The sequence below is a fragment of the Pseudophryne corroboree genome, chromosome 1 (assembly GCF_028390025.1).
Source record: "Pseudophryne corroboree isolate aPseCor3 chromosome 1, aPseCor3.hap2, whole genome shotgun sequence".
In the NCBI taxonomy this organism is placed as follows: Eukaryota; Metazoa; Chordata; class Amphibia; order Anura; family Myobatrachidae; genus Pseudophryne; species Pseudophryne corroboree.
Window position 1 is genome coordinate 857,035,082 of NC_086444.1, and position 144,179 is coordinate 857,179,260.

The 144,179-nt window shown below is 45.5% G+C and overlaps 1 long non-coding RNA gene across 1 annotated transcript; it reads right to left on the reverse strand.

Moving 5' to 3' along the window:
• Nucleotides 1-11,705: 11,705 nt before the first annotated feature.
• On the reverse strand, nucleotides 11,706-109,356 carry LOC134956827 (uncharacterized). The gene is made up of 4 exons (XR_010186240.1): nucleotides 109,257-109,356; nucleotides 90,209-90,253; nucleotides 88,272-89,775; nucleotides 11,706-12,315 (listed from the first exon to the last, which is right to left on the reverse strand). It is a non-coding gene; the product is annotated as an uncharacterized LOC134956827 (long non-coding RNA).
• Nucleotides 109,357-144,179: the final 34,823 nt, after the last annotated feature.

Genomic DNA, 144,179 nt, shown 5'->3' on the forward strand with positions numbered 1-144,179 from the left:
TCCTGCCCCCCTGCTATGCACCACTACTCCCATCCTACCCTCCCTGCTATGCACCACTACTCCCATTCTGCCCGCTGCTCCACACTACTCCTCCACCTCAATGTACTGTGCGATGTGATCCGATGACGTCACACCACGCGAACGGCCGCCCACCTGCCCATGTTCTCCTGCTGGGCCCACCAACTTCACTGATGAGGCTGAGAGACAGTGAAGGGCGGGCGACTGAGAGGCACAGACAGAAAGGTGTGAGGCTCAGAGGCACAGAGTGAAGTGGGGAGAATGTGAGGGGTATTGCGAGAGATTCAGATGGGAGATGATGGTGTGGCTGAGAGACGATGCAGGGATGAGATGATGGTGTGGCTGAGAGACGACGCAGGGAGGAGATGATGGTGTGGCTGAGAGACAATGCAGGGAGGAGATGATGTGGCTGAGAGATGATGCAGGGAGGAGATGATGGTGTGGCTGAGAGACGATGCAGGGTGGAGATGACGGTGTGGCTGAGAGATGCAGGAAAGGGGTAATGGTGTGGCTGATAGATGCAGAGGGAAGGAGGTGACACGAGTATGGTTGAACCTCTGTTGTATGATGATCACATTGGTTATATTCCTACACAAACAGGCATCTTCCGGATCATGTGATCTCCTACATGAATAGTGATTACCGACTGAAGATGCTGTCTGCCCAGGAAGGATACATTTCTTCAGAGGTTCCCTGTTATGAGAAACCACCATATAGGTAAGGTGCATATTGAATAGAAAAGAATGCCAATAGGCAGTGCTAGACACACCCAGTAGGCGGTGCTAGACACGCCCGATAAGTGTTGCTAGACATGCCCAGTAGGTAGGTGGTACTAGACACGCCTCTACGAAGGTGCACCCCCTAATAAAATGTGCTGCGCATGCCTGTGTGCGGTGGGGGAGAGTGGCGGGTATGTTAGTTTGTAAAGGGCTGAGCTCACCCATGCTTTATCAGGGACCCAAGGCTCAGTTCTGTACTCCTTATGTTGTATTCTATACTGCTGGTAGAGTGGGAGAGTAATGTGCACTCCCTGGCGTCACCCTCTTCCTGTCACCGACTGCTGTAACCCACAGCTGGCACCGACTGCTGGTACACTCTCACTGTCACCCTCTCTCTGACGTCGCCCTCTTGACATCACCCACAGCTGGCACTGACTGCTGTCATCCTCTCCCCGTCAGGGTGGCCCCGACTGCTGTCACTCTCTCCCTGCCATCCTATCCCTGCTGTCACCCTCTCCCTGTCGTCACCCTCTCTCCATTATCCACAGCTGGCATAGACTGCTCTACCCTCTCACTGTCACCCTCTACCTGGCGTCAACCTCTCCCTGTCAACCTCTCCTTGTTGCCCACAGCTGGCACTGACTGCTGTCACCCTCTACCTGGCGTCACCCTCTCTCCGTCATCCACAGCTGATGTCAATTGCAGTCACCCTCTTCCCCTCTTCCTGTCACCAACTCCCTGGCATCAACCTCTTCCTGTCACCCTCTCCCTTTGACCCACAGCTGGCCCAGACTGCTGTCACCCTCTCCCTGTGACCCTCTTGTTGTCACCAGCTCACTGGCATCATCGTCTCCCTGGCATCACCCACTGCTGTCCACCTTTCCCTGTTACAAAATGCTGTCATCCTTTCCCTGGCGTCACCCACTGTTATCACCCTCTCACTGGCAACACCTTCACCCTGTCACCCTCTCCCTAGCATCACCCACTGCTGGCACCCACTGCTTCTCCCTCGAATCACCCACTGCCTTTCTTTGTCTCCCACTGACCCAGGGACAGCGGTGGTAGCAGGCATTGGCTTGGGTGCGGTGGCGGGCATCGGCGGGACACAGCAGACATTATGGCTGCAGTGCCTCATCAGCCACTGAGCTCACCGCACGCCACTGCATTGTACAAGAAGCTCCATAGGCTTCTATAGGGTAACGACAGCAGTAGCTGGCATTACCCTGTGTGGCAGAGACCCGGCGAACAGAGATAAGTACATATGAAAACCCAAAACAAGGTTTTTACCTCATTTTTTTACTGCATTTTCACTTACATCTCGTTTTCCCTTTATTGCACCTGTTCTTCCCTATTATTTGCACAGCGGTCTTCTCCTTTTCTCCTTTCTCTATTATGTACCCAGCTTTCTCTCATTGTGCGCCTGTCTATATATGTAATGCAGGCAGCCAGCTGCTCTACCCAACTGTCTCTCCCATGCAGTCCCCACTCCCCACATCTGCCTGCATGACTTATTTTTTACTTCCTCTGACCTGCTCCTTCTCCTGTGTTCTGGGCTGGGCTGTCTGCATGGTGCTGCTTTTCATTGGCTGCGGCTCTCTTCCAGTGGCGCATTGTGATGTCATGTCATCACATGTGCCGGCTCAACAAAAAAAATAAAAAAATGGCCAAGCGGGTGGGCCACAGGGCACGGGGATAGGTAATTCACCGGTAGGAGCGAGGCCCCCATTTCACCGTTTATGCAAGGGGCCTGGGATAGTAGTGGAAGGTAGTAGTGGGAGCTAGTGGCACGGCTGTTTTTAAACAATTTGGCTCCCAGTGCGAACAGTGAAAAAAAATCCTCCCCCAATAGACATTCTAAAATACCCCCCAATAGAAATAAAAGGCGCATGCACCGCCGATGAGTGGGCATGGCCTTGCTCAAAATGGGTGTGGCCTTGCAGGAAAATACTACCTTACACCCCAGTTTTTGACCCTGCATCAACAAACCTCGGCCACCATGGGAAAGAAAAAAATTCCACCATATTAAGCCCCACACAGTAATGCCCCTTGCACCATATTATGTCCCCTGAACTATATTATGCCACACACCACATCGCCTGTGATACATTATGGCTACAGTAAGGCTTCTAATTACTTTTAAATTACCTGCTCATTGCCAGGGCTTTCATGTGCTGGTTTCCATACCACAGGGGGTAATGCTCATTGCCAGGGGTTTCATGCTTTGTGTGTCATGTTCCTTGCCAGGGGTGTAATACTTGTTGCCAGGGGTTTCTGCTCTGGGTGTCATGCTCGTTTCCAGCGGTTTTTATGTTCTGGGTGCCATGCTCATTGCCAGGGGTGTAATGCTTGTTGCCAGGGGTTTCATGCTATGGGTGTCATGCTCATTGCCAGGGGTATGTAATGCTCGTTGCCAGGGGTTTATTGCTCTGGGTGTCCTGCTTGCTGCCAGGGGTGTGTAATGCTCATTGCCAGGGGTATAATACTCTTTGCCAGGTGTTTCATGCTCTGGGTGTCATTTTTGTTGCCAGGGGTGTAATGCTCTGGGTGTCATGCTCGATGCCAGGGGTGTGTAATGCTTTTTGCCAGGGGTGTAATGCTCGTTGCCAGGGGTTTCATGCTCTGGGTGTCATGCTCGTTGCCAGGGGTGTATAATGCTCATTGGCAGGGCTGTGTTATGCTCATTGCCAGGGATGCAGTGCTCATTGATGGTGACCGCCAGTGGCTCCCAGTCCATGCTATTACCCGCTACACTCCCCATCCTCCCACCCCATAATACTCTGCTTGCTGGATGAAGTTTCACAAAATAACGTGGTTGAATCATGACGTCATGATTCAAAACTCCACCCAGCGAGCAGAGTACTATGGGGTGGGAGGATGGGGAGCGGGTCCCAAAACTGCAGTCCTAGCAGTCCCCCTAAAGGGGGCTCTGCAGGCAAGTTTTCAGGTGTAAAATGTCGCTTCACTGTCAGCAGCACTTGAATTACTTAATTTACGGACGGGAACCAATTGGAACGCAGGCACAATACTGGCAAATGATTAGATGACAGCTACTTTATTGCTTTTGCAATATTTTACTTGTAAAACTTGATGAAAGGGTGAATTAATGCTTCTCAATTGGACCCAGGTCTGTAGTCTTGGCAGATGAAATAACTCAGAGCATAATCCTTTATACAGATCAGAAATGGCATCCATGCCTTACTCTGCAAATAGACCACATTAAGCTGGGTACACATCTATACAATCTTCGAGCCATTCCATGAGATATCTTAATAGTGTTTATCTATCTACCTTAGTTTATGTTTTTTAAGGTGAAAACTGGATGCATCTGAAAATAAGGTTTTATGTGCAGTAAATCAGATGCGATGTACAATATCATGCAAAAAGTGTGTACTCAATACAGAGCATTCTGACTGGCTGTATGTTCCTCCTGCAGCACTTTTGCGGGCAGGCTGAAAGCTCTGCACAGATTAGTATGATCTATGCCGGTTTTGTTATCTGTAATAATATAAAATAAATGCTTAACCTAATAAATAAATGATGTAGGGGTTCCCCAATTCAGTAACCAGCCCTGGAAGTCTCAGCCTGGGCTGGCATTGTCAAATAGGGGGGGAAACGGTTTGGGTTTACCCTACTTTCCAATAACCAGCACTGGGCTGAACTAGTTGGGGGGATAACACTATAGCAGAGAGACACACAGTGGATCTTCCCTGCCAAAATATTAGCTAGCCCCAAACTGGTCAGCTCAGTGCTGGAATCCCCTGGACGTCAGGACCCCCCAATAAACTGTGGTGGCATTGGGAGCGGGAGTAACGATATTTAAAGTGTTAATAATATTGTGGTTTACAGGCAACCTACAAGTTCCAGCAAATCTGCCCCAGAAAGAACAACAAGTGGCAGCTTGACCGAACATTAAGAGAACACTGGTGCTTGTAATCCACCTTTTAAAATAAATATCTAAATAAAGATATTATATAGGCACCGAGTATTGTACTATTTTATTAAAAAAAAAAAAAAGCACCCACACATCCCTTCTTCACCAATTTATTACTTACAATATGCAGAGATCACCTCCTCTTCGTACCAAGTATCATCCTAACACTTGGCAAAATAAAAATACCCAAACAGACTGTTTGGATATGCAGCTCTGTAACCGTGTGCAGCAGAGCTGAGATGAATGTGACTGGATCACTCGCTGTCACTTAATACGGATTCTCTGATCTGAGAACGGTGCTTTCAGCCAATTGGCCCTCCCACCCCAGCTTCAGCCCCTCTGCATCTTATTCTGTGCCACCCCAGCCCCTTCGCATTTTACTTTGTGCCAGCAAGCATTACCCTCCTTCTCCACTGCGCCATTTTACCAGTGATATTTGGGAAGATGGTGCATGTGCACCAGAGTGCACAGTGGCTTTTTAATGAGGATGTAACTGGGAAGATGGCACCCTGTAGTAGGAGGGACACGCTTGTCAGTACAAGGTAAGTATACTCTCGGTGCAGAGTGTAAGGTGCAGGGCTCCCCTGGACCCTGAGGTCCATGTGCTTCTCAGATCCTGCACCCATTATAAAGGGCTGGGGCTGATATTGCGGCAGTCGGGATCCCAGAGGTCAGCATACCGACCCCCGGAACCCGACCACAGAATGCACTCGCCACGCATCGGGTTTGGTGGGTTGCTGCACTCACCACAGGTTCTATTCCCACTTTATGGGTGTCATGGACAACCACAAGTGGGAATAGGCCCTGTTAGCCGGCATTCCGGCTGGCGGCATTGTCAGCGGTCAGGATTCCGGCGTCGGTATCCTGACCGCTGGTCTCCAGGCCGGCGACATCTGACCGCTGGTCTTCAGGCCTGCAACATATAAAGTAGATATCATTATAAATACACCTATAGACAGACCTAAGAGTTAACGCATATTTCCTAGATATTATTTAAAAGACTTATGTTTATATATGGATATTTAGAATCCTCATTAGCTGTTTGCTAGATAGATGTTCTTCTATCTTTAGTTTTTTCTGATCCAGATACTAAATAATATGTCATGTAATCCCACAACAACACATAATTACTAGTAACTGTCTTTAATTCAGTGATTCCATCTGGAGACTTTCTACTGCAGCTATTTTGGCATATACTACTTACTGTTAGTCACATATTAACATCATTTATATAGATTTTTAATCAGAGAATTAGATTGTAAGGGCATTAGACAAAGTAAACATGTAATAGGACTGTATGGAATTTCTTACCTGTGAATTTACAGTTTACTAATACCCCTTTCACACCGCCCGAGTAACCCGGTATCGACCCAGCATATTGCCAGGTCGACACAGGTCAGCGTGAGGCGTGAAAGGGGCATAGCCGAATTCCCGGGTCGCCTGACCCGGCAATTCAACCCGGGAATAAAGCAGTGTTATTCTCGGGTCGAATACCGGGTCAATGGCAGCGTAACGGGGCTCCCGGGTCCATGCATCCCGGGACCCGTTCACTACAACAGGGAGAGGAGGCGCGGAGATGATCTCATCTCCCAGCGCCGCCTCCGCCCCCGCTGCCGGCTCCGCCCTCGCCGCTATGGCAACCCGGGCCAGGGAAGCCAGCGGCAGCATCCAATGCCAGATCCCACCCGGGAAGAACCCGTTTCCAATTCCCGGGTGGGATCCGGCAGTGTGAAAGGGGTATAATAATCGTCAAAGATCCCTTGAAGTGACTTCCTTTGCTAACCATTCTGTTACAGTTTATACTATACAACATTGAAACAACATGTATTCATATAATAAACATTTCATTCATTAGCTCATCCTATAGAGGTGTGAATATAAACAGAAATATTTATTTATGTAAAACATGCAGAAGTAGGCAGACAGTGCTGTCTTAACAGCAGCTTATGCCCATGGGCAAAGTAATGTACTTGGGCCCCTACCCATCCAACAGCAGTAGGGGTGGCGGTTGCTATTAGCAATAGCTTTGATGTCCTGCGGGTGGTAGGGGGTGTTCTATCTTCCGCTCAGCATGCAGGACCTGAAGCAGTAATTTCTGCTAATTACTCCTTTACTGCACAGATGGTGGGAGAACACTAAACTGTAGAAGCGGGCATTGGGCTGAATGAAGGGGCACCAGTACATGACTTACTGGGTGGTAGGGGGTGTTTAATACACAGTGGAGGGGTGGATAGTGGAGTGGGCTTAATATTTATCATTTTTAGGTGGGAGGGCATATTGCATAACTGGGGATATCTCTGGTTCCTGGAAATATATATCTTGGCTTTCAGTGGGATAAAAAAAAAACTAGAGCGTCCCACCTTTCAGGGGGTACTGGGGACTTGGGGAACACAGTTAAGGAGCCACAGCAATCTACTCACTAAAATATGAAACAGCATACCAGGCATGTGGAGCTGGAGCAGGGACCAGCTGCTGGAAGGCTGATATCTCGGGTTCTGGGCATATTAGAGACAAGCTGCCAGTGTCTAACAAAAGGGGAAGGTCCTAGCTTATGGAGCATACCATCAGAAAAACTCAGAGTTAGACAGAACTAAGTCAGACAGAAACCAAGATATCTGGCTTGGAAGAGCAATTAACAGGTTCCGATGGGAACCACCGCTTTGAAGTTGGATATCTCTGGTTCCCCAGAGCCGATTTTAAAAAATCTGGTACCCCTGGAAAGAGGGGACTCTCACCTATTAGAATAGTGCCCTTAGACTCCTGGGGCCCTTGGGCAACTGGCCATTGAGCCCATACAAAAAGACGGCCCTGCAGACACTGCCTGCCTACTTCTGTGTCATCACGATGAACAAGGTAGTCAGGTACGTATATGGAATACTGGTTTAGTTGGACAGACAAGCTGGACAGTTGGATGGATGTTTTTCTAGTGTATGGCAAGATTTACACTGAAACATTGATTTTCATATTAGATATCTCGAAAGTCTCTTTTTGCTGTTTATTCTTTGAATGGTCATCATCCTATGTCCCAGCTGTACAGCCTCTATATATTATATAATAGCAATGTGCATGTTTTGTAGCAGAGGCTTTTTAACCAGGGGGGCAGGGAGATCTGCGAATAGCAGGGACAGATCTTTTGCTCTACCCCCCATACCTGGCTGCGGATGTCTTTGGAAAGATGGCATATTCACCGTAGATAGTGAAGTCAGAGTCCTTGTTATCTCCTGCACCAGAGGCAGCTTTATGAAGACCTTGCTGGGGCGATGATACGGTTAGCAGCCCAGTAACTCAGTTTTCAGTGCAGGATGTGCGGTACAGGTCCCCCTTTTATACAAGGGCCCATGTGCATCACACACAGTGCACCCATTAAAAACAAGCAACTCAGCTGTCTTGCAGCCTCTAGCATCTAATCAAATTATAGTTGTTGTTTTTCTTGTACAAGTAAAAAAAAAAGAGAGATAATAATATCTCATTGGTTTCCATGGCTTGCAACACATAGTATTAGCACTATAATATTAAGTAAGACACAAGTGCATACACATAGATGTGGTGGATTTGTACAATATTTACTGTTGCTTTTACTGTCCTGGTTGTGAAGGCAGCTGGGTAACATCTTTCTGAAAAAAATATGCAGGACACAGTGTCTGCTCTGACAGTAGCCCTGCAGTGAGTATGATCAGCTACAATTATCATTGACAGGCTTTAAAAACCTTGTGTATATATTAATGCTGTAAGTAGGAGATCACTAAATTGGAACAATTAATTCATACATCATTGATGGGATCTATGTTACAGAGACAAATGTGTCTGATTTTCCAAATGAAATTATGAACAGTAATGCTCAGTGACAGTGACAATGGTAAATGTAAGTTTCCATCCTCTCTCTTTATTGAGCTATTGTTTCCTGACAGGAAGGACAACTGATAGAACATACTGTATGCTGCTCACTGAAAGATGCTGAAGAAAATTGCAGCTAAATCACTAAAGCAGGCTTTATTGTATTGTTCACAGCTATTGAATTACAGTACCTAGAGTTTACTATTGAAGATGCTTAATAGAGTTTCCAAGCTTGTGCTGATTGCACTCTTTAAAGGCTTCACAAGTTGTACATAGGGTCAATGCTTCCTGTATGCCTGCTGCGATTTACAGTGATTGGTCTTTTTCAAAGGTAATTTAAGGTTATTGCAGATGTGACGTGGCTACCTAATGCTGTACATAAAAGCTTTGATGAAATTATAAAACATCTTTTCAAAACCATTACGCCTAAAATACTTGCTCTCTATAAGACTAAAAATATCAGATACTGGGGCAGATGCAGCGGCATCAGAAGGGGGGTGCGGCCAGGGGTGACACCAAAATGTCTGCTTCTTCATATTTACAGGAACCGAGTTCTGCAGTGTGATATTCTCTTGCAGCACTCCGCTCCTGTCATACAGGAGGAGCCCACACTGCAGGCACTGGTCTCCGGAGGCAGCCCAGCAATCTTAGGGGATACTGAGCTGTCCCCGGAGTGATGTCACAGGGATCCCACTCGAGGCAACGCCACCTCCAACTTAGGCCATGCCCCCTTTTCGGCCGCAGGGGTGCCTCTGGCGTGCGAGAGGTACATGGTGTGCATCAGGTGTCACCAGACCCGGTGACGCCTCTGGGCAGATGTATTAAGCCTGGAGACGTGATAGCAATGATAAAGCAGTGATAAGTGGGAGGTGATAACGCACCAGCCAATCAGCTCCTAACTGACATTTTTCAAACCCGTAATGATTGGCTGGTGCGTTATCACCTTCCAATTATCACTTCTTTATCACTTCTTTATCACTTCTTCAGACTTGGGTGGTCATTCCAAGTTGATCGCAGCCAGCAACTTTTTGCTGCTGCTGCGATCAACTAGTACACGCCTATTGGGGAGTGTATTTTAGCTTAGCAGTGCTGCGATCGCTTGTGCGGCCCTGCTAAGCTAAAAAAAATTCAAACAGAAGTAGACTAGGCCTATACCTACTTACCCTGTGCGATGGATCCAGCGATGATTGGGCCAGCTTTGACGTCACTCCTCCGCCCTCCGTTCTGCTGGACACGCCTGTGTTATACTCACCACTTCCCGAAAACGGCTCCTAATGGTCCGGATCCGCCCTGGCACGCCTCCTTCCTGTCAATCTTCTTTGCGGTCGGCTCTACGGCCGCTTCCTTTGTAAGTCGCGACGTAACCCAGTGACCCCTGTCGCCAGGCAATGTCGCGCACATGCACTGCGCCCGCCGTGCATGCGCATTCCGCACCTATTCGCACCGCAGCGATAAACCACTGCGTGCGAATGGGTCGGAATTACTCCCTTAATGCATCTGCCCCACTGTAAAACATCCCCTTTTAATGCACTGTGCTAATGGGACACATCTCCATTTGCAAGTTTTCCATGTAAAGGTGGTGTGTTCTCTTAGCTCCAAAAACCCTACACTCAAATACACATTGTGGGCCTGATTCAGAGTTGCACACAATGCCGAAGTTCATGGAGTTTAGTAGGGTTTCATGCTACCGCATGTGTGTTTAAAAATCCCCAATAACCCTACTGAACATGCGTTACTCAAAGTGTATGTATTAAGGCAACAGAATCAGAAATGTCGGGGAAAAGTGCCGGGCATTCCTGGGTCATAGGTGTTTCTATCATGGCTGCAATGTGTGTGGTGCACACGGGCCCCTGGGTCCAGGGGGGCCCACACTGCACTCATGTTGTTTTATACTTACCTTTATGGAGTCCCGAGACGGGCGCTGCAGCTACAGCAGACGCAGAAAAAATCACTTCCAAAATGTCTTCCGTGCATGCGCAGTAGGAAATTTGTCTCCAGACCATGGAGGGTGCCATGTATCTGGAGACCTGCACATGCGCAGTAGACTCCGGCTCAAAGCCGGGGCCTACGGCACCATGGAGAGCAGTGGGCCCACCCGGAGTCTGTACACGGGCCCCCTCCTCTCTTAAAATACCCCTGTCATAAAATTATCAACTGCTGTGGAGAGGAGTCTCACTAGAAGCTTAGCAATATGTCCTATGGAGCCCACTGAGTTTAGCTACGCCTGATTCCTTGTATAGAACTAAATGCAAATATTCACCCATATGCTGAGTTGTACGCATTTATGCTACCAGATGTCCCTGTCTATATGCTTGGTTTCATAGTCGTCACCATTATCATTGCATACTTGCACCCATCAAATCTCTGGTCTAAAATTTGAGTCTGAAAACAATTGTAATTACACATACACAACTCTGCACACAGTAGCTTGGAATTTCAACATCAGTGAGGTTTGCCTATGTGGGAACACCCAGTTATAGCCCAATTATGCTCCTTCAGTCAAAAGTGGAGATGCGTGTGCTTGTGTCCAACGTTTGCACAGTACAAAAGCGCATAAGATGAACGCTGCAATTGAAGCGGTATCCATCTCTGCATTAGCCAGTGGTATTTCGTAGTGATTCAGATGCAGAGAAGAGGGTTGTAAGATATAAAAAGTATCATTTTGTGCCGACAGATAAGGACTTTGGGGGTAATTCAGACCTGATCGCTCGCTAGTGTTTTTTTGCACTGCTGCGAACAGATAGTCGCCACCCATAAGGGAGTGTTTATTCACTTTGCAAGTGTGCGAACCCATGTGTAGCAGAGCTGTACAAACAGATCTTGTGCAGTCTCTGAGTTGCCCAGGACTTACTTAGCCACTGCGATCACATCAATCAGCCAGTCAGGGACCGGAATTGACGTCAGGAACCCTCCCTCCAAACGCATAGACACGCCTGCGTTTTTCAAACCACTCCCTGAAAACGGTTAGTTACCACTCACAAACGGCTTCTTCCTGTCAATCTCCATGTGATCACCCATGCAAATGGATTCTTCTTTGTACCTGTGCGACGCGCCTGCGCATTGTGGTGAATACGCATGCTCAGTTCTGACCTGATCACAGCGCTGCAAAAAATGCTAGCAAGCGATCAGGTCTGAATTACCCCCATTGTTGTTAAGGATAGAAATGAGGAAAGAAGAACATTATTCTGGATGGGCATTATGTTTTATTTGTGATGGGTGTTGACCTTTGTAATGCACTAATCATCTTCTAAACTTTTGGCAATAAAAATATATATGATCTCATTGATTACTTAATTATACTATATATACAGTAGATGTCATTTTAAAGTTCTCCCAAGACTATCATAAATGTTTTACAGTATTCACAAGACAACATTCGTTGATTGCCAAATTGGTGGATGCGATGTTAGTGTATTAGAATGCTTAATATTTGTAGACACTCCCTTACTAATCTGTGTAAGCCTGAATCTTCAGTGATGGTCCCTATGACCAGGGGGATGCTGGGAAGTGGGTGGTCCAGTGTGCAGTGTGTCTGGAGTTAGTGATGGAATAAACAGCACAGCAGTGAACTCGCATGTCTCTGTATCCTTATGACTGGATTTACAAACATATGAACAAAACATGGTGTCAGAAGAAGTTTAACTTGTACTGCTAGTGTTCTCAGAGTGTGAAAGAATCTTGCAGAATTCTGTAAGGCTGTGATACTCCGTGTCTGCAAATCCTGCCGTGTGCTCCTCTCTTCAAACAGTGAGTAACCATGGAAAAACTGTCTCCTCCAACCGGCATGCTGATGTCTGGTAACTTGTCTGAAAACTGGAAAAGATTTAAGCAAAGGTTTAATATATATCTTGCTGCATGTGGAGCTGATACAGAGGCTGACAAAACGAAGGCATCCATTTTCCTCTATGTGATAGGAGAGGATGTGCTGGACATTTATAATAGTTTTCAGTTTGATGAGGGGCAGAATATGGTGCTATCTTCTATAATGCAAAAGTTTGAAGATTACTTTGTGCCAAGGAAAAATGTGACATATGAAAGATATAAGTTTTCACATGTGATCAGAAGTCTGGAGATGGATTTGATCAGTATGTTACAGAGCTGCAATCACTCAGTAAAACCTGTGAGTTTGGTGATTTAAAGGATTCACTGATTAGAGATCGTATTGTCTGTGGAATACCTGATAATGGACTCAGAGAGAGATTGCTGAGAGAGCAAGACCTAACACTAGAAAAGGCAGTGACTATGTACAGATCTGCAGAAATAACTAGATTTCAAGCCAAAAAGTTACACAAGGAAGTTGATGCTGCTGCCCATGTAGTGCAGAAAACAGAGCCAAGCAAACCTCCATTCTCAAGAATGAAGCAGTCTAAGCCACAGTCTAATAAAGAAATGTGTAGTAGATATGGAAATGCTCACAATCCTAAAATGTGCCCTGCTTATGGTAAAACCTGCATGAAATGTGGTAGACTTAATCCCTTTGCCAAATGCTGTAAAATGAAAAGGGAAACAACCAATGTGCATGCTGTTAAACAAACAGAGGAATTCTTTGTGGATTGCATTGAACTTTGCAGTGCAGATATGAAAGAATGGATTGTCCCTTTAACTGTGAACGAGATTGTCATTCCCTTTAAGCTTGATACTGGCGCGCAGGTGACTTTAATATTGTTTCAAGACTATAAGACTTTTAGAGTAAAACATAAAATTCATCCAGCCAAAGTGAAAGTTACAGGGTACACTGGGGAGGAAATTCCTGTGAAAGGTACATGCTTAGTGACACTGAAATCTAAGGGACAACAGTTTAAAACATCTCTACTGATTGTGGATAAAAATGTGTAACCGATTCTAGGATTAAGTTCCTGTGAGAAACTAAGCTTGCTAAAGAAAGTTTTTATAGTGACATCACAAGTAGAAGATGACTGCATATTGATGTTTACAGAATACAGAGACTTGTTTGAAGGTCTAGGTTGTTTGCCTGGAGAGCATAAAATAAATATAGACACGCAAGTTTCTTCAGTGATACACCCCTGTAGAAAAGTGCCGTTTGCACTGAGAAAAAAACTGAAACAAGAGTTAAATAACATGGAAGCCTTGGGTGTGATACAGAAAGTTGATGAGCCTACTGAATGGGTAAGCTCCTTAGCAATTGTTGAAAAGAAAAATGGACAACTCAGAATATGTCTAGACCCCAGAGATTTAAACAAAGCTATTAAACGAGAACATTTCAAACTACCATCCAGAGATTAAATCATGTCGCAATTTGCGGGAGCAAAATGGTTCAGTAAATTGGACGCATATTCAGGATTCTGGCAAATGAAGCTAGATGATGCCAGCTCAAGGCTTTGTACATTTAATACACCAGAAGGTCGATACAGATTTCTTCGACTACCATATGGAATATTGTCTGCTCCAGAAGTATATCACAAAAATATACACATGATTTTTGAACATATTTCAGGTGTTGAAACAATGATGCATGACATTATTGTCTGGGGATCTACAAAGGAAGAACATGATTCTAGATTGAGACAAGTAATGGAACTTTTCAAGAAAGTGAATCTAAAGCTAAACAAGGACAAATGTGAATTTGGCGTGGATACACTTACCTTTATGGGCGACGTGGTCTCGGATCAAGGTGTAAAACCAGACCAAAGGAAAATATCAGCCATAGTGAACATGGGACGTCCTAACAACAAAGATGACATCAGAAGATTCCTAGGAATGATTACTTACTTAGGAAAGTTTATTTCTCAACTCTCTGAATGAACAGCCTCTCTTAGATGGTTGTTGGACAAAGATAACGAGTGGATGTGGTCACATGAACAAGAAGAAAGTTGGCAAAACTTGAAATAGATCATTACAGAGCAACCAGTGCTAAAATTCTTTGATCCTGCAAAAAGAATAAGAATTTCAGCAGATGCTTCGCAATTTGGCCTAGGCTCAGTGCTGTTACGAGAACATGAGGATACATGGCAACCAGTAATCTATGCATCAAAAGCACTGACAAGTGTTGAAACAAGGTATGCTCAGATAGAAAAAGAACTTCTAGCGATCACATATGCATGTGAGCGATTTCATCAGTTTGTGTATGGTCAAACATTTACAGTGGAAACTGACCACAGCCATTGGTAGCTATCATGACTAAATGATTACATGACTGTCTCATGAAAATTCAACGAATGCTTATCAGACTACAGAAATATGATGTACACTTGCTGTACTGTCCCGGCAAATACATGTACATTGCTGATACACTTTCTCGTGCTGTGGACAAAAGTGAAGGTTCCAAAAGTCTGATGGATGAAGAGATAGAAGCCTATGTTAATTTGATCGTAGCTTCTCTACCAGTGTCTCTTGCAAGACAAGAACAGATTAGGAAAGAAATTGAGACAGATGACACAATGAAAGTGTTGAAAGATATCATTCTGAAAGGTTGGCCAGCAGAAAAACATGCGTGCCCGCTGTCTATCCATGATTATTGGATGTACCGCAGTGACCTTACAGTTGTCGATGGTATTATTTACAAAGGCAATAGGTTTGTCATACCTGTACGACTAAGAAAAACTATGCTGTGCAAGATACATGAAGGCCACTTAGGAGAAGAAAAATGTAAGCGGAGAGCGTGTGAAGTTATATATTGGCCAAGAATGAACCAAGACATAGCACAGACTACAGCTACATGTGAATTATGTCTTACATATAGACCGAAACAACAAGTCGAGCCACTAAGTCCTCACGCAGTGCCAGAGAGACCGTACCAGAAAGTTGGTGCAGATTTGTTTGATTGTAATGGGAAAACGTACATTGTCGTGACTGATTATTACTCTAACTACCCTGAGGTGAAGACACTACATACAACTACTAGTATAGCCGTAATTAATTGCATGAAGTCAATCTTTGCAAGGCATGGTGTTACTATGGAAGTGTTCACTGACAATGTTCCTCAGTTTTCCAGTGCTGAATTTAGACAATTTGCTGATGAGTGGGAATTTGTCCATACTACGTCAAGTCCCCACTATCCACGCTCAAATGGGTTGGTGGAAAGTTCAGTAAAAACTGTAGAGAGTCTCATGAAAAAAGCTCAAGAAGGTAAAGAAGATTTCTACAAAAGTCTTTTAATCTACCGCAGTACACCTTTACAGAATGGACTTTCTCCTGCACAAATGCTGATGGGAAGGAGGATTAGAGCAAATCTCCCGATACATGATGAACTGCTTAATACACATAACTCAGCGTTGGTCAGACTGAGTAAGGAACGTCAACAGGCGAAACATAACAGACAAACAAAAAGCTTATCTGATCTAAAATCGGGTGACCAAGTCCGTCTCAGAGATCACAAGAAAGGTAATTGGGTGCAGAAAGGTATTGTGCAAGCACAAGTAGCACCAAGATCTTATACTATACGTACAGAGCGTGGAACGGAAGTAAGAAGAAATCGGGTGGATTTAAGATCTCAACCTAACCATAATGAAGAAAACATGACTGAAGAATACCCTTCATCTGACATGTATGATGATCCTGATAATGGTGAACCGACCACGATTCTAGAAAGGTCCAACATGGTAGATGAAACACAAACTGTGTATGAAAGACCCAAAAGGGAAATACGCAGACCTGAGAGACTCATTGAAATGAGTTAGATGATGTTCTTAATATGACGTTGTTAATTGTTGCATTGAAGTGTTTAGGGCTTATCTTTAAAGAAAAGAGGATGTGATGTTAGTGTATTAGAATGCTTAATATTTGTAAACACTCCCTTACTAATCTGTGTAAGCCTGGATCTTCAGTGATGGTCCCTAGGACCAGGGGGATGCTGGGAAGTGGGTGGTCCAGTGTGCAGTGTGTCTGGAGTGGGTGATGGAATAAACAGCACAGCAGTGAACTCACATGTCTCTGTATCCTTATGACTGGATTTACAAACATATGAACAAAACAGTGGATTTATATTTATCAACAGTTTCACATTCTTTTCTTAGGATACACCATCTTCCCAGCAGGATTTCATGTGCTTCAGCTGTAGATCTCACATTCAAGTCTTTGACAATTACTGTATCTCCTATACTCACAGGGAGTTGGGATGGAGGTAACCAGTGGTGGATTTTACCTATGGGCTACAGAACTGCAGACACCAAGTTGCCCTGACGAAGCAGCCTACTGTGAAACGTGCGTTGGTGTTAACAGAGACTGTTATGATAGCTTAGACCGCTGCAGAGAATTATGTCTATGTGTTGAATGCTCAAATGTTACTGTAGCAATTACTTGACCACCTCCGTGAGACAGTGTAGCAGTGTGCAGGCTGCTGCGGTGAGAGCGCCGGAGGTAGAACGAGCCGCACACAGCTCACAGACACGGGGGCGGCCATACGTGGTTGATCTGACCACCTCCGTGAGATAGTTCAGCAGTGTACAGGCTGCGGCGGTGAGAGCACCAGTTAGCGGGCCGCACACAGCTGACAGAAACGGAGTGGTCACACGTGTATAAGACACTATTGGAAGTAAGCGGCGGCTAGCGGCCATTAGACGGCTGCAGCACGGACGTAGTAAGACACAGTTCAATACCGCTCATTAGAGATTGGTATATGTCGCTTCACTATAGGAGAGTATAGGATTTGTCCAACATGTTGTGAGGGGAGTGATTTGTCCATTTGAAATGTTCATAAAGCACAATCTATAAGGATTACAAGTACCAAATAAGTAATTAAAGGACAATCCCTCACAATAACGTACACCTGGGAATAATTTGGAGAGCAATACAGGTGGCAAAAGCATTAACTGATCCCAGGATACTATCCCATAGTGTATCAATGTGTACAGATATAATAAGAATTTACTCACCGGTAATTCTATTTCTCGTAGTCCGTAGTGGATGCTGGGAACTCCGTAAGGACCATGGGGAATAGCGGGCTCCGAAGGAGGCTGGGCACTCTAGAAAGATCTTAGACTACCTGGTGTGCACTGGCTCCTCCCACTATGACCCTCCTCCAAGCCTCAGTTAGGTACTGTGCCCGGACGAGCGTACACAATAAGGAAGGATTTTGAATCCCGGGTAAGACTCATACCAGCCACACCAATCACACCGTACAACTCGTGATATGAAACACAGTTAACAGTATGAAACAATAGAGCCTCTCAACAGATGGCTCAACAATAACCCGATTTAGTTAACAATAACTATGTACAAGTATTGCAGATAAACCGCACTTGGGATGGGCGCCCAGCATCCACTACGGACTACGAGAAATAGAATTACCGGTGAGTAAATTCTTATTTTCTCTAACGTCCTAGTGGATGCTGGGAACTCCGTAAGGACCATGGGGATTATACCAAAGCTCCCAAACGGGCGGGAGAGTGCGGATGACTCTGCAGCACTGAATGAGAGAACTCCAGGTCCTCCTCAGCCAGGGTATCAAATTTGTAGAATTTTGCAAACGTGTTTGCCCCTGACCAAGTAGCTGCTCGGCAAAGTTGTAAAGCCGAGACCCCTCGGGCAGCCGCCCAAGATGAGCCCACCTTCCTTGTGGAATGGGCATTGACAGATTTTGGCTGTGGCAGGCCTGCCACAGTATGTGCAAGCTGAATTGTACTACAAATCCAACGAGCAATAGTCTGCTTAGAAGCAGGAGCACCCAGCTTGTTAGGTGCATATAGGATAAACAGCGAGTCAGTTTTTCTGACTCTAGCCGTTCTGGAAACATATATTTTCAGTGCCCTGACAACGTCTAGCAACTTGGAGTCCTCCAAGTCCCTAGTAGCCTAGGCACCACAATAGGCTGGTTCAGGTGAAACGCTGACACCACCTTTGGGAGAAACTGGGGACGAGTCCTCAATTCTGCCCTATCCATATGGAAAATCAAATAAGGGCTTTTACAAGACAAAGCCGCCAACTTTGATACTCGCCTGGCAGAAGCCAAGGCCAATAACATAACCACCTTCCACGTGAGATATTTCAGATCCACGGTTTTTAGTGGTTCAAACCAATGTGATTTTAAGAAACTCAACACCACGTTGAGATCCCAAGGTGCCACAGGAGGCACAAACGGGGGCTGACTCTGCAGCACTCCTTTTATAAATGTCTGAACTTCAGGTACTGAAGCTAGTTCTTTTTGAAAGAAAATCGACAGAGCCGAGATCTGTACCTTAATGGAACCCAATTTAAGGCCCATAGTCACTCCTGCTTGCAGGAAATGCAGAAATCGACCAAGTTGAAATTCCTCTGTTGGGGCCCTTTCGGCCTCACACCATGCAACATATTTTCGCCATATGCGGTGATAATGAGTTGCTGTAACCTCTTTCCTGGCTTTAGTAAGCGTAGGAATGACTTCCTCCGGAATGCCCTTTTCCTTCAGGATCCGGCGTTCAACCGCCATGCCGACAAACGCAGCCGCGGTAAGTCTTGGAACAGACTGGGCCCCTGCTGCCGCAGGTCCTGTCTGAGTGGCAGAGGCCATGGGTCCTCTGATATAAATTCTTGAAGTTCTGGGTACCAAGCTCTTCTTGGCCATCCACGAGTATCGTTCTTACTCCTCGCCTTCTTATTATTCTCAGTACCTTTGGTATGAGAGGCAGAGGGGAGAACACATAAACCGACTGGTACACCCACGGTGTTACCAGAGCGTCCATAGCTATCGCCTGAGGGTCCCTTGACCCGGTGCAATATCTTTTATAGCTTTTTGTTGAGGCGGGACGCCATCATGTCCACCTGTGGCCTTTCCCAATGGTGTACAATCCTATTGGAAGACTTCTGGAGGAAGTCCCCATTCTCCCGGGTGGAGGTCGTGTCTGTTGAGAAGATCTGCTTCCCAGTTGTCCACTCCGGGAATGAACACTGCTGACAGTGCTAACACATGATTTTCCGCCTATCGGAGAATCCTTGTGGCTTCTGCCATCGCCATCCTGCTTCTTGTGCCGCCCTGTTGGTTTACATGGGCGACTGCCGTGATGTTGTCTGATTGGATCAGTACCGGCTGGTTTTGAAGCAGAGGCCTTGCCGGCCTCAGGGCATTGTAAATGGCCCTCAGGTCCAGAATATTTATGTGTAGGGAAATAACCTGACTTGACCAAAGTCCCTGGAAATTTCTTCCCTGTGTGACTGCCTCCCAGCCTCAAAGGCTGGAATCCATGGTCACTAGGACCTAGTCCTGTATGCCGAACCTGCGGCCCTCTTGAAGATGGGCACTCTGCAGCCACCACAGTAGAGATACCCTGGTCCTTGGAGACAGGGTTATCAGCCTATGCATCGGAAGATGCGATCCGGACCACTTGTCCAACAGGTCCCTCTGAAAAGTTCTTGTATGGAACCTGCCTAATGGGATTGCTTCGTAGGAAGCTACCATTTTTCCCAGGATTCGCGTGCAATGATGCACCGCTTCCTATTTTGGCTTCAGGAGGTCTCTGACTAGAGATGACAACTCCTTGGCTTTCTCCTCCGGGAGAAACACTATTTCTGGTTTATGTCCAGAACCATCCCCAGGAACAGTAGACGTGTCATAGGAACCAGCTGTGACTTTGGACTGTTTAGAATCCAACCATGCTGTTGTAGCACTTTCCAAAATAGTGCTACCCCGACTACCAACTGCTCCTTGGACCTCGCCCTTATAACGAGATTGTCCAAGTACGGGATAATTACAACTCCCTTTTTTTGAAGGAGTATCAACATTTCGGCCATTACCTTGATAAAACACCCTCGGTGCCATGTACAGTCCAAACGGCAGTGTCTGGACTTGGTAATGGTAATCCTGTACCACAAATCTGAGGTACTCCTGGCGAGGATGGTAAATGGGGACATGCAGGTAAGCATCCTTGATGTCCCAGGATACCATGTAATCCCCCTCGTCCAGGCTTGGAATAACCGCCCTGAGCGATTCCATCTTGAACTTGAATTTTTGTGTTCAAGGATTTTAAATATAAAAAGGGTCACACCGAACCATGCGGTTTCGGTACCCCAACCCGTGTGGAATAGTAACCCCGTCCTTGTTGAAGTAGGGGCACCTTGAGTATTACCTGCTGGGAATACCGCTTATTAATTGCCTCTAGCACAGCCTCCCTGCCTGAGGGAGTTGTCAGCAAGGCATATTTTAGGAAACGGCTGGGGGGAGACATCTCGAATTCCAGCTTGTACCCCTGAAATACTACTTGAAAGAAACAGGGATCCACCTGTGAGCGAGCCCACTAATTGCTGAAATTTTTGAGACGGCCCCCCACCGTACCTGGCTACACCTGTGGAGCACCCGCGTCATGGTGTGGCCTCACAGGAGGCGGGGGAAGAATCTTGATTCTGGGAACAGGCTGACTGGTGCAGCTTTTTTCCCTCTACCCTTGTCTCTGTACAGAAAGGAAGCGCCATTTGTTTCTGAAGCCGAAAGGACTGTACCTTTGTCTGTGAGGAAACCTGAGGTAAAATTATTTCTTCCCAGCAGTTGCTGTGGATACGAGGTCCCAGAGACCATCCCCAAATAATTCCTCACCCTTATAAGGCTCTCTATGCGCTTTTTAAGTCAGCATCACCTGTCCAGTGACAGGTCTCTAATACCCTCCTGACAGAATGGACATTACATTTATTTTGGATGCCAGCCGGCAAAATATCCCTCTGTGCATCCCCCATATATAAGACGACGTCTTTAATATGTTTTTATGTTTGCCAACTAGTATCCCTGTTTGACAGGGTCACCGACCACGCTGCAGCAGCACTATCTGCAGGTCTCAGTCTAGTACCTGAGTGTGTAAATACAGACTTCAGGATAGCCTCCTGTTTTTTATCAACAGGTACCTATTAAAGTGGCCGTATCCTAAGACGGCAGTGCCACCTTTTTTGACAAACGTGTGAGCGCCTTATCCACCCTAGGGGATATCTCCCAGCGTAACTTATCCACCTGGCGGGAAAGGGTACGCCATCAGTAACTTTTTATAAATTACCAGTTTCTTAACGGGGGAACCCACGCTTTCACACACTTCATTTATTCATCTGATGGGGGAACAAAACACTGCCTGTTTTTTCTCCCCAACCTAAAACCAATTTTTAGAGGTGCTTGGGTTAAAGTCAGAAATGTATAACACATTTTTTATTGCCGGGATCACGTCACGGATGTTCCTAGTGGATTGTGTATATGTCTCCACCTTGTCGACACTGGAGTCAGACTCCGTGTCGACATCTGTGTCTGCCATCTGAGAGAGCGGGCGTTTTTGAACCCCTGATGGCCTTTGAGACGCCTGGGCAGGCGCGGGCTGCGAAGCCGGCTGTCCCACAGCTGTTACGTCATCCACCCTTTTATGTAAGGAGTTGACACTGTCGGTTAATACCTTTCACCTATCCATCCACTCTGGTGTCGGCCCCACAGGGGGCGACATCACATATATCGGCCTCTGTTCTGTCACCATATAAGCCTCCTCATTCAACATGTCGACACAGCCGTACCGACACACCGCAGACACACAGGGAATGCTCTAAACGAGGACAGGACCCACAAAAGCCCTTTGGGGGGACAGAGTAAGAGTATGCCAGCACACACCAGAGCGCTATATATATACAGGGACTAACTGAGTTATGTCCCTAATAGCTGCTTTTTATATAATATACTGTATACAGTGCCAATTTTAATGCCCCCCCTCTCTTTTCCCTCTTACTGTACTGTAGAATTGCAGGGAAGAGCCAGGGAGCTTCCTTCCAGCCGAGCTGTGAGGGAAAAATGGCGCCAGTGTGCTGAGGAGATAGGCTCCGCCCCTTTTTCGCGGCCTATTCTCCCGTTTTTTATGGAATTCTGGCAGGGGTATTTACCTCATATATAGCCCCTGGGGCCATATATTGAGGTATTTTAGCCAGCCAAGGTGTTTTTATTGCTGCCTCAGGGCGCCCCCCCCAGCGCCCTGCACCCTCAGTGACCGGAGTGTGAAGTGTGTGAGAGGAGCAATGGCGCACAGCTGCAGTGCTGTGCGCTACCTTGGTGAAGACAGAGTCTTCATGCCGCCGATTTTCCGGACCATCTTCTTGCTTCTGGCTCTGTAAGGGGGACGGCGGCGCGGCTCCGGGACCGAACATCAAGGCTGGGCCTGCGGTCGATCCCTCTGGAGCTAATGGTGTCCAGTAGCCTAAGAAGCCCAATCCGGCTGCAAGCAGGCGAGTTCGCTTCTTCTCCCCTTAGTCCCTCGCTGCAGTGAGCCTGTTGCCAGCAGGTCTCGCTGAAAATAACAAATTCTAAGACTATAACTTTCTAAGAGCTCAGGAGAGCCCCTAGTGTGCATCCAACCTCGGCCGGGCACGAAATCTAACTGAGGCTTGGAGGAGGGTCATAGTGGGAGGAGCCAGTGCACACCAGGTAGTCTAAGATCTTTCTAGAGTGCCCAGCCTCCTTCGGAGCCCGCTATTCCCCATGGTCCTTACGGAGTTCCCAGCATCCACTAGGACGTTAGAGAAAATAAGTTAACATTTTGTTTCAACCTTACACCTTCTAAAGAAATTGAAACAACGGAGACAGTAGACAGTGTCTGTTATTTAATAAAGGATTGTCGCTAGGATACTGTGAATTAATATATAAATAAGTGACAATTCTACTGATTATAACAGACAACTAACTGTGACTGTGAGGTAGCTCCAAGATTCCAATATAGGAGAACAAATTTAGAAGGTGACATAACAAGCACATTACAGACAAACCTTACACTCTGCAGCGGGGGCTACAAAGCCTTGAATGGAGGAGATTTCCTCATGAATTTAGCATAACAGTCTCTGCTTGAAACATTTAATACTGTTTTAATACACAATTTTCATTTCTATATTCACACTTCTTTTTCGTTTTTAATATTTCATACTGGCTGAAAATGAAATTATATTAAAAATATGTTAATAAAAGTAATATTTTAGACTTAATTGTAAGGTTCTCAGTGCACCCAGAATACAGCTTCTGCTTTTCTGTGTGTTTGTGCAGACACCAAGTGTTTGACAATCTGCAGACATTTGAGGGCGGGGAGTGGGGAGGCGATGTCCTCTTTTTCCCAAAAGTGCTGAAGCCAGAATGTTTCTAATTCCACGTAAGCAGCAGCAATTCACCATCACACCAAATCTGAATCAGGCCCCAAGTTTGTATTCTTTGCAAACTTTGAAAGTTTGCTCAACATTAGATTTGGTCCCACATTTAGGTTTTGGGTTACTGTATATCCAGGAGTGAAATGGGAGATTATACATCATTTAAGCTATATCCTAGAATGCATCTCTACATGCTCTATGGGGGTGATTCAGACCTAATCGCTTATGTGCGCTTTTGCACAGTGGGCGATCAGGTAGTAACTGCGCATGTGTAAGCACCGCAATGCGCACGTGAGTCGGACAACAACAAAGGGCATCACCGGTCAGCAACGGGATGGTGCTAAAAATCCGATCGCACAGGTGTTCGGAGTGATTGACAGGAGGAAGCCGTTTGTGGGTGGTAATTGACTGTTTATTGGGAGTGTCCGGAGAAATGCAGGTGTGTCCAAGCGTTTTCAGGGAGGGTGTGTGACATCAGCTCCGGCCCCGATCAGCCTCTTCTCATCGCACTGTAGGAGTAAGTTCTGGGCTGTGCAGAGACTGCACAACGTGGATTTTTGCAGCTTTGCGTACACATGGGATCGCACACTTGCGGGGTGAATTTAGACTCCTCCTGGAGGCGCTGACTATCCGAACACAGGACAGCAAAGTTTGCAGCCCCAGAGATCAGGTCTGAATCACCCTCTATGTGTGTAAGTCTTCTGAATAAATTATATTTCTTTTCCCATTCCGAATAAACCATGAGATCACATCTTTATCAGTGTTATCAGTAATGTTGGTCACATGTGATCATAAAAAAAAAAAGTTTAAATTTATTCCATTAAATTATCTGATCTAGAAAACATCTTTATTAAGGATATATTTGCATATATTGGTTAAGAAGTTGCCTCATACTGTCAAATTCAATGTGTGGTTATATTTTACAGAGCAGCGTGCAAGAAACTCAAAGTCAAAACTGCAATTTTCTAGGCCTTTCACCAGGGGCATTTTAAAAGAGGAGGGGACCTGCGTGTAGCCTCCGTCGCAGGATCCCTCCTCTCCAGCAGCTAGTAGACTCTGGTTTAAAGCCAGAGCCTACTGCGCATGTACAGGTCTCCGGGAACATGACGTCTGCAACTTGTTCCCGGTGACACCTCCAGTGTGCATGCGTGAATCACTTGGAAATGACCAAGGTGGCCATTTTCCAAATGATTTATGCCCGCACTGCAGAGCCACCGCCGCAGGTCTCCGGAGGGGTAAGTATACTTTCAGGGTGCAGTGTGAGCCCCCCACACCTAGGGCCCCATGTGCACTGCACACACTGTACCCATTATAAAAACACCTCTGCATCTCATCCACAATTGAAATGCCAGAAAGGGTGAATCAAGTTTTGGAGAATACTTGAGCTCCTAAATTTGCCCACAATAATCACATTCATTATTTTCACTGATAAGTCTCCTTTCTTCAACTCCAAGAATCCAAAAATCTTTGTGTTCTAGAGTACCAGCTGCAGCTCTACCTATAACCAATTACCTGAAACATTTGGTTAGAACACAGCAGATGCATTACTCATTTCAAATGGACATAACGTTTGACTTTCTACCAGAAAATCTAATTGGAAATACCATCTGGGATATGTGCTCCATGTTTCATTGGTTTCAATGAAATAGTTGAACAAATCAACCCAGTTTCTTTTTTTACTGAAATTGCCTCCATCTACAAATACCTTTCATGCAACTCTATTAAAGCATGTCATTCCTTATTTTACTTCCTATAGTAGTTTATCAAAATGTTTGATTGTATATAGACAGCAAGAACTTAAGTTAGTTACATCTGGGACTCACAATAACTCTATTTAGGAGGGTCTATGTCACTGAATAATTGATGCTTTAATTGCTTTTGGTAATCAAAAAACATTTGATATTAATACTCCTCTTTTGGTCTAGAATCATTACTAATGGCAATGATACCGCCTGGGGTTATCCTATTAGCCTGACTTTTCGAGGCTTGTGTTACCTGCATCAGTGCACCAGCCATCAGCGCCCCCCGCTGCTCTCGTGCTCCGGTTCAATCCTGCGACATTTCCGGGTCGTCCTGTCCCGTAGCCCCCCCGTCCATTCCCCTCCGGCCAAGGCACTAATGTTGAGGAAGAGGAGTAGACATTGGTGCCAGCTGCCGGGTGCCCTCACTGCAGTCCCCAGCTGCTGCCGCTGCAGTGGGTGCAGGACACTGACTGGAGGGGTCAACATGGCTTATTGGGGACGTTGTTTCACCTTCCTTAAGCCGGTATGTGTCAGCTTTTTGGGGCTGCAGTGGCAAAAACACATACTGTAGGTTTCACTGAACCTTTGTGTTTTTGCCCAAAATATGATTTTTTTCTTACGGAAGATCTAATGTGACGTAATGCCGCCGCCCCAAAAATGGTCCAGCCACACCTGCATTAGCTGGACGACTCCCCTGCAATACCGCAACTCCAGACCCTCCGACAGCCGCTGCTGTCAATCAAAATGAGATTGCATCCTCCAGGGATGTCATCGCACTTTGACCACCAAGCACGCACACTCGCAGCATTGAGACCCAAGCTGAATGAGGGCCTTAGTCAGAATGCCTGCTGTTATCCAGTGAATACAAAATAGTAGCTCAGAGGGAGAATGTTGGGCTGAGTGCTCAAATATTTTTGGCCTATAGAGGATCCCACTTAACTTCACTGGCACATTTATGCTATATTTGCACTTGAGATGATTGGAATGCAAATTATGTTGTTGATCATCAGTGGTAAGTGCTCAAAAAAATCTAAAATCTGTAATTGCCTCTTTATAATTCACTGCGCTGGATGTGTTACTTTGATCAGATGTTGGGTACATTAGATCAGCTTCAAACCATTCTCCATTTCCACGACTATCAAGATTTCACGTAAACTCCTTTAGTGAAGCATAAAAAGTATACTTTTTACCAGCTAAGCTTAGTATATACTGGCCAAGTGACAACACTAATACAGGCCCCAGGCCTATAGGAAATACTTACTAGCAGGGGCAGAACTCCTTGTATCAGGGACGGACTGGGGCTCCGAATCAGCCCTGGCATTTGTGAATGCATGTCACAGGGTGGCGCGCACACGTCCTGGGGTACACATGGACACGACGCACAGGGGCATGCCGCGAGTCAGGGGGGGTGTGGACTCCCAGCATGCCCCCATTTCCATAGGAAAAAAAAGTCCCAGTTCAGCCGGCATCCCACACGTTGGCCGAATGTGGGATGTAATGCCGCCGAGTTCGGCCAATGTGCGAGATGCCGGCCGAACTGGGACTTTTTTTTAAAGAGTCAATCACTTGCAAGGCAAAATCATGCCATGTAAGTGATTGCCCCTTTAAAAAATGTCTGAGTTCAGACGACATCCGATACGTTGGCCAAACTCTGGCGGCATTACATCCCGCCCATTGAAGCAAACTCATACTCACCGACTTTTTTGCCCCCTCCTCCAGGAAGTTTGATGAATAAATTATTTTTAAGACTATGCATTCATGCAAATGATATTATCTTATAGGAGTTAGAAGGAGGAGTTTCAGCTATGATCCCTATGAAAGGAGAACCTACAGATGCTTTTTTTTTATTAGAAAACAAGTTTTCATTTTCTGAAACTTGTGTGAATTGCAACCAACAAGGCCCTAGTCATGGTTGGTAAGAAGAACCATGGGCTTCTTGTACTCAAGTGATATTGCAACAATTAACTGTGTCACATGCGCTGTGTATTAAACATATTAAATGTTATGGACACATTACTGCCAAGATAGTTTAATCATTGAATAATCAAATTGATTAAGAGTGAGTAATATATTTAATACGCTTTTAATACTTTATCTGTGTGTGATCGTCTGAATACTTGAATAAAAGTTAAGTTTTAAAATGGTACCCTCCGTACAAACTCAACAACCAAATTAATTAAACATACAACACAGTATATAAATTCAAGTGTGCCCCAGAAAGACTAAACAGTCTTCTTGCTTCTCTGCAAAACCCCACAAAGAAAGACTGCTCTAATCAGACTTTATGAAAGACAAATTTCTAAGGCAAGATAAAGCACAACAAAAGTAAGAATAGACCCTAAAGAGTATTCCTCACCCTACATGCCTAAACACTGATATATTGTGCGCAATTTGATTTCTAAAATGATCCCCGTTATCGTACATATCGCGCCCATAGTAATCAGGTTTAGCTGCGTAAAGGGTTGGGCGCCTCGCTACCCCGGGAGGTAGCGAGAGAAAATGATGGTACCACGCCCGTCAGCAGAAACAGAACGAGTGTGGAAGGGGGCGGTAAGAATTGAATATCACCTTTTCAGTACTATTTATTCTGCATAATTATACTGATGTTGGGTGATAGTATTACAGTATTGTGACCTTCTCTCTTTTATGACAATGGGACGAACCATCCATCAAATACATGAAAGATAAAGAAGGCAGAATATATTTTATTTTAAGATTTATTATGCAATCACCCTTTCCACTCACTGTTTCCCCTCATTTTATCCTAAGCACCATATAACATACAGTATTACCTTTCTACTCACATCTCCATTTGCATTTGAATGGGCATAGCTGGGTGATAACCAGGCATTTGCACTAGATATGTGCGCTGATCCCCATGTTTTGGTTTTGTATTGCCTTAGTGGTTTTGCCAAACTTGCCCGTGTTTTGATTTTGGTTTTGGATCGTTTTTTCCCCAAATTTGTTTTTATAAAAACAGCTAAAAATTATACAATTTAAGTCTCTTTTTCCACAGTATTACTAACCTTAATAACATTAATTTTCAGTAATTAACAGTCAATTTTGATCACCTCAGAGCTTACAGTATTGTTCATGTTCACCATATAGGCCAAAAGTTGCTTGGCTAAGCTAAGCAACAGAGCAGCGACACAAACACACAGCAGTCATTTCTGTTTAAAAATGTTTTGCAATACGCTGGCAGTCTACATCTCCTCCCACCCTTAAGGAATGGTTTACTCTTATTGATATGTACTTGACAATGGGGGGGTTAATGTGTGACCCCTGAATGGACTCAAGATCTCACAGCTACTTGGTATCCATGGTTGGAATTTAAATACTCTCGAACATATCTTACAAATGTTGCTTGAGGGCCTACAGTTCTTCCTACCCACCCCTCCTTTCCCTCCTTTCTGTCTTGTACTCCCCTTTTTGTGTGATGTCTTTGTTTTTGTCTAACTGTTTAATTGTTCAGTCTTTGCATTCTTCATTGTATAGCCTGATTTACTGTATATTGGAAATCTATTTATGGCTAGTTTATGTCAGATCTGATCTTCTTATTGCGTCTATCACGTTATTCCCTGACCTGTTTGTATTTTGTACCTTGTTTAAAAATAATAAACATATATTAAAAAAAGTTTTGCAAATAAGTAATGTATTAGCAATAACCAATCAAACCAACTCACAAGTACTTTTAATAGCAAACAGTCCAACACAGAAATTTACTAAAGTTTCATTGCTCAAACTTTATAGTACAGCAAAAACAGAAAAAAACCAACCTAAACCATGTGTAAAATAGCAACAGCAGACGTGGATGCCCATACACAAGTGACAATGTCGCCAGCAAATGCATATTCTAGTGCCCAATCCCTCCTGGGAGCCCTGGGCCACTGATGCCTAGTACTCCATGCCCATGCAAAGCCCTGTAAAATTGGCCATTTTGTTGGGCAGCTCCCCAATATTTTCCCAACCATAAAAACAGCGTTCTGTACCTGTAGGATATAGTGCGAGGTACAGTGCAGAATACTTTGAGACACACAGTTAAATATTGAGTAGGTTACAGTTCAGGTTGGATACAGTGTTGTTGTAGTTTGGGTCAGATACAGTGCAGGTCAGAAACAGTGCACGTTATTGTGCGGGTCAGATACAGTGTGAGATAGATACAGTACAGGTTACAATGCGTGTTGGATTCAGTGCTGTTTACACTGCAGGTCAGAAACAGTGCTTGTTACAGTGCAGGTTGGATACAGTGCAAGTTGGATACAGTGCAAGTCGGATACAGTGCGGTCAGCCCATTGATTTCAATGGAACTTCGAAATTTGGGGCCTGAATCCGAAACCAGCGAGACCTGACAGTAGGAAGATGACATTTTTCTTCATTTTGGGATCAGAGGCAGGATGGGAGATCCGAGTCCTGTCTGGGATCGCCTCAGATCCGAAAAGTTCAGTTCATTTAGGGTGCGGGGAGGGGAGGTCAGGCTGGGTATGTTTAGGGTGCGATGAAGGGGGGTTAGGGTTAGGCTGTGAAGGGGTGGTAGGTTTATGGTGCGGTGAACGGGGTTTAGCTTTAGGCATCACCCGAGTGGGTTAGAGTTAGGCTGCATGGGGGTTAGGGTTAGAGTTAGGCTGCATGGGGGTTAGGGTTAGGCACCTAAAAGGGAGGGTTAGGGGAGGGTTAGAGCACTTGCCAACCCCTGTCGGGATATCCATTGTTGGGATGCCGTTGTCGGTCTAATGACCACCGGCATTCCGACAGACAGCATTTTATACCCAACTCAGCCTCAGTCTGTTATGGTAAATCACAAAAATCTTTACAGGAAATCATTGATTTCATAATTCAAAAACCAGCCAGGCAACTCCTGCTGTGGGCAAAAATAATATTAATGTGTTACCGATTGAATGCTGTAATTTTAAGGTATGCATTTTTAAAATAAAACTGAAAATTTTAACTATTATTTTCAATCTCTCTTCTATGCTAGCTTCATGTGCTTTTATTTTCGCTTTTACTCATTTATGTCATCTGATTAAGTTGATACTAGCAACAACTCCATTTAAATATGACTGTTGCTTTGTTTGTCTGTTTACATGGGTACTTGTCAAAATAGACTTGGCTTAAGTGAATCCTGCAGACCTGGCAATGAAAGCTCTGTGGACATACATACTTTATAAACAGCATGTGTCATATTTATGGTGCTTCAGCATTTCCTATCTGGAGGTATGCCCAGGCAACTCAAAAATAATTTAGGTCCTTTGGGTTGGGGAGAACTCTCCGCAAATGGGGAACTGCCTACACTGTGCTGTGACTCAGGATTAAATGTAAAATAATTAATGCAGTGTATTTTAAAATTCCAAGAGAAAAGAAAAATGGAGTGAGATGGAAAATAAAGAATTAAGAAGGCTTCGTTTGCAACTGGTTATATATTTCTTGCGTTTTTTCTTCAGTGATTGGACAAAGACAAAATGTTAGTCTACTGAGGTGTTGGTTGCTTAATAACTTCAGATTATTTTGAGCTAATATGTTTTATTTGTGTAAACTTGCTGTGGATTCTCTACTGTAGAATACCTGCTACAAAACGCACAGGAATATATTATTACACAACATGTCAAAGCTCTTGGAATGAAACTGACAGTTGGAATGCTGACGAGTTAAACTGGTAATTACCCTGATGAGTGACTGTAAACAGTGGCAGTACGATGATGTTTTTTTGGCTCATCTGTAACCCATCTACTTTTTGTGCCATGGGTAACTTTAACTTGGAAATACAAATTATTCCTGGTTATTTCATTTAAACATTTTCTTTTACAATATAATTATGCTGAGTATGTATTTTGTGGAGTTAAATAAATAAAATTACAATATTAAATATATTAAATTTATTTACCTGGTGCTATCATTTCTCCCAAGCTGGTGGATCCCCAATATGTGTTAGCTATGTTCTTTTTGCTCTTACTGATGTGTGCTTATGTCAGTGTTTTCAGTGATGTTACTAGCTGTAACAACACTGCTGCCTGTTTGAAATATCAAGAGGCAGAATAGCAAAGAAAAGCTTTACTGGGCCGCTAACCACATGCAGGAGAACTCCAAGCAAGCTACTGATCTACTGTGCACATAGATTTGTACCTGGCGTTTGTGGACGAAGCAAAATTTCTATAATCAAACGGAAAGGGTTGGATGGTTAGCAAATATACTGTAAATTGGTGTATGCCATATTTTAAGGAGCAGTGCAAAAACGAAACTTTGTTTTTTGGAGTGAAATTACTGAAATGTTATAAAGGGAATGGGAATGTTAACTTGTATTCATTACTGTGCAAAGGGGCACAAAGCCTTTTACACCTACAAAAGGGTTTGAATTTAGCTTAACCTCTAAGATGGTGTCACTGTATCTAGTCCAATATCTTGCTTCTTCACGTGGTACTTTAGTGGAGAAGCACCTTTCTAGGCTGACTTTTAGCAATACATATATGAAGCAGGTGCCTGGGGTCGGCACGTGGATGCTTGTGTTGGTACTGTCCAGTGACATGCGGTGGGGTGAGGCAGGTGAGGCAGAGCCTTTCCTGTCATACTAACGTTTGTGCCAGAGTTTTTATTGTATAAAGTATATGAAAAATACAAAGAATATGTTTGAAATATCTTCTTTGCATTATTCTAATCATTTTTATAGCCAAAACTGTGGAGTAAAACGTCTATGGCAGGTGAGGCAGTGCCTCACCTGTGTATCCTTTCCACACATCTCTAATCAAAGCTCACAAAATTTTCAAGAGTTTCAACTTCTGCACCTGTGTATAATGCTCCCATGTACCCTTTGGCTCATATGTTGCGTGTAAATCTGGCTCAGGTGCAAGCCAGTGCCTCCTGAGCAATTTAGCTCACTGCACGTCCCTGGTACTGTCATCCTAAAAAGTACCAATGACTGAAAAAATATTTCCACTGTACTGTACATTATTCCACCTTGAATGCCGTGTAAATGGGTAGGACATGCACAGACTGTCCCGTAAGCTCTCTTACTTAGTAAATATGTATACATAATTAAAAATAAAAAAGTCATAGTCAGTAGCTTTTTCTTTGTTATTCGATTAAATTGGCTATCTTCAAATGAGGGCTTATAGCCAATCTATAAAAACAATGAAATTTGACAGGCGACGGGCGACCATTATTGTTGTGTCTAGGGGTGGCCTCACAGCTAAATCCCCTCCTGGTGCTAGGAAACAACAAGAGGGAGGACAGTCATGCCCATAAGAGCTTACATAGTAGGAGGTAGGGGTAAACAACACTTGGTGGTGGGATAGAGAAGAAGCTATGTTGGAGGGGTGCGTTTAAAAGGGACGAGACTGATTGAGCATCTTACTAGGATGGGGGTGAGTTCCAAAGGATGGGAGCACCTCAAATGACATGTTAGAAGCAAGCATTAGAGAAGGTGACCAGGGTGGCCTTATGCAACATCATTTATTATTTTATGAATGTATCTGAGTAGCTGACATAAGATAAGACCATTTATTTTGTTATGTTTGTTGTGGACAATAAAACTTTGTCACCTATAGTAAATGTATTTTCTTTTCTCTGATATCTATCTGCAAACTGTTTTTGTTGCAGAGGCATGGATTCAATTCCATTTAACTTCTTTCAGATTTGTGAGAGGTTCTATCAAAAGAACCACTCAAAATTGTTAAATCCTTCAGATAAAGGGACATTGGCTCTGAATACCATGCACAAATGAGTCCATGGTTCTGTAGGAATGAACAAAGAAGCAAATCAAATGGAGCAGTACAAAAAGATTGTATTACCTTATACAGTAGTTATCAATATACACCTTAATATCCTCTTATATTGTACATATCCCTTATATGGTATTAATATCCCCTCTACAGTATAAGCCCACCACCAAAACTATGGGACAGAGTATTTTAGATCTTTCTCTATAATGTAGGATATATTAATATTGAACCTTGTCAAAAACAAGCACTAGCTAGTCTACCTGTGATGGTATTTTTAGCTGACTCTTTGTATTCAAAGTTTTTATAGTATGTTTACACGATCACAGAATGTAGAGCCCTTAACCAATGACACCATGGTCGGACTGACCCACAGGGGTCCCCCCCGGTGGGCCCTACTGCCTGTGGGCCCTCCTCCTCTAGGGATCAGGATCCAGACTCTAGCCCAGTGCACTTGAATTATGCATTATAAATATTTTACATTATACTTGACAGAATATCATTTATTATATAATTACGATGGGGCACAGAACATATACACAAACCTCTGTGGTGGCTGGCCACGCCCCCACTGGAGCCTGGCCACACTCTTAAGCATGGGCCCCTACAACAGCATTCCCCCAGTGGGCCCTTAATGCCCCAGTCCGACACTGAATGACACCACTCTTCAAATGCTGATTTCACTGCTAGCAGTTCTCATTTACATATGTCATAGCTTCTTTCAGCACATTAAAAAGTCCTGGAGCAAGAAACAGAAGGGTGAACTTCTAATACTAGAGAAAGAACAGACCTCTACATTGAAAGGCTATGAGGTATCAGGGTGACATAACTGGAGTGGAGAGAGACATCTGTTTAAGTTTTTGAAAGCTAAATCCTATTCATGTCCTTTATGAGTTCAGCTGAAGAATAGCAATTCTGAATGAAATGATATCTAACATAGACTGAAAATCGTCACTGATGAAAGAAAACTGTGTTGTGAGAGGAAGTGTATTTTCCCTTTAACAAGCTTTTTTAACAACTGACTTCTTCAGTTATTTTTTGTATTGCCAGCTGGTATTTTTAGCTGGAATCATTGGCATTCCAGAAAGCCAGAAGCAACAGCGATGAGTTCTGATGTAATGTGACAAGAGCATTATAAACAATCACACTCTGAGAACAAAGTATAGACAGTTTGGTCTGCCTTCATGCTCACAGCTTGGCTGCGGAGCTACAGCTGCATGCTTTCATAATGACAAATGCATTCATCTTCATAGCAATCTAATATATTTTAAATAATATTGAAGTGAACTACAATTGGTAGTTAAGAAGGCAAGGGTTATTTTTGTTGTTCTTACAGTTAATTGTAGTTCTACTGTATAAAGATTGTCTTACGATAATTGACAGAGTTTGCTAGAAGCAAAGGGTGTACATTTGGATCGGGATGCTATTAGTCATTTCTTGTTTGTTGATGGATCTACAGTACTTGTACACTTATACAGTAGGTATCGATTCAATTAGGAGCAAGTTGTCCCACCCTGCAATTAAGTAGGGTAACCATACTAGCCCTTTAAACTGGGACACTCATGAATTACACAGGTTCTGAGGCTGATTAAAACCAGGTGACATGCAGGCTTGAAATCAGCCAGCAACAGAAACTGTGTAATTCATGAGTGTCCCAGTTTAAAGGGCTAGTATGGTCAGCCTAAATTAAGTGCATCGATAAGGCTGTGTACAAAGGTCCTCAAGTCTGCAACAAGATTGGCACCATTGTAATGACACATTGCACCACCAACACTCCTAATTGAATTGGCCCCATACAATCTATTAACATTATGTCAAAGTCGAAAAATATTGCAGTACACACATCAAGTACAAACTATACACAGATGGCCTCCGTGCGCGTACTTATTCTGCCGTGCGTGCACATATCCGCAATTTGCATATGGTCTCTCCCGCGATTCTGCGCATTAGCGCGTGGTATGAGTATTTTTTACGGTAGAGTTTGTGAACGCATGGAGAGCTATCAAAACACATTACATATTTAATCCAAATAGTGCACAATGTACACATAGTCTCCCTGCACCACAGCAGCAAGTTACAGCAGTTTAAATGGTTTCAGAACAAAGGGATTCACCTTTACAGGATAGGAGGGAACAGACTAAGGTTATAAGGTGGTGTTTGGTATCCAGCTGTAGGGTATTGTAAGGGTAATATTCCGGTGTTAGTTTGAATAAGATCGCATGTTCCTGCGAATAGTTATGTGCAGGAGCAGAATAGAGAAATAAACTGTATTTACTGTACATTATGTATGCGGCGGGAATCCAGAGGAGACCACCCACAAGAGCAGTTGGAACAGACATCGCCCACCTATTCAAACCGACCTATGACATCTCCTGTACTGTAAATGACCATCCCTGTGTCCAATGGACAAAGAGATTACAGTATCCATTGTGTTAGGTTTTGGAAGAATTGTATAAAGAGAGCCTGCTGCAGGCCTGGTCAGACACAAGACTCACAAAGTTATCTATCTAGATGACGGAGGACCAGACTGGGTAGCGCGGTGAAATCCAAACAAGTATGTAACATTGACTGTAGCCATTATTCTGTTGTATTGTATTGTATTGTATTGTATTGTATATATTGTAACCCCCTTTCAGTAATAATATGCTGTGGTGTCGGAACCCAGCTGTTTAATTACAGTCTGGTGTCGTGTCTTCCTTTCCCTGCTAAGATTTAAAGTGTATTATTATCGCATTGCATAGCTGTTAAGGGTTTGCGGTGTATCTCTGGGTGTGTACGCGCTGTGTGTACTTTGTACCGTCAGCGCAGCGTTTGTGCGCAAAGTCCGTACTAGAGATGAGCGCCTGAAATTTTTCGGGTTTTGTGTTTTGGTTTTGGGTTCGGTTCCGCGGCCGTGTTTTGGGTTCGACCGCGTTTTGGCAAAACCTCACCGAATTTTTTTTGTCGGATTCGGGTGTGTTTTGGATTCGGGTGTTTTTTTCAAAAAACACTAAAAAACAGCTTAAATCATTGAATTTGCGGTCATTTTGATCCCATAGTATTATTAACCTCAATAACCATAATTGATACTCATTTTCAGTCTATTCTGAACACCTCACACCTCACAATATTATTTTTAGTCCTAAAATTTGCACCGAGGTCGCTGTGTGACTAAGATAAGCGACCCAAGTGGCCGACACAAACACCTGGCCCATCTAGGAGTGGCACTGCAGTGTCACGCAGGATGGCCCTTCAAAAAAATACTCCCCAAACAGCACATGACGCAAAGAAAAAAAGAGGCGCAATGAGGTAGCTGACTGTGTGAGTAAGACTAGCGACCCTAGTGGCCGACACAAACACCGGGCCCATCTAGGAGTGGCACTGCAGTGTCACGCAGGATGTCCCTTCCAAAAAACCCTCCCCAAACAGCACATGACGCAAAGAAAAAAAGAGGCGCAATGAGGTAGCTGACTGTGTGAGTAAGACTAGCGACCCTAGTGGCCGACACAAACACCGGGCCCATCTTGGAGTGGCACTGCAGTGTCACGCAGGATGGCCCTTCCAAAAAACCCTCCCCAAACAGCACATGACGCAAAGCAAAAGAAAAGAAAAAAGAGGTGCAAGATGGAATTGTCCTTGGGCCCTCCCACCCTTATGTTGTATAAACAAAACAGGACATGCACACTTTAACCAACCCATCATTTCAGTGACAGGGTCTGCCACACGACTGTGACTGATATGACGGGTTGGTTTGGACCCCCCCAAAAAAAGAATCAATTAATCTCTCCTTGCACAAACTGGCTCTACAGAGGCAAGATGTCCACCTCATCTTCACCCTCCGATATATCACCGTGTACATCCCCCTCCTCACAGATTATCAATTCGTCCCCACTGGAATCCACCATCTCAGCTCCCTGTGTACTTTGTGGAGGCAATTGCTGCTGGTCAATGTCTCCGCGGAGGAATTGATTATAATTCATTTTAATGAACATCATCTTCTCCACATTTTCTGGATGTAACCTCGTACGCCGATTGCTGACAAGGTGAGCGGCGGCACTAAACACTCTTTCGGAGTACACACTTGTGGGAGGGCAACTTAGGTAGAATAAAGCCAGTTTGTGCAAGGGCCTCCAAATTGCCTCTTTTTCCTGCCAGTATAAGTACGGACTGTGTGACGTGCCTACTTGGATGCGGTCACTCATATAATCCTCCACCATTCTATCAATGTTGAGAGAATCATATGCAGTGACAGTAGACGACATGTCCGTAATCGTTGTCAGGTCCTTCAGTCCGGACCAGATGTCAGCATCAGCAGTCGCTCCAGACTGCCCTGCATCACCGCCAGCGGGTGGGCTCGGAATTCTGAGCCTTTTCCTCGCACCCCCAGTTGCGGGAGAATGTGAAGGAGGAGATGTTGACAGGTCGCGTTCCGCTTGACTTGACAATTTTGTCACCAGCAGGTCTTTCAACCCCAGCAGACTTGTGTCTGCCGGAAAGAGAGATCCAAGGTAGGCTTTAAATCTAGGATCGAGCACGGTGGCCAAAATGTAGTGCTCTGATTTCAACAGATTGACCACCCGTGAATCCTTGTTAAGCGAATTAAGGGCTCCATCCACAAGTCCCACATGCCTAGCGGAATCGCTCCGTGTTAGCTCCTCCTTCAATGTCTCCAGCTTCTTCTGCAAAAGCCTGATGAGGGGAATGACCTGACTCAGGCTGGCAGTGTCTGAACTGACTTCACGTGTGGCAAGTTCAAAGGGCATCAGAACCTTGCACAACGTTGAAATCATTCTCCACTGCGCTTGAGACAGGTGCATTCCACCTACTATATCGTGCTCAATTGTATAGGCTTGAATGGCCTTTTGCTGCTCCTCCAACCTCTGAAGCATATAGAGGGTTGAATTCCACCTCGTTACCACTTCTTGCTTCAGATGATGGCAGGGCAGGTTCAGTAGTTTTTGGTGGTGCTCCAGTCTTCTGTACGTGGTGCCTGTACGCCGAAAGTGTCCCGCAATTCTTCTGGCCACCGACAGCATCTCTTGCACGCCCCTGTCGTTTTTTTAAAAATTCTGCACCACCAAATTCAAGGTATGTGCAAAACATGGGACGTGCTGGAATTTGCCCATATTTAATGCACACACAATATTGCTGGCGTTGTCCGATGCCACAAATCCACAGGAGAGTCCAATTGGGGTAAGCCATTCCGCGATGATCTTCCTCAGTTGCCGTAAGAGGTTTTCAGCTGTGTGCGTATTCTGGAAAGCGGTGATACAAAGCGTAGCCTGCCTAGGAAAGAGTTGGCGTTTGCGAGATGCTGCTACTGGTGCCGCCGCTGCTGTTCTTGCGGCGGGAGTCCATACATCTACCCAGTGGGCTGTCACAGTCATATAGTCCTGACCCTGCCCTGCTCCACTTGTCCACATGTCCGTGGTTAAGTGGACATTGGGTACAACTGCATTTTTTAGGACACTGGTGAGTCTTTTTCTGACGTCCGTGTACATTCTCGGTATCGCCTGCCTAGAGAAGTGGAACCTAGATGGTATTTGGTAACGGGGGCACACTGCCTCAATAAATTGTCTAGTTCCCTGTGAACTAACGGCGGATACCGGACGCACGTCTAACACCAACATAGTTGTCAAGGCCTCAGTTATCCGCTTTGCAGCAGGATGACTGCTGTGATATTTCATCTTCCTCGCAAAGGACTGTTGAACAGTCAATTGCTTACTGGAAGTAGTACAAGTGGGCTTACGACTTCCCCTCTGGGATGACCATCGACTCCCAGCAGCAACAACAGCAGCGCCAGCAGCAGTAGGCGTTACACGCAAGGATGCATCGGAGGAATCCCAGGCAGGAGAGGACTCGTCAGAATTGCCAGTGACATTGCCTGCAGGACTATTGGCATTCCTGGGGAAGGAGGAAATTGACACTGAGGGAGTTGGTGGGGTGGTTTGCGTGAGCTTGGTTACAAGAGGAAGGGATTTACTGGTCAGTGGACTGCTTCCGCTGTCACCCAAAGTTTTTGAACTTGTCACTGACTTATTATGAATGCGCTGCAGGTGACGTATAAGGGAGGATGTTCCGAGGTGGTTAACGTCCTTACCCCTACTTATTACAGCTTGACAAAGGGAACACACGGCTTGACACCTGTTGTCCGCATTTCTGGTGAAATACTTCCACACCGAAGAGCTGATTTTTTTGGTATTTTCACCAGGCATGTCAACGGCCATATTCCTACCACGGACAACAGGTGTCTCCCCGGGTGCCTGACTTAAACAAACCACCTCACCATCAGAATCCTCCTGGTCAATTTCCTCCCCAGCGCCAGCAACACCCATATCCTCCTCATCCTGGTGTACTTCAACACTGACATCTTCAATCTGACTATCAGGAACTGGACTGCGGGTGCTCCTTCCATCACTTGCAGGGGGCGTGCAAATGGTGGAAGGCGCATGCTCTTCACGTCCAGTGTTGGGAAGGTCAGGCATCGCAACCGACACAATTGGAGTCGGACTCTCCTTGTGGATTTGGGATTTCGAAGAACGCACAGTTCTTTGCGGTGCTACTGCTTTTGCCAGCTTTAGTCTTTTCATTTTTCTAGCGAGAGGCTGAGTGCTTCCATCCTCATGTGAAGCTGAACCACTAGCCATGAACATAGGCCAGGGCCTCAGCCGTTCCTTGCCACTCCGTGTGGTAAATGGCATATTGGCAAGTTTACGCTTCTCCTCCGACAATTTTATTTTAGGTTTTGAAGTCCTTTTTTTACTGATATTTGGTGTTTTGGATTTGACATGCTCTGTACTATGACATTGGGCATCGGCCTTGGCAGACGACGTTGCTGGCATTTCATCGTCTCGGCCATGACTAGTGGCAGCAGCTTCAGCACGAGGTGGAAGTGGATCTTGATCTTTCCCTAATTTTGGAACCTCAACATTTTTGTTCTCCATATTTTAATAGGCACAACTAAAAGGCACCTCAGGTAAACAATGGAGATGGATGGATTGGATACTAGTATACAATTATGGACGGGCTGCCGAGTGCCGACACAGAGGTAGCCACAGCCGTGAACTACCGCACTGTACTGTGTCTGCTGCTAATATATAGACTGGTTGATAAAGAGATAGTATACTCGTAACTAGTATGTATGTATAAAGAAAGAAAAAAAAACCACGGTTAGGTGGTATATACAATTATGGACGGGCTGCCGAGTGCCGACACAGAGGTAGCCACAGCCGTGAACTACCGCACTGTACTGTGTCTGCTGCTAATATATAGACTGGTTGATAAAGAGATAGTATACTCGTAACTAGTATGTATGTATAAAGAAAGAAAAAAAAACCACGGTTAGGTGGTATATACAATTATGGACGGGCTGCCGAGTGCCAACACAGAGGTAGCCACAGCCGTGAACTACCGCACTGTACTGTGTCTGCTGCTAATATAGACTGGTTGATAAAGAGATAGTATACTCGTAACTAGTATGTATGTATAAAGAAAGAAAAAAAAAACACGGTTAGGTGGTATATACAATTATGGACGGGCTGCCGAGTGCCGACACAGAGGTAGCCACAGCCGTGAACTACCGCACTGTACTGTGTCTGCTGCTAATATATAGACTGGTTGATAAAGAGATAGTATACTCGTAACTAGTATGTATGTATAAAGAAAGAAAAAAAAACCACGGTTAGGTGGTATATACAATTATGGACGGGCTGCCGAGTGCCGACACAGAGGTAGCCACAGCCGTGAACTACCGCACTGTACTGTGTCTGCTGCTAATATATAGACTGGTTGATAAAGAGATAGTAGTCGTAACTAGTATGTATGTATAAAGAAAGAAAAAAAAACCACGGTTAGGTGGTATATACAATTATGGACGGGCTGCCGAGTGCCGACACAGAGGTAGCCACAGCCGTGAACTACCGCACTGTACTGTGTCTGCTGCTAATATATAGACTGGTTGATAAAGAGATAGTATACTCGTAACTAGTATGTATGTATAAAGAAAGAAAAAAAAACCACGGTTAGGTGGTATATACAATTATGGACGGGCTGCCGAGTGCCGACACAGAGGTAGCCACAGCCGTGAACTACCGCACTGTACTGTGTCTGCTGCTAATATATAGACTGGTTGATAAAGAGATAGTATACTCGTAACTAGTATGTATGTATAAAGAAAGAAAAAAAAACCACGGTTAGGTGGTATATACAATTATGGACGAGCTGCCGAGTGCCGACACAGAGGTAGCCACAGCCGTGAACTACCGCACTGTACTGTGTCTGCTGCTAATATATAGACTGGTTGATAAAGAGATAGTATACTCGTAACTAGTATGTATGTATAAAGAAAGAAAAAAAAACCACGGTTAGGTGGTATATACAATTCTGGACGGGCTGCCGAGTGCCGACACAGAGGTAGCCACAGCCGTGAACTACCGCACTGTACTGTGTCTGCTGCTAATATATAGACTGGTTGATAAAGAGATAGTATACTCGTAACTAGTATGTATGTATAAAGAAAGAAAAAAAAACCACGGTTAGGTGGTATATACAATTATGGACGGGCTGCCGAGTGCCGACACAGAGGTAGCCACAGCCGTGAACTACCGCACTGTACTGTGTCTGCTGCTAATATAGACTGGTTGATAAAGAGATAGTATACTCGTAACTAGTATGACTATAAAGAAAGAAAAAAAAACCACGGTTAGGTGGTATATACAATTATGGACGGGCTGCCGAGTGCCGACACAGAGGTAGCCACAGCCGTGAACTACCGCACTGTACTGTGTCTGCTGCTAATATATAGACTGGTTGATAAAGAGATAGTATACTCGTAACTAGTATGTATGTATAAAGAAAGAAAAAAAAACCACGGTTAGGTGGTATATACAATTATGGACGGGCTGCCGAGTGCCGACACAGAGGTAGCCACAGCCGTGAACTACCGCACTGTACTGTGTCTGCTGCTAATATAGACTGGTTGATAAAGAGATAGTATACTCGTAACTAGTATGACTATAAAGAAAGAAAAAAAAACCACGGTTAGGTGGTATATACAATTATGGACGGGCTGCCGAGTGCCGACACAGAGGTAGCCACAGCCGTGAACTACCGCACTGTACTGTGTCTGCTGCTAATATATAGACTGGTTGATAAAGAGATAGTATACTCGTAACTAGTATGTATGTATAAAGAAAGAAAAAAAAACCACGGTTAGGTGGTATATACAATTATGGACGGGCTGCCGAGTGCCGACACAGAGGTAGCCACAGCCGTGAACTACCGCACTGTACTGTGTCTGCTGCTAATATATAGACTGGTTGATAAAGAGATAGTATACTCGTAACTAGTATGTATGTATAAAGAAAGAAAAAAAAACCACGGTTAGGTGGTATATACAATTATGGACGGGCTGCCGAGTGCCGACACAGAGGTAGCCACAGCCGTGAACTACCGCACTGTACTGTGTCTGCTGCTAATATAGACTGGTTGATAAAGAGATAGTATACTCGTAACTAGTATGTATGTATAAAGAAAGAAAAAAAAACCACGGTTAGGTGGTATATACAATTATGGACGGGCTGCCGAGTGCCGACACAGAGGTAGCCACAGCCGTGAACTACCGCACTGTACTGTGTCTGCTGCTAATATAGACTGGTTGATAAAGAGATAGTATACTCGTAACTAGTATGACTATAAAGAAAGAAAAAAAAACCACGGTTAGGTGGTATATACAATTATGGACGGGCTGCCGAGTGCCGACACAGAGGTAGCCACAGCCGTGAACTACCGCACTGTACTGTGTCTGCTGCTAATATAGACTGGTTGATAAAGAGATAGTATACTACTAATATTATATATACTGGTGGTCAGGTCACTGGTCACTAGTCACACTGGCAGTGGCACTCCTGCAGCAAAAGTGTGCACTGTTTAATTTTAATATAATATTATGTACTCCTGGCTCCTGCTATAACCTATAACTGGCACTGCAGTGCTCCCCAGTCTCCCCCACAATTATAAGCTGTGTGAGCTGAGCACAGTCAGATATATATATACATTGATGCAGCACACTGGGCTGAGCAGTGCACACAGATATGGTATGTGACTGAGTCACTGTGTGTATCGTTTTTTTCAGGCAGAGAACGGATATATTAAATAAAACAAACAACTGCACTGTCTGGTGGTCACTGTGGTCGTCAGTCACTAAACTCTGCACTCTCTTCTACAGTATCACAGCCTCAGGTCAATCTCTCTCTCTCTCTCTCAACCCTAATCTAAATGGAGAGGACGCCAGCCACGTCCTCTCCCTATCAATCTCAATGCACGTGTGAAAATGGCGGCGACGCGCGGCTCCTTATATAGAATCCGAGTCTCGCGAGAATCCGACAGCGTCATGATGACGTTCGGGCGCGCTCGGGTTAACCGAGCAAGGCGGGAGGATCCGAGTCTGCTCGGATCCGTGAAAAAAACCATGAAGTTCTGGCGGGTTCGGATTCAGAGAAACCGAACCCGCTCATCTCTAGTCCGTACACAGTACGGGACTCTTTACGCTAACAGCGTAAAGAGTACGTAGAGTGTGTATTAAGTATAGCGGCCGCAGCGGCTCCATGGTAAAGTGTATTTAAAGTGTGTTTAAGGTATAGCTTTTCATTCCTATATATAAATCAGCATTATCAATTGGGGGACTTAGACACCTCACCGCTGATAGAATACAGGCGATTCGCGACATGACTCTGCCACAAACGCAACAACAGATCCGCACTTTCCTTGGAATGTGTGGGTACTGTCGAAACTGGATTCCAGGGTTCTCTATACTGGCTTTACCTTTGCAAGAAATGGTCTCTTCAAACAAACCAGAACGGGTCTCGCACACAGATGAGTCCGAACTGGCATTTGAGAGACTCAAACAGTGCCTATCACAGGCACCTGCATTAGGTATGCCAGATTATGAGAAGCCCTTTGAATTGTACGGTACAGAAAGTGCAGGGTGCGCGGCAGGAGTTTTAACTCAGAGACATGGTGATGCCAGCAGACCGGTAGCATACTACAGTGCACAGTTGGACACTGTAGCGTGGTTTCTCCCCACTTGCTTGCGAAGTGTTGCAGCGATAGCTTTGCTGGTAAGTAAAAGCGAGGACATAGTGTTAGGACATGACCTGACCATTCATACACCTCATGCAGTATCAGCCTTACTGAACTCAGCCCAAACCAGACATGTCTCATCTGCTCGGTTTACAAAGTGGGAATTATCACTGATGGCCCCGGTAAACATCACCATTAAGAGATGCAGCTCACTAAATCCTGCAACTTACTTGCCAAGTGTGCCTGGACAGGCACAAAGGGTGGAGGATGAGAATAATGGTGAAGGAGGATTTAGTGCAGATACTGATACGCATGATTGTATGGAATACCTGAATCAGACTTTCACAGCGTGACCTGAAATCAGTGACAACCCACTGGAAGGAGTAGACTTTACCTTCTACACTGACGGTAGTTGCCACAGACAGACAGAATCGGGAGACTTGTGTACTGGATATGCAGTTGTAGACGACAGAGGTATCATAGAAGCTGAACCCCTGGGCCCACCACACTCAGCACAAGTTGCTGAGTTGGTCGCCTTAACCAGAGCGTGTGAATTGGCCAAGGGTAAGTCAGCTAATGATGCACGGATTCCAGGTACGCCTGTGGAGTAATGGATGATTTCGGGGCCCTATGGCGCCTCAGAAATTTCATGACGGCAGCTGGCACAATTATTTTTCTGGGAATAAGAGGAGAAAAGGAAAACTTCTATAAAAAACCCCGCCTGATGTGCCTATTATCATTACTAGTGAGTGTCTGCAGAGGGGGCATGATGATCATTTCTTATGGTGATAGTGTCTGGAGCTTATTGTGATGTGCCTGATTTTTACGCAACATTGTGAGTGATTGGCTAAAGGGGTCTCCCCACAACTATTATTTACCCATTAGGATATTATTGTATGTCCCACGAGGTGATACAGTGTGGAATCATTTTTTAAACTGTATTATATGAGGAACTGTTTTTTATTTATCTCCTCCCTTTATTTAAGTAAACCCTGTAATTGCTGAGACAGAAGGAGGAACAAACCGTCCAAAGCCGAACGGAGGTGTGGTTAATATTCATGACGGCTATGTTATACAACTGAAACTGTGTTACTGTATTTAATTTTGGAGGAATTAGGTGTGATTCCCATTTCTCTTATAATACTAAGGCTGCTTAATTGTGCGCACAAAGGATATACCAATTTGTTTTCATCTTGAGGCTTACTGACTACAATGTTTGCAAATTCTTCATCATACCTCTCAGGTTATTGGCTGATATTTGATCTTACAGAAGACCTTTTCTGTATTTAAACTTCCGCACTTATAGTCTTTGACTGGCATGTCCAGTAACACATATTTGCTCTGTGTATCAGCTTTCAACTATTTATTTTCAATTTGTATTGTTTCTTTAAAGATAACATCTCCAGACTTGAGTAGCTTTTCGATACTTGGATTCCATAATCTGTAGCCTTTGCTTTCATGGCAATAGCCAAGCATAATGCCTTTTACTGATTTTGAATACAGCTTGTGTCTTCTTTCTTTTGGTATATGGACATATACAATGCTTCCAAAACTTTTGAGAGTTCTTCTTCACTGACCTCTCCCCCTTTCTTATTACTCATATCTCCAACTGTTTCTCTGCGACCTCTTCTTGGATGTCCAAGCCCTTTCTTAAACTTAACATGTCTAAGACTGAGCTAAACATCTTCCCACCTCTCTCACATAACTTCACTTCTCACAATTTCTTTTGATGGCACAACTATCTACTCTAGTCCCCATACACGCAGTCTTGGAGTTATCCTTGACTCCTTCCTCTTCTTTAACCCACACATTCAGTACCTCTCGCAGTACTACCATTACCATCTCTAAAATATATCCAGGATCAGACCCTTTCTCACCCTGGATGCTACTAAGAATACCCAGCATTTGTCGGGATTCCGGCCGTTGGTATTTCACCGGCTGTAGGAATTCCGGAAGCGGGCATCTGAATGCCGGGATCCCGACAGCCGGTATATTGACAGCATCCCATCTGCCCCTCCCCTTTAGCATGTAAGCTCTCATAAGCAGGGCCCTCAAGTGTTATTCCTTCTCTTACTTAGACTATTTTCTACTCCATACTTCTTACAATGGCACCTTACCCTCTGCCTCTCTGATGCTTATTTCAGTGTCATGTCCGCTGATGCAGCATGGTTAATATACTATGTACTTGTCCTACATTGTCTTGTTCTGTAAGTCACTGTTTTTCTTGTTTTGATCATTAGTTTATGTACTTTGTTAGGCACTGTGAAACCCTTGTGGTGCTATAAAGGATAGTAATAGAATAGTATTAGATCTGGTGAGTACACTAATGCATAGGGTAATGGATAAATAAAAGGGAGAGAATAAATAACCAAAAACTATAAGAGATAGTGGATAAAATAAACATTACTTTCCTTTTGCGGTATATATATACTGTACGTTTAAATAGTTCTGTCCTTTTTCTCCACATATGTACGTGTTGCACTTTATAACATATGGAAACATAATCAAATGCAGAACATACTGTAATCCAAACTAGCAATGTTTATACTTACAGAAACAATCAAACCAAAATAATTGGTAAAAAGGCAAGGTGCAGGATTACCAGATTCCTATGAATAATGGGCAGAATGGATCTTTTAGAGATGTCAGCTCTGGAACCGGTCCCTGGGCCCTCTTATTCAATGTTCTGCTGTATATTCAGGATAGCTGTCCAGTGGTTCCTCAACAAAACAGATTAATCAGAGGACAAGAAAGAATTTATTTTACAAGGAATAGAGTTCATCCTCAAGAACAACTATTTTTACTTCAACTGTTATTAGTACAACCAATGCATTTGCACAGCAATGGGGATGACATTCGCTCCAAGCTTTGCCAACTTGTTCATTGAGGACCAAGTTTGGGATAACAGAGCCTATTGAGGGATTACTTATGAAGCATAAGTAATCCCTCAATAGGGTATAAAAACACACATGCCAGAGAAAAAGTTCATATAAAAACTTATTTTATTCTGAATTACAACAAAATGTAGCAAATAGTTAAAAAACATGTTCATGGACTCCATACCCACGGTGTAGAGAGGCAGCAATGATGGTAAAAAATGGTGCCATGTTGAACAAGCTTTCCGCTGTTTTCCCTCAGGATATGGTCCGGGGTTACTCAACAAGTACAAAAGCATCGCCCTGTCATCATACATTTCAGTGATATTATCTAACAAATTGGCGAGCGCAGAAATGTATTTATAATTCAACACTCCTCTAGCGGTGTGAGTGATATCTAACGCGATTAAGAATTGAATCCCGGTGGATTCACTGATCATGTCAGAGGCCGGGTGCTCTGTTCTTTCTATCAGGTGCTGTTTAACGATGTGCTCGTAATGAGTATGAGTATAAGGAGTTTGGGCAACACGGTGTATGTCTTTCATTTTGTCATGTGATACAGTCATTACTTCAGGCAGTACTTTTCCAATATAACACAATCCTTCAGAGTTTGGGGCAAGCCACTTATACGCCTTTCTCCCGCATATGAAATATGCATCATCGGGGAGAACATATGGGACGGAGTAGGACATAACCATATTACACACCTTCCATGTGAAATCTCCTAACCCTAATTCTTCCATCTGCTTAGTACACGTATCAGGTTGTACGATATGTGCACAGTATCCTGGTGATACCTCTCCAACTCTCGTAATCCTATTTCCTAAGGTATACCTATACCGGAAAGATTTTCCTCTACTGGCTATGTGGCGTATAAGCTCTGTATCTGTAGGCATTCTATCTGCTCTGTGTGAAAAGGTCATGGTTTGATTACTCCATGACACTTCCCAATTTCCCGGCTTTCGGGGATTGGAGATGTTAAAACATAATAGGGACCTATCCACATGGTATTGGTGGAGCTTCAAACTAGGAGGGCTGGAGATATTAAACCTCCTGTCCACCGGTCTCCCACCACTTAACTCAAGTACCTCCCCTAACGTTAAAGGAAATGGTACTAGCCCTGATTTGCTATGACCTTGAGGTACTTGAGAGCATACCCAACAATCTGTTTTATTTAACACACTACCCACTAAAGAGTGATAGTCACTCAAGGGATGCCGGTCCATATGGATATTAAAACTGGATTGGCATTTCTTTATGCACCCATCCTCAATGACATTGTTACAAAGCCGACAGATACAGTTTTCTTCAGCTAACAATCCTTCACAATTCCTTCTATGGTCAATGCTATCGGATCGTTTTCTGATACTCGCCTTTACTTGTTGGTTAAGTTGTTCTTGGAAAACTACGCCTCCATTTCTGTCATCAGAACCCATTCCAGAACCTCTCTCGAACTCCATGGTACTCTCGCCGGAACAGACTGCTCTGGTCAACATCATGGTCAACAGGAAAATCCGGATCACAGTCTCTTGGGGCAAGTCCATCTTGTAGGAGGAAACGAAGAAGAATGAGAAGGGGGAAAAAAATAATTTGAGGGAGAGGGGATGGGAAGTTGGAGAAAAACAATAAAAGGGAACAGGGGATCGACAACTGCTTTTGATCTTGTGGTTTTCAATGCTCAGGTGCCGCCTCAATCTTCCTGGAACAGACACTCCAGTGATACAACCTCTACCGTCTGTTCCTTATCACGGGACCTCTCTGGATCAGCAACCTTTTTACAGTGGGACGAATGAACCCAAGTCTCTCTCTCAGCAACCTTCAATGCTGTAGTGCTAGTCAATAAGACCTGGTATGGTCCTTCCCATCTGTCAATAAGGCAACCTGAGCGTAGAAAATTCCGTATCATTACATAATCCCCAGGTTCAATGTCATGACAATTACTATCTGGTAAGTCAGGAATCACTAACTTCAGATTATCATTTTGATTCCTTAACTGTTTACTCATGTTAATCAAGTATTTTACAGTCACTTCATTGTTACACTTCAAATCATCCTGAGGGTTAATCATATCATGCGGTTGTCGACCAAACAAGATTTCAAAGGGAGACAGATTAAGAGGGGACCTGGGAGTGGTTCTGATGCTGTACAGTACAATGGGTAAAGCCTCTGGCCATGTCAATCCTGTCTCTGCCATCACTTTACTCAGTTTATTTTTAATAGTGCTGTTCACTCTTTCCACTTTCGCACTCGCCTGTGGACGGTATGGAGTGTGCAGCTTGCTATCAATTCCCATCAATTTACACATTCCTTGAAAGACATCACCTGTAAAATGGGTACCCCTATCACTTTCGATAATTCTAGGGATACCATATCTACATACAAATTCCTGCACAATTTTCTTAGCAGTAAACATAGCGGTATTTGTGGCCGCCGGAAATGCTTCGACCCAATTTGAGAAAACATCTATACAAACAAGTACATATTTCAAATTTCGACAAGGGGGTAATTGAATAAAGTCAATCTGTATTACCTGGAAAGGGCCGCCGGCAGGTGGGATATGGGATGGTTCTGTTGGTATTGTTTTTCCGATGTTCTTTCTCAGACAGGTAAGGCATGACATTGCTCTTTTACTCGCATGAGATGAAAATCCTGGGGCACACCAATATGCTCTTACCAACTTGCACATCCCTTCCCTGCCCAGATGAGTCAGCCCGTGAGCTGCCTCAGCTAAACATGGAAGATATGCTCTGGGGGCCACCGGTTTACCTTGTCCATCCGTCCAGAGTCCTGAGGACTCCTGGCCATATCCCTTTGCCTTCCAGACTGCCTTTTCCTGTGTGGAACACAAATTTTGCATCTCACACAACTTCTGTGTGTTGATGGTATTAAATACCATCAGTTGTGTGGTGTCTGTCTGTCTGGGGGTACCAGCTGCTAATTTAGCCGCTTCGTCTGCTCGGCTGTTACCAAGTGATATTGGGTCTTGGCTATATGTGTGTGCTTTACATTTGATAACAGCCACTCTGTCGGGTTCCTGTATTGCTGTTAGAAGCCTTTTTATGTGAGCTGCATGCGCTACCGGTGTACCAGCTGCCGTCATGAAATTTCTGAGGCGCCATAGGGCTCCGAAATCATGGACTACCCCGAATGCGTATCTAGAATCGGTGTAGATATTGGCTGATTTGCCCTTAGCCAATTCACATGCTCTGGTTAGGGCGACCAGTTCAGCAACCTGGGCTGAGTGAGGTGGGCCTAGCGGTTCCGCTTCTATGGTGCCTTGGTCATCTACGACTGCGTATCCAGTACACAAGTCTCCCGAGTCTGACTGTCTATGACAACTACCGTCCGTGTAGAACGTAAGTTCTGCATCTTCCAGTGGGTTGTCACTGATGTCAGGCCTTGCGGTAAAATTTTGGGTCAAATATTCCATACAATCATGAGTGTCTTCCTTTGTATTAAATTCTCCTTCCCCACCACTCTCATCCTCCACCCTTTGTGCCTGTCCAGGCACACCTGGGAGATATGTTGCCGGATTTAATGCACTGCATCTCCTTATGGTGATGTTTACGGGGGCCATTAGTGCCAATTCCCATCTTGTAAACCGCGCTGATGAGACGTGTCTGGTTTGGGCAGAATTTAACAAGGCTGACACTGCATGTGGTGTATGAATTGTGAGGTTGTGACCTAGCACGACGTCTTCGCTTTTCGTTACTAGCAATGCTATCGCAGCAACGCTTCGCAAGCATGTGGGGAGGGATCGCGCTACCGTATCTAGCTGAGCGCTGTAATATGCTACTGGCCTGCTGGCATCACCGTGCTTTTGGGTTAGTACGCCTGCCGCGCAACCAGCACTTTCTGTTCCGTATAGTTCAAAGGGTTTCCCATAGTCAGGCATACCTAATGCTGGTGCCTGCGTTAGGCACTGTTTAAGTCTCTCAAATGCTGTCTCAGACTCGTCTGTATGCGAAATCCGATCAGGTTTGTTTGAGGAGACCATCTCCTGCAAGGGTAACGCTAGGATGGAAAACCCTGGGATCCAATTACGGCAATACCCACACATTCCTAAAAATGTTCTGATCTGTTGCTGGGTTTGTGGCAGAGTCATGTCTCTAATTGCTTGAATTCTATCAGCGGTCAGGTGTCTCAGTCCTTGTGTTAGACAGTGTCCCAAATATTTTACCTTAGTTTGGCATAATTGCAACTTGTCTTTGGAAACCTTGTGTCCTGTGTCTGAAAGATGAAACAGGAGCTGTTTCGTATCCTTCAGGGATGCTTCCAATGAATCAGAACACAGTAGTAGATCATCCACGTACTGTATTAATACTGATCCACTCACTGGTTGGAAAGACTGTAAACAATCATGCAAAGCCTGAGAAAATATACTTGGACTATCTATGAATCCTTGTGGTAATCGAGTCCATGTGTATTGGACTCCTCTGTATGTGAATGCAAACAAATATTGACTGTCAGGGTGCAGAGGTACCGAAAAGAAAGCGGAGCAGAGGTCAATAACAGTGAAAAATTTCGCAGTGGGAGGGATTTGCATTAGGATGACAGCTGGATTTGGCACTACGGGGAACTGACTCTCAACTATTTTGTTAATCCCCCTTAGATCCTGCACTAGCCGGTAACCCCTCCCCCCACTCTTTTTAACAGGGAAGATGGGACTATTGGCAGTGCTGGACGTTCTTACCAGAATGCCCTGTTGTAGCAAGCGCTCTATTACGGGATAAACTCCTAACTCCACCTCTGGCTTCAGAGGGTACTGTGGGATTTTTGGAGCTATCCTACCATCTTTTACTTGTACAACTACCGGAGCTACGTTTGCCATTAATCCAGTGTCCTGTCCATCTTTTGTCCAAAGTGACTCTGGTATCTGAGATGTCATTTCTTCTACCTGGGAGGGAGTCCTATTTGTCATAATGGTATGTGACATTAATTTTGACGGGGAGTCTAACATGTCTCGTACTTCCTGAGCGTGATTCTCAGGTATGTCCAAGAATACACCTTCAGGAGTACAATAAATGACGCACCCCATTTTACACAGTAAGTCTCTTCCCAGGAGATTAGTCGGTGCCGATGCAGCCAGCAAAAAGGAATGCTTGGTATGTAAAGGCCCTACTGTAATTTCGGCTGGTTTGCTAACAGGGTAGTGCTGGACTACTCCCGTTACCCCTATGGCTGGAATTGTCTTACCAGTGGTTCTCATGCCCACTGTCGAATTTATCACTGATTTGGCCGCCCCTGTGTCTACAAGAAAGTTTAATGATTTACCAGCTACATTGATTGCAATTTCTGGTTCACTTCCAAGACTTGCAATCAATTTTACTGGCTGCAGATTACAGGTATGGCCACACCCCTATTGGGTATGGTGACCTCCCTGAATCCCGCTGGCAGCAACTACTTGTGATGGAGTTAATTGGGAGCTACCAGAGGCTTGCCAGTCTCTGTTCGGGGGGTATCTTTTTGTTTCCCCTGTATGTGGCTCATAACTCCGTTTCTGCGGACCTTGCTCCCAATGTCGTGTGTCGTGTTGTTGTCTAGGGGGTTGGTATGATTTTTGTACATTTCTCGATCTACAGTCTCGTGCAAAGTGTCCCTGTTTGTGACAAAAATAACATGTTACCACATTTGACTTACCCACAGGGTTTGGTGATGTTAACACAGGCTGTTTTGTGGTCAGGGCCTGTATACTTACTGCCATTAACTTATCACTTTGTTGTTCCCTGTGTCTGGTGATGTTCCTATCGTGATCAATAGCAGCCTCTCTCAAAGTAGCCACAGACAGACCTCGCCAACATGGTTGTGTGGTCTGTACCCTAGTTTTCAATGACTCTTTTAAACCATCCATCAGTACCGATACTGCTACTTCTCGATGGTTTATGTTTGTTTTAATGTCCTCTATGCCTGTGTATTTTGCCATTTCTGATAATGCTCTGTGAAAATACTCTGCAGCTGTTTCTGACTCCTTCTGTTTAATGGAGAATATTTTGTTCCATTTAACTACGGCTGGGAAATACTCCTTTAACTGTAAGCTTATTCTTTTTACATTGTCTTTGTTGTACACATCTGTAAGAGGTACATCCTGATCTAATCCACAGTCAGCTAAAAATTGAGTTGCGTCAACATTGGAGGGTAAACATGCTCTCAGCAATATCTGCCAGTCTTTGTTGTTGGGCTCTACAGTGTTACCTAGGTCTCTGATGTATTTTTGGCTGGCAACTAAGTCTTTTCTAGGGTCAGGGAATTCAGACACTATGGTCCTTAATTCCATTCTGGAAAATGGGCTATACATGGCAATGTTCCTCACAGGGGTGACTCCTGATGTGTCAGTTTTCCCATTTGGAACAGCTATTACCCTAACAGGATTAACTCTAACAATATCACTCTGTGTGGGTTCTACAGCCTGTGGTGACATGGCTTCAGCATAGTGTATGGTGCCGTACTTACCTGTAGATACGACCTCACCTATCCCTCCGCTAGGGGCCCTTGTTACTAATCTCGTGGGTGGAGCTGTGCCTACTGTGGTCTCTGCTATGGTGGCTGCTAGAGAGAGCGCTGAAATTGTTGCCGATTCGTCTTCTTGATCACACTCCTGAGGAAAGTTCAAAACAGGGTACAACTTGCACGGGTTAATACTTGCATTGGTTAATTGGTTAACATTATCTTTAACATTTACACAGTTGCTAAGTGTTTGTGTGTTACACCTTAGTGCGTCATTCTCCGCAACCAATTTCTCTCCCGATATATATGGTGGCGGTGGGGCCGTGGCTATCAGTTTTCTGATTGAGCCAGATCCCGCCGCCTGAGCCAATCCTCTCTGTATGTCACCCTCCTGTTGCCACAACTGCAAATAATCATAATGCTTGATTCGTCTCTTTGCTGATTTAATGAGACATATCCTTCTCCTTAAATTCGTTAACACTTCTGTGCTGAAGCTACCTACTCTTGGGAATTTCTCCCCGTCATGTACCGTCATTCTCTCCCATTCATCACATAAAACCTCTGTGTGTGAACCGTATTTTTCACACATCACGTATCTTGCCGACCCGACTGGTCGGTTCACTGAATCAACCCGAACCGAGGTTGATCGCCCCCTACCTGAACAAGTGGCCCCCATAGTTCGAAGGTGTTGCTTTATTCAGCCAACCCTTACGCAAACCAAAATGTTCAAAATAGGCTGACGGTGGCGGTTTACCGAGTACCCCACTCACTCGCCCACGCCGACCAATACGACCTGATCACACCGATATGGTGCTGGCGTACTCGACCCAGGGCCCCTGCGACCTGAACCTCTATTTACTGGAACCTGTGAGGGTGATCCGAAGAACACTTACTCTTTCCAGTAACTATTGGTTGTTGGATAGTTCCTGAGTGAGCAGCGAACTTCCCTTAAAATAAAAAAAATTACACAAATCACGTTAGAATGTACAAATAGCGTTTATGACCTTCGTACACAAATAGTACCGGTCAGGTTTACTAATGTACACAATTACGTGCGGTACAATCGTTCAGCACATAAGCAACTAATCTTATGTACGGAGCGACCAGTGGAATCGAAAATTGCGGCTGCGAATTCCTTCAGCAAGAGCTTGTATGGCCTATATGGGTGTTGCACCAACCCTTTCTTGGTGTTGTGCCTGTGGACTGTATAGCGGACTTCCTTGTCTGCTGTACCTGAACCTGTTGGTCTGCTATGACCTCCTGGTCTGTTACAGTATGACCTCCTGGTCTGCTACACTCTAATGCTCAAATTGTATGTTTTAACCAGGGATGCCTCCCTAGCCACCATGTACGTCACTTACACGCATGTACCTCACGAGAACTCGACTTTTCTTGTGGTTCAACCTTTAAAATTGTAAAAACAAACACTCATTCACCGCATATACACTTTTGTTTCTATTTCTATTTCTGCGCAGAAATTTCTCTTTAGACCAGATGTGTTACAAATTAGGAGAAGGATCTATTAATTTAAATTTCGAATTTAAAATAAATTTGTGCGATTTATCGCCTTGCGTTATTTACCGCGTTGCGCTATTTATCGCGTTGAGAAGCGAAAAAAAAACTTGTGATTTGAGTTACGTGGGCGTACCCGGACGCTCCGCTGCGTGATATACGCTGCGTGCGTCGGCCTTTGGTTTGCGTGCACAAATCTCAGTCCTTGTTAGAGACACGTGTACGCAAAATAAAGATCCACCGTAACACAATTTATATGTTTATCAATGTAGATGATCCTTGATCATCTACCGCACACCACACTGACTTCGCCTTGTCTCTCAGGCAGAGCTGTGTGTTTGTCTATACTTTAACTATATTACCTTTACTTTTACACTTTGAAATAGCGGCAAATCTCTCTTAGCACGTTTATCAACTATATAATAGCAAACAGGAGAGTGATATACGAAAATACACGAATGAAAAGAAATGCAGATATGCGTGCGTGTGTACGCAAGACAGAAAAATAAACAGTTTTAAAAGAGACTAGCGTGTTGTTCTTACCTCCGGTTCCCGGATTCCTTCAGCACCCTTTACTAAGAGAAGCAGACGCTTATCCAAACAGCACTACGAGGAATATGATCTCCCGCCCTTTGCTGCTGGATAATGTCTGCTGTAATTACCTAGTGCAGATATGTGAAGGACAGGACGAGCCCGCAATTGTTAAAGCAGATTATTTATCTTATATAATACCCTTTATGAGGTCTAAGAACACTGTACGCTAACTACGTATGAAGTACCGTAAGGGTACGCACGTTGCGTAACAATCGCTTTGCCGTGGTCGAGACGCTCAAGCGTTACGTTCGCTCACGGCCAAGAGATCACTGGCAGGCACGCTATTGGCTGCCGAATACCGTAATGATTCGCTATAGCGATGCGACCGCTCGAGACCACGAGGAGATCACCAGCGGCGCATACGCTCACAATGTAAAACCTTTATATCTAAACCATAAACAGTGTATTATGCAGTAAACCCTTTGTGTAGTGATATGGTGTAAATGCAACACAGTATAACCTTACTAGCTTAAAAGCAGTTTGAGCGTCACCGACGCTCTGAGAATACTTAACTCTATAAGAAATACACAGATACCTGGGCTTAGGGTCCAACGCCTAATATATATATATTTTGAATGATATACTTGAAAAAGAATTAATACAAATACAAATCATACACTACAATATAACATAGACTAACTAACCAGGTAACTACACAGTAAATACAATACAATTAAGTTTAAGAGAAAAATGAGAGAAAGAGAAGAGAGAGAAAGATATGGCCCATAATAACAAGAGAGAAACAGTATGATTACGGAGAAAAACTTACGCACAAAGGAAACGATCGCATGCGCCTCTGGACATCCAGCTCCCGATTTTCAGCAATGATAACCGTTGAAGAGTGAGAGCTGGATGTGATCGGCCTTTCTATTTATGCCCCACACACAATGCAATTCAATGGTCCCTACAATCTCATTGTTCATTGGACACAGGAATTCCTCCTCGCATTATAACAAAAGGTCATAGGTTGATTCATACAGGTGGGCTGTGACTATTTCCAACAGCTCAGGTGGGAGGGAAACTGGGTTTCCCGCCGCATGGGTAATAAAGTGCAAATAAAGTAAATGTTCATAAACTTCTTATGTCCATAACTATTCGCACGAGCGATTGATCTGCTTCAAACCAACACCGGAATATTTCTAATTAAATATTCTTCCGATGGATACTAAACACCACTGTATTACTCCTGTCTGACCCTTCGTATCAAACAAAGAGGGATTTCTCTGTTCATGAACATTCTATATTAACCAAACTTTCAGAATCTATCAAAGGGACCATGATCTACAAAATACATTATATAGTGAAAATATGTAACGATTGAGTCGCACGCTACGATCACATAAACTCTACCGTAAATACGCATACCGTGCGCCTGCGGGTGCCCGCGACTGTGAGTATGCGCACGTACGGGAGAGCGTACGCATGCGCAGCACGGACCTGTGTGAGGTGCAAATATGGTAGTGTGCATAGAGATATTTTTCTGACTTTGACAATATATATATATATATATAAAATATATATATGTACATTTTATATATATATATATATATATATATATATACATTATACACACACATTACACATCAGATATGACCCATAGAATAACATTACAATACAGCTAGCCTTACTTCTTATTCTATGCTTGTAGATAGGCTACTGTGACACAGAACCTGTTCAATAGGAGACTGAGATTTCGCTCCCCTCTGATTCATCTAAGGAAGCGGCAGCAGCACACAACCTCCGGAGCTCCCGAGGCCTCCAGGGTTCTCTCCTCCTCCTTCACTGCATCCTGCGTGCATGACAAGGCTGCTAACACACAGTACTGGACAGCTGAGCCGTCGCTCAGCTGCCCTGCCTGTACTGCTGTGCGGCGCTGGCGTTCACCAGGGCAGTGGGGAGCCGGGAGTGTAGCAGCGCAGATCGGATCGAGATCCGTTCTGCTGCGGGGGGCCCTTTTAGAAAGGGGGGCCTGGGGTACTATCCCCCAGGATCCCCCCCTTAATCCGGCTCTGGTCTGATTCAGTCATCATTGCTACTGGGCACTGCCTGCAGCTTCTTCCGCATCTGGCCTCTCCTAACTTGGTCCTGCTTATGCTGCTGCGCGATGACAGAAAATCTGACATGCGCAGTAGGCATTCCACTCCAGGACACTGAGAGGGCCATCGGGGTGCCATTTTCAGCAGCAGAGCGCGGTGCCTCAAAGGACCTGATCAACCAATAGGCTGACTGCCTGTCGGACCTGGTGTGTGTGTCCTGAAACTACCTGAGGGTGGCTGTGTCACAGGTTAGGTAGCACTTTATTATTATGGGAACCCAGGGTGGGGGCTATCTGGTCTGCTTGCATATTATTGGGGGAGGGGAAGGGGAGCTGGACAATATTATTGCTGGGGAAGTGGGGGCTGTCTGGTGCATCATATTATGGGTGGAGAGGAGGATCTGGGATCATATACTGGGGACTGTCTGGAACAATATTATCATGGGGGAAGGCATCTGGGAGCAGGGCCGTAACTAGGTGTGTGTGGAAGGGGCACTGCACATAGCGCTGCAAGGTAGGGGGTGCTGTTGGCGGCACTTGTCATATTTTGAAACCCAGCATCTTCTGACCATCCCTGTTTCCTACCGCCACCCCTTCTGTCGCTAATAACTATACAGCAGGGATGTTAAACTTGCGGCCCACGGGCCACATGCGGCCCCTACTGCATCTTTTTGGGGCCCCTGGCCAGGGGTCCTTATATGGTCCGTTGGCAGAAAATTGAGCCAGAACGCTGACCAGCTTAGAGGTGTCCCCTGCTCCGGGATGTAGCCCACCTCGTCCGAGCTCCGTAGGATGACCAGGGGCCGGCTCAGCAGCCGCCATCCCCCAGTGGCAGCAGCACTGCAGGCAGGAACGGGCTCCGGACATCAGCAGAGAGCGAGGATGGAAGTGTGCTGGAGCTGGGGCAGCAGACTGAGGAGGAGGCTCCTGGCACAGGCTAGCAGCACGGCCCCCAGCACACATAGCATGGCCAGCGAGAGCAGTGAGCAGGGGTGCGACTCCATCACCTCCCGCCCAGCATCTCACCTGGAGCACGATGCTGCTCTGCTCACCTTCCCAGCCTCTTATATCACCGGGCCCCGCTACTGGCAACCCAGTGGTGTCCTTGTCACACAGCAACACACTGTACACACACACACTCACACAGCAGCATACTGTACACACACTCTTGCACACCACACAAGATGTAGGAGAAAATACAGTAGTGCCATTACCACAGTAGGGTGCCAACCTTCTGTTGGGGCAGCCAGTGAGCGGGGGCAGGGTGTCACTGAACTCCGAGCTCCTCTGTCTTGCTCACCTGATCATACTGTCTGTACTGGCTGGAGCTGGGGGCAGATCGCACTGCTGGAAGGACAGAGCAAGTAGCAGCTCTCCTTACCTAGATGAAAGTACTCTAATGTCCAGACGGGGGCCGCAGCGCTGTTCGCGCCTGTCTGCTTTCAAACAACTGAAAACAACCCTCCAAAAATGGTTGCCACCTCAGAGTAGACAGTTATGAGGCCTCCTCTAGTATCTTTAATAACTGTCTCCTCTGAGGCGTCAACCATCTTGGGAGGGACATTTTCAATAGAGCACTGTGGGTAAGGTTGCCACCTCATCCCTTTAATTCTGAACACATATTAATTACACAGGTTCTGTGGCTGGCAGACTTCAAGACTCCATTTCACCTGGTTTTAATAAGCTACAGAACCTGTGTAATTAATTTTTCCAGAATTAAAGGGATGAGGTGGCAACCCTAACTGCGGGTGGATGGTGCACAGCGGAGGACAGATGGAGCACAGTGGTGAATGGATGGGCAACGGCGGTGGGCCGACAGCGGCATGAGCTGCCTGGGCCCTCCCATCTCTGTCAGAGAGGCCGGTCCCAGGACTACTGTGCGCCCAGTACCCCCCTGATGGCGGCCCTGGTGGCAGGTGACTGGGTGAGGGTGGCAGGGGGTAGGTGATTGGGTGAGGATGGCAGGGGCACTATACTGGGGGCATTACTTGTATATGGTATTATAGTGGGAGCAAATTTTTTTCAATATTTCCAAATACGGAATAATCCATTATCAAAAATGTTTCTGATCCCAAGCATTTTGGATAAGGGATACTCGACTTGATATATATTGGTCCCAATCCTCCTCAGTAATTTCCATTATAGTGCTGTTAATTCTTTATTTAGCCTTTTTTGCTAAAGAGACTCAAGTGCATGATTTGGTATTAAACTGTAGTTGTCACATTCTTGACCAGTCTACCTAGATCCTCCTACAAACCCCTCCCGGTGTGTCTACCCTGTAGCATACCTTTGAGTCGTCTGCAAAAAGGGATACTTTCTCTTGAGAAATGAAATGTAAAAGGTGAGCGATTCCTTAGATGGCGCTAGGATCAAATATAGTCACTTTTCTGTGTGACATGTACTGTCCTTTTAAAACATAGAATACAAAATCGTCATTTTTTTCCAATAGAACTTTCATCAGTACTGTGCCAAATGCCTCTTTCAATAATGTATCATACTTTTTCAGTACATGCAAGAAAGAGTGAAAAAAACACATAGCATAATTAAAAAAAAAATTGTGATTAAAAAAGGGCACATTATACAATAAAATAAGTCCAGAGGTACATGTATACAACACTCAAGAATAGGATCAGACAGGCAGTGATTCCAAATGGGTAATTACCAGAAATCTTGGAACTGTGTTTTAATCAGTTCCAAAAAGGCAGAGGAAGGATGATATATTACCATGAGGTAGCCCAGGGCAGACTTGTAGGCACTCCGCCCCTTAAGGTAATGCCCTCCTTGCACTCTCCAGTTGTCTGATCCCCACTAACGCGTTTCAACCCCCTCTGGGGTCTTTTTCAAGGTAAAGAGTGTTGCTAGTCCAGCCAAACAATCCTTATATACCCATAATATCCAATCCCTTCACTTCCCCATACTGAAAAATACATAACTGCTGAGGCTGGTCTCTGTCCAATTATAGATCTCTTCTAAATCATATGACCATAAACAGTTCCCCTCTCCAGGGCAACAGTGTGTTTTTCTATTAACTCTGATGTCACTTGATATTGGTCACGTGTTCTGGGCCGGCGTCTATCTGCTGCCATCTTTTATGCTTCCATAATCTCCAACACTGCGTTTCCATTCCCATGGAGATGGCACTGTGACTGCTTCATTTCCTCTCCGCCTGCTGTCTTGGTGACATGTCGAGCACTCTGTATTTCCGGATTCGGGATAAATGCGCGCATACCCTCCAACATTTTACACATAAAAACCAGTACAAATTAGGAAAGTGGGCGTATCCATGGGTAAAGGGGGTGGCCTTCCTATACTTTCAATGTAAATTTGGAGAGTCAAAAATCAGTACAAAGCCCTTTTTGGCAGGTATAGACAATAAAAAAAAGGTACTGTTCCTGCCAAAAAGGTACAGTTGGAGGATATGTGCGTGCATAGTGTTATGGCAACAGAAGCGGACTGTCATTGCTTCCTTTAAACTTGGGATTTTATATGTATTTTATCTGGGCATATATTATATATGCAGAATTACTGACATTGTTCATTTATTCATTTTTTTCTGTTTTTTTCTTTTATTGCATGTTGCAATTACCTCTCTATCTGTCCCTACATCCCTGCTGCCTCTCTCTCTGTTTCTTCACCCCTGCCAACTCTCTTTCTGTCCCTACTCCCCTGATGCCTCTCTCTGCCCCTACATTCCTTCTGCCTCTCTATCTGTCCCTATGTCGTTGCTGCCTCTCTCTCTGTTTCTATGCCCCTGTTGCCTCTTTCTGTCCCTAAGTCCCTGCTGCCTGTCTTTGCCCGCACTCTCTCCCTGTGTCCCTGCTGCCACTCTCTTTGTCTCTGTGTCCCTGCTGACACTCTTTCTCTCTGTGTCCCTGCTGCCACTCTCTCTGTCTCTATGTTCCTGCTGCCTCTATCTGTTCCTACATCCCTGCTGCCTCTCTCTTCATCCCAACTGCATCTCCCTAAGTCCCTGCTGACCATTGATCTGTTTCTATGCCCCTGCTTCCTCTTTCTGACCCTAAATCCCTGCTGCCTATCTCTGTCCCTATGTCATTGCCGGAAGCCTCTCTCCGTGTCCCTGCCATCACTCTCTCTGTCTCTATGTCCCTGCTGCCATTCTCTCTCTGGAGACCTGAGTTGGGGGGGGGGGGGGGGGGGGGGGGCCTTAAAAATGTTGCTTTGGGGCCCACAAAGTTCTAGTTAAGCCCCTGCCTCCATATAATTATGGGGCTGATTCAGAGGTGGATGCTAATGGCACCTCTGCAGTTGTGCAGAATTATGCAAAAGCTACATAAGGTGTATTAAGTAAAAGAGTAGCCCAGGATTCTGTAATGTGCTGCTGCATCTGAAGGGGCAGCACGGGATCATCTGCGTGCACATAGGACATCGAGTAACCCTGAGGTTACTCAGGATGTCGCAGGACCAGATCTGCGCTTGTGCAGTGCGGTGCCCGCGCATGCGCAGATCATTAAACATCAGAGATTTATGTAAATCTCAAAATCAGGCCCTATATGTGTGACCAATATCTCCCCATATTAGCTAATAACACTGTTCTGTAACATGACTTTTTCTTTTAACTTTTGCCTAATCTGAGCCGGACAGGGCCATGCCAGCTCAGGAGCTCCAACGGCACATCTTGTCCTACCGGCATTACAACACGGAGGGGAGAAAACCTGAGATTTGGGCACTACCATAAGTGCCCAATATGTGCTCAGCTGGGCATTGCGGCAATAGCCAAGGGAGAGATGTAGAAAACCTTCTAAAGAGTTTGTTGTCCTTAGCAACCAGTGAGCTTCTAGCTATCATTTATCAAATATATTCTATAAAATGATAGCTAGAACCTGGTTGGTTGCTATGGGCATTGTATGGTGGTCACTGGGATGGTCCTTGGGCATTGTATGGGGGTCACTGGGATGCTTCTTGTATTGAATATCTCTCACTGGAATGGTAGACAGAGGCACTGTGATTTATTTTTTTCTTTTACACTGGAAGGAAAAATGTGAGACCAGTGGGTGTTTAGCAATGGATGTGACCCCAGTGACAATGCTAAATTCCTTGTCGTATAAACAACCCTTATGAAGCTAAGAACACTGTACGCTGTTTATTTAAGAAATACCGTAATGATACGCTATTTGCGTAACGATCGCTCAGCCGTAGGCGAGACGCTCAAGCGTCACGTTCGCTCACGGCCCAGTGATCACAGGACACGTTATTGGTTATGTCTAGGGGAAAGATTCGCTGTAACGTAGCATACGCTAGAGACCACGAGGAGGTCACCAGCGGTGCAGACGCTCACAACACTATACCTTTATGTTAAACCTTATACCGACGAAACACACAGAATACCTTAATGTGAATACAGGGTGTAAATGCAACCTTGTGTAACCTGACTATCTACAAAAGCTATTTGAGCGTCACCGACGCTCAAGTGAACACTTAACACTATAGTAAATACACAGATACTGGTTTAGGTTTCCAAGGCCTATTAACTGTATTATATCTAGAATACTTGTAAAAGGGGATAACAGTACATATGATACACTACAATATAACAGAGACTTCCTAACCACAGAACTAAACAATAAATACAAAAAAGACAATACTACACTGACCTAAATGCAATACGATACAATACTATAATACTATAAGGTATTTAAGAGAAAAAGAGGAGAGAGAGAGATAGAGAGAGAGAGAGAGATTGGCTCGCAGAAAGACAATGATTATGGAGAGAACTTACGCACAAAGGGTATGATCGCCAGCGCCTCGATATCCAGCTCCCGATTATCAGCAGATAACCGTTGATGAGAGAGTGAGAGCTGGATGTGGTCGGCCTGCCTATTTATGCTCCACACACAATGCAATCTCCTGGTCCTACAATCCCATTGTCCATTGGCCGAAGGAATTCGGCCCTGCATCATAACAAAAGGTCATAGGGTGATTCATACAGGTGGGCTGTGACGATTTCCAACAGCTCAGGTGGGTGGGAAACTGGGTTTCCCGCCGCATACCTGAGTATGTGCAAATCATAGAAATGGACATAAACTTCTTATGTCCATATCTATTCGCACGAGCGATTAATACGCTCCAAACCAACACCGGAATATTGCTAATTAAATACTCTTCCGATGGGTACCAAACACTGCTGTATGATTCCTGTTAAACCCTTCGTACGATGCAAAGAGGGATTCCTCAGCTCTGGGACATTATACTTTAACCAAACTTACAGAAACTATCAAAGGGATCATGATCTATAAACTACATTAATTGTGAACATTTGTAACTAATGAGTCGCACGCTACGATCACATAAACTCTACCGTAAATGCGCATACTGCGCGTGCGAGTGCACGCTATTGCGGGTATGCGCTTCCACGGGAGAGCGTACGCATGCGCAGCACGGACCAGTGTGCGGTGCAAATATGGCAACGTGCATTGAGACATTTTTCTGACTTTGACAGTCCACCCTTTGGCAGTCAATAATAACTGCCACAAAATATTTAAGGAGAAAAATGTAAGTCAGGGGTTAATTGATTTCCATGGTTGGGTAGGGGAGGAGAGAGGAGAAGGTGTGAAGAGGGTATGACCTAGTGAGAAAGCAGGAGCATGTGTGTATGAGTCCATGTTTGGAGGGTCATGTATCATCGTGCCGTACGTGTGGTAAATCAAGCTTCGAGGTATTGCGAAGTATACATTTGAATTCCTTCTTATCCTGTGGTACAGGTCTGTGGATGGGCTGTCAAACTTTACCGAGCTCATTTCGGCTTTCAGTTGTAACAAAATGGGGATGCACATTTTAGTTGATGATACATGAATGGGGGAGGTATGTGGTTGCTGCTATCTGTGCCTGTATTCCCTATCGACTATGTGTGTTATTACCTGAGGGTTGCAGAGATGAAGATAAAGAACACTTACGAAAAATGCAATGGTATTCTATGTCAGGGAAATGTACGTTCGTCGATTGAGGTCTTGATTGGTGTCGGTTGATCGGAGTTTTCTTCTTTGTGCTTTTGCTCATAAATCGTGAGTAAAGCAAACAACGTCCATGGATTTACAAAAAATGTTGGGCTATCGTGATTTTAAAGTTCCTAGGGAAACTGGGGTACCCATGGCATTGTCCATCAAAATCTTGTTTATCAGGTCGTCTGCTCTTCTTCTTTCCATCTTTCCGTTGTCGGCCCCTTGGCTCATCAAATCCTTCGTCTACGTGGGTCTTTGTACCTCGGAGGAAAACATAGAAATGGGTGAAAGACGGACCGTATACTCATTACATCATTACGTCATGGTTTCTAGCATTGGGTCATAAATCAAATCCAGGTTAATTACAGTTTCCTCACTCCTCAAGCTCATCACTTTTGTACTTTGTTTGCACCTTATTAAAGCCTGCCCGCATCTAAATATCAATCCAAACGATATAACGACACCCAAAATACATAGGAGAAACTTTCCAACATCCATTATGACTCCTTGAGCCCAGTCTCCTAAACCGGAGAACCAATTTCGCGGGTTCAACCATGACACCCAACCAGTCAGCTCATTACCTACAGCAGCAAGGGTGAGATTGTGTTTTCGACGAAATTCCCACTTTAATTGCAGAATATCGTCCATCTTTTGGTCTATGACCTCTATCGGATCCTCGGTGCTATTTGTGATATACGTGCAACACTTTATGCCGTACTGTGTTGCCAATGTAACACAATATCCGCCTGTTACTGCTGTAAGATAATTAAGAACCATCCTATGCTGAACTAGTTCTGTTTTGTAAGCTTGAAGTTCTCTTCCAGTGTATCTAAACGTGTCATCATACATTTCAGTGATATTATCTAACAAATTGGCGAGTGCGGAAATGTATCTATAATTCATCACACCTCGAGCGGTGCGAGTGAAATCTAACGCTACCAGAACCTGAATCCCGGTGGATTCATGGATAAGATCAGAGGCCGGATGCTCTAACCTTTCTGACAGTTGTCTTTTAACAAGGTGCTCGTAGTGAGTGTGAGTATAAGGAGTTTGGGCACCACGGTGTATGTCCTTCATTTTGTCATGTGTAACAGTCATTACTTCAGGCAATACTTTTCCAATATAACACAATCCTTCAGAGTTTGGGGCAAGCCACTTGTACGCCTTTCTCCCACATATGAAATATGCATCATCGGGGAGAACATAAGGGACGGAGAAGGACATGACCATGTTACAAACCTTCCAGGTGAAATCTCCTGACCCTAATTCTTCCATCTGCCTAATGCACGTATCGGTTTGTACGATATGTGCACAGTATCCTGGTGATACCTCTCCAACTTTAGTAATCCTATTTCCTAAGGTATATCGATACCGGAAAGATTTTCCTCTACTGGCTATGTGGCGTACGAGCTCTGTATCTGTAGGCATTCTATCTGCTCTGTGTGAAAAGGTCATGGTAAGGTTGCTCCATGACACTTCCCAATTTCCCGGTTTTCTGGGATTGGAGATGTTAAAACATATGAGGGACCTATCCACATGGTATTGGTGGAGCTTCAAACTAGGAGGGCTGGAGATGTTAAACCTCCGGTCCACCGGTCTCCCACCACTTAGCTCAAGTACCTCCCCTAACGTTAAAGGAAATGGTACTAGCCCTGATTTACTGTGACCCTGAGGTACTTGAGAGCATACCCAACAATCTGTTTGGTTTAACACGTTACCCACTAAGGAGTGATAGTCACTCAATGGATGCCGGTCTATATGGATATTAAAACTAGATTGACATTTCTTTATGCATCCATCTTCAACCAGATTATCACAGAGCCTACAGATACAATTTTCCTCAGCTAACAATCCATCACAATTTCTTCTATCGGATCGTTTTCTGATACTCGCCTTTGCTTGTTGGCTTGGTTGATCTTGGAAAACTACGCCTCCATCATCATAATCGGAACCCATTCCAGAACCTCTTTCGACCTCTATGGTACTCTCGCCGGAACAGACTGCTCTGGTCAACATCATGGTTAACATCAAAATCCGGATCACAGTCTCTTGGGGCAAGTCCATCTTTGAGGAGGAAATAGAGAAGAATGAGAAGGGGGAAAAAGAAATTTTAAAGGAGAGGGGATGGGAAGTGGAGAAAACAATAAAAGGGAGAGGGGAGTCGACAGCTGCTTTCGGTCTTCAAGGCTCAGGTGCCGCCTCAGTCCTCCTGGAACAGACACTCTAGTGATACAACCTCTACCGTCTGTTCCTTATCACGGGACTTCTCTGGATCAGCAACCTTCTTGCAGTGGGATGAATGGACCCAAGTCTCTCTCTCAGCAACCTTCAATGCTGTGGTGCTAGTCAATAAGACCTGGTATGGTCCTTCCCATCTATCAATAAGACAACCTGAGCGTAGAAAATTTCGTATCATTACATAATCCCCAGGTTCAATGTCATGACAATTACTATCTGGTAAATCAGGAATCACCAACTTCAGATTATCATTTTGATTCCTCAACTGCTTACTCATATTAATTAAGTACTTTACAGTTACTTCATTGTTACATTTCAAATCATCCTGAGGGTTAATTATGACATGCGGTTGTCGACCAAACAGAATTTCAAAAGGAGACAGATTAAGAGGGGACCTGGGAGTGGTTCTGATACTATACAAAACAATGGGTAAAGCTTCTGGCCACGTCAATCCTGTCTCTGCCATTACTTTACTCAATTTATTTTTAATAGTGCTGTTCACTCTTTCGACCTTCGCACTCGCCTGTGGACGGTACGGAGTGTGCAGCTTACTATCAATTCCCATCAACTTACACATTCCTTGAAAGACATCACCTGTAAAATGGGTACCCCTATCACTTTCAATGATTCTAGGGATACCATATCTACATACAAATTCCTGCACAATTTTCTTAGCTGTAAACATAGCGGTATTTGTAGCTGCTGGAAAAGCCTCGACCCAATTCGAGAAAACATCTATGCAAACAAGTACATATTTCAAATTTCTACATGGGGGTAATTGAATGAAGTCAATTTGTATTACTTGGAAAGGGCCGCCGGCAGGTGGGATATGGGAGGGTTCTGTAGGTATTGCCTTTCCAATATTCTTTCTCAGACAGGTAAGGCATGACATTGCTCTTTTACTAGCATGAGAGGAGAATCCTGGGGCGCACCAGTATGCTCTTACCAATTTGCACATCCCCTCCTTGCCTAGATGAGTCAGCCCGTGAGCTGCTTCAGCCAGACACGGAAGGTATGCCCTGGGGGCCACTGGTTTACCATGTCCATCCGTCCAGAGCCCTGAGGACTCCTGGCCATATCCCTTTGCCTTCCAGACTGCCTTCTCCTGAGTGGAACACAAATTCTGCATTTCACACAACTTTTGTGTGTTGATGGTATTAAATACCATCAGTTGTGTGGTGTCTGTCCGTATGGGGGTAGCAGCTGCAAGCTTTGCAGCTTCGTCTGCTCGGCTGTTACCAAGGGATACTGGGTCTTGACTATATGTATGTGCTTTACATTTGATAACAGCCACTCTGTCGGGTTCCTGTATCGCTGTTAGAAGCCTTTTTATGTGAGCTGCATGCGCTATCGGTGTACCAGCTGCCGTCATGAAATTTCTGAGACGCCATAGCGCTCCGAAATCATGGACTACCCCGAACGCGTATCTAGAATCGGTGTAGATATTGGCAGACTTACCCTTAGCCAATTCACATGCTCTGGTTAGGGCGACCAGTTCAGCAACCTGGGCTGAGTGAGGTGGGCCTAGCGGTTCCGCTTCTATGGTGTCTTGGTCATCTACGACTGCGTATCCAGTACACAAGTCTCCCGAGTCTGACTGTCTGTGACAACTACCGTCCGTGTAGAACGTGAGTTCTGCATCTTCTAGTGGATTGTCACTGATGTCAGGCCTTGCGGAAAAATTTTGGGTCAAATATTCCATACAATCATGTGTATCTTCCTTTGCATTAAATCCTCCTTCCCCATCACTCTCACCTCCCACCCTTTGTGCCTGTCCAGGCACACCTGGGAGAAATGTTGCAGGGTTTAATGCGCTGCATCTCCTTATGGTGATGTTTACTGGGGCCATTAATGCCAATTCCCATCTCGTAAACCTTGCTGATGAGACATGTCTGGTTTGGGCAGAATTCAATAAGGCCGATACCGCATGTGGTGTATGGATTGTGAGGTTGTGGCCTAGCACGACATCTTCGCTTTTCGTCACTAGCAATGCTATCGCTGCAACGCTACGCAAGCATGTGGGGAGGGATCGCGCTACCGTGTCTAGCTGCGCGCTGTAGTATGCAATTGGCCTGCTGGCATCACCGTGTTTTTGTGTTAGTACCCCTGCTGCGCACCCAGCGCTTTCTGTTCCGTATAGCTCAAAGGGTTTCCCATAGTCTGGCATACCTAATGCTGGTGCCTGCGTTAGGCACTGTTTGAGTCTCTCAAATGCTGTTTCAGATTCGTCTGTATGCGAAATCCGATCAGGTTTGTTTGAGGAGACCATTTCCTGCAAAGGTAGTGCTAATATGGAAAACCCTGGGATCCAATTACGGCAATACCCACACATTCCTAAAAACGTCCTGATCTGTTGCTGGGTTTGTGGCAGTGTCATGTCTCTAATGGCTTGGATTCTATCAGCGGTCAGGTGTCTCAGTCCTTGTGTTAGACAGTGTCCCAAGTATTTTACCTTAGCTTGGCATAATTGCAACTTGTCTTTGGAGACCTTGTGACCTGTGTCTGAAAGATGAAACAGGAGCTGTTTCGTATCCTTCAGGGATGCCTCCAATGAATCAGAACACAGCAGTAGATCATCCACGTACTGTATCAACACTGATCCACTTTCCGGTTGGAAAGACTGTAAACAATCATGCAAAGCCTGAGAAAATATACTTGGACTATCTATGAAACCTTGGGGTAACCGAGTCCACGTATATTGGACTCCTCTGTATGTGAATGCAAACAAATATTGGCTGTCAGGGTGCAGAGGTACCGAAAAGAAAGCGGAGCAGAGGTCAATAACAGTGAAAAATTTGGCAGTGGGAGGAATTTGCATTAGGATGACAGCTGGATTAGGCACTACGGGGAACTGACTCTCAACTATTTTGTTAATCCCCCTTAGATCCTGCACTAGCCTGTAACCCCTCCCCCCACTCTTTTTAACAGGGAAGATGGGACTATTTGCTGTGCTGGACGTTCTTACTAGAATGCCCTGTTGTAGCAAGCGCTCTATTACCGGGAAAACTCCTAACTCCACCTCTGGCTTCAGAGGATACTGTGGGATTTTTGGAGCTATCCTACCATCTTTTACTTGTACAACTACTGGAGCTACATTTGCCATTAATCCAGTGTCCTGTCCATCTTTTGTCCAAAGCGACTCTGGTATCTGAGATGTCATCTCTTCTACTTGGGATGGATTCCTATTTGTCATAATGGAATGTGACATTAATTTTGATGGGGAGTCTAACATGTCTCGTACTTCCTGAGCGTGATTCTCAGGGATGTCCAAGAATACACCTTCAGGAGTACAATAAATGACGCAACCCATTTTACATAGTAAGTCTCTTCCCAGGAGATTGGTCGGTGCCGATGCAGCCAGCAAAAAGGAATGCTTGGTATGCAAAGGCCCTATTGTAATCTCGGCTGGTTTGCTAACAGGGTAGTGCTGGACTACTCCTGTTACTCCTATGGCTGGAACTGTCCTACCAGTGGTTCTCATGCCCACTGTCGAATTGATCACTGACTTGGCCGCCCCTGTGTCTACAAGAAAGTTTAAAGTTTTACCGGCTACATTGATTGCAATCTCTGGTTCGCTTCCAAGACTGGCAATCAATTTAACTGGTTGCAGATTACAGGTATGGCCACACCCCTATTGGGTATGCTGACCTCCCTGAATCCCGCTGGCAGCAACTACTTGTGAGGGAGTTAGCTGGGAACTACCAGAGGCATGCCAATCTCTGTGTGGGGGATATCTTTTTGTTTCCCCTGTATGTGGCTCAAAACTCCGCCTCTGTGGACCCTGCTCCCAATGTCGTGTGTGGTGTTGTTGTCTAGGGGGTTGAAAAGATCTTTGTACATTTCTTACTCTACAGTCTCGTGCATAGTGTCCCGGTCTGTTACAAGAAAAACATGTTATTACACTTGCCTTACCCACAGGATTCGGTGGTACATACGCAGGCTGCCTTGTGGTCAGCGCCTGTATACTTACGGACATCAACTTATCACTTTGCGACTCCCTGTGCCTAGTGATATTTCTGTCGTGATCAATAGCAGCCTCTCTCAAGGTGGACACTGACAGACCTCGCCAACATGGCTGCGTGGTCTGTACCCTAGCTTTTAATGTTTCTTTCAAACCATCCATCAGTACAGATACTGCTACTTCTCGATGGTTTGGGTTGGTCTTAATGTCTTCTATACCAGTGTACTTTGCCATTTCTAATAGTGCCCGGTGAAAATATTCTATTGCCGTTTCGGACTCCTTTTGCTTAATGGAAAATATTTTATTCCATTTAACAACGGCTGGGAAATACTCTTTTAGCTGTAAATTTATCCTTTTTACATTATCCTTGTTGTACACGTCTGTAAGCGGTACATCTTTATCCAATGCACAATCAGCTAAAAACTGAGTTGCATCAACATTGGAAGGTAAACAAGCTCTTAGCAGTATCTGCCAATCCTTGTTGTTGGGTTCTACCGTGTTACCTAAATCCCTGATGTATTTTTGGCTAGCAACTAAATCCTTCCTGGGGTCAGGAAATTCGGACACTATTGTTCTTAATTCCATTCTGGAAAATGGAGTGTACATGGCAATGTTCCTTATGGGAGTGGCTCCAGACACATCTGTTTTTCCATTGGGAACTGCTATTACCCTTACAGGAGCAATTCTAACAGCCTCTTCCTGTGTAGATTCTACAGCTTGTTGTGGTACAATTGTTTCAGTGTAGTGCATGGTGCCGTACTTACCCGTTGACACGACCTCAACTATCCCTCCGCTAGGGGCTTTCACTAATCTCGTGGGTGTCGCTGTGCCTACTGTGGTCTCTGCTAGGGTGGCTGCAAGAGAGAGAGCTGAAATTGTTGCTGAATCGTCTTCTTGATCACACTCCTGAGGAAGGTTCAAAACAGGGTACATCTTGCGCGGGTTAATACTTGCATGAGTTATTTGGTTAACATCATTAACATTTACAGTGTTACTAAGAGTTTGTGTTTTACAACCCAGTGCGTTTCTCTCCGCAATCAACTTCTCTCCTGCAATGTATGGTGGGGGAGGAGCTGTGGCAATCAACTTCCTGACTGCCCCAGATCCCGCCGCCAGAGCCAAACCTCTCTGTATCTCACCTTCCTGGTGCCATAACTGTAAATAATCATGATGCTGAATTCGTCTCTTTGCTGATTTTACGAGACATATCCTCCTCCTTAAATTTTGTAACACCTCTGGACTGAAGCTACCTATTCTTGGGAACTTGTCCCTGTCTTGTACAGTCATTCTCTCCCATTCATCACATAAAGATTCGGTGTGAATTCCATATTTTTCACACATTACATATCGTGCCGACCCAACTGGTCGGTTCACAGAATCAACCTGAACCAGGGTTGATCGCCCCCTACCTGAGCAACTGGCCCCCATAGTCTGTAGGTGTTGCTTAATCCTCCTTGGATTTTCTGTATCAAGGTTTTCAGCAAGCCTTTTCAGACAACCAAATTACTCCACAGTAGGCCGGCGGTGGCGGTTTACCGAGTACCCCACTCACTCGCCCACCTCGACCAATACGACCTGTAAACACCGTTATGATGCCAGCGTACTCGATACAGGGCCCCTATGGAACCTTCAGTTTACTGGAACATATGAGGGTTACCCGCAGGACACTTACTCTTTCCAGTAAAGTTGGGGTTGTTAGATAGTTCCTGAGTGACCAGCGAACTTCCCTTCCAAAAATAAAAAATTACACAAATCACGTCAGAATGTACAAATAGCGTTTGTGACCACTTTACTCTAATGGTATTTAGGTCAGATTACTAACTACTGCACACAATTACGTGTGGTCCAATCGTTCAGTACACGAGCACTATTTGTCATGTACTGAAAGACCAATGGAATCGATGTTTCCGGCCGCGATTCCTTCAGCAAGAGCTTATGGCCTATATGGGTTCTGCACCAACACCCCAGGCGTTGTGCCACTGGACTTTTATAGCGGACCTTTTACCTTACGACCTCCTGGTCTTGTTCCTTATGACCTCCTGGTCTTGTTACCTTATGGTCCGCTATACTCTAATGCTCAAATATTATTTAACCAGGGATGCCTCCCTGGCCACCGTATATGTCACTTACACGTATGTTCCTTGACGAGTACCCGACTTTCCTTTTGGTTCCACCTTTAAAATTGTATAAACTTTTGTATACAAAACACACTCACTCAACACATGTACACTTTGTTTCTATATCTATTTCTGCGCAGAAATTGTCTTCAGGCCAAAAGTGTTACCAATTAGGAGCAGGATCTGTTAAACTAAATTTCAGATTTTCCAAAAAATAGATTTGCGTTATTTACCGCGTCGCGTTATCTACCGCTGTGCGTTACTTATCGCTTTTGCGCTAATTATCGCTTTGCGCTATTTATCGCTTTTCGTGACTTGGGCTACGTGGGCGTAACCAGACGCTACGTTGCGTAATGAACGCTGCGTGCGTCTGCCTTTTGGATTGCGTACGCTAGTCTTTGTTAGCGACACGTGTACGCAATGCAAAGGATCCACCGTAACACAATATATTTATTTATCAATGTAGGTGATCCCTGATCATCTACCGCAATCCACACTGCCTGCCTTGTATCTCAGACAAACCGTGTGTTTGTTCTATACTTTAACTATTACCTCTAAAATAACAGCAAATCTCTTTTTTAGCACTTTCTATCAACTATAAAAAATTGGCAAACAGGAATAGTGATATACGAAAATGAAACAGAAATGCAGATAAATGTATGCGTACGCAAGACAAAAGAAAAATAAACAGTTTTAAAAGACACAAGCGTTTTGTTCTTACTTCCGGTTACCGGATTCCTTCAGCACTCTTTACCTAAGCGAAGCAGACGCTTATCCCGTCAGCAACTGCGAGACAACCTCCCACCCTTTTGCTGGGGGATAACGTCTGCTGATCTACCTAGTGCAGATGTGAAAAGGACCGGACGAGCCCGCAATTGACAATGCTAAATTCCTTGTCGTATAAACAACCCTTATGAAGCTAAGAACACTGTACGCTGTTTATTTAAGAAATACCGTAATGATACGCTATTTGCGTAACGATCGCTCAGCCGTAGGCGAGACGCTCAAGCGTCACGTTCGCTCACGGCCCAGTGATCACAGGACACGTTATTGGTTATGTCTAGGGGAAAGATTCGCTGTAACGTAGCATACGCTAGAGACCACGAGGAGGTCACCAGCGGTGCAGACGCTCACAACACTATACCTTTATGTTAAACCTTATACCGACGAAACACACAGAATACCTTAATGTGAATACAGGGTGTAAATGCAACCTTGTGTAACCTGACTATCTACAAAAGCTATTTGAGCGTCACCGACGCTCAAGTGAACACTTAACACTATAGTAAATACACAGATACTGGTTTAGGTTTCCAAGGCCTATTAACTGTATTATATCTAGAATACTTGTAAAAGGGGATAACAGTACATATGATACACTACAATATAACAGAGACTTCCTAACCACAGAACTAAACAATAAATACAAAAAAGACAATACTACACTGACCTAAATGCAATACGATACAATACTATAATACTATAAGGTATTTAAGAGAAAAAGAGGAGAGAGAGAGATAGAGAGAGAGAGAGAGATTGGCTCGCAGAAAGACAATGATTATGGAGAGAACTTACGCACAAAGGGTATGATCGCCAGCGCCTCGATATCCAGCTCCCGATTATCAGCAGATAACCGTTGATGAGAGAGTGAGAGCTGGATGTGGTCGGCCTGCCTATTTATGCTCCACACACAATGCAATCTCCTGGTCCTACAATCCCATTGTCCATTGGCCGAAGGAATTCGGCCCTGCATCATAACAAAAGGTCATAGGGTGATTCATACAGGTGGGCTGTGACGATTTCCAACAGCTCAGGTGGGTGGGAAACTGGGTTTCCCGCCGCATACCTGAGTATGTGCAAATCATAGAAATGGACATAAACTTCTTATGTCCATATCTATTCGCACGAGCGATTAATACGCTCCAAACCAACACCGGAATATTGCTAATTAAATACTCTTCCGATGGGTACCAAACACTGCTGTATGATTCCTGTTAAACCCTTCGTACGATGCAAAGAGGGATTCCTCAGCTCTGGGACATTATACTTTAACCAAACTTACAGAAACTATCAAAGGGATCATGATCTATAAACTACATTAATTGTGAACATTTGTAACTAATGAGTCGCACGCTACGATCACATAAACTCTACCGTAAATGCGCATACTGCGCGTGCGAGTGCACGCTATTGCGGGTATGCGCTTCCACGGGAGAGCGTACGCATGCGCAGCACGGACCAGTGTGCGGTGCAAATATGGCAACGTGCATTGAGACATTTTTCTGACTTTGACACCAGTAAGAATGATCTATTTTATAATGACCTTTTACCAGGTCGGTGCTAATCTTTGGAATTCCCTGCTGTTGGATTAAGTAGTAGTAATCATTTCATGTGTGTACTTGTCACCCTAGTGTGCTGCCTACCAGTGCAATACCTCACCCACTGGTGTGATCTGCACCTACTGTGACAGGATCCTTCAGCTGGTGCTGTGACGGCCTACCATGCTACATTGGCCTTGCTTACTACCATTGTGGCTAATGCTAACAATTTGCTAACCCCCAGTCTGTGTTGGGCCCAGCTTATAGCTGACTTACTCCAACCTACATGAGGCCACTTTTCGTATATTTTCAGGGCCACGTTAAGTTCTCAATCCGCCCCTGACTGGCATGGAAGAAACGTGAGTGATAAATGTACCAGGAGGGTAAATGTACCAGGAGGGTATTGCCAAGCCAAATGTACCAGGAGGGTATTGACAAGCCATTCAAAAGTTATCGGAAGAGGGAAACTCTTTTAACATTATCTTACTCTGGGAATCTCTTACCCTGTTTCCAAGAAAAAGACATTGTCAATTATTAATTTAACTTGTCAATTAAGTGAAAGGGAGACATGATATTTTCTGGGAGATGTGTCAAGCCACGGAGATAAAGTTGGGTATTTGCCCAAAGCAAATGATGCTTCTAATTACAGGTATCATTTTATGTACTGTGCTAGATAAGTGACAGAAGATGATTGGGTGCTTTGGACATCTCCACTTTATCTCTCTCCAAGGCTTGATACATCTCCCCAAGAGTGCTGTATATAAAATATATGTCTCGCTGCTATACAGCGGGTCAGGAGCACCAGCAGGACAGTAGAGTAATAATTTGCGGACCCTGTGAAATTAGCATGCAATAAAGAACGGAGACTCAGTCAATGAATACATAAAACATTTTTTAGTTTATGCTAACACATAAAAAAGTTTATTATGAAGAATAGTTGAAAAATAATACTTGCGAGACATCTCCGAAAACAGTCAGTTTTGGAGACTGCCCACAAATATTAAACAGGCCCTGAATGTATGTATTGGGGACTGCAATGGATATTGGAGACATCTATTGCATTCCTCCTATTGTGATAACAAAGGCAGCAACCAAAAGTTTCTACGGCAGTTGGTAAACTGCGAAACTCACCAAGCTCCAGAATACAAAGCATTTCTGAGCTTGGTCTGGCAGCTAATGTCATTTCTAAATGGCGTTTGTAGCCCGTGGGCTACATTATGCAATTCTTCCCTGGAGAGGGATTCTTGGGATCCCTCTGCATTACTGTCTGCTCTCACATATGCAGTCTGACGAATGCACATGTGAAGTAGAGCAGCCGGGGTCTAAACCCAGAAGTAAAGTGATCGCATTAGCGATTATTTTACTTCTTATACATTGCAGGGATGGGCATGAGATTGATTATGGCATAAAAGCTACACCTCTGGACTCACAAAGAGTCATCCTTCAGTACTCAGGAGAGGAAAAACCCCCTTAGGGGGAAACCTCTGGGGAACCATGACCTCAGGATCGCCCTTCCCTCTGGGGATTAAGAGGTGTTCTAATAGGGGGATCAGTATGATATCATAGTGCATGGGATCCTGGTGATCGTAATACTGACACTTGGATACCAATGCAAAATAGAATGACAGGGGTGAGCAGTGGCGTCAGAACATTTATGGGCGGGGGGGCAAGATAGATCCTCATTTGGCACCCCTGGGGAGGAGGAGACCATACTACGGGGACAAAATGGAGGCAGCACCATGGTGGGGAGGAGGTGGGAAGAGAGAGGGAGACTGTCAGGCAAAGAATGAGGGGGAGAGAGAGGCTAAGTGTCAGGGAGAGTGAGGGATAGAAAGGGACAGTGTCAGGTAGAGAGAGAAACAGTGTCAAGGAGAGAGCGGAGCAAGAGGAGAGAGAATGTTAGGGAGAGAGAGTTTGGGAGAAAGAGAGTGTTAGGGAGAGAGAGAGATATGAGAGTGATATGGAGAGAGAGAGGGAGAGAGAGAGTAAAGAGATGTTAGGGAGAGAGAGGAGAGAGAGTGTTAGGGAGAGAGGGAGAGGAGAGAGAGTGTTAGGGAGAGAGAGAGGAGTGAGAGTGTTAGGGAGAGAGGAGAGAGAGTGTTAGGGAGCGAGAGAGTGTTAGGGAGAGAGAGGAGAGAGAGTGTTAGGGAGAGAGAGGAGAGAGAGTGTTAGGGAGAGAGAGGTGGGAGAGTGTTAGGGAGAGATAAAGTGTTAGGGAGAGAGAGGAGAGAGAGTGTTAGGGAGAGAGAGAGGAGCAAGAGTGTTAGGGGGAGGGAGAGAGAGAGAGAGAGAGAGAAAGGGAAGACAGAGTGTTAGGGAGAGAGAGTGTTAGGGAGGGAGAGGAAAGAGAGTTCGGGAGAGAGTGTTAGGGAGAGAGAGAGAGAGAGACAGAGAGGAAAGAGAGTGTTAGGGGGAGAGATGGAGTGAGAGAGACACTATTGTACCTGCCCTGATTACACAGCAGCACAGGAGGCGGGCACTCCTCAGCATTAGGCCATGCCCCCAAAACACCCGCGATTCGCAGCAGTTTGGCGCTGCTCTGCTGGGAGCGCCATTGCCTAGTCCCTGCGCTGCACGGAGGTTGTGATGTGCAATTTTTAAACTGACCGCACATCATTCCTCCTGTGTACATTGGCCGACATCCTCTCATGTCTGGGGGAGTGAGCTGCCCCTTGCCCCATCCATTCCGATGCCTCTGGGTGTGAGTAAAGGGGTGTTTTCTCCTCTCCTCTCCCCACCCCCTCAACCCTTCCTGTCCACAGCCTAACACTAACCTCCCCCCTTTTTTTCCTGACTTCAACCGCAGAAGTGCCTAATCCTAACCTCTATCCCCGCTGCCTAAACCTAACCCTTCCTCCTCTGCAGCCTAACCACCCCCTGGGGTGCCTAAACCCAACCCAATCTATACATGGTCTAACCCTAACCTCTCCCCACCCACAGTCTAAATCTAACCACCCCGGGAGCTATAGGTAATGGGAGGGGTACTATATTTACCTATACCTGCCTATACTTGCAAAAGGTCAACTGCTGTGTAAACTAAGAGGAAAAGATTTAAAAAAACATTGTTAGTGGATGAACAAGCAGAGAGACAAACTGCAAACAGTGGTGTGGTTGTGTAGAGAGAAAAATCTCTCTATGTGAATGTTACTGTAACTATTAAGGACATGGAAAATGCCTAAAATAAGGACAGTTAACCCAAAGGAAAGGGCCTATTGTTTTTATACAATACACACATTGGGGGGATAAGTTCTTTTTTATAGTAATAAGTGGGTAACTTCAGAAAATAAATTTGACAAGTAAATAATAAAAGCTATAAATTGCTAACATTTAGGGGCAAATCCAATTAGGTACGAGTTACCAATGCTGCAACGTTTCAACACTGGCAACGGCACCCAAACTCGCACCCTTTGTGGCCAGACAGGGCTGCGGGCACTTTTGAGCGAGTTTGGGCTATTGGAAAGTGCGGCTGTTGTAAGACAAACTCGCACCTCATTAAATTGACCTCTTAGTTGTTAAATGCGATAAAATAGTAAAATATAATGGTGTAATTGTGGGTCTAATTCAGTTGTTGTTGTTAAAGTGATTGTTGCTGCAATCTTTTGCCCTTTGCAATTGCATCGCAGTCCACCCTGAGTGAGTCTGAGCAGTTGTAGGCTGAGCAAGTCTTCTAGACACAGGGTTCTCGAGCAGATACACAGGTCGTAATGGGTAATTTATACATGTGCTCGGAAAGGTGATTGAACAGAACTGACACACCTGTGTACAGTCAGCCACCCCCTTTACCACCCCGAATGCTGACTTCCTGTCAGTCACTTTGCGATGAGATCCTCTATGCTTGACCACATCTTGGGGGTAATTCAGAGTTGATCGCAGCAGCAAATTTGTTAGCAGTTGGGCAAAACCATGTGCACTGCTGGTGGGGCAGATATAACATTTGCAGAGAGTTAGATTTGGGTGGGTTATTTTGTTTCTGTGCAGGGTAAAGACTGGCTGCTTTATTTTTACACTGCAATTTAGATTTCAGTTTGAACACACCCCACCTAACTCTAACTCTCTCTGCACATGTTATATCTGCCCCCACTGCAGTGCACATGGTTTTGCCCAACTGCTAACAAATTTGCTGCTGCGATCAACTCTGAATTAGGGGGGTCATTCTGACCTGATCGCTCGCTGACGTTCTTCTCAGCGCAGCAATCAGGTCGGAAGTGTGCATGCGCCGGCGCCGCAGTGTGCCGGCACATGCGAGACAGCCAACGGCTGTTGCTGCCTAGCGATCGCCCCTGCCTGATTGGCAGGCAGAGGCGGTTGCTGGGCGTGGCATAGCGGCGTTTGGCCGCCGTTTTGTGGGTGCGGTCTGGCCAACACAGGCGTGGCCGGACTGTGCGAGGGGCGGGCCGCAGCGGCTGCGTGACGTCACACGCAGCTGCTGCGACCCGGGCAGCAACTAGTGACTCCCAGCCAGCCGCAGGAGCTGCGCTGGCCAGGAGTTACTCTTCAGGTACAAAAGCATCGGCGCTGTGCAATGCTTTTGTACTTGTGCGGGGGGTGGCGGCCTGACATGTGGGGCGGTCTAGCCCTGTGCTGGGCGTCCCCCCGCATGTCAGTGTAAGTGATTATAGCTGTGCTAAATTTAGCACAGCTACGATCAGGTCGGAATGACACCCTAGGCCCCTTGTGCGCAGTAGAGATGAGCGCCGGAAATTTTTCGGGTTTTGTGTTTTGGTTTTGGGTTCGGTTCCGCGGCCGTGTTTTGGGTTCGACCGCGTTTTGGCAAAACCTCACCGAATTTTTTTTGTCGGATTCGGGTGTGTTTTGGATTCGGGTGTTTTTTTCAAAAAACCCTAAAAAACAGCTTAAATCATAGAATTTGGGGGTCATTTTGATCCCAAAGTATTATTAACCTCAAAAACCATAATTTCCACTCATTTTCAGTCTATTCTGAATACCTCACACCTCACAATATTATTTTTAGTCCTAAAATTTGCACCGAGGTCGCTGTGTGAGTAAGATAAGCGACCCTAGTGGCCGACACAAACACCGGGCCCATCTAGGAGTGGCACTGCAGTGTCACGCAGGATGTCCCTTCCAAAAAACCCTCCCCAAACAGCACATGACGCAAAGAAAAAAAGAGGCGCAATGAGGTAGCTGTGTGAATAAGATAAGCGACCCTAGTGGCCGACACAAACACCGGGCCCATCTAGGAGTGGCACTGCAGTGTCACGCAGGATGTCCCTTCCAAAAACCCTCCCCAAACAGCACATGACGCAAAGAAAAAAAGAGGCGCAATGAGGTAGCTGACTGTGTGAGTAAGATAAGCGACCCTAGTGGCCGACACAAACACCGGGCCCATCTAGGAGTGGCACTGCAGTGTCACGCAGGATGTCCCTTCCAAAAAACCCTCCCCAAACAGCACATGACGCAAAGAAAAAAAGAGGCGCAATGAGGTAGCTGTGTGAGTAAGATAAGCGACCCTAGTGGCCGACACAAACACCGGGCCCATCTAGGAGTGGCACTGCAGTGTCACGCAGGATGGCCCTTCCAAAAAACCCTCCCCAAACAGCACATGACGCAAAGAAAAATAAAAGAAAAAAGAGGTGCAAGATGGAATTGTCCTTGGGCCCTCCCACCCACCCTTATGTTGTATAAACAAAACAGGACATGCACACTTTAACCAACCCATCATTTCAGTGACAGGGTCTGCCACACGACTGTGACTGATATGACGGGTTGGTTTGGACCCCCCCCAAAAAAGAAGCAATTAATCTCTCCTTGCACAAACTGGCTCTACAGAGGCAAGATGTCCACCTCATCATCATCCTCCGATATATCACCGTGTACATCCCCCTCCTCACAGATTATCAATTCGTCCCCACTGGAATCCACCATCTCAGCTCCCTGTGTACTTTGTGGAGGCAATTGCTGCTGGTCAATGTCTCCGCGGAGGAATTGATTATAATTCATTTTAATGAACATCATCTTCTCCACATTTTCTGGATGTAACCTCGTACGCCGATTGCTGACAAGGTGAGCGGCGGCACTAAACACTCTTTCGGAGTACACACTTGTGGGAGGGCAATTTAGGTAGAATAAAGCCAGTTTGTGCAAGGGCCTCCAAATTGCCTCTTTTTCCTGCCAGTATAAGTACGGACTGTGTGACGTGCCTACTTGGATGCGGTCACTCATATAATCCTCCACCATTCTTTCAATGTTGAGAGAATCATATGCAGTGACAGTAGACGACATGTCCGTAATCGTTGTCAGGTCCTTCAGTCAGGACCAGATGTCAGCATCAGCAGTCGCTCCAGACTGCCCTGCATCACCGCCAGCGGGTGGGCTCGGAATTCTGAGCCTTTTCCTCGCACCCCCAGTTGCGGGAGAATGTAAAGGAGGAGATGTTGACAGGTCGCGTTCCGCTTGACTTGACAATTTTCTCACCAGCAGGTCTTTCAACCCCAGCAGACTTGTGTCTGCCGGAAAGAGAGATCCAAGGTAGGCTTTAAATCTAGGATCGAGCATGGTGGCCAAAATGTAGTGCTCTGATTTCAACAGATTGACCACCCGTGAATCCTTGTTAAGCGAATTAAGGGCTCCATCCACAAGTCCCACATGCCTAGCGGAATCGCTCCGTGTTAGCTCCTCCTTCAATGTCTCCAGCTTCTTCTGCAAAAGCCTGATGAGGGGAATGACCTGACTCAGGCTGGCAGTGTCTGAACTGACTTCACGTGTGGCAAGTTCAAAGGGCATCAGAACCTTGCACAACGTTGAAATCATTCTCCACTGCGCTTGAGACAGGTGCATTCCACCTCCTATATCGTGCTCAATTGTATAGGCTTGAATGGCCTTTTGCTGCTCCTCCAACCTCTGAAGCATATAGAGGGTTGAATTCCACCTCGTTACCACTTCTTGCTTCAGATGATGGCAGGGCAGGTTCAGTAGTTTTTGGTGGTGCTCCAGTCTTCTGTACGTGGTGCCTGTACGCCGAAAGTGTCCCGCAATTCTTCTGGCCACCGACAGCATCTCTTGCACACCCCTGTCGTTTTTTAAAAAATTCTGCACCACCAAATTCAAGGTATGTGCAAAACATGGGACGTGCTGGAATTTGCCCAGATTTAATGCACACACAATATTGCTGGCGTTGTCCGATGCCACAAATCCACAGGAGAGTCCAATTGGGGTAAGCCATTCCGCGATGATCTTCCTCAGTTGCCGTAAGAGGTTTTCAGCTGTGTGCGTATTCTGGAAAGCGGTGATACAAAGCGTAGCCTGCCTAGGAAAGAGTTGGCGTTTGCGAGATGCTGCTACTGGTGCCGCCGCTGCTGTTCTTGCGGCGGGAGTCCATACATCTACCCAGTGGGCTGTCACAGTCATATAGTCCTGACCCTGCCCTGCTCCACTTGTCCACATGTCCGTGGTTAAGTGGACATTGGGTACAACTGCATTTTTTAGGACACTGGTGAGTCTTTTTCTGACGTCCGTGTACATTCTCGGTATCGCCTGCCTAGAGAAGTGGAACCTAGATGGTATTTGGTAACGGGGGCACACTACCTCAAGAAATTGTCTAGTTCCCTGTGAACTAACGGCGGATACCGGACGCACGTCTAACACCAACATAGTTGTCAAGGCCTCAGTTATCCGCTTTGCAGCAGGATGACTGCTGTGATATTTCATCTTCCTCGCAAAGGACTGTTGGACAGTCAATTGCTTACTGGAAGTAGTACAAGTGGGCTTACGACTTCCCCTCTGGGATGACGATCGACTCCCAGCAGCAACAACAGCAGCGCCAGCAGCAGTAGGCATTACACTCAAGGATGCATCGGAGGAATCCCAGGCAGGAGAGGACTCGTCAGAATTGCCAGTGACATGGCCTGCAGGACTATTGGCATTCCTGGGTAAGGAGGAAATTGACACTGAGGGAGTTGGTGGGGTGGTTTGCGTGAGCTTGGTTACAAGAGGAAGGGATTTACTGGTCAGTGGACTGCTTCCGCTGTCACCCAAAGTTTTTGAACTTGTCACTGACTTATTATGAATGCGCTGCAGGTGACGTATAAGGGAGGATGTTCCGAGGTGGTTAACGTCCTTACCCCTACTTATTACAGCTTGACAAAGGCAACACACGGCTTGACACCTGTTGTCCGCATTTCTGTTGAAATACTTCCACACCAAAGAGCTGATTTTTTTGGTATTTTCACCAGGCATGTCAATGGCCATATTCCTCCCACGGACAACAGGTGTCTCCCCGGGTGCCTGACTTAAACAAACCACCTCACCATCAGAATCCTCCTGGTCAATTTCCTCCCCAGCGCCAGCAACACCCATATCCTCCTCATCCTGGTGTACTTCAACACTGACATCTTCAATCTGACTATCAGGAACTGGACTGCGGGTGCTCCTTCCAGCACTTGCAGGGGGTGTGCAAATGGTGGAAGGCGCATGCTCTTCACGTCCAGTGTTAGGAAGGTCAGGCATCGCAACCGACACAATTGGAGTCGGACTCTCCTTGTGGATTTGGGATTTCGAAGAACGCACAGTTCTTTGCGGTGCTACTGCTTTTGCCATCTTGAGTCTTTTCATTTTTCTAGCGAGAGGCTGAGTGCTTCCATCCTCATGTGAAGCTGAACCACTAGCCATGAACATAGGCCAGGGCCTCAGCCGTTCCTTGCCACTCCGTGTGGTAAATGGCATATTGGCAAGTTTACGCTTCTCCTCCGACAATTTTATTTTAGGTTTTGGAGTCCTTTTTTTACTGATATTTGGTGTTTTGGATTTTACATGCTCTGTACTATGACATTGGGCATCGGCCTTGGAAGACGACGTTGCTGGCATTTCATCGTCTCGGCCATGACTAGTGGCAGCAGCTTCAGCACGAGGTGGAAGTGGATCTTGATCTTTCCCTAATTTTGGAACCTCAACATTTTTGTTCTCCATATTTTAATAGGCACAACTAAAAGGCACCTCAGGTAAACAATGGAGATGGATGGATACTAGTATACTTATGGATGGACTGCCGAGTGCCGACACAGAGGTAGCTACAGCCGTGGACTACCGTACTGTGTCTGCTGCTAATATAGACTGGATGATAATGAGATGAAATCAATATATATATGTATATATAATATCACTAGTACTGCAGCCGGACAGGTATATATATTTATTATGTAATGACTGATGACGGACCTGCTGGACACTGTCAGCTCAGCAGCACCGCAGACTGCTACAGTAAGCTACTATAGTAGTATGTATAAAGAAGAAAGAAAAAAAAAAACCACGGGTAGGTGGTATACAGTTATGGATGGACTGCCGAGTGCCGACACAGAGGTAGCTACAGCCGTGGACTACCGTACTGTGTCTGCTGATAATATAGACTGGATGATAATGAGATGAAATCAATATATATGTATATATAATATCACTAGTACTGCAGCCGGACAGGTATATATATTTATTATGTAATGACTGATGACGGACCTGCTGGACACTGTCAGCTCAGCAGCACCGCAGACTGCTACAGTAAGCTGCTATAGTAGTATGTATAAAGAAGAAAGAAAAAGAAAAACCACGGGTAGGTGGTATACAATTATGGATGGACTGCCGAGTGCCGACACAGAGGTAGCTACAGCCGTGGACTACCGTACTGTGTCTGCTGATAATATAGACTGGATGATAATGAGATGAAATCAATATATATGTATATATAATATCACTAGTACTGCAGCCGGACAGGTATATATATTTATTATGTAATGACTGATGACGGACCTGCTGGACACTGTCAGCTCAGCAGCACTGCAGACTGCTACAGTAAGCTACTATAGTAGTATGTATAAAGAAGAAAGAAAAAAAAAACCACGGGTAGGTGGTATACAATTATGGATGGACTGCCGAGTGCCGACACAGAGGTAGCTACAGCCGTGGACTACCGTACTGTGTCTGCTGATAATATAGACTGGATGATAATGAGATGAAATCAATATATATGTATATATAATATCACTAGTACTGCAGCCGGACAGGTATATATATTTATTATGTAATGACTGATGACGGACCTGCTGGACACTGTCAGCTCAGCAGCACCGCAGACTGCTACAGTAAGCTACTATAGTAGTATGTATAAAGAAGAAAGAAAAAAAAAAAACCACGGGTAGGTGGTATACAATTATGGATGGACTGCCGAGTGCCGACACAGAGGTAGCTACAGCTGTGGACTACCGTACTGTGTCTGCTGATAATATAGACTGGATGATAATGAGATGAAATCAATATATATGTATATATAATATCACTAGTACTGCAGCCGGACAGGTATATATATTTATTATGTAATGACTGATGACGGACCTGCTGGACACTGTCAGCTCAGCAGCACCGCAGACTGCTACAGTAAGCTACTATAGTAGTATGTATAAAGAAGAAAGAAAAAAAAAACCATGGGTAGGTGGTATACAATTATGGATGGACTGCCGAGTGCCGACACAGAGGTAGCTACAGCCGTGGACTACCGTACTGTGTCTGCTGATAATATAGACTGGATGATAATGAGATGAAATCAATATATATGTATATATAATATCACTAGTACTGCAGCCGGACAGGTATATATATTTATTATGTAATGACTGATGACGGACCTGCTGGACACTGTCAGCTCAGCAGCACCGCAGACTGCTACAGTAAGCTACTATAGTAGTATGTATAAAGAAGAAAGAAAAAAAAAAACATGGGTAGGTGGTATACAATTATGGATGGACTGCCGAGTGCCGACACAGAGGTAGCTACAGCCGTGGACTAACGTACTGTGTCTGCTGATAATATAGACTGGATGATAATGAGATGAAATCAATATATATGTATATATAATATCACTAGTACTGCAGCCGGACAGGTATATATATTTATTATGTAATGACTGATGACGGACCTGCTGGACACTGTCAGCTCAGCAGCACCGCAGACTGCTACAGTAAGCTACTATAGTAGTATGTATAAAGAAGAAAGAAAAAAAAAAACCACGGGTAGGTGGTATACAATTATGGATGGACTGCCGAGTGCCGACACAGAGGTAGCTACAGCCGTGGACTAACGTACTGTGTCTGCTGATAATATAGAGTGGATGATAATGAGATGAAATCAATATATATATATATATATAATTATATAATATCACTAGTACTGCAGCCGGACAGGTATATATATTTATTATGTAATGACTGATGACGGACCTGCTGGACACTGTCAGCTCAGCAGCACCGCAGACTGCTACAGTAAGCTACTATAGTAGTATGTATAAAGAAGAAAGAAAAAAAAAAAAAACACGGGTAGGTGCTAGGTGGTATACAATATTATATATATATTATATACAATTATATATATATATATATATATATATATATATTAAACTCATAAACTGGTGGTGATTATTAAACTGGTGGTCAGGTCACTGGTCACACTATCAGCAACTTGCAAGTAGTACTCCTGAGTCCTAAGCAGACAATCACAATATATATTATACTGGTGGTCAGTGTGGTCACAAACAATGGCAGTGTGGCACTCTGGCAGCAAAAGTGTGCACTGTACGTTATATGTACTCCTGAGTCCTGAGTCCTGCTCTCAGACTCTAACTGCTCCCCACTGTCAGTGTCTCCCCCACAAGTCAGATAATACAGTCACACTATCTCTATCACTTCAGCAAGTACTAGTAGTAGTAGTACTCCTCCTAATGCTCCCCAAAATTACTACTGTGTCTCTCTCTGTCTCACTCTCTTCTCGAATCTCTATAAACGGAGAGGACGCCAGCCACGTCCTCTCCCTATGAATCTCAATGCACGTGTGAAAATGGCGGCGACGCGCGGCTCCTTATATAGAATCCGAGTCTCGCGATAGAATCCGAGCCTCGCGAGAATCCGACAGCGTGATGATGACGTTCGGGCGCGCTCGGGTTAACCGAGCAAGGCGGGAAGATCCGAGTCGCTCGGACCCGTGTAAAAAAAACTGAAGTTCGGGCGGGTTCGGATTCCGAGGAACCGAACCCGTTCATCTCTACTCCCCACTACTGCTATGGGCATTATGTGTATAAGTGACACTACTACTGTGCGCATCATGGGGGTCATTCCGAGTTGTTCGCTCGTTGCCGATTTTCGCAACGGATCGATTAAGGCAAAAATGCGCATGGTACGCAGTGCGCATGCGCTAAGTATTTTAGCACAAAACTTAGTAGATTTACTCACGTCCGAATGAGGAATTTTCATAGTTGAAGTGATCGGAGTGTGACTGACAGGAAGTGGGTGTTTCTGGGCGGAAACTGACCGTTTTCTGGGAGTGTGCGGAAAAACGCAGGCGTGGCAGGATAAAACGCGGGAGTGTCTGGAGAAACGGGGGAGTGGCTGGCCGAACGCAGGGCGTGTTTGTGACATCAAACCAGGAATGAAACGGGCTGAGCTGATCGCAGTGTAGGAGTAAGTCTCGAGCTACTCAGAAACTGCTAAGAATTTTCTATTCGCAATTCTGCTAATCTTTCGTTCGCAATTCTGCTAAGCTAAGATACACTCCCAGACGGCGGCAGCCTAGCGTGTGCAATGCTGCTAAAATCTGCTAGCGAGTGAACAACTCGGAATGACCCCCTATACGTACAAGGTGCATTACAACTGTTGACATTATGCATATAAGGGGCACTACTGTGGGCATAATATGTATAAGCAGCACTACTGCCGCTGGCATTATTTGTAAGGGGGATTGCTACCGTGGGTATTATGTGTATAATTAGCACTACTGTGTAGTGTAACATGACTAGGGGGGCGCTACTGTGTGGCGTAATGTGAAAAAGGGACATAACTATGTGGCGTACTATGAATCAGGGGCACTACGTGTGGTGTAATTTGAATAAGATTGTGCTATTGTGTTGCGTAATTTGAATTGGGAGTACTATTGTGTGGCCACTCCCCTTCTTTGTGAGACTACACCCCTTTTTTCAGGCAGCTCGCTGTCACTTTAGAAAGTATGGGAGGGCTCAAATTTATAGTTTGCAGGGGGGACCGAACACCCTAGCACCGCCCCTGCCCCAACACTATCTGTATGTCCTATACTTAGCTGCCCCCTTCTGCATGTTTTGTATTGTCCACTCTCCCCGACCATAGTCTCTGTTTTGTACTGTGCTCTCAATTTCCCCCACCACACACACACAATTACACAAGTATGATAACTTACCTCCTGCATGTTATCCTCCAGTCCTTACTGCCTCTGCGACCCCACCCGTCATCTTCAACTGACACTTTGCAGATCTCTTTGCCGGTCACCCGACACTCTGCAAATCTCTTTGCCAGAACTTTGCCAGATGATGATCTAAACAACCAGAATTTCTTGGTCAGACATAGTATGTGTATAATTGTACTACTACATTTTGTTGTGTACTTTCAATTTTATTCATTTGCAATTTATCTATTTTATTGACTTTTTTCATCTTTAACCAAGATCCTGTCTCATAGAGTAGAGACCCAAGTCATCTGCTCCAGATTTTATCTTCCCTACTGTTAGGACCATGTTATTATCATACAATACCTACAGTGTGCAGGTTACAGTCATAATGATAGAGCTACTGTAACTATCCTTTATATTACAAATGAAATTATGTGTATAAGGGACACTACTACTGTAGGCATTATGTATAAGGGGCACCACTGCTGTGCGCATTACGTGTAAGGGCCACTACTACTGTGGGCATTATGTGTATAATGGGTACTACTACTGTGGGCATTATGTGTAAGGTACACTATTACTGTAGACATTATGTGTATAAGGAGCATTACTGTGGACATTATGTATAAAGGGCACTACTATGGGCATTGTGTATAAAGCATTATGTACAAAGGGCACTACTGTGTGGTATTAGGTGTACAAGGGCCACTACTACTGTGGACATTATGTGTATATGGGGCAGCACTACTGTGTGCATTATGTTAATATGGGGCACCGCTACTATGGGCATTATGTACATAAGGGGCACTACTACTATGGGCATTATGTGTATAGGGGCACTACTAATGTGGGCATTATGTGTATAAACGGCACTACTACTGTGGGCATTATGTGTATCAGTGGTACTACTACTGTGGGCATTATTTGCATGGGGCATTACTACCGTGGGCATTTTGTGTGTAATGGGCACTACTGTGTAGCATAATGTGACTAGGGGGTGCTACTGTGTGATGTAATATGAATAAGGGACACTATGTGGTCTACTATGAGTCAGGGGCACTACGTGCAGTGATATCTGACTAAGATTGTGCTTTTGTGTGTCGTAATTTAAATTGGGAGTACTATTGTGTGGCCACACCCCTTCTTTGTGAGACAACACCCCTTCTTCACGAAGCTCGCTGTCACTTTACAAAGTATGGGAGGGCTCAAATTTATAGTTTGCAAGGGGGCGCCGATCACCCTAGCACTGCCCCTGCCCGTCAAACACCATCTGTATGTCCTATACTGAGCTGCCCCCTTCTGTATGTTTTGTATTGTCCGCTCTCCCCCACCATACTGTAGTCTCTGTTTTGTACTGTGCTCTCAATACCCCCCACCACACACACAATTACACAAGTATGGTAACTTCCCTCCTGCATGTTGTCCTCCAGTCCTTGCTGCCTCTGCGACCCCTCCCGTTGTCTTCAACTGACACTTTGCAGACCTCTATGCCGGTCACCCGACACTTTGCAAATCTCTTTGCCAGATGATGAAAAAACACAAAAGACTATCCTTAAGCATAGGACTCGTTTAAGTGCAATAGAAATAGAAGTACAATAAAATGTCACAGTCAACCACTTTTCCAATTTTCCTTAAACCAAACATACTTTAAAATTTATCAATTTGCCATTTATCTATTTTATTAACTTTTTCATCCCAAAGCAAGATCCTGTCTCATAGAGACTTATCTGCATCCCCTGTATGTGTGCTTGTCCTCCATACTTCCCTCTTTATTTCTGTAACGCTACATTTTTATTCCTAAATATGTAATTCCTTCCTGAGCTTCTCCTAATTATGTGTCCTTGTACCTATATTCCCTGTTCTGTCTATATTGTCTTGCCTGTCAGCGGACTATACTGCACTCTGTCTTCCTTACCCCCCTCCATCATATTCTGCTATGTAGGACTCACCTCCTTCTACCTGTCTTCCTGTATAGTGACTGGAAACTTCAGCAGCTGTAGATAGAAGGTAACAGGATGAAGCATTGTGATGTCACAGGCTAGTGATGTCACATTTTAGGTGTGTGATGTCACAGTAACCAGCAGCAAAGCTACCAAGTTACAGCTATGTTACATATACATTTTATACATCAATTATAACTGGATTTACATGAATTTCTAGTTTAAAAAAATGAGACTAGTGTAGAAAATAAAGTATACGGCAATGTTGTACAGAGTACCTCAATATATAGGTAAAGGGAAAATACAAGTTAAAGGGATTTCTAGACTAAATCACCACTTATATTTTATAGGGAAATAAAGCTCGTTATGTAACAGGCTGAATTAATCATTTTCCATTATATATGTGTGTGTGTGTGTGTGTGTGTGTGTGTGTGTGTGTGTGTGTGTGTGTGTGTGTGTGTGTGTGTGTGTGTGTGTGTGTATATATATATATATATCCAACTGTCCCGATTTGTGTGGGGCAGCTTCATTTTTTGGGACTGTCCCGGTTTCCCACCCATGGGCAGCAGCGTCCCGCGTGGGGGGGGGGGGGTGCAGTTGGGAGGCTCCTATCAATTGCTCTTCTACTGCATAGCTGTGTGCTTGGCCCACAGTGCATAGGCACGCCCTATTTTAGGTATGGATGGAGGAGGGGGGAGGCGCACCAATTATCTTTTTGGCACAGGGCACCAAAATGTGTAGTTACGGTTCTGTCTGGGAGCATATGGAGGTCTGACTGGAGCATATTACTATATGGGTTCTGAAGCATATAACAGGGGTGGGGGATTGTCTGGTGGAGTGGGGGGTTTGGGAGCATAGTGTTACTGGGGGGATGGTGTGTGTGGTGCATATTATTATGATGGTGGGGGTCCTGAGCATAATTTACCATAAGGAGATGGTGATGATCATATTATTATGGGGAGTGGATTTGGAATATATTTTTTCTGAGAGGTTCTGGATCACATTACTACAGGGGTTACGTTTGGAGTACTGTATGTAATGATGGGGGTTGCCTGGAGGACATTTTGATGGAGAAAGTGTCTGGGGAAGCATTTTAATGTGAATGTGTGATTGTGTGTGCGTGTACATGTAGTAGGGAATATATATATTGGAAGCTCCACTGGGGCAGGGACTGATGTGAATGGCCAAATATTCTCTGTAAAAGCGCTGCAAGAAAAAGGAGCTTGATGTAAACGAGTGTGATGACTATATTTAATGTATCATTTCATATTATTGTCATTAGTTTATATTTCTATAGAATAAAAAAAAATCAATTTATATCAGCAAACAATAATTGAATCTGTAGTAAATTTTGACACATAATTACTTAGCTGAATATTAGTGAAAAAATTGTGGGGTGGGGAAAGGGGGGGGGGGGGGGCAGCCACTTCTGTATTAGCCTAGGGTGGCTGGAACCCTTAATCAGACCCTGGCCCCTGGAGTTATAGGCCCTACCCACTGGCCGATTTTCTGAAAGATATGAACGAGAACTCTTTCAGAGCGTCCCCGCGCTCGTTCATCGCTGGTCTCCCGTCGGCTGTGCATGCAGGCCAATATGGACGATCTCGTCCATATTTGCCTGCACTTCAATGCAGCCGCGTGACGGGGGGAGTGAAGAAACTTCACTCCCCCGTCACTGCCCCCCCGCCGCCGGTTCGCTCGTCGGCCGTATCGGCCGTCGGGCACCTCGGCGGCGCATCGATATATGTGTAGGGCCCTTTAGTCTTACAGTGGTGTCTGTATGATTATCTACACAAAGGTGGTTATTCAGGTTGGACTGCAGATTCTGTTAAAAAGCAGAATCTGCAATCCTTTCTATTGCATGCTGGGGGCTAGCCAACGCAGAGCAAGGCTGCCCAGTATGCTGAATGGCCTGCCCAGTGGCTGCGACCACAATTTAATTGTGCCTGCAATTTAATTGCAGTTGCAGCAACTGTGGTCGACCCCCTGCCTACGCAGCCCGGCTGGAAGGCATGCGTCCCACCGCCATTTTTCCCAATGGAGCGGCTGCGTGTGATAACATGCAGCTACCCTGAAAAGGCAGCCGACCCGTTCTCGTCTCCCTGCACCACCACCGCAACGGTCCTTCGCCACTCTGCCCGCCTCTACCTGTCAATCAGGTAGAGGCGTTCGTAGTCAATGCCATGCAATTGAATTGGCTGGGTAGTGCACGAGTAGACAGGGACCTGCACGTAAGCACTGCCGCCGGCCGTGGAGAAATTGCAGTCGCATCGTTTAGCAATGCGACCTGTATAACGTCCAAAGACTTTTAGGTCTGTACCTCTCCTTCATCCTCTCTCTTTTATCTCTGTTCCTCTCCCTTTCTGTCAGGTCTGTCCCCCTCCCGCCCTTCCTTTCATCTTTTCCCCCTCACTGAAGATCACCTACACACTTCAATTGTTTAGAAAGGAAGAGGCCTGTTCACGATCCCTTTTGGACCCATTACGTATGCAGAAATGCTAGATTCCATATGTTATTTAATAACAGGGCTATTAATTATAAGGGGCCCACTGGGGCCACCTAATATTCACAAACTCTGAAAACCTTCAGTTTGATTGCAGGAACCAGAGACATCTTCAGGAACACCTACTTATAAAGAGAGATCTGATCGGATCACTCTGCCGCCCTCACACTGCGTGCCCTGCGGCCTAACGCATGTGTGAACAGACCTGCTGTTACGGGTTACGGTCATTAGGTCGACACAACTTAGGTCGACACTCATTAGGTCGACCACTGAAGGTTGACAATGCCATTAGGTTGAAATGCATTAGGTCGACATGGCCGTTAGGTCAACATGTACTAGGTCGACAGGTCAAAAGGTCGACATGAGTTTTTAACTTTTTTTGGGGGGGGGATTTTTTCATACCTAACGATCCACATGGACTACAATTGGAATGGTAATCTGTGCCGAGCGAAGCGGTAGCTTAGCGAGGCACCTTGCCGGAACACGGTGCACTAATTTGGGTTCCCCGTTACTTTACAGAGAAAACAACACCAAAAACAGTCAAAAACCTCATGTCGACCTTTTGACCTGTCGACCTAGTACATGTCGACCAAATGCCCATTTCGACCTAATGAGTGTCGCTGTTACTGCTCGGGAACAATACTGAATTAATCTGGCAGTTAAGTTACCCCAGCCGCAATTCATGGTGGGTTGGATACTTAATTATTGGGGGACAACAGGTCCCCAATTATGAATAAGCCCCTTACTCATTGTCAAAAATTTTTGCTTCTGATCTGTCTTGAAAAGCAGCTTAGCTTCACTGTGCCTGACAGTCTTCATTACGTAGCACAGATATAGATGCTGAAAGAAGGACTGGTTATAAACAATGCAATACAAGTAACACTTTAATGTGCACGCTAAAGGTGCATACACACTGAGCGATTCTCCCACCTGGTCAGCGATGTCACCAGGGGGGAGAATGGCTTTGTATAGCAGGACGCTATGGAAAGCCGTTCACCCCGCCGTTCATCTGCTGGTAATACCAGTAGATGAACAGCGGCCGCCAGCGATGAAGCGAGGGTGCGCATCAGCGCTCACCGCTCATCGCCGGGGCATGTACACTGGGTGGCTTTGAGCTGTAAGCAGCTCAACACACCAAAAGTGACCTGCTTTCAACTCAAAATCGCCCAGTGTGTATGGTCCTTAACAAGCAATTTTACTCACAACTGCCAATAGGAAAACACAGCAATGGCCCTCATTCCAAGTTGTTCGCTCGCTAGCTGCTTTTAGCAGCAGTGCACACGCTAGGCCGCTGCCCTCTGGGAGTATATCTTAGCTTAGCAGAATAGCGAACAAAAGATTAGCAGAATTGCTCGAAAATCTTTTCCTGCATTTTCTGAGTAGCTGCAGACCTACTCCTAGATTGCGATCACCTCAGTCTGTTTAGTTCCTGCTTTGACGTCACAAACATGCCCTGCATTCGGCCAGCCACTCCCCCGTTTCTCCAGCCACTCCTGCGTTTTAGCCTGGCACGCCTGCGTTTTTTAGCACACTCCCGGAAAATGGTCAGTTTCCGCCCAGAAACACCCACTCCTGTCAATCACTCACCGATCAGCAACGCGATTGAAAAGCGTCGCTCACCGCTGTGTGAAATTGCTTAGTTTTGTGTGAAATTACTTGGCGTGTGTGCCCTGCGGCCCATACGTATGCGCAGGACAGCCGATTTTTAGCCTGATCGCTATGCTGCCAAAAACGGCAGCGAGCGATCCAGTCGGAATGACCCCCAATGCTTTACAGACTACATTTCCCACATCCCTCAAGATATAACCTTTGCTTATGAGACCATCAGCTTGGTTTGATGTCACACAGATATCTGTCTGAGGGAAACGCAGTGACTTTTAAAAAGAAGAGGTAGACATGACATAATTAGTGTTATTATCATACACCTTGTCCCATGTAACAATTCTAGTTTATGATTTTTTGGTAAAAGTGCTCAAAGCTGTTTGCAAACAAGTAAATATCACAGAGCATGAAGGGAAAGTGTTTTACAAAATTAATCTCTTCTGACACTTATTTTGCATAATTGTTTGAGCTTTGTATTACTTAAATGCATGAAACTCAATCCTTAAGAAAGATCCCTTATTATTTCTTATCTCTACTTTAATTAGCAAGAATAATTAGTCATTATTTTGGTCTTTTTATGTCCACTTTTGTAATGAAACAAATCATTTTGTCTCCTGTGAAATTATGTAACATATCATGGGGCAGATGTATTAAGCCTGGACAAGTGATAAAGCAGTGATAAGTGAAAGGTGATAATGCACCAGCCAATCGGCTCCTAACTGTCAATTTACACATTAGAGCTGATTGGCTGGTGTGTTATCACCTTGCACTTATCACTGCTTTATCACTTCTCCAGGCTATGGGGGTAATTCAGACCCGATCGTAGCAGCCAAATTGTTAGCAGTTGGGCAAAACCATGGGGGTCATTCCGAGTTGATCGCTCGCTACCTAGTTTTAGCAGCCGTGCAAACGCTGTGCCGCCGCCCACTGGGGAGTGTATTTTAGCTTAGCAGAAGTGTGAACGCATGTGCAGCCGAGCTCTGCAAAAACAGTTTGTGCAGTTTCAGAGTAGCTCTGAACCTACTCAACGCTTGCGATCACTTCAGCCTATTCGTGTCTGGATTTGACGTCATACACCCGCCCAGCGAACGCCCAGCCATGCCTGCGTTTTTTCAGACACGCCTGCGTTTTTGCAAACACTCTCTGAAAACGGTCAGTTGACACCCAGTAATGCCCCCTTCCTGTCAATCTTCTTGTGGCTGTCAGTGCGACTGAAAACTTCGCTAGAACCTGAGCACAACCACAAAGGGCTTTGTACATGTACGTCGCGCGTGCGCATTGCGGGGCATACGCATGCGCAGAAATGCAGTTTTTTCACCTGATCGCTGCGCTGCGAAAATCGTCAGCGAGCGATCAACTCGGAATGACCCCCCTTGTGCACTTGCGGGGGGGGCAGATATAACATTTGCAGAGAGAGTTAGATTTGGGTGGTTTATTTTGTTTCTGTGCAGGGTAAATAGTGGCTGCTTTATTTTTACACTGCAATTTAGATTTCAGTTTGAACACACCCCACCCAAATCTAACTCTCTCTGCACATGTTATATCTACCTCACCTGCAGTGCACATGGTTTTGCCCAAATGCTAACAAACTTGCTGCTACGATCAGGTCTGAATTACCACCTTTATACATCTGCCCCCATATCACTTGAGCCATGTACAGTATTATGTTCCTGGAATAAACATCTCCTGGCATTTGACTGCTGTATCTATCTGGAGGTCTGAGAAAGGTCAAACAATTCCGATAGCAGCACATGCGTCATATGATTAAATGAAAGTATGACACATGTTACAACCGTAATGCAATAGGGATCTAATGTGTTAGAGGGGAAAAAAGTACAAGTTATTCAGCATTAAAACAATTTGTAAGATATTATTGCTATATTACGATTATGTTTCTGTGTGGTGAATAAATCACAAGAAGTTTGAATTCTTAAGGTCCATACACACGGAGCGATATAGCTGAGCGATTTTGACTATATAGTCAGAATCGCTCAGAAAGTTAGTGCATATCGCTCTGTGTGTACACAGCCAGCGATATCGATGCAAGTCCCGGCCAGTTCGCTATCACTGGGAAAAAAAGACTGCAATTTTCACTAGGTCGCTGGAAAAGCTAGTTGAAATCGCTCAGATATTTTGTCCCCAGCGATAGCGGGGGAGGGGGGGGCGGAGCGCCACAGGCACACATGTATAGTGTCAGGTCTGGGGGGTGTTAATGGTTATCGGAGTGAGATGCCGCCGAATGTGTCCTTGGCAGCGGCAGGTTGGTGTGCCGGGATGCCATCTCAGTTCCCGGTCAGCCTGTCCGTTTGCCACTGAACCGCCCCGATCACTGTGCTTTTGCGGCCGCGGCTACCGTGCTCACAACTGTCAGCCAGCTGCATCTTCTGCGCTGCCTGCAAGCTCTGCCCCCTCCCGGCTCCCAGTCCCTACTCTCCGTCTGCAGCGTCTCTCTGCGTGGAGCTCTCTCTGTGTGGTGCGCTGATCACCCAGCTCCTAGCCATGTGCCATGCTAACAGCGTCTGGAGTGAACAGCGCTGCAGCAGGAAGATTTTAAAAAACTGAAGTTGTACTGCGCTCACATTGGGCGGGCGGGGGGGGGGGGGAATAAGAAAAATGGTGCTGACAGGTGTCCATCTCCCTTGTAAATGTGATGTGATACAGCGCAGCTCACAGGAAGAGAAAGGTGGAAACGAGGTGGGGGGACTAAACTAAAAAAACATAAGGAACAGAATGTATAGAGGTGAAGAAAAGGAGAGAGAGGGAAGATAGAGAAAAGGGGGGGGGGGAGTAGGATGGTAGCATGAGGAGTCAGGGAGCAGGGCCGGTTCTACACCTTGCGGCGCCCAGTGCGAAAGTTTCCACTGGCGCAAACCCCCCCCACGTCAAAACAGTTAGCTCGTGAAAAATAGGGGTGTGGCTTCATAGGGGAGGGTCGTGGCCAGTTATGCCCCCAGTAGCTGTGCCCCCAGATTTGCCCCAAGTAATTGTGCCCCCCAGTTGATTTCCCCCCTGTAGCTGTGCCCCCAGTAGATTTGCCCCCAGTAGCTGTACCCCCAGTAGTTGTGACCCCCAGTTGATTTGCCCCCTGTAGCTGTGCCCCCCTGTAGATTTGCCCCCAGTAGTTGTGCCCCCAGTTAATTTGCCCCCAGTAGCTGTGCCCCCAGTAGTTGTGCCCCCAGTTATTTTGCCCCCTGTAGCAGTGCACCATGTAGTTGTGCCCCCTGTAGCAGTACCCCTTGTAGCTGTGCCCCCAGTTGATTTGCCCCCAGTAGCTGTTCCCCCTGTAGCAGTGCCCCCAGCATGTGCCCCCTGTAGATCTGACCCTTGTAGCTGTGCTTCCCAGTTGATCTGCCCCCAGTAGCTGTTCCCGCTGTAGCAGTGCCCCCAGTATGTGCCCCCTGTAGATCTGCCCCCAGTATGTGCCCCCTGTAGGTCTGCCCCCAGTAGCTGTGCCCTTTGTAGCTGTGCCCCCTGTATGTGCCCCCAGTAGTAGCGACGCTTTCAAAGCCTAAAAGGAAAAAAAACAATACTTACCAGCCTCGCTCCTGCTTACGGACCACTGCTGCTGCTGTCTCCAGGCGCCGGCTCCTCTCTATGGGAGAGACGTCATGACGTCTCTCCCATAGCAACGCTGCACTGACACTAGGGGTCAATTTTGACCTCTAGCGTCAGTCAGGGATGCCGGCTGCAACGGGCGCGAGTAGAATGGGCCTTAATGTGATCAGGAGCAGAGAGACCAGCCTTCACATAAGCATGTGCAATCACCATTCTAATCCATCTGGCCAGAGTTTGCTTGTGAGCAGGCCAGCCACGTTTGTGAAAGCCAAACACAACAAAAAGAGATTCAGATTTCCTAATAGGAGCAGTTCTCTTCACATAGATACGGAGAGCCCGTACCACATCCAAAGACCGCTCTTTGGGAGACAGATCAGGAGAAACAAGTGCCGGAACTACAATCTCCTGGAACGAAGAAACCACCTTAGGTAGATAGCCGGGACGAGTCCTAAGAACCGCCCGGTCACGGTGAAATATCAGATATGGGGAACTACAGGACAAGGCACCCAAATCCGACACTCTTCTAGCTGAAGCAATAGCCAGCAGAAACACCACCTGAAGGGAAAGCCACTTAAGGTCAGCTGAACCAAGAGGTTCAAACGGAGACTCTTGTAATGCCTCCAAAACCACCGACAAGTCCCAAGGAGCCACAGGCGGGACATAGGGAGGTTGGATACGCAACACGCCCTGAGTAAAGGTATGCACATCAGGTAAGGTCGCAATTTTTCTCTGAAACCACACCGACAAGGCAGATATTTGAACCTTGAGGGAGGCCACACGCAGGCCTAAGTCTAGCCCTGCTGAAAAAAAGCCAACGACTTGGCTATACTAAACTTGGAAGCGTCATAATCGTTAGATGCGCACCAAACAAAGTAAGAATGCCAGACCCTATAGTAAACCCGAGCCGAAGCTGGTTTCCGGGCCCGCAACATAGTTTGAATGACCGCCTCAGAAAACCCTTTAGCCCTTAAGACGGAAGCTTCAAGAGCCACGCCGTCAAAGACAGCTGGGCTAGGTGCTGGTAGACACGTGAACGAGGAGGTCTGGGCATTGTGGAAGTAGAATTGGACGCTCTGACGATAGGCCTTGCAGGTCTGATAACCAGTGCCGTCTGGGCCACGCTGGAGCTATGAGAAGCAGAATTCCTTTTCCTTGCTTGAACTTCCAAATTACCCTGGGCAGGAGTGACACAGGAGGGAACACGTACGGCAACCGAAACCTCCATGGTACCGCCAGTGCATCCACGAATGCTGCTTGAGGATCCCTTGTCCTTGCTCCGAAGACCGAAACCTTGTGATTGTGTCGAGACGCCATCAGATCTACATCTGGAAGGCCCTACCTTTCCACTAGGAGTTGAAGCACTTCTGGATGGAGGCCCCACTCGCCGGCATGCACGTCCTGACGACTGAGAAAGTCCGCTTCCCAATTCAGGACTCCCGGAATGATTATTGCTTATATGGCCGGTAGATGGCGTTCTGCCTACTGTAGAATCCGTGAAACTTCCTTCATTGCTAGGCGGCTTCGAGTGCCGCCTTGATGATTTATGTAAGCCACTGTGGTGGCGTTGTCCGAGTGTACTTGAACAGGACGGTACTGGATTAAATGCTGGGCTAGGTTCAAGGCATTGAAGACCGCCCGCAACTCCAGAATATTGATCGAGAGGAGGGACCCCTCCTTGGTCCACTGCCCCTGAAGGGAGTGTTGCTCCAGCACCGCGCCCCAACCTCTTAGACTGGCATCTGTCGTCAACAGGACCCAGTCGGATATCCAGAACGGACGGCCCCTGCACAGTTGTTGGTCCCGGAGCCACCAGAGCAGCGACAGACGGACCTCCGAAGTCAATGAGATCATTTGAGACCTGATCCGGTGAGGCAGGCCGTCCCATTTGGCTAGAATCAGCCTCTGGAGTGGGCGAGAGTGAAATTGAGCGTACTCCACCATGTCGAATGCTGACACCATGAGGCCCAGCACCTGCATCGCCGAATGTATCGACACTTGCGGATGAGATAGGAAGCAACGAATCCTGTCCTGAAGTTTCAGGAGTGTCCAATAGTGCTCCCAGATGCACCATGCTCTGAGCAGGGATCAGGGATGACTTCTTCCAGTTGATGAGCCACCCGTGGGCTTGCAGAAACCGGGCCGTCACATCTAGATGACGCAGGAGAAGTTCTGGTGAATTTGCCAGGATTAACAAGTCGTACAAATACGGCAGTATCCTGACTCCTTGACGGCGGAGTACCACCGTCATCACCGACATGACTTTTGTAAAGACTCGCAGAGCCATTGTTAAACCAAAAGGTAACGCCCGAAACTGGTAATGGCAGTTGCCAATCGCAAATCTCAGGTATTGCTGATGAGACACTGCTATAGGAATATGCAGGTAAGCATCCTGTATATCCAGGGAGACCATGAAGACCCCAGGTTATAAGGCCAGACCTTTAGAGCGAAGGGTTTCCATACGGAACTTGGTAACCTTCACAAACCTGTTCAATGCCTTGAGGTTGAGAATGGGACGGGAGGACCCATTCGGTTTCAGGACTAGAAACAGCGGAGAATAGTACCCCCGGCCCCTCTGCGCAAGAGGCACCTGTACTACGACTCCTGTATCCAGGAGGGTCTGTACCACCGAATGTAGAGTGTTTGCCTTTGTCTTGTCCAACGGGACATCTGTCTGTCAAAATCGATGAGGGGGTCGGTTTTTGAAAGCTATGGCGTAACCTCGAGTGACGACTTTCTCGTACCCAGGCATCTGAAGTGGTCTTCAACCATTCCTGGATATACCCTAGAAGCTGGCCCCCCCACCCTGGGATCCCCCAGAGGAAGGCCCGCTCCGTCATGCGGCAGGCTTATCTGTCTTGGAAGCTGGCTGATGGGCCGCCCAGGCTCTTTTGGGCTTAGGCTTACCAGGTTTGGAAGTGCGGGCCTGCTTGTTGTACGCCTGACCTTTTGCTTTACCTGAAGGACGAAAGGGGCGAAAGGAAGTACTTTTAGCATTCGACACAGAAGGAGCAGTACTTGGCAGACAGTCAGTTTTGGCAGTAGCCAAGTCAGCCACAATCTTATTTAAATCCTCCCCAAACAGAATATCTCCCTTAAAAGGGAGTACCTCCAGGGTTTTCCTAGAGTCCAGATCCACAGACCAGGATCTCAGCCACAATATCCGGCGAGCCAGGACTGACGTAGTAGAGGCCTTGGCTGCCAGGATAGCGGCATCAGAAGCCGCCTCTTTAATATAACGAGAAGCTGTGACAATATTAGACAAGCATTGTCTAGCATGGTCAGAGGAGATTTCAGCATCTAACTCCAAGGCCCATGCTTCAATGGCCTCTGCAGCCCAAGTAGCTGCAATAGTGGGCCTTTGTGCAGCACCCGTGAGGGTGTAAATCGCTTTCAGACAACCCTTCACACGTTTATCCGTAGGCTCTTTTAGAAACGTGACGGTGGTGACCCGTAGAGCTGAGGAAACCACCATCCTAGCCACATGTGAGTCCACTGGAGGAGGCGTTTCCCAATTCTTAGACAGCTCCGGCGCGAGGGGATAGGGAGCCAGCATCTTCTTTTGAGGCACAAACTTCGTACCCGGGTTTTCCCAGGGTTCCTGACGTATATCAATTAGGTGGTCAGAGTGAGGTAAAACTTGTTTAATCACCTTCTGACGCATGAACCTATCTGGTTTCTTAGGAGGAACGGATGGCTCGGGATCATCCGTAATCTGTAAAATTAACTTAATAGCCTCCAAAAGATCAGGAACATCCACATGTGAACCACCCTCCCCATCAGCCGTATCTGAGTCAGAACCTGTGGGGTCAGTGTAAGTGCCGTCTTCATCCGACGAGGTGTCAGTGACAGCAGTGGATTGTGAGGAGACAAGCGCTCACTTAGAGGACCCCTTGGACGTAGGCGAGCGACGGTCAGACTTTTTAGTAGTCAGGGACTGGTTCAACTTCTTTATTTGACCAGATAAATCGTCCGCCCACGGCGGGTTAGCTGCAGGGACCACAAACGGTTGTACCGGCATTGGGGTCCCATAGGGGGTGTTAGTTTATGAACTAGCGTATGCAGAAGCGTGGAAAAAGCGGCCCACGGCGGGTCATTATTTGCCCCCGTTGCCACCGTCCCACTGGGGGGCAAGGAGCCCCCACAACCAGAGCCCAAAGCTGCTATATTCCCCTCATAGGTATCTGCGGCTTCAGCAACACCGGCAGTGTGTTCAGCCCCACAACCGTTACCCTCAGAAGCAGACATGATATAACTTGCAGTATCAGGTAACACAGTACAATTTGTCAGCAGCACAATACCTCTAGCCCAAACCCCTGCGCAGTGTAGTCAGCACCAGCAGAGATAAAGGAGAGATATGGTGACTAAATCACAGAGAAAAATACGTAATACAGTATATCTTTGTGAAAATCCAATATTAGATAAAACCTGACGCACCAAGCCCCCTCAGGTTATAGAATATAGGGATAGCAGGTTGAGTGAAAGACACGAAATGGACACCACTCAGCTATCAAATGCACACACAAATAGTCACAGTCTGTACAATGCAGAGGTTATTACTAACAATAATACTGCACTAGACTAGCTTACACAGCTATATAACAATAGATATAACAGTACACAGTAAGAACTGGATGTATATCACAGGGTGATTGTACTAGGAAACCCTGACTAAGTGCACTCTTTCTTAACTAACACTGACTAAAAAAGGCAGGTAGAACACTTAAGTGTCTTGTAAATTCACAGCACTGACAACCAGGCGGCTTTACAACATAGGAGGATTTGCCCAAGCATTCCCAGGAACAGTGACCTGAGGGATAATGGCGCCGCAGACACTGCCAGGGAGTGATGGAGAGACAGATATGCAGCTCCAGGGCGGGAACATTTGCAGAAAATGGCGCCCTAGGGCTGGGGGAGGGGCTTCAGGTCCAAGCTCTATCCCCCTGCTGGCAAAACCACTGGGTACTGGGGGCTCTAATAAAACGGTTTATAAAGAAAACCTGACCTGTCCCATGCCCTGGTGATCTAGTGGGATCGCCTGTACTGCCACAGTGTCCACCGCCAGCGCGCGCGGCCCACCTCCCACTGACCGCGCCGGATCGCGATAAAGACCGGGTGCCGCAAGCGGGACCCACTTACCACCTCCCGAAGCGCGGCCACGCGATCCCGGAGAGCCCCCGTCGTGTGTGCCTGACAACAAGAAAACCGGAGCCTCCTGCTGTAGTTACCCGGCAACCAGGGCTCGGGAGTGTACAGCGCCGCTGGGGAGAGCCGGAGCTGCAGCCGTGAATGTCCACTGACATGTAACACTGCTGCTGCCCTTGAAGTCTTCACTTTTTTCCTCAGAAAAAAAGCTCTTCTTAGGGCTGCCTGGATCAGCACCTCTGTTAAGTGCCTGCTACTGCAGCACCAACTACAAAACTGAGATCCTGTGCAGGGAGGCGGAGTGATATAGGAGGCGGCGCTATGCATTCTGGGAACAGTCAAAGCTTTGAGCCTGTTGGTGCCTCGGATCAAGATCCTACTCTACACCAGTGGCGGATACAGACAGGGGCGATCCGGGCGATCGCCCCCCGTAAACACACATTCACAGCCACTATGCCATTTACTGAATCTGCAGCAGCAATGTAGTTGCACCTCCAGACAGGGTGGTAAGCTGTAACCAACCAGCCACATATACTCCGACCGCGGCACTGCCCGAGGCACCAAGCTGACACCCCCATCACAGGAAGGGGAGTGGCAGCAGCAGAGCTCATCTGGTCCGACTTCCTACCTGGCGATGGAGGCTCTCTAACTGGTCTCCCGGCTCCTCCAGGTAGTGTTTGCCTACTTTTGTCTCTGCAGTCACTTCTGACAGCCCCGGGGAAAGAGTCCCTCTGCTTCCCGACCCAGGTGCTGCTAGCACGGATGCTCTGCCAGTGGTCTGGGCTCCCAACTTCCTAGACTGAAACATGTATGCTCAGTATGTAGCATCTTAGCAGCCACATCACTGTTGTCACCGCAGCCCTCCATCCACAGAGCAGCCCATTATAGTGAATCATCCACCCCACACTACAGCTAATATCCCCCCCCCCCTTTCAACATTCTCTCGTCTTTGTGTTATTGCTATCTTCTCTTTGCATTTTCTCCATTATTCTGAACTTCTGTAATTTTCACATAACCTATCCTCTCTGTATTTTCCCATCAGCTCCTCCTGACTATATTATCACTGTCAGCCACTATTATTAGGTATTCCCTATATCAATCTCTCTTCCCAGTATTGTCCCCATCAGCCTCTGTTCTTTTTTATTTCTCCATCAGCATTTCCACTCTATTATCCATATCAGCTTCTGTGTTGTCCATATCAGCCTCTCCTCTGTGTTATCCATATCAGCCTCTCCTCTGTATTGTCCATATCAGCCTCTCCTCTGTATTGTCCATATCAGCCTCTCCTCTGTGTTGTCCATATCAGCCTCTCCTCTGTGTTGTCCATATCAGCCTCTTCTCTGTTTTGTCCATATCAGCCTCTCCTCTATGTTGTCCATATCAGCCTCTCCTCTGTGTTGTCCATATCAGCCTCTTCTCTGTTTTGTCCAGATCAGCCTCTCCTCTGTGTTGTCCATATCAGCCTCTCCTCTGTGTTGTCCATATCAGCCTCTTCTCTGTTTTGTCCATATCAGCCTCTCCTCTATGTTGTCCATATCAGCCTCTCCTCTGTTTTGTCCATATCAGCCTCTCCTCTGTGTTGTCCATATCAGCCTCTCCTCTGTGTTGTCCATATCAGCCTCTCCTCTGTTTTGTCCATATCAGCCTCTCCTCTATGTTGTCCATATCAGCCTCTCCTCTGTTTTGTCCATATCAGCCTCTCATCTGTGTTGTCCATATCAGCCTCTTCTCTGTTTTGTCCATATCAGCCTCTCCTCTATGTTGTCCATAGCAGCCTCTTCTCTGTTTTGTCCATATCAGCCTCTGCTCTGTGTTGTCCATATCAGCCTCTCCTCTGTGTTGTCCATATCAGCCTCTTCTCTGTTTTGTCCATATCAGCCTCTCCTCTATGTTGTCCATATCAGCCTCTCCTCTGTTTTGTCCATATCAGCCTCTCCTCTATGTTGTCCATATCAGCCTCTCCTCTGTGTTGTCCATATCAGCCTCTCCTCTGTGTTGTCCATATCAGCCTCTCCTCTCTGTTGTCCATATCAGCCTCTCCTCTGTGTTGTCCATATCAGCATCTCCTCTATGTTGTCCATATCAGCCTCTCCTCTGTGTTGTCCATATCAGCCTCTCCTCTGTTTTGTCCATATCAGCCTCTCCTCTGTGTTGTCCATATCAGCCTCTCCTCTGTGTTGTCCATATCAGCCTCTTCTCTGTTTTGTCCATATCAGCCTCTTCTCTGTTTTGTCCATATCAGCCTCTCCTCTGTGTTGTCCATATCAGCCTCTCCTCTGTGTTGTCCATATCAGCCTCTCCTCTGTTTTGTCCATATCAGCCTCTCCTCTATGTTGTCCATATCAGCCTCTCCTCTGTTTTGTCCATATCAGCCTCTCATCTGTGTTGTCCATATCAGCCTCTTCTCTGTTTTGTCCATATCAGCCTCTCCTCTATGTTGTCCATATCAGCCTCTTCTCTGTTTTGTCCATATCAGCCTCTGCTCTGTGTTGTCCCTATCAGCCTCTCCTCTGTGTTGTCCATATCAGCCTCTTCTCTGTTTTGTCCATATCAGCCTCTCCTCTATGTTGTCCATATCAGCCTCTCCTCTGTTTTGTCCATATCAGCCTCTCCTCTATGTTGTCCATATCAGCCTCTCCTCTGTGTTGTCCATATCAGCCTCTCCTCTGTGTTGTCCATATCAGCCTCTCCTCTCTGTTGTCCATATCAGCCTCTCCTCTGTGTTGTCCATATCAGCCTCTCCTCTATGTTGTCCATATCAGCCTCTCCTCTGTGTTGTCCATATCAGCCTCTCCTCTGTTTTGTCCATATCAGCCTCTCCTCTGTGTTGTCCATATCAGCCTCTCCTCTGTGTTGTCCATATCAGCCTCTTCTCTGTTTTGTCCATATCAGCCTCTCCTCTGTGTTGTCCATATCAGCCTCTCCTCTGTGTTGTCCATATCAGCCTCTTCTCTGTTTTGTCCATATCAGCCTCTCCTCTATGTTGTCCATATCAGCCTCTCTTCTGTGTTGTCCATATCAGCCTCTCCTTTGTTTTGTCCATATCAGCCTCTCCTTTGTTTTGTCCATATCAGCCTCTCCTCTGTTTTGTCCATATCAGCCTCTCCTCTATGTTGTCCATATCAGCCTCTCCTCTGTTTTGTCCATATCAGCCTCTCCTCTGTGTTGTCCATATCAGCCTCTCCTCTGTTTTGTCCATATCAGCCTCTCCTCTGTGTTGTCCATATCCGCCTCTTCACCATTGCCCCATCCTTATTATACTGTCCCCATAAGCCTCACATTTCAGAGTGTATCCATCAACCCCACATATTTGTATTATCACATCATTCTCTCTTTCCTATATACTTACTTCCTTTCTGTATTGTAGATCTCAGCCTATATGTAGCATCAACATTTATTCCTCATTATTATATTATCCCCATTTCCCACTTCCTTTCTAGAGTATTAACCCCATCAACCTGTCTGTAATGTTCCTGAACTCTGGAATGTAACATACATATGTGTCCATGATGCAGCCGTGCTAGTGGGAAGCGATGCTACTGCTACCTGGCACAGAAAGATGGTGACCCAGTGGAGGTGCTATAGCAGGGTAGCAGGAAGATCCTGCTACCCGTAGTATAGGTGCTGGGTAGTTGGTGGAGTAGTGGGCCAGGAATGCTTTCAGTGGGGCTATGAATGCTGCAGGAGGTCTGTGCGGCAACTCCAGGACACATCTTTATTAGTAATGTGCTTTCTGTGCCTCTCTTCTGCTCCTAGACCTTCATTGCAAAAACAATTCTAAGAACACTGTAGGGAATTTCCAATAAAACACAATAAAGACCAGAGACCGGTTTACAGTAATATATGCCCAACCTTCCACTGTCTGCCTTCCACAATGAATTTGCAGATACAGTATATAATAATAATCGTGAGAGCTTGTGAAATATGCCGCTAACAATAACGATGGTTGTTGACTGACAAGTATCCTATAACACATTATAAGAGGGGAAGGACTGGAAGTGGGAGGAGTAATGCATAGAGAGGGGAGGAGTCAGTATTAATTCTAAACCGCCCCCCCTAAAAGAAAAGTCTAGATCCGCCCCTGCTCTACACCCCATTGTCCATTCCTTGTGGAGCCCAGTGTACCCCGCAGCAGAAAGCCTGCTTGCCCGTGGCAAGAGCCGCTACTGTCAGGGAGGGGAGGGGGGATGGCATGAGTGTGAAAATGTGTATGTGTATCAGATAGTTGTGTAAAGGATTTCCCCCATCTCCAATTTCCATTTCCTTCTGAGCTGCGATGTATCCCATCGCTTGCTGCAGCAGGTTCAGCAGGAACCCAGCAGGTAACAGGATGCGCATCACCTGTGTTGTGCAGGGCACATGAAGTGATGACCTGCAGGGCTGTTAACTGTGCGGTGCTTTGTGAGCTTCAGATCTCATTCTCCCTTGCAGCCTTTCTGCATCTCAGAGATGTGCTGCTGTTCTATCTCCTGCCTTGCATACCCCCTACTCCATTGTTTGATCATTGATACCTGTCCCCACCCATTCACACCCCTGATTATATGTCCCCTCACTGATACCTGTCCCCAGCCATTTACATCCACACCCCCTTCTCCCGTGTACCCTCACTAATACCTGTCCCCAGCCGCTCACATCCACACACCCTTCCCCTGTGTCCCCTCACTAATACCTGTCCCCAGCCGCTCACATCCACACACCCTTCCACTGTGTCCCCTCACTAATACCTGTCCCCAGCTGCTCACATCCACACCCCCTTCCCCTGTGTCCCTTCACTAATACCTGTCCCCAGCCGCTCACATCCACACCCCCTCCCACTGTGTCCCCTCACTAATACCTGTCCCCAGCTGCTCACATCCACACCCCCTTCCCCTGTGTCCCTTCACTAATACCTGTCCCCAGCCGCTCACATCCACACCCCCTTCCCCTGTGTCCCCTCACTAATACCTGTCCCCAGCCGCTCACATCCACACCCCCTTCCCCTGTGTCCCCTCACTGATACCTGTCCCCAGCCGCTCACATCCACACACCCTTCCACTGTGTCCCCTCACTAATACCTGTCCCCAGCTGCTCACATCCACACCCCCTTCCCCTGTGTCCCCTCACTAATACCTGTCCCCAGCCGCTCACATCCACACCCCCTCCCACTGTGTTCCCTCACTAATACCTGTCCCCAGCCGCTCACATCCACACCCCCTTCCCCTGTGTCCCCTCACTAATACCTGTCCCCAGCCGCTCACATCCACACCCCCTTCCCCTGTGTCCCCTCACTAATACCTGTCCCTAGCCGCTCACATCCACACCCCCTTCCCCTGTGTCCCCTCACTAATACCTGTCCCCAGCCGCTCACATCCACACCCCCTTCCACTGTGTTCCCTCACTAATACCTGTCCCCAGCCGCTCACATCCACACACCCTTCCCCTGTGTCCCCTCACTAATACCTGTCCCCAGCCGCTCACATCCACACCCCCTTCCCCTGTGTCCCCTCACTAATACCTGTCCCCAGCCGCTCACATCCACACCCCCTTCCCCTGTGTCCCTTCACTAATACCTGTCCCCAGCCGCTCACATCCACAGCCCCTTCCACTGTGTCCCCTCACTAATACCTGTCCCCAGCCGCTCACATCCACACCCCCTTCCCCTGTGTCCCCTCACTAATACCTGTCCCCAGCCGCTCACATCCACACCCCCTTCCCCTGTGTCCCCTCACTAATACCTGTCCCCAGCTGCTCACATCCACACCCCCTTCCCCTGTGTCCCTTCACTAATACCTGTCCCCAGCCGCTCACATCCACACCCCCTCCCACTGTGTCCCCTCACTAATACCTGTCCCCAGCCGCTCACATCCACAGCCCCTTCCACTGTGTTCCCTCACTAATACCTGTCCCCAGCTGCTCACATCCACACCCCCTTCCCCTGTGTCCCCTCACTAATACCTGTCCCCAGCCGCTCACATTCACACACCCTCCCACTGTGTCCCCTCACTAATACCTGTCCCCAGCCACTCACAGTTACACCCCCTTCCCCCATGTCCCCTCACTAATACCTGTCCCCAACAGTGATGTGCGGTGAGGTCAGAAGCTGGGGAGGCACAAATGGTGGAGGCTCTCATTGCCAGGAGCCTGTCTCACCCCCTACACAATCTAACACTTATGTCCCTGCTCTACATTCATACAAACACAGGGAGAACACACATACAGTAATAGCCAGGTCACAGCCATCACCCTAGTGTTGTGAGTAAACTGGTGGATACTAACTTCTGGGTTAGGTGCCCCCTCGGCCCTCACCTACAGAAACTCAGCTGGCCTGGTGCAGCAGGTTAAACAGGACAATACAGTCATCAGTGATACAGTCAGCAGCACCTGGGGAGGGAGAGGAGGAACATATATGTACACTACGTCTTACTACTGTAGCCACACACACAGAGTCCTGTCCCCGCACTCACTACAGATGCCACACAGACACACACACCTGTCCCCGCACTCACTACAGATTACACACACACCTGTCCCCGCACTCACTAAAGATTACATACACACACACACACACACACACACCTGTCCCCGCACTCATTACACACACCTTTCCTCACACTCACTACAGATTACACACACACCTGTCCCCACACTCACTACAGATGCCACACACACACACCTGTCCCCGCACTCACTACAGATTACACACACACCTGTCCCCGCACTCACTACATATGCCACACACACACACACACACACATCTGTCCCCGCACTCACTACAGATTACACACACACACCTGTCCCCGCACTCACTACAGATGCACAGATGCTACACACACACCTGTCCCTGCACTCACTACAGACTACACACACACCTGTCCCCGCACTCACTAAAGATTATATACACACACACCTGTCCCCGCACTCATTACAGATGCCACACACACCTGTCCCCACACTCACTACAGATGCCACACACACACACCTGTCCCCACACTCACTACAGATTACAGACACACACCTGTCCCCACACTCACTACAGATTACACGCACACACCTGTCCCCGCACTCACTACATATGCCACACACACACACCTGTCCCCGCACTCACTACAGATGCCACACACATACCTGTCCCCGCACTCACTACAGATTACACACACACACCTGTCCCCGCACTCACTACAGATGCCACACACACACACACACCTGTCCCCGCACTCACTACAGATTACACACACATCTGTCCCCGCACTCACTACAGATGCCACACACACACACACACACATACCTGTCCCCGCACTCACTACAGATTACACACACATCTGTCCCCGCACTCACTACAGATGCTACACACACACACACCTGTCCCCGCACTCACTACCGATGCCACACACACACCTGTCCCCGCACTCACTACAGATGCCACACACACTCACACACAGAGTCCTATCCCCACACTCACTACAGATGCCACACACACACACACACAGAGTCCTGTCCCCACACTCACTACAGATGCCACATACACTCAAACACAGAGTCCTGTCCCCACACTCACTACAAATGCCACGCACACACAGAGTCCTGTCCCCACAGTCACTACAGATGCCACACACACAGATTCCTGACGCACACACACAGAGTCCAGGTGCTGGCAACTACTCACCCCAGTCACTGTGTACGGGTGGCTGCTGCAGGCACTGCGGCTCCTCACTTACCTCTTCCTCTGCCAAGCTGCTCAGCTCCGGCATCTGCCTTTCTTCACTTCCTGGATTGGTCACATGACCAATCGGAGCTGCCCATCAGAGCTCACACACGCCCCCACTGCGAGGCATGCCTCACATTTCTCTGTTCTATGCGGTCTGATTGGTCGCTGTGTAGCCCCGCCCATCTGTGCAGGCAGTGTCCGACAGTGTGTGAGATGAGGCTCAGCTGCCGCTGCCTTATCTCTTTCTCTCCCTCCAAGTTCTAGGAGCTCTCAAAGTCTGGTAAGTTTTATCTATAAAGATGATTGCATTAATACAAAAAAGACGCTTATAAATTATAAATATCTTCTTTGTGTTCTCCCAATCATTTTTATTGTGAGAACTGTGAGTATGATAGGGAGCACGACAGGTGAGGCTCTGCCTCCCCTGACTGCACGTCCCTGGTCCCCAGCCACTCACATCCATACCCCCCCCCCCCCCCCCTCCATGTTCCCTCACTGTAGGGGGCTCGCAGCAGCAAAGTACCTCCCCCTTTTACAGTATAGATTAAGAGAGAGCAGGGGGACTTTACACAAAGATGCACACTTATACACTCACATACTTACCTAGTGTCTCACGCAGCACTTCGGTCCCCTTGTACATGTAGAATCCATTGGTGTACCTGTAATAAAAAAAATAATACTCACCTCTATATGACACTCCCCCACTCTGTAAAAGCATCCCCCTATTTAAATGAGATAGACAAAATCTCCCATAGCCAAAATTTCCCATAGCCAAAATCTCTTGCACACTTATCAAAATCTCTGCTCAAGTTAGTCAAAGGGCGAGATTCAATTCTTTTCACCCCTTTCCACACCCGTTCTGTTTCTGCCCTCAGGGGCATGGTATCATTATTTCAGCTTGCTACCCCTGGAGTAGGGAGGCACCCAACCCTTTACACAGCTAAACCTGATCACTATGGGCGCAATATGCGCGATAACGGAGATCATTTTAGAAAGGAAATTGGGCGTGATGTATCATTTGAATCCCATCCAAAATCTCCTATTGCCAGTTCAAGGGAAATCTCTCAGTCAAAATCTCTCTTAGTCAAAATCTCTCCGTGTGTATGCATCTTTAAGACTAGATGTTCAGCAAGGATAGACAACAAGTTCAAGTAATATAAATATAACTGAAAATTCACTACACAGATCCAATGATATTTATGCTGTTTGTGATCCTTGGCTCTAGAACATTTATTAGTTGATTATCTTGTGGATTATGACAATAATTATATATTAGAAAAGTCAGTATGAACTCAAAATGACAATCACAGGCATTTAAAAAGGAATGGTTTAAAAAAAAAAAAGCATGAGATTTATCAAACCATGGACAGTAATAAATTACACGGAGATAAATTGCCAACTAATCAGCTCCTAACTGTCATTTTTCAAACACAGCCTGTAACATGGCAGTTAGGTGCTGGGTCTTAGGCCACTATTTATCAAGCCTTGGAGAGTGATAAATAGCACAGTGATAAAGTATCTACCAATCAGATTCTTGCTGCCATGTTACAGGCTGTGTTTGAAAATGACAGTTAGAAGCTGATTGGTTGGTACTTTTTCACCATGCTATTTCAAGGCTTGATAAAGCTGGGCCTAAGTTTGAAAAGTTGTTGTAACATTTAATTCAAAATCTGGGAAATAATTAAAGTGCAAGATGCTGAGAGGTGCATGGAAATGGAAACACTGCAACAGTATGATATACCTGGCCAACAGACAATTGTAGTCTGGTGTCACATTGCTGCTTTTAAATTATAACATGTTCCCATTTATCTCAAATGACATTTTTTTTGCACCTCCTAGTAATCCACATATACAGCATCTAGGTTGCTGAGCTACAAATTGAACACTCATTTCTCACATAATATAATTTCCCCAATGAAGCTCAAAAACATTGCAATTAAAACAATTAAATTAAAAGACTGGAAAAGAATGTAAGGCTTTAGGCACATGGAACATGTCTCCTCACATTCTTTAATTATTCTTTAATAAAATGATGGTACAATGAAAAGTGAAACATTCCAATGTATGCAATTTCCATTTAACATTCACACTATTACCATTCATACCTAATTAATTCCATCATTATCACTTACATATTGCACACAACAGCAGTCCCATGTGTTATACCCTAAACTGATTCCATAATCCCAGAAGTTACCCACACCTAATAGTTACACATCGATGTTTTGCAAATGTTAGTGATAGTTCCTTATTGTCCTTATTCATGTTTGAACGCAATGGGCGCTGTTCATGCAAGGGATCGATTATCGGCAAACTGCGCATGTGCTGCGATTGCAATGTGCATGTACGAGGTTGCCCCTACGATCCCGCTCACACTGAGAACTCTGTTGCAGAGTGATAGACAGTGGGGGTAATTCTGAGTTGATCGCAGCAGGAACTTTGGGGGTAATTCCCAGTTGATCGCAGCAAGAATTTTGTTAGCAGTTGGTCAAAACCATGGCCCTCATTCCGAGTTGATCGGTCGCAAGGCGATTTTAGCAGAGTTGCTCACGCTAAGCCTACGCCTACTGGGAGTGTATCTTAGCTTCTTAAAATTGCGACCGATGTATTCGCAATATTGCGATTACAAACTACTTAGCAGTTTCAGAGTAGCTTCAGACTTACTCGGCATCTGCGATCAGTTCAGTGCTTGTCGTTCCTGTTTTGACGTCACAAACACACCCAGCGTTCGCCCAGACACTCCCCCGTTTCCCCAGCCACTCCTGCGTTTTTTCCGGAAACGGTAGCGTTTTTTCCCGCACGCCCATAAAACGGCCTGTTTCCGCCCAGTAACACCCATTTCCTGTCAATCACATTACGATCGCCGGAGCGATGAAAAAGCCGTGAGTAAAAATACTATCTCCATTGTAAAATTACTTGGCGCAGTCGCAGTGTGATTATTGCGCATGCGTACTAAGCGGAATTTCACTGCGATGCGATGAAAAATACCGAGCGAACGACTCGGAATGAGGGCCCATGTGCACTGCAGGGGGGGCAGATATAACATTTGCAGAGAGAGTTAGATTTGGGTGGGTTATTTTGTTTCTGTGCAGGGTAAATACTGGCTGCTTTATTTTTACACTGCAATTTAGATTGCAGACTGAACACACCACATCCAAATCTAACTCTCTCTGCACATGTTATATCTGCCTCCCCTGCAGTGCACATGGGCCCTCATTCCGAGTTGTTCGCTCGTTCTTTTTCATCGCATCGCAGTGAAAATCCGCTTAGTACGCATGCGCAAAGTTCGCACTGCGACTGCGCCAAGTAACTTTACTATGAAGAAAGTATTTTTACTCACGGCTTTTTCTTCGCTCCGGCGATCGTAATGTGATTGACAGGAAATGGGTGTTACTGGGCGGAAACACGGCGTTTCAGGGGCGTGTGGCTGAAAACGCTACCGTTTCCGGAAAAAACGCAGGAGTGGCCGGAGAAACGGTGGGAGTGCCTGGGCGAACGCTGGGTGTGTTTGTGACGTCAACCAGGAACGACAAGCACTGAACTGATCGCACAGGCAGAGTAAGTCTGAAGCTACTCAGAAACTGCTAAGTAGTTAGTAATCGCAATATTGCGAATACATCGGTCGCAATTTTAAGAAGCTAAGATTCACTCCCAGTAGGCGGCGGCTTAGCGTGTGTAACTCTGCTAAATTCGCCTTGCGACCGATCAACTCGGAATGAGGGCCCTGGTTTTGCCCATTTGCTAACAAAGTTCCTGCTGCGATCAACTCAGAATTACCCCCAGTAAGTGGCCAGTTGGAGGTGTTAGTGGGGAGTTTAAGGGGAGTTGGTGGGAAAATGCAGGTGTGTTGCAGTCATATGCAGGGCATGTATCTTCTGAAGGCTGTGTGATTGCACATGCAAATACATGGCATCTGAGTCGCTACTGCTGTGGCCAGTCTGTGTAGCCATAGGCCAATCCTTAGGTTCAGTGTTCTCCATAATTGCGTATTGACCACTAATGCATACAGAATTGCGAATTAGCTTGCGGTGAGTCCAGTGGACACCTCTTTTCATTCCTATGCGGCAGCTTCACTTGCTAACATTAGTTAATAGCTCCGTAGCCTAGAGAATTGCAATTGCATTTGCATACAAACATGAGTTAGACCCATTTCCACTATGTATGCTTGGGGCTTTTTTGTATTTTCGTAAATTTCTCTTACGTCCTAGAGGATGCTGGGGTCCACATTAGTACCATGGGGTATAGACGGGTCCACCAGGAGCCATTGGCACTTTAAGAGTTTGAGCGTGTGGGCTGGCTCCTCCCTCTATGCCCCTCCTAGAAAATGTGCCCGGAGGAGCCGGTCACAGCTAGGGAAGCTCTCCTGAGCTTTTCTAGTAAAAGTTATTTTTTAGAGTTTGTTTTTTTACAGGAGGCTGCCTGCCTGCAGCGAGGAACTAAGGGGGGGAGCAGTGTTCGCCCTGTGGGGTCTGAGCCACTGACTCCGCTGACTGGACACTGAGCTCCAGAGCGGGCGGATCGGTCTCCGCCACAGGGGACCGCTCGCCCCAGCAGCATGCTGCCAACCCCTTACAGACACTGAAGAGTGGTGAATGAGACACCAACCCCCCTAGCAAGCGGGGGGCCGGTGTGAAGATGGCGGCAATGGGGAGGGAGCACAGTACTAACTGCGCTCCTGGGAAGGTCCAGAGGCACATAGTGCGGCGCTGTGAGGGGCGCCTTGGGACAGCGCTTACCCCCACACTGGTCAGCAAGTCTGTCGGGGTCCGCGGATCTCAGCCAGCAAGTTTTCCTCAGGCCAGTATAAAATCTGAAGAGCGGGAAGACAGCGCCATTAAGGGGGCGGAGCTTCTCCTCAGAGCAGACCCAGCAGCGTTCCAGCGCTATTTTCCTGCCTGCACAGCGCTGGATGGAAGAACAGCTCCCTCCACAGCAGCTCCAACTGTCTGTACACGGTACCAGGGGGTTGTAGAAGGGAGGGGAGTGTGTAAAACGACTGTGTCTCCTATTAAGGGACACAGTCTGCGCTGGTGAGAAAGCGCTGTATTGTGGGTTGGCTCCAATCTCTGTGTCTCTCTTGCCTTTCTTGGGGGGGAGCTCTGTCTGCCCCCACGTGTGTGTGTGTGTGTGTGTGTGTGTGTGTGTGTGTGTGTGTGTGTGTGTGTGTGTGTGTAATGTTTGTTGTCTCCTTTAGCAATGTACAGGGACACTGTGTCATATGCTGCAGAGGATTTATCCTCCCAGGATGATCCCATTCCATGTAATCAGGATAGCACTGGTTTAGCACAGTTACCAGCAAGGGAACCAGAGTGGTTTTCCTCTATCAAATCTTGGATCTCTCAGATTTCTGACAGGGTTGCTAGTAATGAATCTGCAACCCAGGTATTACAGAGCTCTATGGCTGTATGGACCGTGTCTGGTACCTCAGGACAACCCGCTATATACCTCCACAAAAGTGCGCTTGTGCATGTCACACAAGACGACACGGATACCGATTCTGACACTACAGACGGTGATGGGGATGTGTTGCGGGGGTCCGCCTCCCTTGCAAAGGGGGTGCAATTGTTTATTAGAGGCTATCAGGGATGTGTTAAATGTTAATGATACACCACTTGAGCAGGTTGAGGAGGCTTTTTTCACTGAAAATAAAAAAGTCTCGCTAACCTTCCCTGCGTCAAAGGAGTTGAATGCTTTATTTGAAAAAGCATGGGAAACCCCTATGAAAAAGTTCCATATCCCTAAAAGGGTCCAGGTGGCTTTTCCTTTCCCTGAGGAGGATAGGAAAAAGTGGGAAAACCCTCCGATTGTTGACGCATCTGTGTCCAGACTCTCAAAGAAGGTGGTTTTGCCTGTTCCGGGATCTCCCGCCTTAAAGGAGCCGGCAGATAGAAAGATTGATAATATGCTTAAATCAATGTACACTGCTTCTGGGGCCATATTACGTCCGACTATTGCTAGTGTATGGATTGCAAAAGCAATAGTGAAGTGGTCGGCTACCTTACTGGAGGATTTGGATACTATGGATAGGGATGACTTTGCATTGTATTTACGCAACATACATGATTCTGCAGGTTTTATGGTAGAATCCATGAAAGACCTGGGTTCCATGGCTGCGGAAATTTCTTCCATGTCTGTTTCAGCTCGTCGAGGACTATGGCTGCGCCAGTGGTCGCCCGACGCGGAATCCAGAAGAAGTGTGGAGTCCCTACCCTATACAGGTCAGGCTCTCTTTGGGGAAGCTCTAGACACGTAGATATCCACGGCTACTGTGGGTAAGTCTCTGTTTCTTCCCTCAGCAGCACCTGCTCTGAAGAAATCCTTCTCTTCAGCTGCACCGCAGTCCTTTCGGCCTAACAAGCCTAGAAAGGCCAGAACATCCAATATCTTCTTTAGGGAAGGTCGGGTTAAGTCCAAGAAACCTGCCGCTGCAGGTTCCCAGGAACAAAAGCCTGCTTCGGGTACACCTAAGTTCTCCGCATGACGGTGGACTGCACGCCCCGGTGGTGGGGCCAGTGGGAGCGAGACTCAGACAATTCAGTCATGTCTGGGTATCGTCCAGCCTGGATCCCTGGGTAGTAGATATTGTGTCTCAGGGATACAGGCTGGAATTTCAAAGTCTCCCTCCTCATCGCTTTTTCAAGTCAGGCTTACCAACTCTGTTGGAGGACAACACTGTACTACAAGACGCTGTCCAAAAGCTGGTAGAAGCACAGGTCATTGTGCCAGTACCACCTCACATGCTGAACAAAGGTTACTATTCGAACCTTTTTGTGGTACCGAAACCGGATGGTTCGGTCAGATCCATTCTGAACCTAAAATCACTGAACCCCTTTCTAAAGGAGTTCAAGTTCAAAATGGAGTCTCTCAGGGCGGTGATATCAGGTCTGGAAGAGGGGGAATTCCTGGTATCACTGGATATCAAGGATGCGTACCTTCACATTCCAATCTGGCTGCCGCATCAGGCTTATCTCCGCTTCGCATTGCTTGACTGTCATTTTCAGTTCCGGGCCCTGCCATTCGGCCTCTCAACAGCACCGAGGGTGTTTACCAAGGTGATGGCGGAAATTATTATACTCCTCCGCAAGCAGGGTGTGAACATCATTCCATATCTGGACGATCTACTGATAAAGGCATCGTCCAAGGAGAAACTGCTGCAGTCCATTGTTCTCACAACACGACTGCTCCAGAGTCACGGTTGGATTCTGAACTTTCCAAAGTCATATTTGGAACCAACCCAGAGATTGTCATTTCTGGGAATGATCCTGGATACGGAAGTGCAGAGGGTGTTTCTTCCGCAGGACAAGGCGTTCGTGATACAAGCCATGGTCTGGGATGTCCTGAAGCCACCCCAGGTGTCGGTTCATCAATGGATTTGCCTATTGGGAAAGATGGTGGTCTCTTACGAGGCTCTCCAGTACGGGAGGTTCCATGCTTGGACCTTCCAACTGGATCTCCTGGACAAGTGGTCGAGATCTCACCTCCACATGCACCAGAGAATTTGTCTGTCACCAAAGGCGAGGATTTCGCTCCCCTGGTGGCTCTAATTGCCTCACCTCCTGGAATGCTGCAGGTTTGGGATTCAGGACTGAGTCCTTCTAACAACGGATGCAAGCCTCAGGGGCTGGGGAGCAGTCACTCAAGGAGTAACCTTCCAAGGACGGTGGTCAAGCCTGGAAGCCGGCCTGCCCATCAACATTCTCGAACTCAGAGCCGTCTACAACGGTCTCCTTCAGGCGGCCCCTTTTCAAAAAAATCTCGCCATTCAAGTGCAGTCGGACAATGTAACAACAGTGGCTTACATAAACTGACAAGGTGGAATGAAGAGCAGGGCGGCAATGTCAGAGGTGAAAAGAATACTCCTCTGTACAGAAAAGCACGCATTAGCGCTGTCAGCCATCTTCATTCCGGGAGTAGACAACTGGGAAGCAGACTTCCTCAGCAGACACGATCTCCATCCAGGAGAGTGAGGCCTCCATCCGGAGGTGTTCAAGGAAATAACAGAGCTTTGGGGTTTACCCCAAATAGACATGATGGCTTCTCGTCTCAACAAGAAGCTTCGGCGTTATTGTTCCAGGTCAAGGGAACCACAGGCAGTGGCAGTGGACGCCGTGGTGTCTCCGCGGGTGTTCCAGTCAGTGTATGTGTTTCCACCACTCCCACTCATCCCAAGAATCCTAAATCTCATAAGTAGAACAAGGGTTCAAGTGATCCTCATTGCCCCAGACTAGCCAAGAAGGACTTGGTACGCGGACCTTCTGAATCTACTGCAAGAAGAGCCAAGGCCTCTTCCTCTTCAGGAGGACCTGCTGCAGCAGGGGCCGTTCGTCTATCAAGACTTACCGCGGCTACGTTTGACGGCATGGAAGTTGAGCGCCTGATTCTTGCTCGGAAGGGCATTCCGAAGAAGGTTATTCCTACCCTCATACAGGCTAGGAAAGGGGTAACGTCTAATCATTACCAACGTATTTGGAAGAAATTTATCTGTTGGAGTGAGTCCAAGAAGTTTTCTACGGTGGAGTTTCAACTGGGACGTTTCCTCCTCTTCCTGCAAGCAGGAGTGGATATGGGTCTTCGTTTGGGATCTGTGAAGATCCAGATTTCAGCCCTATCCATCTTATTTCAGAAACAATTTGTAACGATTTCTAGGGTTCTCTGTGTGTGCGTACTTGGAAAGATGTCAGCTGAAGCCAGGTGAAAATTAAGTAAAGTTTATTGTAGAAAAAGTAATAGTAAAAATAAATATAAACTGGATCCTTGATTACATGGAACAAAACACGATAAATGGAATATTTCAGGTTAAACATAGATGCAAAATAAACATGAAGATATCCGGGTTTAAATCAAGCAGGGGCAAAATAACATACCAAAAACGAAGTGATCAGGCAGGAATGGAAACAAACTGCAAATAATAGTCCAGGAATGTAGATGCTGAACCGGCAGGGTAAGAAGTCCAGAAGCAAGGCACATGAATTAGCAAACTGCAGGGAAGTCTCCAAGATGCATATAAGGCAGAATCTGGACAAGGTTACTGGAGAGAGCCCAGTCTCACTCCAGACGGAACCACAATGATCTGCACCTAGATGCCTGTGAGCTGGAGTTAAATAGCAGCACCAGGTGTTGGGCTCCAGGTGCACACAATCAGGTAATTACCCTGCAGAGGCAGTGTGCAACTGCCATTCAGACCTGAGGCAACAGGTGAGACCCCTAGAGGCAGGAATGAGGTAATGCAAGGCAAAACAAACACAAACATTCCTAACATTATCCCCCCCCTTAAACAGGCGGATTCCAGACGCCTCAAAGCTCACCTTCTCTTCTTTTTTCCTCTTTTCTTTTTGGGTTGCCTAGACCTACTAGAAGATGTCACAAAGACACTACTTGGCAATACAGGTCCATCAATAACGAGTCTAGGATCATACAGAAGCTCACTCTCAGAGTCGGAGCCACAACCCAGCGGTAGAACTGACCTCTTATTTTCCTGGATGGAATCAAGAGCGGATGGTAAATTTGTAGATGCTAAACTTGCCGAGCAATCTGCGTGAACACCTAGAGATACCTGCCCACATCTGAAAAACTGAGGGTGCTCCCCAGACTGCAAAGGCAGGTTCTCAGACGGGCACACCTTAACAGACTCATCTAGGAGAGTGAGGACAGTTGGTGGACAGAATCTTTCGGTCACAGCCTTGAGGAAAGCGGGCAAATCTTGTAAAACTGGATCTTCCTTATCTATAAGACCATTTACCCACTTCAAGGCCCTCCCTCTGAACCTCATACATAGGTTAGCAATGATATCAATAGGGGACAAGTCATCAAAACTCAGGTAATATCTGAAGAGAGCTAAACAGTGAGAGATATTTCCATAAAAGTAAGGCAGTTCCTCAACGACTTGGGTTTCCAAATTAGATTTAACATCAGGGAGGATAGACAACTGTGGCCTCTCAGACAAGACGGACTCTTCTGGCACCTTAGACAGAGCAGTCTCAGATGGCCTCGGCTGGGCAGATACCTCGGGCAAATCTTGGATCTCGGGCATGGCAGGCACCTCTATCTGGTGCTGGACAGGCGGAACCCCCTCCTGGGGCTGGACAGGCGGAACCCCCTCCTGGGGCTGGGCAGGCGGAACCCCCTCCTGGGGCTGGGCAGGCGGAACCCCCTCCTGGGGCTGGGCAGGCAGAACCCCCTCCTGGGGCTGGGCAGGCAGAACCCCCTCCTGGGGCTGGGCAGGCAGAACCCCCTCCTGGGGCTGGTCAGGCAGAACCCCCTCCTGGGGCTGGTCAGGCAGAACCCCCTCCTGGGGCTGGTCAGGCAGAACCCCCTCCTGGGGCTGGGCAGGCAGAGCCCCCTCCTGGGGCTGGACAGGCCTTGGCCGGACCTCTGGCAAGGTGGACACCTCTCGGACCTCTGGCAAGGCGGGCACCTCTCGGACCTCTGGCACCTCTCGGACCTCTGGCAAGGCGGGCACCTCTCGGACCTCTGGCAAGGCGGGCACCTCTCGGACCTCTGGCAAGGCGGGCACCTCTCGGACCTCTGGCAAGGCGGGCACCTCTCGGACCTCTGGCAAGGCGTGGACCTCTGGCAAGGCAGGTACCTCTCGGACCTCTGGCAAGGCGTGGACCTCTGGCAAGGCGGGCACCTCTCGGACCTCTGGCAAGGCGGGCACCTCTCGGACCTCTGGCAAGGCGGGCACCTCTCGGACCTCTGGCAAGGCGTGGACCTCTCGGACCTCATGCCGTGAGGCAAGGGCAACGGGGACCTCATGCCGTGAGGCAAGGGCAACGGGGACCTCATGCCGTGAGGCAAGGGCAACGGGGACCTCATGCCGTGAGGCAAGGGCAACGGGGACCTCATGCCGTGAGGCAAGGGCAAATGGGGACCTCATGCCGTGAGGCAAGGGCAACGGGGACCTCATGCCGTGAGGCAAGGGCAACGGGGACCTCATGCCGTGAGGCAAGGGCAGCGGGGACCTCATGCCGTGAGGCAAGGGCAGCAGGGACCTCATGCCCGAAGGCAAGGGCAGCAGGGACCTCATGCCCGAAGGCAAGGGCAGCAGGGACCTCATGCCCGAAGGCAAGGGCAGCAGGGACCTCATGCCCGAAGGCAAGGGCAGCAGGGACCTCATGCCCGAAGGCAAGGGCAGCAGGGACCTCATGCCCGAAGGCAAGGGCAGCAGGGACCGACACCCCTCCAGGGATCGCAGTGCCGGACACCCCTCCTGGGGTCGCAGGGCCGGACACCCCTCCTGGGGTCGCAGGGCCGGACACCCCTCCTGGGGTCGCAGGGCCGGACACCCCTCCTGGGGTCGCTGGGCCGGACACCCCTCCTGGGGTCGCTGGGCCGGACACCCCTCCTGGGGTCGCTGGGCCGGACACCCCTCCTGGGGTCGCTGGGCCGGACACCACTCCTGGGGTCGCTTGGCCGGACACCACTCCTGGGGTCGCTTGGCCGGACACCCCTCCTTTCGAAATTTGAGCACCACAGTGGCATAACTGAGCAGAATTTGGCACTATGGCAGAATGAGGAAAGCTCTTTTTATGTTTGCGAGCAGGACATAACTGAATAAAATGTCCCGACCTGCCGCAATAAAAACAGAGCTTCTTATCCCTTCTATGTCTCCTTTATTCCTCAGAGAGGCTGGGTCGTGGAAAGCTCCAAAACTCGCCTTTGCTTATGCTAGGAAAACAGCAGCCAGAATTGAGATCACCAGACTGATCTTTTCCCCTTTTTTCCTGCGTCTCCTTAAAGGGAGCAGGTAATCTTACTGAACCTTCAGGCAGAGCAGACAGTATCTCTGAAGACAGGATTTGAATACCCTCCAGTTTCTCTCTGAAATCCACCAGCAATGCAGAACTCAAAAACGGCAAAAACTTGAGAGGCAGGGAACCTTTCTGAAGTGAAGCCATTTTATGAGATTCAGCTGTACAACAAAACTCCTGCACACGTTTATTTGGGCAGATCATTCTGTAACGATTTCTAGGGTTCTCTGTGTGTGCGTACTTGGAAAGATGTCAGCTGAAGCCAGGTGAAAATTAAGTAAAGTTTATTGTAGAAAAAGTAATAGTAAAAATAAATATAAACTGGATCCTTGATTACATGGAACAAAACACGATAAATGGAATATTTCAGGTTAAACATAGATGCAAAATAAACATGAAGATATCCGGGTTTAAATCAAGCAGGGGCAAAATAACATACCAAAAACGAAGTGATCAGGCAGGAATGGAAACAAACTGCAAATAATAGTCCAGGAATGTAGATGCTGAACCGGCAGGGTAAGAAGTCCAGAAGCAAGGCACATGAATTAGCAAACTGCAGGGAAGTCTCCAAGATGCATATAAGGCAGAATCTGGACAAGGTTACTGGAGAGAGCCCAGTCTCACTCCAGACGGAACCACAATGATCTGCACCTAGATGCCTGTGAGCTGGAGTTAAATAGCAGCACCAGGTGTTGGGCTCCAGGTGCACACAATCAGGTAATTACCCTGCAGAGGCAGTGTGCAACTGCCATTCAGACCTGAGGCAACAGGTGAGACCCCTAGAGGCAGGAATGAGGTAATGCAAGGCAAAACAAACACAAACATTCCTAACACAATTGGCTGCCCTCCCTGAGGTTGACCTTTTTGAAGGGAGTTCTGCTTATCCAACCTCCCTTTGTACCACCTACGGCGCCTTGGGACCTTAACATGGTGTTGCAGTTCCTCCAGTCAGATTGGTTTGAACATCTACAGGAGGTAGAAGTCAAATTTCTTACATGGAAGGCGGTCACTTTGTTGGCCTTAGCTTCTGCTAGACGTGTGTCCGAGCTGGGGGCTTTATCCTGTAAAAGCCCTTACTTGATCTTCCACGAAGATAGAGCCCAGCTCCGGACTCGTCAGCAGTTTCTTCCGAAGGTTGTGTCGGCATTTCATTTCAACCAACCTATTGTGGTGCAGTGGCTACTGACTCCTCAATTAATTCAAAGTCATTGGATGTCATAAGAGCTCTGAAGAGAGCAGCCCACTCATCACAGAAAGTCGGACTCTCTGTTTGTCCTATATTATCCCAAGAAAATTGGGTGTCCTGTTTCTAAGCAGACGATCTCTCGCTGGATCAGGTTCACTATCCAGCACGTTTATTCTACTGCAGGACTGTTGTGTCCAAAATATGTTAAGACCCACTCTACTCGTAGGGTGGGGTCTTCCTGGGCGGCTGCCCGGGGTTTCTCGGCAGTGCAACTTTGCTGAGCTGCAACTTGGTCTGGGTCGAACACGTTTGCAAAGTTTTACAAGTTTGATACTTTGGCCTCTGATGATCTGAAGTTCAGTCAATCAGTTCTGCAGGAGCCTCAGCGCTCTCCCTCCCATTCTGGGAGCTTTGGTACATCCCCATGGTACTAATGTGGACCCCAACATCCTCTAGGACGTAAGAGAAAATAGGATTTTGGTACCTACCGGTAAATCCTTTTCTCGTAGTCCGTAGAGGATGCTGGGCGCCCGCCCAGTGCTTAGTTTTCCTGCAAATGTTATTTGGTTCAGTACAACTTCGTTTTAGTTGAGTACTGCATTGTTACTTGGTAAGTAATTTTCCAGCTGTTGCTGCGTAGTTCAAGCTAGTTGGCTTGACGTGCCTTGTATGTGTGAGCTGGTATGAATCTCACCACAGTCTGTTAAGTCCTTCTCTCGAAGTATGTCGTCTCCTCGGGCACAGTTTCTAGACTGAGTCTGGTAGGAGGGGCATAGAGGGAGGAGCCAGCCCACACTCTCAAACTTTTAAAGTGCCAACGGCTCCTGGTGGACCCGTCTATACCCCATGGTACTAATGTGGACCCCAGCATCCTCTACGGACTACGAGAAAAGGATTTACCAGTAGGTACCAAAACCCTATTTTTATTAGCACTGATGTATACTGTATATCATTTTAAATAATGTGTGATTATTAAATAATGTTTATAGTAATAATATAAGGTATAATAGTTCAGTTGAAAAAAATACACTGCTCAAAAAAATAAAGGAAACACTTAAACAACACAATGTAATTCCAACTCAATCACACTTCTGTGAAATCAAACTGTCCACTTAAGAAGCAACACTGATTGACAATCAATTTCACATGCTGTTGTGCAAATGGAATAGACAACAGGTGGAAATTATAGGCAATTAGCAAGACACCCCCAATAAAGGAGTTGTTCTGCAGGTGGTGACCACAGACCACTTCTCAGCTCCTATGCTTTCTGGCTGATGTTTTGGTCACTTTTGAAAGTTGGCGGTGCTTTCACTCTAGTGGTAGCATGAGACGGAGTCTACAACCCACACAAGTGGCTCAGGTAGTGCAGCTCATCCAGGATGGCACATCAATGTGAGCTGTGGCAAGAAGGTTTGCTGTGTCTGTCAGCGTAATGTCCAGAGCATGGAGGCGCTACCAGGAGACAGGCCAGTACATCAGGAGAGACGTGGAGGAGGCCGTAGGAGGGCAACAACCCAGCAGCAGGACCGCTACCTCCGCCTTTGTGCAAGGAGGAACAGGAGGAGCACTGCCAGAGCCATGCAAAATGACCTCCAGCAAGACACAAATGTGCATGTGTCTACTCAAACTATCAGAAAGAGACTCCATGAGGGTGGTATGAGGGCCCGACGTCCACAGGTGGGGGTTGTGCTTACAGCCCAACACCGTGCAGGACGTTTGGCATTTGCCAGAGAACACCAAGATTGGCAAATTCGCCACTGGCGCCCTGTGCTCTTCACAGATGAAAGCAGGTTTTCACTGAGCACATGTGACAGACGTGACAGAGTTTGGAGACGCCAAGGAGAACGTTCTGCTGCCTGCAACATCCTTCAGCATGACCGGTTTGGCAGTGGGTCAGTAATGGTGTGGGGTGGCATTTCTTTGGGGGGCCGCACAGTCCTCCATGTGTTCGCCAGAGGTAGCCTGACTGCCATTAGGTACCAAGATGAGATCCTCAGACCCCTTGTGAGACCATATGCTGGTGCGGTTGGCCCTGGGTTCCTTCTAATGCAAGACAATGCTAGACCTCATGTGGCTGGAGTGTGTCAGCAGTTCCTGCAAGACGAAGGCATTGATGCTATGGACTTTTTTTGAGCAGTGTATATAAAAATGTTCTTCTCACATATCCTCTGCTGTCCATCTTTATTTGTATTGACTTTGGCATGGTGTATATTTCGCTTTTGTAGATTGTATGCTGACAGTACTGAATACAATATATAAAAACATACCAAGCAGTAGAAATTGATACGTGTTAGGACAAACACTCTAAGGCAGTTGGATTAGGACTTTTGGAGCAATAAAGCAAGTGTATGTGAGCAAGACTAAAATAGTTTGATGTTATGACATTCATGACGATGGTATACATGCACAACTGTGTATTCTAATGTAGCAGATCTCTGGAAATATGCTAATGCCTCAGCCGCTGGGTTTTGTACATAGGGCCTAATTCAGGCCTGATCACAGCAGCAAAATTGTTCTCTAATGGGCAAAACCATGTGCACTGCAGGGGGGGCAGATATAACATTTGAAGAGAGAGTTAGATTTGGGTGGGTTATAATGTTTCTGTGCAGGGTAAATACTGTAAATACTGGCTGCTTTATTTTTACACTGCAATTTAGATTTCAGTTTGAACACACCCCACCCAAATTTAACTCTCTCTGCACATATTATATCTGCCACCCCTGCAGTGCACCTGGTTTTGCTCATTAGAGAACAATTTTGCTGCTGCGATCAGGTCTGAGTTAGGCTCATAGACCCTGACAGCTTATCTGAGCTTGTGTGCAAAGACGTACTATACCATCAGTCACACAACCAAACATCTGAGCAACTTTAATAAATAACCATCACATTTACCACTGGTGAGGTTAATTAAGGTACATTAGATACATTTATATTAGTTTGGCGAGCATGCAAAAGCAATTTATCTCTAACAGACAGCTGTTGCTATTTTAGAGCAAGCAGCAGCTACAAATCAATGGATTTACATGCAGTGGAAGAGTAGCAGATGGAATCTAATGCCGTGTTGCTTTGATTCAAGGGAAATATTTTGGGTTTATTTTCTTTTGTTAATGCTTTTGACGCTTGTTATGCCTGTGACTAGGCTGTTCTGCATCTTTTACACTTTGCTCATTGTCTAAACATAGCTAGTGTCAGTCTGGAGCATCTCTACTCTGAAGACCCAAACATGTAGTATTAAATTATGTTAAAACCTGTTTTAGAAGCCCATATGTATTTAATATTGGTAAAATGGCGGTAACTCAGTACTCATTTATGTTTCATACTGGATGTAATCTACCATGAGAATTTGTTTTACAGTAATGGAGAGGCTACTTGCTTGGTGACAGAACTCTTGCTCAAATATTTAATCATATAGAACAGTTCTACACTCACTAATACTGTTTAGCAGGCAACACCAGGAAATTTTATTATTTCTGCAAAGGCTATAGACTCTCTGATATTCAAAGTCAGATTTTCCCACTGCTTTTGTAGTATCTATTACAAAGGTAAATGTTTTAAAGTACATGTTTTAAATAAATGACAACAAGGCTGAAGAAAGGGGTGCTAGTACACATTAGTACAGAAAAGACAAGCAAGGTTGGAAAAGGGGTACTATACACATACCTCCCAACATGACCCTCTCCAGGAGGGACAGAATGCTCTGCTCCTGGACTTCCCTCTTAATTTATGATTGCCATCACCTGTGCTGAAACACCTTTCTTGTCCATTAACCTGTTCAACACAGGTGATGGCAATCATACATTAAGTGGGAAGTCCAGAAGCAGAGCATTGTGTCCCTCCTGGAGAGGGTAATGTTGGGAGGTATGCTGTACACACCATCTCCAAAGATGCTCTCCTCCCAATCATCCCCGTCTATCCTTTCTTATTGATTCTCATGAATGCAACTGAAGAGTAAGATGGTGGAGTGGGAGCCTGTAAGACTGGCAATGAGGCCAGGATCATGCCAGTGTGAATCCAATCGGATCGCTACACCTGTTCAGGTAGTCCCTGCTGTATATATGTATGCATGGATGACAGCTGAGTGCATGATTATTCATTACGTGAAATTATATACATATATGGCAAACCGCTACCAATGTACGTTTAGTGATGGCATTGGATGATATAAATTACCAACCAACCAGCTCCTGTCATTTTTCAAACACAGCCTGTAACATGGCAGTTAGGAGCTGATTGGTTGATACTTTATCTCTTTCCACTTTATCACTCTCAAAGCTTAGTACACCTCTCCCATAATGATGAACTGGGTTACTGATATTCCTTGTTATACAATAAAATAATAATTACTTCCTAACTAAAGTATTACATGCAGTGACCTCTCGGACACCACTACATATATGACAAGTATAATATTTTATGTTATATTTTATATAATGTTTTTTAGTTAAGTCAGTGATTTATATGTACTTTGTCAATATAAAGCATCAATACATGACAGTATAATACATTCTAGTTGTATTATAGCTTATCAAGTTTTTTTCACTTTGATAAAACCATATTACATTTACGCACAGTGACATTTCACAACAAAGGTGAAATAAAATCATAGCCATGACCTGTGTTAATCAGTAATTATTGTGTACAGACATAACAAATAACACATCCATGTACATTTGTACAATACAATGTTTATTCCTATACAGGCTCCAGATCTTCTGTTACAGCCGACAAATTACTATGGCGTAAGAGCTGTGCACTATTTTCCTGGCATCTTTTCATCTTTTGGCACAATATATCTTTGTAATAGGTACACAATGGGCAGTGTCTCAGATCGCTGTTGACATTACCCGAAAAGTAATTCCTTCTATCAGAACAATAGAATGTATCATCTATTACTTACATCACTGCTTTATGTATATTTATTCTGGGTAGTGTTTCACATAGGGAAAATGATACTGGACATAAAAGAAAAAGATGAAAGGTGAACTTCAATATGTACCGCTTGCAATGTGCAGTATTATGGCTTATTAAATCACCCAAGTTGAAAATCAATGTGTCGGCACACAGAAGCCTTCCATGAATGCTAGGTATCATATGCACTCTATATGAAAACTCATAACCATAGACAGTTACTCACTATAACAAAGAGCAAATCTGAGAGGAAAAAAGTCATACTAGAATGGAGAAATAAGTAATAAATCAGAAAATTAAAAACATGTCACAAAACAATAGCTGTGCTATTTATTGTGCCCCTGGTTACTTGTGGGGATATGTATGTATGTATATATATATATATATATATATATATACAGTGCATCCAGAAAGTATTCATAGCGCTTCACTTTTTTCACATTTTGTTATGTTACAGCCTTATTCCAAAATGGAATCAATTCATTTTTTCCCTCAAGATTCTTGACACAATACCTCATAATGACAACATGAAAAAAGTGTTTTTTTGAGATTTTTGCAAATTTATCTAAAATATAAAACTAAGAAATCACATGTACATAAGTATTCACAGCCTTTGTCATGAAGCTCAAAATTGAGCTCAGGTGCATCCTGTTTCTACTGATCATCCTTGAGACGTTCCTACAACTTAATTGGAGTCCACCTGTGGTAAATTCAGTTGATTGGACATGATTTGGATAGGGACACACCTGTCTATATAAGGTCCTACACTTGACAGTGCATATCTGCTGCTTTGAAGGTCCCAATGAGCACAGTGGCCTCCATCATCCATAAATGGAAGAAGTTCGGACCCATCAGGACTCTTCCTAGAGCTGACTGGCCATCTAACTGAGTGATCGGGGGAGAAGGGCCCTAGTCAGGAAGGTGACCAAGAACCCGATGGTCACTCTGCCAGAGCTACAGCATTCCTCTGTGGAGAGAAGAGAGCCTTCCTGTTGAGGAATCTTATATAATATTATATTTTTATATTAATGTCTGGGGTGCCAATTATTGAAAAGTGGACGTTTCAATAATAATAATAATAATAATAATAATAATATATGTATATTTTATAATATACGTTTATCATATATATCTGCAAATATGTCAGTCATACAAACTAGATAGCTGATACATATATGCAGTTCTCATACATATGAATTATGAAATTATGATTCCAAAGTGAGTTCAAACATGGAATTCACAGCTCTTCTCATCCGATTCTTTATTTACAGGCAAAATCAAATCATACAGAATAAGATATACAGTGGTGATAGATATATATATATATATATATATATATATATATATACACAGTTGTGCTCATAAGTTTACATACCCTAGCAGAATTTGTGATTTTCTGGCCATTTGTCAGAGAATATGAATGATAACTCACAAACTTTTCTTTCACTCATGGTTAGTGGTTGGGTGAAGCCATTTATTGTCAAACAACTGTGTTTACTCTTTTTAAATCATAATGACAACAGAAACTACTCAAATGACCCTGATCAAAAGTTTACATACCCCAGTTCTTAATACCGTGTATTGCCCCCTTTAACATCAATGACAGCTTGAAGTCTTTTGTGGTAGTTGTGGATGAGGCTCTTTATTTTCTCAGATGGTAAAGCTGCCCATTCTTCTTGGCAAAAAGCCTCCAGTTCCTGTAAATTCTTGGGCTGTCTTGCATGAACTGCACGTTTGAGATCTCCCCAGAGTGGCTCAATGATATTAAGGTCAGGAGACTGAGATGGCCACTCCAGAACCTTCACTTTATTCTGCTGTAGCCAATGACAGGTCGACTTGGCCTTGTGTTTTGTATCATTGTCATGTTGGAACGTACAAGTACGTCCCATGCGCAGCTTCCAGGCTGATGAGTGCAAATTTTCCTCCAGTATTTTCTGATAACATGCTGCATTCATCTTGCCATCAATTTTGACCAAGTTTCCAGTGCCTTTGTAGCTCACACATCCCCCAAAACATCAGCGATCCACCTCCGTGTTTCACAGTAGGAATGGTGTACCTTTCATCATAGGCCTTGTTGACTCCTCTCCAAATGTAATGTTTATGGTTGTGGCCAAAAACTTCAATATTGGTCTCATCACTCCAAATGATTTTGTTCCAGAAGTTTTGAGGCTTGTCTTAGTGCTGTTTGGAGTATTGTAAGCAGGATGCTTTGTGGCATTTGCGTAGTAATGGCTTTCTTCTGGCGACTCGACCATGCAGCCCATTTTTCTTCAAATCCCTCCTTATTGTGCATCTTGAAACAACCACACCACTTTTTTTCAGAGTCCTGTATTTCAGCTGAAGTTATTTGTGGATTTTTCTTTGCATCCCGAACAATTTTCCTGGCAGTTGTGGCTGAAATTTTTGTTGGTCTACCTGACCGTGATTTGGTTTCCACAGAATCCCTCATTTTCCACTTCTTAATTAGAGTTTGAACACTGCTGATTGGCATTCTCAATTGCTTGGATATCTTTTTATATCCCTTTCCTGTTTTATACAGTTCAATTACCTTTTCCCGCAGATCCTTTGACAATTCTTTTGCTTTCCCCATGACTCAGAATCCAGACACGTCAGTGCAGCACTGGATGAAAGATGCAAGGGTCTTTCAGGAGTCCAGAAACTCAGTGACCTTTTATACACACACACTGATTACAAGCAAACAGATCACAGATGAGGATGGTTACCTTTAGTAGCCATTCAAACCTGTTTGTGTCAACTTGTGTGCATGTTATCAGTCCAAAATCTCCAGGGTATGTAAACTTTTGATCGGGGTCATTTGGGTAGTTTCTGTTGTCATTATGATTTAAAAAGAGTAAACACAGTTGTTTGACAATAAATGGCTTCACCCAACCACTAACCATGAGTGAAAGAAAAGTTTGTGAGTTACCATTCATATTCTCTGACATATGGCCAGAAAATCACAAATTCTGCTAGGGTATGTAAACTTATGAGCACAACTGTATATACTAATAATATTTATGCTTCCTTAATTATAGAACAAACATAACACAGTTTCACAAACTTAGACAATTACTAACATAAAGTGTATACTTGCAAGTTACCGTCCTAAAGATCCTTTCCTTTCTCTCCTGCACCAAGCTTCCGTCTGAATCTTCTACTTCATTTCCAGCTCTCCTTCCTCCTCCTCCTGACTTCTCTGTTCTTATTGAACTCATGTATATATACCTATAACTTAACATTTAGCTGGTATATTCTCATAGTGCTTTCAATGTAATAGCTAATTATAGGTTTGCCATTTACATTCCAAGGTGTCGTAAAGCATGTCCAGTTGTTCTGCGTCAAGGTGCCAAACAGGACATGTAGTCTGGGTTCATAAAATTTTATACTTCTCTATACATCAAAGATCTTCCTTTGGTTATTTGAAATGTAACAATATTTGTTTGCCTTGGGTGTTAGCATCAATAATTGGGACTTGTTGGTATAGTGGAAGTTCAATAGATCTTGTGTTGTCATTGTCTCTGGCCTGCAGTATAACTGGGCAATAGATAGTTTATAATTGCCAAAGTGCCGTATTGCAAATCCTGAATCTGATCTAAATGTACACCTGTGGATGCCAGTGTCCATTGAATTGTAAAAACATTATTTGTTATACTGTGACCTCTCTAGCCTCATTTATGGCTAGAGCAGTATAAACCTGTTCCCTACACAATGTCTTACACAAATACACTTCTATAAGCACACATATACAAATTATTATTTCCTAAATCATCTAAATATTTAACTAATATGTTCAAACCTATTTCATCTATTTCTCACTATAAAATATATTTTCATCCTGTTCACTATGGTTAGGATCACCGTTCATCATTAATGTTTAATTGAGACAAGATACCTTGTCCTTATAATATTGCTAAATTATATTTTACACAAATTACCTATCTGGCAACATTCCAGAAGGACAACCATCTCTGCAGCAATCCACCAATCAGTCCTGTATGGTAGAGTGGCCAGACGGATGCCACTCCTTAGCAAAAGCACATGGCAGCCCGCCTGGAGTTTGCCAAAATGCACCTGAAGAACTCTCAGACTATGAGAAACAAAATTCACTGGTCTGATGAGACAAAGATTGAACTCATTGGCATGAATGCAAGGTATCATGTTTGGAGGAAACCAGGCAAAGTTCTTCACCTGGCCAATACCATCCCTACAGTGAAGCGTGGTGGTGGCAGCATCATGCTGTGGGGATGTTTTTCAGCTGCAGGAACTGGGAGACTAGTCAGGATAGAGGGACAGATGAATGCAGCAATGTACAGAGACATTCTGGATTAAAACCTGCTCCAGAGTTCTCTTGACCTCAGACTGGGGCGATGGTTCATCTTTCAGCAGGACAACGACCCTAAGCAGACAGTCAAGATATCAAAGGAGTGGCTTCAGGACAACTCTGTGAATGTTCTTGAGTGGCCCAGCCAGAGCCCAGACTTGAAACCGATTGAACATCTCTGGAGAGATCTGAAAATGGCTGTGCACTGATGCTTCCCATCTAACCGGAGGGAGCTTGAGAGGTGCTGCAAAGAGGAATGGGCGTAACTGCCCAAATATAGGTGGTCCAAGCTTGTGGCATTATATAAAAAAAATTGAGGATGTAATTGCTGCCAAAGGTGCATCAACAAAGTATTGAGCAAAGGCTGTGAATACGTAGGTACAAGTGATATCTTAGTTTTTTATTATTAATAAATTAGCAAAAATTTCAAAACCACTTTTTCACGATGCCATTATGGGGTATTGTGTGTAGAATTTTGAGGGAAAAATGAAATTATTCCACTTTGGAATAAGGCTGTATCATAATAAAATGTGGAAAAAGTGAAGCTCTGTGAATACTTTCCGGATCCACTATATATATATATATATATATATATATATACAAATGTTATGCAAGCCCGGCACTCTATATAAATGATGTGTGTGTGTGTGTATATATATATATATATATATATATACGAATCAATATGCCCGGCACTCCACTCTCTGATACTGACAACTTGCTGCGGTGCCCTCCCAATGAGAGATACTTGATCCCCGATGTGCAGGTATGGGTTTGCAGGCGGCACTCAAGCAGACTTTGTAGCTGTATTAATTCAAGTCAATTTATTTGCCAACATGTTTCGGGGACAGCGCCCCGTCCTCAGGGCCAGAGAAGCCAAATAAAACAAACATAGAACATTTTATAGACAGAGCCATTAAGGCAGAACATACTCACCTGCTCCACGGCGCGACCGCCCGCCAGTTCGAGTGGCCCCACTTCCGTGTTGCTTCCGCTGACGTCACGGTGCGCCGCGTCGCAGAGAGGTAACCATGGTGACTGTAAACAGACAGCAATGCGTCAACCATGGAAAGAATAATGCACATACAATATTTGCATGATGATTAAAAAACATATAACAGAATACATAAACATTAAAAGCTCAGGATACGCCACGCTCAGTGTAAACAGCTGAAACCTTATCATCTAATAGTCTCTAGTTATCAATACATAACCCACTATATTTAATAAAGATAGTAACTAAACATTTATGAAAAATATTTTGTACGGAGAAAACAATGTACAAAGAGAGCAATATATATGGGAAGGGAAGTGTAGTCATGAATATAACGGAGTAGGTTAGAAACAATTATAGGTTAGTATACCTGTGTTATTTTTCTACAGAAAACATTGTAGACCCAGGTTCTCATTAAGCCCCCTGGGGGACAATGTTCGTACAACTTACATACATGATACACGAGAAAACCATCAATTATCTAGACGTAACCATTACTAATAATGATGCTCAATTGGTTACCTCTTTGTATGTCAAAACTACAGATAGGAACACTTTATTGAAATATCAAAGCTTCCACCCAGCTCCCCTACGCAAAGGGCTCCCATACTCGCAATTTTTGCGAGTACGGCGTATTACCTCAGATCCGGAGGAGACCCATAGGGCACTGGAGGAGATGAAGTATAAATTTGCGGAGCCCCCTATATTAGAGTGCATATTATATTCCTCTAGTTTGTCATAAACGTGAAACTATTCAACTAGTTGCATGCAAGCATAAGTGGCCTAGACATAGTACCTACCAGAGACTAGAATACTGTGGCAAAATAAAGTGCTTAGATCTACACCAGTCCTAATGAAAGTGCATAGTGCCCAACAGATACAATGTTCTGTCAACCTAAAAAGTGCTAAATGCTTCCTGTAAAAAAGTGCAAGTGCCCTAGGGAGAATGAAAATACTCTGTACTGTTGATTTTGTAGCTCTAATCCGTAATATTAAATAAAGGCTATTCTTTCTGGACCCAAGTCCTTGACTAAAGAACAATACACATCATTTGAAAATTATTTAGCGGGTATAAAAGGTCAGTCTCAAAACACATTCCACGGCATGATCTCTTTTAGGCCTCGTGGACTGATCGTGCCAAGTTCATATATCCATTTCGCCTCCAGGCGTAGTAGCTTTCCCTCGCGGTCGCCACCTCTGATGCTCTTCGGTATATGATCAATGATAAATTGCCTGAGGTCCCCCATACTGTGACCTTTCGCAACAAAGTGTTTGGCCACTGGCTGGTCCGCACCCTTCCCTGCAAGGGCTTGTTTGATAGCAGACCTATGTAAGGCCATTCTCTCTCTTAGGGTCCTAATGGTTTTTCCCACTTAGTATAGCTTGCAAGGACACGTAACGACATATACGACATGAGTCAGTGTGCACGTAAGTACATGTTTAAGGGCGTACAAGCGTTCACTATGTGGGTGTTTGAACTGGCTTCCTGTGATCATATGAGCACAAGTAGTGCATTTTAGGCACTTATAACATCCCGGGGGCCTATTTAAAAAGCCCACTACAGTTGTTCAATCTGGTTTGAAGCCTGTGATGCCCGTCCGGATCACTTGGTCCTTAATGCTCTTACCCCGGGTGAAGCACATCAGTGCTCGTTTGGCTTTCAAGCTGTATACTATATAGTTGATCATCTGTGGAGATCAAAGGCCAAAGGGCTCTCACTGCCCTTGGCAGGACTGTACTAGAGGTGTTATGGCGACTTACAAACGGTAAAATCGGTTCCTGAACCTTGTCTCCCGGTGCCATTAGTGTGTTTCTAGGGATCGCCAATACTTCTCTCTTTTGTATCAATAATGTCTTACGGTCATAGCCCCTCTGAACAAATTTGCAGATCATATTGTCCAGTACTCCCTCCAGCTTAGATCTGTCACTGGTGATCCTGCTGGCCCGGATCATCTGTGACCGCGGTAAACCTTTCTTTAGGGGTCTGGGGTGATGGCTATTGGCCCTCAAAAAGGTGTTTTTGTCCGTGGGTTTGGTATACAGACTGGTGCCAATGGTTCCACCCAGAAGCGACACTTGTACATCTAAATAATTCACTGAGGTGGAACTAACCTGATATGTGTATTTAATGAGGGAGTCTTTAGAATTGATGGCTTCTAGTGTCTGCTTAAACAATTGTTCCGGTCCCGTCCAAAGGAAGAATAAATCATTTAGAAACCTGGAGAAAAGTGCTATGTGCTGTGCAAACTCCGGATTATTAAAGAATACCTCATTCTCCTCCCATTTAGCACTTTTTAGGTTGACAGAACATTTTACCTGTTGGGCACTATGCACTTTCATTAGGACTGGTATTATGCACCTTGACATAGGGGCGGTTGAGCCCCGAAACGTTGGTATCCGCATGGTGGCTTGTTGAAATATACTTTATCACATGTTAAGTCTCCGAGTGCTGCAGTACTTCTTATCACCTATATGTATACAGTATATAGCTACAACGTCAGATAATGAAAGGCACTCCAGAGGCTCAAGATAAGTGAAAAAACTGGTGTATTGTGTCGACGTTTTGGAGCTGACGCCCCTTTCTCAAGACATACCAGTGACAAACAGGGTAGAACAACTTACCCACTGAAATACACCTACACCTACCCACAGTAAAGCTGCTAACCCAGGGGATGATATTATCCTTAGATCGCATACTGGGCATGTAGGCCACGCCCACCGCGTTTCGTCATTACAGACTTCGTCAGGAGTCCGTAACGACGAAACGCGTTGGGCGTGGCCTGCATGCTGACGTAGACGGTTGGACGTCATCCACTGTTCCCAGAGCCAGCGATCAGCTCCATCAGAGACACGCCACAGACTGAGGCATGCTGTTCTTGGGTGGTCCCGGTAGTGGAGCCGGCTGAGCGTGCCGTTTTAAACTTACATGTATGTGATTGATTATACACAGTAAAGTATTGTTTTATTCTTCATTCACGAGTGCACTCTCCGTTGTTTGCAATTTAGATTTCTTTCTCCTGGCTGGAGTGGATGAGCTGGCACGACATGTATTATTTTATGCATCTGGAGTAATGTGATGATTGCGCAGACTTTATTTTCCTCTCTCTCTCTCTCTCTCTCTCTCTCTTTATATATATCTATATATATCTATATATATATATATATATATAGTGACTACAGGGGTTATATGGCTCGGTAGGGTGGTGAATTGGTTCAATGTTTAGGTGCTTAATCCAGATACAAACACAGTTTTTCTAGCTAAATAAATGAAATGGTGTGTTACTGGCAGCAGAATAACTGAGACAAAACAACAAACCGCCTAGCCCTGTTCAGGGCACTATCTTACTGCTTAGCACCTCTCACAAGTCTCAGCCTTGCCTTTAAAGGTTTCAGCCTGGCTTGGCTGGCTGCCACTGCTTCATAAGGACAGTGTCAGAGGTTTAGTGTTCTCCCTGCATTGTGTATGTCTGAACCCTGGCCACCCTGCCTGTTTCAATCTGACTGCAGACCAACCTGGACTCTTTCTCAACAGGCAGTCTCTCCTGACTGCAGCAGTCTTCCAGACTGAGTCTGACTCACTCTCTATCAGTTAGGTGTGGTCACACATGTCTTTAATCCCTGTGTGAGCTGATCCCTCCTCCCCCTATCAGAATCCAGTAGCTCAATTTACCTTCAAACTGCCAATCTCTCTCTCTCTCTCTCTCTCTCTCTCTCTCTCTCTCTCTATATATATATATATATATATGGAAAACGAATAAGGTCAGTGCGCTACTTCCCTCCACATTCAATAGAGTATGTAATGGTAAGAATTACTTTGATCTGTCGAAAGGTGCACACAATTTCCACAAGTAGACCAGAAGGAGAGCAGCAGCAGAGTGGTCCCTGGGAGATCCCTCTGTAGTGTAAACAACAAATTGGAGGATAAAGACCCCTTGTGATTTGCTTGTCTATCTCAACTATCTGATCCCTTATGCTGTGAGCAACAGACTGAAGACTAAAGTTACAGTATTTGATGTGCATGATAGAAAATCCCTCATCTGGTACGCAGATTACCTATATAAGTGTTGTTGAGTCACTAAACTAAGTGTGAAATTACTGCACCATCAGGCGCTTGTCCCCCTTCCTTATATATATATATATATATATATATATATATATACAGAAAACAGAAGAACAGGCACTCCCATAAAGGTATTGTCACTGCACCGGTGCCATCCCAAAGGAGATTTTTAAATAGAATGAAAGAAGAGCGGCACTCGGCGTCTTGAGGTCAAAAAATTGTATTAGAACAACACATATAGAAGTCCGACGTTTCGGGGCTCACATGCCCCTTTGTCAAGGTGTGACTGTGCATGTGAGCCCCGAAACGTCGGACTTCTATATGTGTTGTTCTAATACAATTTTTTGACCTCAAGACGCCGAGTGCCGCTCTTCTTTCATTCTATTTATATATATATATATATATATATATATATAGATATAGATAGAAAAATGAAGAATAGCGCCTATGACAATCCTGTATTCAAGACACACAGATACACTTATCTAAACTATTATAACACACCCCATAAATCAATGGGTGGCAGCTCGTGCCCAGTAAAAGGATAAAATATGTAAAAAATGAAGTGCATATGAGCGCCCAATAGTGTTAGACACTTCAAATATAATTCGTGTAGCAAATTCACCTCGTGAGGTGTGCAATGTGCTAATTAAAAGAAGACAACTTAGCTTCTTAGGGAGCACCTTCAGTCTGATGACACTTTATGAGCATGTAAAATAGAAGACAAGAAACAAACATAGTGTGTACTGTTTTCAAAAAAATATTTTTTGCATAATGTACAGAGCTTCCAAAAATTAGGAACCCCAGCTAGTCCCAATATATATACACAGCAGCTCGGCAAGTTTGTAAAATATAAACAAAGTTTAATACAAAAAGGTCCTAAGACCAAATGCAGGTAGCACACGTACAAGATAAAAACAAATAAACAGCTTATCTGTCCGCAATTGAAAGTATCGGGTGAACAGCAAGTCCCATAAACATATGTTAAAATGTCCTGAAGCAAATGCAGGTAACACACGTACAAGATAAAAACGTATAAACGGCTTATCTGTCCAGTGTTGGAAGTAACGGGTGAGCAGCAAGTCCCTGTCCCAACGCGTTTCATCCTGTCGCAGAGGACTTCATCAAGGGGATACATGGTGGGGACAATGCAGGATATTTAAAGTACTAGTGATTAATCACATGACACACAGGAAGTGACACATCACTTCCTGTGAAACTGGATCTGAATACTGAATGAAGTATGTATAAATGAATACAACAATATTGATAGTGATGTTACAGTGCAAGAAAAATACAGTGCAAGAAAAATACAAGGAGCAGTGAAAATGGAGTTACTAAAGTCAAACGCCGGCTCAAAAGCGGCCATAGACTGCATGCTGAGCAGCATGTACGTCGCTTCCGCCCGGCGCTGGGAAGAGCGGAAGTGCGTCAGGCGGCTGTGGCCCGCGGCATGAACCGCATAGCGTCACTTCCGCCAAACTCCCGGGGACACGGCAATGATGATTTCAGCAGTGGCACGCAGTGTGGAATGCACTGCGTCACTTCTGTTGCCCCGGATGGCCAAAACAATTCCGGCTAATTACACAGGATTAACAATGACGTAGAGACATCTGTGTTTAGTTCCTGGAATTTGGTCTAGATAAAATGAATGACCTTTGTCAGAAAGTTTTTAATGAGGATAATCAATCCATACCTCAGATCACCCCACAGACTGATGACTTAGATGCCCTCTTCTGGGATACATTAAGACTATTAACAAAAGAGATCAAAACTTGGTGGGAGATTAAGGGATTTGAACATTATTTAATTGCCAATAGGATCCCCAGAGGACTGCGTATCCTAAAGAACCCTACATTTGGGGTGGAGGATCAAGAATTTATTGCCAGCTGGGATAAAATCCTACATGAATGCTCAGTAAATCTAATAAAATTGATTATCGCCAAAAAAACAAAGACACTCCGCAAAATTGAGGACCTAAAACTCAAAGAGAACCTATTATCTCCCCACCAAGATAAAGACATTTTTAAAGCAAATGACCTAACACTAACCAGGAAGATAGAACGGATTGAAGATGAAGTAATTAAAGGGAAAGAGAAAAAGTTCCAACAGGACAAGCAGGATTACCTCACTAATAAAGTGAAAAACTGGAGTAGATTTTAAACACGCCATACCTCGAATATTCCTGTTTACCAGGATCCTAAAAGTAGAGGTTGGAAAAATACACCACGGAAACCCTATCAAAGGAAAAATTTTGTAGTACCACAGCCAACCTCATATACACCACACCTAGGAAAATTCAGCACGAATAATAGATTCTCTGTCCTACAGAGACAAGAATCCCACAGTGACTCGGATTTTTTATCCCCAGACCCTCACAGAGAGAACCCTCAATCCCAAAGGAAAACATTCTTCAGGGAACGATTCAAAAAGTCTCCACCAACAAAAAGAACATTCCAAGAAGAAGAGGTACTCGGGGCGGAGGGCGGACAAAATGCAAAGAGAAGATACCAGCCAATTTAGATGATAGCTCCAATGGGATTTTCAATCTTTCTAATCATACCTTGACATCATCCGAAACCCTACTACTGAGTAAGGGTCTGAAGTTTGCACCTAGTAATCAACTGAACAAATTCAATACCTTCACTGATCTCACTAAATTTACAAGAAATCTCACTTTAAAAAGGCACTTTGCTAAAAAGAACACCGAACCCACTTCTCCCATAGGATCTAAATCTGGGTTGAAGAGAAAATCTAAATATTACCCACTGGAATCTAAAGGACATCACATATCAGTTTTTCATGATTTGGTTAAGAAAGACCTCTGTGACCAAGATTTGCCACCCATTAAACTTAACAACTTGAAGAACAAGGAGAAACAAGCTTTGAAAGAACTACAAAGTAACCCAGAAATTGTCATCAAACAAGCCGACAAGGGGGGGGGGGGAGTAGTGATTCTGGACAGATCAAGTTACGTGACAGAGGCATTATGCCTTCTTAGTGACACTAAGTCCTACAGGAAATTACAACATGACCCCCCTATACAATATACAGATGAATTAAGAATCATGTTGGTGCACTACTTACGTTGCCATGTACTGGATAAAGAAGAATACCAGTTTCTTATGACATCCTCTCCAGTCATCCCAATATTTTACTTCTTACCAAAAATACACAAGAACCTCAAAAACCCTCCCGGCAGACCAATTATTGCAGGAATTGACTCGCTTACATCCCACCTGTCAGAATACATAGATGTCTTTCTCAGTAAATATGTAATTAACTTACCCTCTTACCTCAAGGATACCAAAAGTGTATTAAACTGCCTTAAGGACGGCCTATGGAAAGACACCTATTGGTGGGTGACAATTGATGTTGAAAGTTTATATACTTGCATCATCCATGACATTGGAGTCTCAGCATGCAAAAAGTTTCTTGACAAAGATACGGAGTTGACGCAGGTACATAAAGAAGCCATCTGTGACTTCATACGGTTTATTTTAAGCCATAATTACTTTAAGTTTAAAGATTAGTTTTTTCTGCAAACCTGTGGCACGGCTATGGGGACAATCTTCGCCCCAAGCTTTGCGAATCTACAAATGGGGAGCTGGGAGGAAGAACATATTTATTCCAACAACCCATTTTTTGGCCAATTGATACTATACAAAAAATATATAGACGATATCATCATTATATGGGACGGCACTGAATCATCTTTTCTGGAATTCTTCCAGAACATCTCTATCAACCAGTTTAACCTGAGATTTACCGAGAAACATGATCAAGTTCAAATAGAATTCCTAGATTTGACACTTTCCTCCAAGGAATCAAAAATTACCACCTGCAATCACATTAAAAAAGTTGATACCAACAGCTATTTACATTTCAAGAGTTGTCACCAGAAAAGCTGGAAAACCAATATCCCATACTCCCAATTTCATCGGGTTCAAAGAAACTGCAGTTTAAAAGATGATCAAGATACACAAATAAAAATCTATGCCGAACGTTTCAAGGAGAGAGAAAACCCTGAGGAGGTTATTGAAAAGGCTCTCGTAAAAACTAGGACCATACTCAGACCCTCAAAGAAGAAGGAAGCGGAAGAGATGGACAAGAGGTTTGCAGCCCCATTCATCACAACCTACAATTGTCACGAAAAACTTATCCGCCAGTCTCTGAATAAACATTGGAACATTCTGATGATGGACCCAGTTCTAAGAGAAGTTCTACCCTCCCCCCCCCCCCCGACCTCAGATTGTGTATAGAAAAACTAGCAACCTGAAAGATATATTGGCACCTAGTCTTTTGAAGTCCACCACATCTAATCAGACAAAACTATGCCAGGGCTGTTTTAAATGTGGGAGTTGCAATATCTGCAAACTGGTGCATCGAAATCGGAAAAAGTTTTCTAACAGCGATAACTCTCGAGAATATACTATCAAACACTTTATAAATTGCAATTCCACAATGGTGATCTATCTCTTGGAATGTACATGTGGTCTCAAGTACAAAGCTAGTACTTAAGCTACGAATCCAGGAACATACAAGGAATATTAAGAATAAAATTACTACACATGCAATTTGCAGACATTTTCATGAAGTCTACAGCTCAAACCCTGAAGAATTAACCTTCAAAGGTATTGAAAATGTCAACCTTGGCGAGAGAGGCGGAGACATTTTGAATAAATTATCCAGGAGGGAAATGTTCTGGATTTTTGAGTTAAAAACACTTTCACCTCTTGGATTCAATGAGGGGTTTGAGATTGCACCCTTCCGATAATCCATACCAATCATTATGAAATTCATCAGCCCTCAGCTATTTTATCCATTCACTTCTTTGCACTTCACAGTTCACCCAATATCACATCATCTTAGTCACTATTATTATATGAGATCATTTAAATTATTACAATATTTAAATTAAATTAAATTAAATTAATTTATTATACATGTCTTCATTTGTTACTAGCATTATTTGTTAATTTTATTATTTGTCCATTTTAGACCTAAAGGTTCGCTTATTTCATCTCTTTAATTCACGAATGTATGTTAAAGACTCTTTCCAAAATGTCCGTGCGTTCCACGACTCCGATCAAAACAGGAAACTGGCAGGCAAAGACTTATGAAGAGGGCTATGCGTTCCAAATTCCAGGAACTAAACACAGATGCCTCTACGTCATTGTTAATCCTGTGTAATTAGCCGGAATTGTTTTGGCCATCCGGGGCAACGGAAGTGACGCAGTGCATTCCACACTGCGTGCCACTGCTGCAATCATCATTGCCGTGTCCCCGGGAGTTTGGCGGAAGTGACGCTATGCGATTCACGCCGCGGGCCACAGCCGCTGACGCACTTCCGCTCTTCCCAGCGCCGGGCGGAAGTGACGTACATGCGGCTCAGCATGCGGTCTATGGCCGCTTTTGAGCCGGCGTTTGACTTTAGTAACTCCATTTTCACTGCTCCTTGTATTTTTCTTGCACTGTATTTTTCTTGCATTGTAACACCACTATCAATATTGTTGTATTCAGTTATACACACTTCATTCAGTATTCAGATCCAGTTTCACAGGAAGTGATGTCACTTCCTGTGTGTCATGTGATTAATCACCAGTACTTTAAATATCCTGCATTGTCCCCACCATGTATCCCCTTGATGAAGTCCTCTGCGACACTAGGAAGCTAAGTTGTCTTCTTTTAATTAGCACATTGCACACCTCACGAGGTGAATTTGCTACACGAATTAAATTTGAAGTATCTAACACTATTGGGCGCTCATATGCACTTCATTTTTTACATATATATATATATATATATATATATATGTGGGTGGTCTTCAGTATGCCGACTGACAGGATCCCGGCGCACAGTATACCGGCGCCGTGATCCCGACAGCCGGCATACCGACACTTATTCTCCCTCGTGGGGGTCCCCGACCCCCCTGGATGGAGAATAAAACAGTGTGACGCGCGTAGCGCGCCACCGTGCCCGTAGCGCGGCGAGCGCAGCAAGCCCGCAAGGGGCTCATTTGCGCTTGCCACACTGTCGGTAAGCCGGCGGTCGGGTTCCCGGCGCCGATATGCTGGTCGCTGGGAGCCCGACCGCCGGCATATCGTAGTGAACCCTATATATATAAATACATACATACATACATACATACATACATACACACATAATAGTAAAGTGATAAAAGGGAAATATGTTTGTACCAGGTTTCTGGCCTATGTATTTCAAATTCCCAGGAAATGTCTGTTTTGCTAAACAGCTTGAATAAAGTTTGGGGA